Source organism: Poecilia mexicana, unplaced genomic scaffold (assembly GCF_051168715.1).
Source record: "Poecilia mexicana isolate PSO_F unplaced genomic scaffold, ASM5116871v1 scaffold_20, whole genome shotgun sequence".
NCBI lineage: Eukaryota > Metazoa > Chordata > Actinopteri > Cyprinodontiformes > Poeciliidae > Poecilia > Poecilia mexicana.
The window spans coordinates 9,695,021-9,800,422 of NW_028263389.1; the positions used below are offsets into that span (position 1 = coordinate 9,695,021).

The 105,402-nt window shown below is 40.6% G+C and overlaps 4 protein-coding genes across 9 annotated transcripts; 1 reads left to right on the forward strand and 3 right to left on the reverse strand.

Annotated features, from left to right (window-relative positions):
* Window positions 1–9,285: 9,285 nt before the first annotated feature.
* Window positions 9,286–63,671, reverse strand: pola1 (polymerase (DNA directed), alpha 1). 2 transcript variants are annotated; one of them, XM_014983512.2, is made up of 37 exons: window positions 63,131–63,671; window positions 62,390–62,517; window positions 62,022–62,118; window positions 61,864–61,938; window positions 61,671–61,786; window positions 61,465–61,527; window positions 61,256–61,357; window positions 60,982–61,138; window positions 60,724–60,895; window positions 58,941–59,113; window positions 58,714–58,826; window positions 58,507–58,620; window positions 58,337–58,411; window positions 58,116–58,254; window positions 57,866–58,020; window positions 57,041–57,125; window positions 56,666–56,727; window positions 56,217–56,306; window positions 55,575–55,691; window positions 55,289–55,464; window positions 55,051–55,180; window positions 54,544–54,663; window positions 54,359–54,449; window positions 54,159–54,283; window positions 53,914–54,063; window positions 53,192–53,314; window positions 42,140–42,172; window positions 41,699–41,791; window positions 41,402–41,607; window positions 41,139–41,271; window positions 40,942–41,073; window positions 40,680–40,854; window positions 40,288–40,469; window positions 37,396–37,527; window positions 28,034–28,150; window positions 18,090–18,186; window positions 9,286–10,196 (listed from the first exon to the last, which is right to left on the reverse strand). In XM_014983512.2, exons 1-37 carry the CDS (start codon window positions 63,177–63,179, stop codon window positions 10,060–10,062), a joined length of 4,434 nt encoding a protein of 1,477 aa, XP_014838998.2. In that variant the 5' UTR covers window positions 63,180–63,671; the 3' UTR covers window positions 9,286–10,059. The 2 variants fall into 2 exon arrangements, with proteins under 2 accessions (XP_014838998.2, XP_014838997.2); XM_014983511.2 differs by having other exon boundaries at window positions 60,982–61,141.
* Window positions 63,672–64,489: 818 nt separating this feature from the next.
* Window positions 64,490–74,702, forward strand: pcyt1ba (phosphate cytidylyltransferase 1B, choline a). 3 transcript variants are annotated; one of them, XM_088001145.1, is made up of 10 exons: window positions 64,491–64,986; window positions 65,621–65,756; window positions 66,038–66,268; window positions 68,721–68,820; window positions 71,369–71,485; window positions 71,582–71,733; window positions 72,410–72,488; window positions 72,598–72,740; window positions 72,867–73,055; window positions 74,371–74,702. In XM_088001145.1, exons 3-10 carry the CDS (start codon window positions 66,230–66,232, stop codon window positions 74,593–74,595), a joined length of 1,044 nt encoding a protein of 347 aa, XP_087857271.1. In that variant the 5' UTR covers window positions 64,491–64,986; window positions 65,621–65,756; window positions 66,038–66,229; the 3' UTR covers window positions 74,596–74,702. The 3 variants fall into 3 exon arrangements, with proteins under 3 accessions (XP_014838995.1, XP_087857271.1, XP_087857272.1); XM_088001146.1 differs by having other exon boundaries at window positions 64,897–64,986; window positions 65,624–65,756; XM_014983509.2 differs by lacking the exons at window positions 65,621–65,756; window positions 66,038–66,268 and having other exon boundaries at window positions 64,490–64,986.
* Window positions 74,703–76,512: 1,810 nt separating this feature from the next.
* Window positions 76,513–89,707, reverse strand: pdk3a (pyruvate dehydrogenase kinase, isozyme 3a). 3 transcript variants are annotated; one of them, XR_015761562.1, is made up of 12 exons: window positions 89,231–89,657; window positions 85,868–86,009; window positions 85,695–85,766; window positions 84,664–84,848; window positions 84,485–84,574; window positions 82,119–82,196; window positions 81,864–81,940; window positions 81,655–81,756; window positions 81,445–81,552; window positions 81,235–81,348; window positions 79,964–80,237; window positions 76,513–77,185 (listed from the first exon to the last, which is right to left on the reverse strand). XR_015761562.1 is itself a non-coding variant. In XM_014983505.2 (12 exons), exons 2-12 carry the CDS (start codon window positions 89,334–89,336, stop codon window positions 80,088–80,090), a joined length of 1,224 nt encoding a protein of 407 aa, XP_014838991.1. In that variant the 5' UTR covers window positions 89,337–89,371; window positions 89,443–89,707; the 3' UTR covers window positions 76,513–80,087. The 3 variants fall into 3 exon arrangements, 2 of the variants coding, with proteins under 2 accessions (XP_014838991.1, XP_014838990.1); XM_014983505.2 differs by having other exon boundaries at window positions 76,513–80,237; window positions 89,231–89,371; window positions 89,443–89,707; XM_014983504.2 differs by having other exon boundaries at window positions 76,513–80,237.
* Window positions 89,708–91,426: 1,719 nt separating this feature from the next.
* Window positions 91,427–103,712, reverse strand: slc51a (solute carrier family 51 member A). Its single transcript, XM_014983503.2, has 8 exons — window positions 103,407–103,712; window positions 99,627–99,778; window positions 98,388–98,461; window positions 97,984–98,142; window positions 96,056–96,167; window positions 93,949–94,095; window positions 93,764–93,869; window positions 91,427–93,142 (listed from the first exon to the last, which is right to left on the reverse strand). Exons 1-8 carry the CDS (start codon window positions 103,477–103,479, stop codon window positions 92,994–92,996), a joined length of 972 nt encoding a protein of 323 aa, XP_014838989.1. The 5' UTR covers window positions 103,480–103,712; the 3' UTR covers window positions 91,427–92,993.
* Window positions 103,713–105,402: the final 1,690 nt, after the last annotated feature.

Genomic DNA, 105,402 nt, shown 5'->3' on the forward strand with positions numbered 1-105,402 from the left:
ATTCATGAGCTTAATCCCTACATAAGAAAGGCGCGACAAAGGCGAGGGGTTTTCAATTAAAGCGCCCACTTTATCTTTGGGGGGGCCGTCACAAAACTTGCCTAAAAACCCTTTAAAGGCGCTAAACTGGTCTTAACATCTGTAATGCCGTGTTGATGGAAGAGAGTCCCCTTTGTCATTAATGAAGTAACAAACCACTTCATCAAACGGCTTTCACACACACAAACTGGGAGAGTTAATTCCCCCCCCCCAAATCCCCACTCTGATGCAGGACTATTACAGCAATCAATGGTTATTCTGCTCAGTTTGACCCAACCATGGTACCCGACCAAATCGCGTGAAATTACCCCACGGATTAATGTAGTCCCCCTTTCTTTTATTAAAAAATATATTGTCTGCATCTGGGAAAAGCCTCCTCTATAATTCTTCCAGCCCTCCAGTTTTTTTAAACACATGTTAATCACTCAGTTTTACTGCAGAAAAAAGAAAAACTCATATAATAAGGGACTGAAGGACATACTTAGAGCAGGCGTGCCTCTAGAAACTGGGCTAGTCGATGTTGCACCAAAACCGAAAGCTGTGATAGATTTTCAGGAGTTTTAATATTCTCCTTTTATTTACATGCATCAGAGTACATACTTGAAAGCAGAATGTGGAAAAAAAAAATTAAACATTATTATCAAGAAATAACTTTTGCAACTATTTTAGGTTCATTCTGTGAAGGGGGTGACGTCATATTCATGGGGAAATTATTTGTAGATTGAGACACCAAGAGAGGAGTGGCGTGCAGGACATTTGATGGTACCGCTGATTTACAGCCAAAGATATGAACCAATCGGGCCGATCAGCTCTGAGTTGTTGTTTTTTATTTTTTTATGAAGGACTTTAACACATGAAAAACAGTTTGGTACAGGCACCAATTTTGTAGCTGGTCGATGATTGGTGGAGCAAATGTTAAGGTTACCTTATCAAACTTTTTTGGTGGGTTTTCTTTGGGGATTTCACCTGCCAATTCTGATTTTGACCAGTGATTTTTTTTTTGTCTAAGGACTATAACAGATACAGAGTTATCTGAATAGAAGCTACAATTGGTTGTAACAACAAAATTGTAATTGTAAAAGGAATTTTTTTCAAAATCCTTACAAAGCATAAAAAGAGGGGGTGATTTTTGATGCACTTATATAAAAATATGTTGTTTTCATGTTTAGTTTTTTAGATGTGAACTTTGATGTATATATACATTTTATTCTAAAAACTACAGAATATATTTATAGAGGTAGTCGTTTTTAATTCAACAGAAAATGAAGGAATTGCAAGATTACACTTAATTCTTTTTTAACCAAGGTCTGAGTCCCCACTCTTTATATATTTATTTAAAGGTAATAAAGTGTGTTAAAGTTTGTGGATGCATTTATAAGGACTTAAAACAATGGGAGATCCATTTTGATGCATTTAAGGAATGGTGAAGAAAAAAAAATGTTTTTAAAATATTGTATCTAAAATTGGCCTATTCCGACATATGGCTGAATGATTGGTGTTTTCTGCATCCCAGCTGCTTCAATGTACAAAAAACAAAACAAAAAAATCTCCAGTATGCCTAAACCAGCAGACACTATGTGTGAGAGCTTCATGTTTTTTTTTTTTTTTTTAACCGTCTTTTGCTGAAACTCAGTGGAGCGTGTGTGCTTTCTCTTCCTCCGTGATGAGATTGTCCGGGAGAACTTGTAATCTTATTGTGAATATAACTAATGAATGGCAAACCAATTTGTCCCTAATATCTGCGGGGGGAATGCCAGGAGGCAGATGACCCGCTGGGAGCGAGGCTTAAACTTTCTTTGCAGCGCAAAAAGGCGAGAAAATTGAAATGCTGTCGAAGGTTATAGAGTGGATTTATAAAGTCACACTTGTTGGATGTGTTCCTTTTCATTCAACGGGGGCCTTGTGTTTGGGATTAAAGCCAGGAGGCTTCTTGTTGCATGAATGATCATAGTAATGAATGTTGATGGGGGGAAAAGTCCAATGGTGGGTGGGGGTGACGTGGGGGGGAGCATGGTTGGATTCCTCACAGGTAAATCCAGGTGACGGAAAATTTCCACCCATTTTCATCACTGCGTTTCCTCCGCCCTCACTTCCCCCAACTCCCCTCCCGCTCCCCTCTTCCTCTGGACTTGATTTGGCCCTGATTTGGATTCTCCCGGACCTCGTTGCTCCCACCACGTCCCTACCGAGGAGAATAGACCAAATCACTCCACAGCCTCCGCCGGATAAAGTCCTCACTCAGCCCCAGTGAGAGGAGAGGAGCTCTAAAAGGCGCTTTGATGAACGACTCCCCCTCTTTTCCTCCCTCAGGCGGAGAACCAGGCCCCCCGATAAAAGCCCTAAATAGCGGGGGCCACGGCTCCGCGCTCCCCTCTCGGTTCGCCCCTTAATTCCCCGTCTCTCTTGCTCTCATCCAATTAGCTCAGTGTATTAAGCGGTTTATCGTCTCATAACCACCCTTTCAGCTCCAACAAGGGAGACACTTTGCAATAGGACCAGCTCTCCTTTTGACACCCTCTCCGGTGCGGCGCTATGAATAACAGGGACAGAATAGGCGACTAATTCCCTCATCAAAGCCTACCTTGTCCATCGCTGGTCAAAACGACAAGCAATAAAGCTTAACGCCACAATACAAAGAGACTTGTTCGACCTTATTAGCTTAGCGGGGTCGAATTAATGCAAGGGGCCTCATTTGACTGGGTTGTAGGGGACAAAACTGGGGGACCCTCACTTAAAAACCCGCGGCGTGACAGAGCACTGAAAAAAAAAAAAAAAACCCGAGCTGTTAGAGTTTATCCACTGAAACTGCGTCATCCATTCTGTTTGGGGAGATTTTAGTTAACTTATATCTTATTGAAAATTATATATTAAATTAGGCAAATTCCCCCCAACTTTTTAAAGACTATCACAGAACCAAGCGTGTTGTATTGCAACAAAATTTTTTAATTAATTTAACATAAATTAATTCTATTATTGAAAAAAAGAAGAGTTTAGTTTTAATTAATTAATTCAGAGTTAGCTCGAGTCACGAGCAAACTAAGCTGCTGCTTAGGGTGCCCAGGGCACCAGGGGGCCCTCTAGAGGCCAAACAAAATTACACAATAATGCGGATGTCAAAACTTCAATTTCTCACGAAGTGAAACCACTGTAGCGACTGTGATGAAGTCACAGTAGGCGACAAAACAACAGTCTGCCTCATTGTTCAATTCAATTTCAATTCAATTTATTTATATAAAACCAATCTACAACAAATGTCATCTCACAGCACTTTACACATAAAAGAAAAGCTCAATACACGTTTACAAATCGATCAGTGAGTTCAAGCCCTCGTTTTCATCCTCCATGGACACAGAGAATAGGTGAAAAATCTGAATCAGCTTTTAACCAGTAGTGTATTTAAATAAAATATGAACAGTTATTTGTTGTCACATAATGACACCATGTTTAAAAACAATCTCTTAATTCACAGAGCGTTCATTTAATCTGAATCAAGGCAAAGGCAAATCCTACAGATGATAAAACTTTAAACAGTTCTACGCTTTCTTTATTTGTTCTACAAATAAAGAAAAAAATATTTGGTTTACGATACCTCTACATTTGGTACAATAGGACTTGATAGAACGGTTCCATCAAATTTTATTTTCTTATTAAATTTTGTTTCCTAATCTACTTTTATTTCATTCAGACTGCTTCGATCTTTCACGAAGCCTGTTTTCATGCTGATGTAAATCTGGGGAAAAGCTGCAGGTGGCCACAGGTAGAGCCGGATCAAACAAGCTGCTGCCTGATGCCTCCAGTGCAGAGGGGGGCCCTCAAGAGCCTTCAACTTCTCAGACGGAAACTCCAAAACACGAGGAATCATCCCACTGTGAAATCTAACAGGGTGCGAATGCACTTATTTTATCTCTTAAACTCCACTTGTTAAGCTGTTAATGCTTGTCTGCATTGATTTAACTCATGTCTGGAAGCTGACTTGACTCACAGTTTCAAGGCAGCTTTTGAACTTTTGTTTCCACGTTCAAGAAGTTAAAGTTTGTTATCATGCAGGGGCTTTAAGTTTGCATCAGTGGTTTATGGATTAGAAATATTAGATATGGACCAATAGATTGACATTGATTTGAATTAATCTATATTTTCTTCAATCTTTTCATTATAGTATCTCTATCACTCTCCTCAAGCTTTAGTATTTTCATCACTAAAATGAACTTGAAGGGCATTTGCATTTTTTTGGGCAAAAAATACAACGCTGATACAAATTCAAGACTAGATTAAGTCAGGGAAGTAACCTTTACTTCACTATTTAATTGTTGCTATTTATTTATTTTTTAAAAGTCATTTGAAGTTTGAAGTTAATTTGATTGTTGACTTAAAAGTAAAACAAGCAATTCCAACATTATCACCTACATTCAGGACATGGTACTTGTCACAAATACAACCCTCATCATAAGCCCTGTTTTTCCAGGTAATCTTTGGGATTCTGTAGTATGCAAGCTGAAGTTAATACTATCGCACGTCTGGCTCGGATTTTTACGCACTAAATACTTCTCAAACTCAATGTACTTTTATTTTAAGCTCAGCGTAAATGTCAGAATAAGACATTTTGCAGCATTTCTGCCTTAGCTGGTCTTGACGTCTCTTTTCATTGGATCTTTCAAATCGGTTCATACAAACTCATTTTTGCTCAAACCCGATGGAAGGAAAATCCTCAATAATCCAATACTTTCCAAAAGCAATCCAACAGAAACCTCATTGTTATGCACTTCAGGCCTAACTGCTTTGTTTTGACTCAACTTTCGACAGGTCAAGTAATATTTGTCGCTTTATATTTGACTAATAAAGCATGCAAGAACAAAACGTCTGCAGCAATAACAGTTCCTGAATAGCAGGATAATAAAACTGATTTAAAATGTCCTTACGCAGTTCAAACTCATCAGTAATAAATACGCCTGATTAATAGGGACACAGTTTTACAGCTGTGTGGATTAATGAGCACTTAACAAATCTCATGGACGCAGGGGATCCCCTTTTATTACACTATCGGCCTCTAATGGGGGCCTCATTCTGATATAAAAACAAATATCAGTGGATTTAAATATTAGCTCCAAAAATAAGTCATAACTTAATCAAACATTCTAGTTTGTAAGTGTAATGATCAATAATAATCAATTATATATTAGCTGCTTTCTTCTTATAAAATATTACGGAAATATTTTAATTAGCTTGGAACACAAAATGGCGGCTCAGTCCAACATGAGCTGCTCTCTGTCCACCAGAGAACTGTGAGGGTGATATGTTCACTGGGGTCGAGTTATCAATGAGTATCGCAAATTAGATTAAAAAACAAATAAAAAAGAGGAATGGTCATAAGAATTGTGGTTTCAGGGAGTTGAAAAAATCAAGTTTTAGCTTATTTTAGCTACTGCGCTAATGCTAATGCTAAAGTCAAAGCAAGCTTTGCTTCCTCCTAACCCCTAAGAAATCCAGGGAAAGGGCTAGCTCGTGTCAACATGGTAGGACATGTTTATTACCATCTCTGCAGCATTTTACGCTTCAATCACAAACTAATTCATTTTAATAAACAAAAGTGAAGCTGCTCAGTTATGACTCTGCTGCCAAGGAGAACCCAGCGGAGGCTGTTAACAGGATGGATCCTCTGAAAGCTGATTATGTGCCCTGGCTTCAACTGTAAAAGTGTATCCTTATTGATTCAAAGTTGTAAGTTTTACATGTATATTAAGATAATTCTGGAAAACACATTTTACATACTTACTCTTATGCTGTTCAACGTTTAACTTGCCTGATGTTTCAGTTATTTAGCTTTAGTTATGCAAGATCATTTTAAGAAGTATTCAGACGTTCAATCTAATCAGGTGTAACATTATGACCAACACAGGCACTCTGTTATGCAGCTCTATACGCAACAATCTGGAATTAATTCTGACACTTCTTTACCAGAGCCGTCCTTAATTTCGTATTGGATTTGAGCAACAGCAGCTTGTCTGTTTTATCGGACCACCCAAGCCAGCGTCCTGACCGCTGTTTGTTCCTTGGACCATTTTGATGCAAACAGGCACTGCACAAGAGTGTAGATTTGGAAATGGTCTGAACTCACTCTCCTTTTCATCACAATGTGGCTCTGGTCACACCTGCCAAAATGGCGTCAATTTTCTGTTTCGAACACATCACAGTATCCACCTGGATTTTAGCATGGGCTTACAGGGGCTCCAGCCCAGGGCGCCGGCACTTTGGGGGCCTACCGAAAGATGATTTGTATTTTTGTGAATGAATGAGATTAATTTTTATCACTGGCTAAGAGGATTTTGACTGTGCTGTTGAAAAACTGTTTGATTTGTTCTGGCAAACGTAGATCATGAAGCATGAATGCCAATACTGGTCCAAATTTGAGGTGTTTTTGTTTTTTCATGCTTTGGGGAGGAGCATCAGCGAATCATTTCTCACAATGGCGGACAACAGAAAGCATGACAGCGGAGCGCAGGAACGACAGAAGAAGAAGAGCGTACACAGAGAGGTGATGAAGAAACTATCCAAGCCAATAACAGGCTTTCATAAACCTCATATTGGACATGGGACAGAACCATCGTCCCTCTCCGCTTGTCAAAAACGTTCGCCTTGCTAACAGCGGCTCAACTGTCCCACCGGAACCTGGATGTTCATTATAAAGCATCGGTACCTGCGTGTTCATGTTAATGTGCAACTGTATAACAGTGATTAAGTAGGGCCCGCACCCTAACAACAACAACAACAAAAACGCAAATAAAAGAAGCTTTTTAATTATATATATTCTAATAAGGAGACGTGTAAACTGTTTCCCTGACAACAGACCAAGTTGCTGTGTTTATTACTGCAACGCGGAAACTTTCTCAACTTCAAAATGAGATGTGAAGTTGATGCATTCATTCATAACGCAACCCGTATAAACACATCACCCTCACCGCCGAACAAGGTGAATTTACTGAGCGTTGCATTTAGAAAATGTGAATAATTTGAACGGCTTACATTTAAAACCTTCCAACAGTCCCTTTTTATAGCGTGGGGGCCACAGTGTACATTCGGCCCTATGCAGTCGACCCTGAAGTTGATTAACTCAAGAAAAGAAAGACGGGGGGGGGAAAGCGACTGTGGGAGAAGAAGTGGAGCCAATATGATTTAATAAATATGTAAAGTTCTGAGCAGTTGGATGCAGACGCATGGAGACACTTTCTCACACACAGCATGTTCTATCCGTTGCAGGAGTGAATCACGGTTTAAGTGTTCAGCCCACTTAAGCTTGCCTTTTGCGAGTCACAGAGGTTTGAAGTGATTTGTGAGGCGTGCAGTGTTTATGGAAATGCACACGGCAGGATGGAGAGTTAAAAAAGAAAGAAAAAAAAACAACAGACTATTAACACAAAGGAGAGTTATTGGGTGAAAAGAAAATGCTTACTTTGAGCATGTGTGTTGAACTTCAGCAACGGCGGATTAAATCCGGGTAACATTTAGAAATGCAGAGCCATGATATAAGACTCAAATGTCATAATGGGGGGTGGGGGTGAGGGTGGGTCAACTCATGGATTTGTATTGTTGGTTTTTATTTATGTTCTTTCACATTAACAGCTTACAAAAATAAATACAAAAGGAAAACAATCTTTTATTTGACAACCTACAAATTCAGGAGGCAAGACGTCTAATTGCTCATCTGAAGGATAAGACTCTTTTACAATCAGCTCATAAATAAACATATACGTCGCAGGCTGATTAGAGCATATGGTGCACAAAGCAGAAGGGGGCATTAAGGAATGAAACATTTTAAAATTAAACGTCAGCTGTAAGAACAAAAGGCCTCGACTGTTGCATTTCTAAAGAGATCAGCTTCACACAGAGCTCAGAGACAGAGAGAATGGGTTTTAAATATAGCTGCTAACAGTATCTGCTCCCTTTTGTTTTTAACCAGTCCAACCGTCAAATCATTTTTAGCTGGTTTTCTTTACATGTTACAGGTCCTTTAAATTTTCTTAAACCTCTCTTTCGAAATCCGATACTGTAAATTATTTGTCTCTCAGAGCTAAAAGGATGGATTTACAATTAAATGTAACAAAAGATAATCCCCCTCCATCAAAAATATTTATCAAGCATAAAAAGTGGGAGTCAGTTTGACGCGTTTAATTATATAGCAGTCGGATTTTATCGTATTCGACCTCTTGATCTCTGGCTGGGAAAAACAAACGTGATAGATTTCAACCGATGTTCGGTATACAAGCAGATTCAACTTGTTCCTTCCACGTTGGCTAACGCTTTCTGCTAGTGCAGTGATGACTCAGTCACTTCATTTAATATGGAGATCCCCCTTTTCACTTTTTTAAAATTATTTTTTAACAGTAAAGCCATAAACTTCAATTTTATGAGGATTTTTTTTGGCTTTTGGACCAACACAAAGTGATTTGTAGTCAGTACTCTAGAAGTAGCTTTTGCAAAGTTTCCAAGTGGATTTTTTTTTTTACGTTCTCTCTCTCTTCCAGGTTTCAACATCTAAAAGATGAAACATTTGAACATTCCTCTTTGCAAACAGGTATAAGATAGAAAGTCCTTGTTAATATAGAATTTGAAGTCTTGCCATTGGTTCTTAGCTGGAATTAGATCCATACTTTGACTAAGCCATTCTATCTCAGGACCTTTGTTCTGTTGGGAGATGAACCTCACAATCCACTCCAAGTCTCTCCGGTCTCAACAGATTTTCTTCCAGGATGGCCATCGTGCACTCATTTCTTCAGCTGAAAAGAATCCCCGCAGCATTCTTCTGCCACCACCGTGCTGTGAGAGTTGTGCGTTTGGGTATTATTACACTTGTGTTTGAAATTTAGGCCTAACATATATATTCTTAATCATGTGAAAATCAACTCCTACATGTCCCCTGAATGATAAGCAGAAAACACTGCTCCCTAATGTTCTGAAGCAGCTACAATTATCCTGAGATGAACTTTCACAAAAAGCAGGACCTTTGGATCAATAAGGCGACTTTCCCTCCCTACAGATCAATAATCAGGCAGTCGATCTAACCTTCTAGAGCTGCACAGGTAATAAATAAATTCATGTTTTTTTTTATATTTTTTTTTACTTTAGTATGGATAAACTTATTTTTAAGATTTTTGTATAACAAAAAAAATGGAACGACTTAATAGACGATATAAAACCATTTAATACGTGACTATTAAATAGAATTGAATACATTTATACAATAACAGAAGAGAGTTCTCAATGATTAAGTTCTTTATTAAGTTTTTTATTTATTTAAAACATCAATATCAAAATTACAAAACAAGACTCGGAATTGCTACAGTATCGTAGAAAATGTATTAAAACACAGAGAGGGTAGAAGAAGAATGAGAGAGACGACCTGGCCTGAGTTAAACAGAGGCAGTGAGGGAGAAGCAGATCAGATGTTCGATACCGGGACAAAAGAGCCAAGGAGCTGCGCGTGTGGCCTTCCTCACCCCGTATCCTCCTCAGCCCTTTCTCTTTCATCCCCTGATCCGACACACACATACACACACACACACACACGCAGCGTGAATGGTGGTAATCAGAACAAGTGTCCGATCGCTGCGGGCGTCCGGTGGTCTCAGTGGCTTGGGGTCACTATCATTGGCTAATTAGCTGCTCCTGGAGTACACCAGCTGCTCTAAGGAGAAGCCATTTTCACACACTCACACACACACATGTACACGCATCTGGGCTCAGCTAGCTTCTGCACATACAATAGACTGTCATTTAGGTATGATTGCTGCTCCCCTTTACCATACAGAGTAAGGGTGATGGGGTCAAGTCATGACTGTGAGAAAGTGTGTGTGTGCGTGAGGAAACTGGAGAAAAGGAGAGGTGTGATTGGTGTTTTAAGGAACACAAGAAGCCCCGTCAGGGCGAAGAAAGAAGATCGGCGCTCCACCAATCACGCTGTTATTTACAAACCGAAGGAGGATTTAAATGTCTGCGGCTCTTGGATGTTTTTGTCCTTGCAGATTGTTTTCATTTGAACGACGAGAAAGCTTGGAAGAGTTTGGCCAAGTTCACCTCAGAGTAGCCACTGGTGGCCAAAGCCTTGTCTGGGACTTCCTTCAGCTTCAGATACGCCTGCCGTGCGGGGCTAGGTCTCTTTAAAAAGGCTGCAAAGACAGAAAAAAGAAACATATTGTGATACAATGCCAGAGTTTCACAGTGAACCTAACAATCCCTCGTCATAAACACTCGGGGATCATTTCAGTCGTAAACTGCAAAGCGAACCGATCCAGCTCCATCTGAAAGTAATGCTATTACTTTGAGGAGCGGATGGATGATCACACAGAATTAGACTGATGGGTCGATGGCACATGCGCCCACGCAGGATCATGAGATCGATGGAAAAAGCCCAATGAGAGCATGGAGTCAATACCTCGTCCCTGTTATCTCCTCAGGTGGGCTGTAATAAGGCCAAAGAGAAGACGGAGGGACGGCTCCCCGGGACAGGATGGCAACCACAAGCAAGCAAACCTTTTCAATATACTGACGTACCAAGTGTGAACGAAACCAAGTAATAACACCATCAGCACACAAAGGAGGACAGTGGATATAACAGTGATCTGAGAGGAGCTGTTTTTTTTTTTTTTTTTTTTTTAAAGGAAGTTCTCCCTCATAGTAAACATTGTGTTTGGTTTGCCGCGTTCCCACATTACGGCGAAGTCACACTACCTACACCTGCTACCATAATAGTCTACCAACTGGTGGAAATGGACGTTTCAATGCTGCAATGAATGTAAAAAAAAAAAAAAAAAAAAAAAACTACGAATGTCATTGGCTGATATCTTCATTTTTCTGATCATCTGTCGAAACTGAAAAGCACCATTTCACCCATCAGAAATACAAACGAAACCTCTTAAAATGAAACTTTTCTCTCTCTCTCTTTCTCTGTGTGTGTGTTTATTTGTAAGATCAACAAGTTTATGAAAGCAGTGATGTCACAGCCTCAACCTCTGGTTTAGCCCTCGATCCAAAACGCATCATCTGTTTGCAGATTCTCTAAGCTTTTTCTCCATGTTGGTGCATCCCTGTGGCAGGCTGGCACAGGTTTTAAAGTCATTTTAAGGAACACTGCTGTGTTTATGTGGATCTTTTTGTAATTGGAAAACAGAAAAGTCATATTTGAGGATGTTTTGTGTGAACAAAGCCTAAATATTTCTTGTGTTGCACACCACCTTTTGATACTGGCTAGCTATTGGCTGCCGATCCAGAAACGGCATTCATTTTTCTTGCCACTGATTTGCTGCACACCCAAGAGTGACGATAAGGAAGACTGTAAACATAATTAGGGCTAAGATGGCCTCCATTGTGCATATTAAAGTATATTTAATGTTTTGATTCACTAAAATAGGCAGTTGTAAGCGATTTTAGAGGGCGACTCAAGTATTTGCAGATTTTAGTTATTTGTGAGTGACTGTGGCTCCTAATAAGACCCAATTATCGTGCTAATCTTTAGAGATGTACTTTAAATAAAGACCAGCTAATCATGTAGAAGAGAGGCCCATAATAGAGCCTGGTATTTGTCTACTGGTCTGTTTTAGTTTAGCTCCAATGTGCACACAAACCAAGTCGTCCATATGGCCAGTTGCTATCTCCTCGCCACCTCCATGTCCATATCTCCCCGTCTCGTCCTTCCTGTCTGCTGCATTAGTGGCTACTGGATAAATACCGGCCCACCGACAGCACAGAGGAACAAAGGTTAGATACACACAGCGGCCACACGCACTAAAAGGACACACACACACACAATAACGCGGGTAGTTAAACACTTAAAAAGCCTAGTAACTCAGCCGCTAAAAAACATCCACGCGTCAAACAGCAATCACACATGCATGTGCTCGCGTCCATGTGTGGAAGATGGTGTGGTTGACTGAAACGGCAGCAGCAACTATTACCAGATAATCCTCATTTCGGCAGGGACGGAGGGAGAGGAGGGGGAGAGAGAGAGAGGAGAGGAGAGGAGACGAGAAGCAGGGAGAGACTATTTATCCGGGGAATAGAAAGGGGGTGATGATGCATGATCAAGCGAAAGCAATCATGTCATCATTTTCTGAAAGGTAGAAGAAAATAATTCTCCCCTTCCCCTCCCTCCCACTCCTTCACTCCTTTTTTTTTTCTCCCCCCCAACCCAATCACTGTGTGGCGAACAGATAAAAAAAAAAAAAAAAAAAAGAACGATTTAAGAGTCGCAGAGAAGAAAAGAACGACAGAGATCTCTCTGCGAGTCGGAGCACGGTGGGGAGCGCGGTTCAAATAAATAGTCTCCACTGTCGAGGGAGAGGGAGGTGCAAGTAGAGGAGGAAAGGGCCGAGGGTGACGTTGGGGTGGGGAGAGAAAAGGTTTGGGTCCGAACACCGAGGTTTAAAAAAAAAAAAAAAAAAAAAAAGTGACAGATTTAAAGACACAGAGATTTTCCATTCCACCTTTTCTACGGTTTGAAGTCCTTTAAAGCGAGATTCCAGGGTGTAAGGAGCACAGAGTAGTGCATTATACGCCCTTCCCCACCTGTTGCTGCACACTGCCGTTCAGCAGGGTGAAGCAACAGGAAAAGGGAAAATTCAGCTACTTGAAAAACTTCCAGGTCGCAAAAGTCATTCTAAGGAGTGAAACTAAAGGTAACCGTTTTTAAAATACATTTGTAAAGATAAAAATGTGTGTAAAGCTGCTGGAGCAGATAGCTCAACTAATAAACTGAACTGCTTTACTCTGAATGCAACTACAGAGCAGAACAGTAAAACATTCTGTGCAATAAGCACAGAGTAAACACCATTGTTATTATCACCGTTTAAGCTGCCAATGCACCAATCAGGTTTTTCTTGACCCACGCTAGCTTCCAATTTTCCCTGAGGTTTGATCTGCCGATTCAGACTCATAAGTTATAATCTTTGGAATCAAAACTGAATGAGAGTGAAAAAAGCGGCTTAGAAAATGGATGGATGCACATATAAGCTTAGGATACAAATGAAAATGAAGGAGCTGCAAGACGATCATATACGTCACAAACTGTTTCCGTCAATGCTCTTTAGGAACCTTTTGAAGTACGGCATTAAAAAAGGTTGATGGATGAATTTGAAATAACTTCGTTAATTCTTGAGCGGAAAACCCCCCAACTTTTTTCCGCTCACTTGATGCGGTTTTCGGCTTTTCCAAAAAGGATTCAAAGGTCTAGAGGGAAGATGGAAAAACATTTGCCAAAAGTGCTCTGATGAACTTTACTTTGCGTTTATTGCAGCCGTGCTGGAATTAGATGGAAGCATGCGTAATTTGCATTTTTTTGGCGACATTTTTAAAGTTTGCTCAAAATTTGCATGACAGTAGGATGGACTTTTTTTTAGTAAACAAAAAAGAAATCCAGGCTTCCTCTGCAAAATCCAACAATTTTTCCCAAGCAGGATAGATGGACAGCACAGTCAGGCATTCATATCTTCCCTCAACATGCAGACATAATTGACAAAATACGATTATTTCTCTACATTCCATTTAGTTTCATTTTTTAATGTCTCCAAACTTGAAAAATACCTCAAACAACTTCCATAACTTAACGGTCTTACTGAAAACCAAACAACATGTCTGATGTGTTCACAGACTGAAGTGGGAGTTTCAAGCTCTCTTCTCGTCTTCCGCCCACTCTGATATCTATTATTCAGTAGGAATAATGTTATTTTTTCTGCTTTACATACCTGCATGTAGTTCCTGCCATGTTCTATGTAAACACTGTGATACAATGAAACTTACTTTTCTTGATGGCGCTCAAGCCTATCTGGGGATCCCCAACCATACAAATGTGGAAGACAACAAAATCAACAAATGTTTTGGACTCATTCTTATGCGCGCTCACACACATACACACACACACACTCATGTTGGGGGCCAGCACGTGCACGCGCACGCTCAGTGAGCCTATCAGAGGTTATCTCTGCTCTAACTAGGTGTTGTCACACACTCGCGCACACTCCGGTGGAGCCGGGCACGAGTAGATCGGGGCTCTGCACGCTCTAACTAGGTGTAAATACAATAACAAGCCTGTAATTAAGTGAGCATGATGAAGTTAATGGAGATCGGCCATTCTGTCGGCCGCCTCCATGAATATTCTATTAGGCTGGTGGCGACGGGCAGCTGGAATAGCAGTTAATTTAATCACTACTCGGAGCACGGGGAAACTTCTTTGTGTGAGTGTAATTGCACAGAATGAATAATTGATTTGACAATCGCACCCGTGGATTTTGCCACCCCGCTTTGTATCAGCGGAGAAAAGGGGAGGAGGGGGTGGGGGGAGAGGGAAGCGTGGAAGAGGAAGATGGAAAAGGGAAGAAAATAGGAGAAGAGGAGAGAAAAGAGAGAGTGGGAAAAAGAGGAGGAGGAAGAGGAGAGGGACTAAGCGCGGAGCACCCGAAAGGTGGCCGGGGAAGCTGTCTGTAAATGGATCATTAGAAAAGCGCAACTCAAGGACAATTTTTATTTTATCAATGCGGCAAAATTACATTATTGCTCACACACGCAATCATACTGCCCACACTCAAGACTGAGACCTGGAGGAGAGGATGAGGGGGGGGGAGAGGATGAGGATAAAAGAAGCAGACAGAGAGGGAACAAGGGAAGAGATACAAAATGATTTGAAAGTCATTGATACGGGATGTTCCCAGCTAAAGAACGGACAGCGTGCATTTTTTCTCTCTTTTTTCCCCCCCTCCATCTCCCTCTCTCGCATTGTGTGCGCGCGCCTCTGTGTGTAATCTATTAGAGATCTCCTGTGGCGGATGAAATTACCTCCATGTTTTACTCAGTCGCAGCAATCAGGCACAAAAACGCAATGTACATGTAGATAAGACAGGTCTGCAGAAGGCATGCACGCACACACACACACACACACACAGCGGAGGGCTGCAGAAACACACCGCTAAATTACAATCTGCGTTGAGTCAGAGCTCTTTTGTGTTGTACATACAGTCCGTGCAATTTTCCATTAATGTCTTTTATTATATATGTTCAAAAGCGCGGTCGAAAATATACGTTGAGCCTGCATCATGGCTACCTGCAGCATAAAAACCTAGATATTATCGAAACTGACAGGTATAGTCATGATACAGTTTTTACCTTCAGCAAACAGCGGCACGCGAAAGGAAAATGCTCACATATTCTGGTGCTTTTCTTTCAGATAAATCCCCTCCAAAGACCAAAAAAACCCAGCAACTCTTAAGTCATTTCTCCAGCATGTAAATATAGGCATGGAGTGTGTGGCCAGCGTGGAGAGTGACAGATTGAGAGCGCGCTCCTGAGGGGGGGTAGAGCGGGTAGAAATACCGGCTCTTTTACCAGTGAGCTAGCAGTTTCCAGTGTTGATCAGTGTCACGGTGTTCCAACACGTTCATAATCACCGCTCTGTCACTCCGCACCTCTGTAGCATCCGCCAGAGCTAACGCTAACACCAACCCGACACTCGGAGGAAAATATAGAGTAACGACAGTGATAGCTGAGGCATCTCCAGCGAGCGTGGCTGTTAAAACAAAAGGAAACCGACTTCGGACTTAAATGGATTACCTGCACGTTCAGGAAGCATCCAGCATCCTCGGTTAGCAACCCGTAGTTGCTAGCTGATTTTGGTCAACTCAAACAGTTCACCAAAATCAGCACCAGAGAGATAAAATATTATTTTTTTTTAATAGACTCCTAGAGTGTGTAGAACTGTACGCCTTCTCCTTGTAATCTGAGCGGTGAGAACGCCGGGTGTGTAATGCAGTAATATGGGGTATTACTGCCCCAGGACAGAGGGATAACACCTTCAACCTATATTTTATAGCAGCGTGAAGAGGTGTGTATACGTGTAGCTTTCCTCACTTTGTGTTGGAAATGAATCATTTGGTTTGTGAGCGAGACCGGAGCTCTGATTTGTGCAGCCAAAACACAAGTCATAAAAAGCAACAGGTGCTGCTTATTTCTCAACATCAGGGTTCTGTGCTTTTGTTCTTTGACACCAGACTTTTTCAGGTTTTGCATCTGGCTAGACAAAATGTTACTAGAGTATTATCTTTATTTAACAAGGAAATTGGTTACACTGCGACAAAAAGCGTGCATTTCTGCTTTCTCTTTTCCCCCCCTATATTTAAAATGTTTCAGATCAGCAAAACTTCCATTTATTAAGGAATAAAGCTTTCTAAGCCAATGCATATTTACTGAGGTCACCTTTGTCTTTGACTAAACTTTGTTGGATGATTTGATACATTTAACAAATGCAAGAACAGAAGACATCTGTAATCAACCAAAGGTCACTCAGTCACTTTGACTGCATCATGGGTCATCATTTTCAATGTTTTCTGATTCACCCACTCCAAATAGTGATTATGGACCATATCAAACTTGTTTGTCCTGTCCTCTATGAAGACCTGTCCAGGAAACAGACACCAGCTCCCCTGCAACCTTAAGGTCAAACATGACCGATGGACGGATGTGAGATTTTAACCTTTTATTAAATATTTATCTCCTCAATTCTTAGAAAATACCTGAGATGAACCGATAAGCAAAGATTGGGTTGACAGTTCAGAGATGGTCAGGTGTAACAGATCTGAAGCAGATCAGACTCAAGAATTTCTGGCTGCCATCAATCAGGTCCGGCAGGCCTTTCTAATAAAAAGCCATTTTTTAAATTTATTTCCTAGTGAAACTCTTTTATCAGGGATTTTGCTCTCAGACTTTTACTAGATACAATCTTACAAACTGCTTCCCAACCCTCAGGCATACACTGTCTAACAAAAGCTGTGGCCTGTGAATGATGAGTACATTTCATGCAACGTAGCCCCGAATATAAATGTACTGTATAGGAAGCGAGTCTCCAGAAAAAGAGCAGGAAGTGCACACAAATCAACTGCGCCACGTTGCACAAGAGAACCTAAAGAAAAGAGGAAAGTCAGGAATTGATTGGTGATGATTTCTTGCATCTGGGCCAAGACGGAAATAAAAGAAAGCAAAAATGGAGGCTATAATCATGTTAGTGCCCCCCCCCCCCTACGTTCCTCCTCCCCTTCTTCTACCCTGGCCCAATCCCTCTATTTCAGCTCCCTCCATTTTCTGAGTGGTCATCTGTTGATTACACGTTATATTTAAAGTCTGCTGTCTTGATCCTTTGCTGCCTCACTTTGGCCCGAGCTCGCACACTCGCGAGACTCGGGCATACATATATAAATAACATACATACATAAATATTTAATCAAATAAATAAATCACTCGGCCCGGCGGCCCTTTCTAATCAAGTGACATCAATCAGGGAGAACTGTGGGTAAAGAGGCCTTGCGGCTGACGCCTACTGAGTGCACCCGGATCGTTGGAGTAGCGTCTATTTGAGTCCAAGGGGGGAAATATACGCTCCATGTCCCATTACAGGAGAAGGGCTATCCTTTCGTCAGCGCGCCCATTACTCGCCCTATCATTTCCCCAAATCTAAAACCTGTTTTCAATCAACACAGCCAAACGAGTGCCTGTCCAAGAGAGGCAGGGAGAGAGAGACAAAAAACGAGAGAGGGAGCACGGGAGAGAAAGGAGCAGAGATGGACAGTGAGGGTAGAGGGAGCGAGATGGAGGGCTCTTTCCTTCTTTCTTCCAGTGATTGGAGCGTTTTGCATTCTGTATGTGTGTGTGATTGAATCCGTCTCCTAAATTAGGGCTGTCGACTCGAGGAGCTGAATGTCCTTAACCCCCCCTCCCCATAACCAATGCCTGGGCGCCGCGACTTGCAAGTGTGTGTGTGCGTGTGTCACGTCGCTGGTGAATATTTTAAGTGCAGCCTGGGTAAAAGGTTTATGTTGAGACTTTGATTGCTAATGCTATGTTGTATGTGTGAGAAAGCATTGTTAGGTTATTAAAATTCAAAGTTTCTCAGCGGCTCTGCTAACTTGATTTCAGCTCCAAAGCCATTAGAAGCCGAAGAGGCCGGGAGAGACGGCGCAAAAACAAGCAGGTATTGTTTCACTTTAACTACAAAAACTGGAGTGAGAATCAGCCGAGAGTCTTACTTTTGTGGTTGGAGTTTGGAAGTTTGGCACAGGCGTAGTCCCAGTCGAAGATGTAGCTGTAGAAGCAGAGCTGGTTGTACAGGGCCTTCTCTGAGTACTGCAAAGAGAGCACAAGCAATGTTAATGCAATCAAAACACCTGTGTCACCAACACTATTTCAAAAGATCGACTGGTCCCGTCACATTTAGGTTAGGAGCATCCAATGTCACTGGAATGACTTTTCGCGCTTGGTAAAAGGCAGGCCTTCTGTAAAACTGACTAACTTTTTTTGTTTTGTTTTAGCGTTAAATATTCTATTTAAATTCCCACATATACATTGCAGATGTGTTTTTATTTTTATATATGATTGTATTTCATAAACTTATGATCCACTGAAGGATTCTACTCTTGTGTTTTTGCCTTTTCCTGCATCGATATCATTATTCCTTTTTTTCTTAATGTATTCTCTCTGTATTTTAAATTGTGCAACATAAACTAAACATTTACATTTCCTCTCTCATGTTGCTGATTAATGCTGGGCTTTTCTCCAACCCCAGGGGCGGACACTCAGGATATAAGATATAGTGAGCTTATTCAAACACTGACCTGCAGCTGATACACACATTTCAAAACACATGCAGTTCTCAGGGCTGTGCAGCTGTCTCTCAAGGTCATATTAGCAGGGGAGAGTATATGTTATTTCATCAAGAGGTTCGCAAGTTCACAGCATGCACAAGTGTAAACGCCAGCATTCGCCCACCGGATCCAGGATTCATTTTACTGCAGTCTAACCGTTACCAAAACTCGTACATTACACACACAAAGAAAAAGATCATCGGGGAGCTTACGTACCAAAAATCCAGCAAATGAAGCAAAACTACCAGTAATCTTAGGGGCATTGAATGTACTCACATGTGATCAACAGGAATGAAGAAAACCTTCCTGAACATTGTTAATGGCAGCACAGGCTCGTAATGAGAACGTACATCATCATGGCTTTCACAATCAAGAACAAAACATTCGTGTAGACGCTGTAAAATGATGGTACTTTTACTACAAAATTTTATGCAGCGAAGATCTCAAGTTTTTTCTTTTTTTTTTTTTAATTTCTAGCCACCAACCTTGCAGCTCCTCCATCTGTGTGACGGAGTAAATAACCTGGGCTATAAAGTAGGGATTGAGTAGTGAATGAGTCTGATTGAGAAAAATCAGACTCGGGTTGCAACAAATGCGAGTTTTAGTAAGAGAAATACAGAGAAACGTTAAAATCTGAAGGGACTGAGTTATTTATTACCAGGTGTTCTGATCTTTTCCCCTACCGACAGAGTCATGTATTCCAGCGATACAGACATTTCAACCGCTACAGCTATAATTAACATCAGCACAAAGTGTATGCTAACACTGCTCTGATCTGATGACATTGTCACCTATTTCATAGAAAGACTTAGATGTTGGCAGCACAGCTAAGATGAAGGACTATTTAACATGCTGGTGAGATGAACATGGGTCCTTTCTTGTTTGTCAGCTATAGTTGATTTGAACTGATTTATTATTGCACTGACCATACATATGGACACCTGATTTAGCAGGTTCTCTTGTACTTCCTACTTTGAAGAGTGGCTAAAGCAAATGGGTTTAACATTCATGTCATATTTATACCAAAGGAAAACAGGAAGTCATAGTTTGAACATTAATCACTGAGGTTGAAAAAGTAAAATATATGTTACAAAAGTCTGTCAGCCCCATTTTTATTATAGGAATTATTACGAATGCATACAAATAAGTGTGAAACACAATCTACTCGTGTATATATAGGCATACTCAATCTATATCAACTCTTTATGCTCTTTAGGGCCTTAGTTTAACTTCATAATTATGGCAAAGCAAAAAAAATAAATTCCTGTTTTACTTTATTTTATTTGATGATATCACCCACTCATTAACATGCAAAACACTGCGAACCTTTCATCTGTCGCTGTTGGGGGTACCTTCATTCAACAGTCCAACAAAGCCATTGATGCTACCGTCCTCACAGTTATTCTGCAACGATGCTTTCAATCTGTCGCGCCTTCATGCATTAAACGTAGAAACGATCCTCACTTTCAAGGTTCAAGCTACAACTGATATTTTGTGACAAATCGTAGATGAAGGACATCATTTAAATATGAATCCACGTTTGGAAAAAAAAAAAAAAATTTTGTATAAACAGAATAAAGAGTCATGCCAAAATATGCTGCCATACTCAATTTTTTTTTCTTTTAAGAATCACTGTTCTACAGTCTAACAAGCAGTAAAATGACTCCGTCTTGATTTCCGCCATTAAATGGAAAATCCAGAGATGCACACAGAGCCTTTGAAGCTGACTACTCATATCAGTCTTTGAAGTAAGTGAAAGGTGTCAATTTTAAGTCTTCCCTCAGGAAGACCTTCTGCATCAAAGATTGTTCCAGTTAAAGCAACTGATCACTTTGGCATGGTGCGTTAACTGACTGGAAAAAAGTCTGGATTTTTAGATTCGATCTGAAAATCTGACATGGTCAAAGGTAAAATTGCTGGACAAATAGAAAACTGCAAATGTGTCCAGTCACTAGATTTGATGTGGCAAATCAAAGAGGATATAAATGTAAAGCAACATAAAAGAGACCATTCTGATTTTAGTCTGCTAATTAGAGGAATAAAGACTTAAACATTTTACTTTCTATTTCTTTAACATAATCACCCAGGCTTTGAAAAATGATAGAAATTATACCACTTTTAGTGACTATATAAAAGCCCTGAAAGGAAAAAAAAAAAAGCACATTACAACTTTAACATGTTTTGTCAGACATAAACATAAAGCTTCATAATATAAATTCTGAAAACTAATGTACTAATCTGGACAAAACATAAATCTGGGGTGATTTTTCACTTAATTAAAATAATGGATTGCTTTCTATGCTAAATGAAATAAATAAGGAAGCAATAACGCGGAGCATTTCAGAGAACATAATGAGCTCGCATTAAGGCTGCTACTTTGACAATTATTTCTCTTTAAACCAAATAAAAATATATATTTTGCTCAAAATAGGCCCAAAATATTCCAATCCCTCAAACTTTATACCTTAGAAAACAGAGGTAGCTCACTAGTGAGGAACAAACATTATTTCAGGCTGTTAAAACTGGATTTGAGGATCATGACAGGACAAAAAAAAAAAATCTTGCAAAACAGAATAATAGACCTGGTAACAAGATTCCCACTCAAATGACTACACCTCCCTGCTAGCATCCCCCTTCCTCTGTGTGACACAGTAAAGCAAGAAAACAAATTTGCTTGCTTTGTTAATTTCCACTGCAATTAAGCGGAGCCACATGACAGCCTGCCAAAGGGAGAGAGGGGGGGAAAGAGACTGAGAGGATGAGCTAGACAGAGCAGTGGGAGGGAAAAAGAGAAGAGCGGCGAAGGAGAGAGAGAAAGACATGAGAGACAGCAAAAACGGAGTGAAGAGGAGAGAGATAGAGAGAGAGATAGGAAGAAGAGAGGGGGATCAGACCTGATACACCCTCCCTCATAATAGTTTGTTGTGATAAGCCATTGTGAGAGAGGCATGCGAACAGCCGAGGCTGTCAATTTGATTAGCCATTATACTGCATGTTTAATTGCAGTTATTGGCTCGTCATTTCCCAGCTACACTGCAGAGGGCACGCTAAGCCTCGACCCCACACTGCCATCAGGTGTGCGCCGAGTGCTTCATTATTACCACCAGGAAGAATCCCCCGACAATTCCCGCGCGCAAAGCGAGTTTGTGCGTGCCCATTATACCTGCCAATCGGCAACGTGCGTAATTGTAATTTCAGTTTTTACTGCTGTGGCATAATCAAGTGGTGAGAGTATCTAATGCAGCTAAATGCAAACTATGCGGCGCGTGTGTGTGTGTGTGTGTGAGCGAGGCCGAGTGTGTGTGCGTTTTAATGGCTTTCTAGCGCTGCCCACATGGCACGCACAGCTGTTGACCGTTGATGCACTGCCTAGTCAACAACCAAACCATGCACATCCCATAATGGAGCCTCGGTTACGGTTGCCAAGGTTGAACGAGCTCAGTCGGCACAAGCGCCGCGCGCCACCTCTTTCTCTCGAAACATAAAACACACGCACGCACACACACACACTACCGTCGGAACAATGTGCTGCTGATTGTGGGCGGGCCGGCCGCTGCATACTGATTGACTGACAGGTGTCAGAGAGGTGTGGCTTAAATGTAACAGGATTGTTATTGAATTTAGAGCCCCACAACCCCACCTCACACTCCTCCACACACACACACACACACCTACCTCGTCATTCAGCTCGGCGCTTTGTTCCCGCACTGACACCATTTCAATTTGCTCCACAAATCTGCAGCATTTTCAGCCTGACTGCCTAAGGAGCAAACCAGCTGTGAAATTGCCTCTCTCTCGGGAGTGTCGGAAGCCCCCCCAGCCCCCACCTCGTACCCCTTTGCTCCTTTGCCTCCAGCATCCCTGACTCACCACCCCCCCGCACCCCCCTCCCTCAAATACACATATACACATTCTTACCCCCTTGTAAGGACTCAAAAACACAAAGATACAAATGTTTAAGAGAGGGAAACGTGACGAAAGGATGAATAGTATAAAGATAATGGCGAGGAACATAAAAAGGGCCGTAAAACATAAAAATAATCCCAAACTTTCAGAGCTTCAGGATAAAATAGCTCACACAATAAAACAACCACTCAAGTCATCCCCAGACTCAAAATAACACCTGCCTCTACTAGACATGGCCTGGTTACCAAAACTCAGCTATAGCAAGTATTTAAAAAGTTACACTTTAAAAATATGCCAAAGAATTATGCCCCTCCCTGCCCCCAACTTGTTGCTGCGCACAGCAGCTAGCTGAAAGAAGGCTAATACATTTTCCTAATAGCTTAGACAGAAAAAAAGAAATACCCTCAGAATAAATCTGGTTCTAAAAAAAATACTGAAACTCATCATTTAGAGTTAATAAAAGAGGGACGACTGACTGGGTATTCCTTTCTTAAAAAACAAAAACAATTGTTGCAGCTGTTTGGAAATCAGAATCTCAACGTGGAAACTGAAGGGGTTCCACCGATCACTCCTTTTAGTTAGCAAGCTACCTGCGGAGTCTACCCAGCCAGATGAGCCGACAAATTAACCAGCTGATGAATGCTCTTTAGGCTCCCAATGTTATTCTATAAACAGCTAAAACAGCTCTGGAAAAGACTCGACACGTCAACCACCGGGTTTGCATGCTAGTGTTTCTACTGGGACAAGATACAAGGGCGAATAGTAGCAACACCGAGCTACTGTAGCTGCTTTTACAGAGGAAAAACTGAAATCTAATTAAGATTAAATATCTTAATTTAAGGAGATTTATGCTCGTTTCTTTCACAAGAAGATACTGTTCCTTTTATGTTAGAATATAAACAGCCATTAACTGAATATGCATCAGGTTGGTTTTAGTTATTTGGTTTAATTTCTAAACAGAATCTCACATCGGGAACCACGGCAAAGAGCAAGCTTTCTTAGAAACAACTATTACAATTTATGCTATAACTTCGAGCAAATGGTAATGTTACATGGTAGCAAAGCTAATTAGATCAGGTTATACATTTCTAAGCTTAATACATGTCAATACTGTCATACTAGCCAAGAATCTCATACGTGGATCAACACACGACCTCTGAAGAACTTTTCTGCACCATGTCGCTCCACTACATGAGATATGCGGTTAATAAAAAGGTAATAACCGTTTCTGCAAGCACAGAAAACAAGCTAACGCTCTAACGCAGAGCCAGGTTGAACCGCGTTCACCTCCCCTCCACCCCTCAAGTGTTCTGCGATTCAAGCACAAACGCGGCTTCTGGCTGCAAGCTTTTTCGTCGATACTCTCCTTCAGCGTTCCTGCAAACATGCCCTGTAAAAGATTGTAAAGCTGCAACATCTAAGCCCTCGCAGAACTGCAGCTGCAGGTTAAAAAAAAAAAAGAAAAAAAAAAAAGAAAGAAAGAAAGAAAAACGAGAGGGAGGGAGACGGAGAGAAACAAACATACATTTTCTCCCCCTCAGCTGTGAGGCCACGAGGCTTTAAAACTCTTGAGCTTTTCAGATGCGATGAGCATTATTGCCGGTTGTGGTAGTCACGCCGATCAGCTTCACAAGACACCATAATGAGTCAATATATGTAAATCTTTACTAGGCAAACACGGCGGGAAACAAAGGCATTTAACTGGTGCTCTCGCCCGCAAGCCTCAAACGATTCAGCACCGGTAATTTCTCCCCATTGAAAGGCATAATTGCCTGCTATTTGAAGATATTCATGCTCAATTTTTGAAATTAATTTCAATTGGGGGGAAATGTAGAAATGTCAGCTCCAGTGAAAGGGATTTGATTTCAATTATCCTCGCTCAAAGGACTGTGATTTCCAAATACACTTAAGCAAAATTATGACAAGAATTTTTGTTCGGCAAAATTCAGTGTTTAAAGAGCGATTAGGCGATAATGGGGCAGCTTTGAGCCGGCAGTGAATGCAGCCGTCTCCCTCTGAAAGGCACTCAATTATCTCTGATTGCTCCCGCTATAATGTATCAAATAGAGATACCTGCTATTGCCGTAATTTGTGTGAAAATTAACATGCTGCAATTTCCACTAGAGGGAAAAAGGGAGCTCTAATGGGCGCCTGAGCGTACATCAATAAAACGAGGGGAGAAAAAGAGGGAGAGGCAGCGAGGGCGGAGGAGAGAGTGTGTGAGAGAGAGAGAACGTGCTAAGAGAAGACAGAATGAGTGTAAGAGCTAAGGAGGGAGAGAAAGAAAGGAAAAGAAAGGAGCAGAGGAAGAAAAGGGAAAAGAAAAGGAAAGTCGGGACAGATATTTAAGAATGGACGAGGGAAGAAAGGAATGAAGCTCAGAGGAGAGATGGAGAGAGTGAGCGAGAGAGGAAGAGAAAGAAATTTAATTTACTGAAAATATTACAAATTGCACCTGTGCACAACTCCCCCAAATTACCAACCAATCAAGGCAGAGTGCCTATTACTCTCCCATTACATGGAGATCAGATCACGCTCTGAATCTGTGTCCAAAGAGAGAGGGAGGGAGGGGACGAGAGGGACGAGGCAGAGCGAGAGAGAAGAGATGGAGGGAGGAAGGGGAAGAGACGGAGCCCAAAGCGATGGATAATGTACCAAAGGAGGAATGCAGAGGCATAGCCGGGATGTTTCTGAACTGAAACGTCCCAGAACGCTGATATTTACTCAATATCCCCGACAGATTTCAATAAAGCCGGAGAGCGACAATCAGACGAAACATTCAAACAACCCCAAACTTCGATTAAAGAAATCGCATGTCTGATTGGAAAATGGTGGCTTCTTCTTCTTCTTCTTCCCTTCGTTGAGCAGTCTGACTACCGCCAGCTCAAACAGCCACTGAATGACCTCTTGAGTGCTTCGTATAATTAGCACCAATTAAATATGTAAGCTGCTGGGCTATTACTCTCCGTGCACCGGCTCGATTCAGACAACTGTGTTAGCATATACTGAGCAAGCCAATATTAGCCAACTATGAGCCATAATATAAATGTTTCCTGGAAAATAGGCAACAGAGAGAGAGCTCAGTGGCAGTAATTAGGGTTTAAGCATTTGGTTTGAGGGCACTTCAGCAGGGCAGATGCTTGTTTTGCTGAATGGCCGATAGACTTTAAAAAGGAGCCATTTAGTGTCCAGATATTAAAGGCATAAAAAAGACAAATCGACTAATGAATAATTTGATTATTTAAAAGCTGTAGGTAGGAAGAGGAACCTTTAAATTACAGGGATGAAAAATGGACTTCAGATGAAGACTGCAGCAGTTGTGTTTGGCAAACCCTCAGTTTTGTCTCTTGATTACCAAGTTCTAAATTAAATCTGGACTTTTTGAACATTTATGAATATGAACACTGGAAACCTTTATGTATCACAAAGCATTAGGGATACTTTTGCTTTAATAAAAAAAATGTCTCAAGATGCCTTTTGAGACATTTGTGGAAGCTTTCAAAGAACGCTGCTCTGCTACATTAATGTTTAACTTTGAAAACAAATATTCAAACTAAATTATAGCACTTTGACTTTATGCTTGCATCCCTCTGCAAAATCTTTAGCTGCAGGTGTTTATAAAAAATGTCCCATCAGTGAAAGATATAATTATCAAGTTTACCGTAGAAGCATAGAGTAAAACTGATATCTTATGTGTTAATAAAGTGGAAGTGATGGCAGGATAAACACTGAAATGGAGCTTTAAACAGCTGACAACAACATCAGTCAAAGAGAATAAAATCAGAGACAGAAACGGGAAAATTAGGTTACTGATATGACAACTTAAATGTCAAATTGAAGCATTTGTGCTGATTACGGAAGCATTTTAAGAACAAACCAAATAATCTTTACTCCAAACGTCTGCATATTTATTCGTTCATCTCATTGCAGCATCTGTTTTTGTTTAAAAAGTTGTTGTTAAAAGTTTAGGAGTAATTTAGCACAGCATGATAGTGGGAACCTTCCAAATATATAGCAACTACTGTTGTTCAACACAGGTGGTAAAACTAATGGATCAGATTGTAGGAGGGCTTAAATAAGTTAGTATATCATAGCAGGAATTACAGTTGGCTGTCTTTAATATCATTTATATCTATATCTGTAAAGATCAGTTTCAAGTCTTGCCACAGATACTCAACTGGGTTTGAGTGTCTGAGTCATCCAGACATATTGATATGCATTGATCTAAACTTTTCAATCGTATCTCTGGCAGAAGGTTTAAGGTCCCTGTCCTACTTCAAAGTGATCTTTGGCCTCAGTTTCAAATGTTTTGCAGCTTTCCTGTGCATGCTGGAAGTTTTACCCTCTGCATTATGCTGCCACCATTTTGTTTCATAGTGAAGGTGGTGTCTTCATGGAGAAAAGAAGCCACACAGCGATTAGCATGTGGGCTCAAATGCCCAGTTTAAAATAAATAAATAAAAAAAGTTCAGACACACACAGTCCTTAACCGGCAGTTTTATATTTGCAAGGGCAAAATGCGTTAGCTGTACTGTTTAACTGTGTAATTACTGAAACAATAATGTCCTCCACATTGGTAAGAGAAATGAACAAATACAAACAGCCTTTCTTTTCAATAGTCAGTCAAATATGTACATAAAGACATGTCCAAGGACCGAGGAGTTAAAAGAGAAGTCAAATAAAGGCAGGCCGCAAATTTTGGAAAGGAAAATGTTGCATGAGCAAGCAGAGAAAAGTTAAATGTTGTATTCAGCCTGCAGTTTAAAGTGCCACGGCCCTCAGGCACAGCAATGGCCGCCTAAGTGGCTACAGTGACAGCAGAAATTGGCCTTCTGGTTTACAACCTGTCGCCACATCGCCAGACAGAGCAAAGCAGCCAGAATAGGGGGGGAGACACACAGGAGCAGAGCAGATATATATATAAAAAAAGACCCTGAAAAGAGAGAGTTAAGAAAGGCGACGGTGGAAACAAGGAGAGTGAGAGTGGGACAGAGAAATGTCATGCTCAAATTGAAAGGAAGAGTGTTTTTCTCAAATCCAGTGGTCAAACTAACAAAGTGTTCATGGGAGCAGAGCCACACAGACGGGTGGTTTTAATGGCTGAACCACCAACCACCTCTTAGACGCACATACACATGACGCAAGACAAAAAAGGATATTATGTCATGCATATGATGAAATGTGACACTAATAAGCAGAGATATCCAGCACATATGAGGAGATGCCAGACTGCAGCTCCATAGCACCATCATCTGGAAAAGACCTACAGAGCACAAAGAGTTCCCAGAGTGTGGCGTCGCCCGAGGAGCAAAGAGGCAGCTCTGTTGTGTTTTCGTGCGCGTTACCGCTACACTAGAGTGCATTTATTCAGCACAGCGGGGAAGTGCAGACCTCTGGTGAGCGTAAAACTGAGGGGGCATTACCTCAGCTCTGAGCGTAGCACGGGTGCAGGCGGGGCAGATGGGTCCGTGTCGGGAGAAGGCGATCGGCAGGCGCCTGGTTCTGTTCTGGCAGGCCTGGTCTTCGCACACCAACCAGCCCTGTGCGACAAAACAGACCAGAGCAGATTCATTTCCATCCAGTAAGGGAATATTTTCAGATAGGTTTCTGAAAGACCTCAGAAGTTAACATGCATTCAGTTAAGAAAATGTCTACAGACGTTTTCGTAACATTCTGGACATTAGGTCTCAACTTTTAACTGCTTCAACTGTAATCCAGGATAGGATTAGGTCACGTCGCTGCTTTTTTTGGCACCTGAACTAGAATAAATCAACTCTACTGCAAAATGTCCTGGAGTTTTAAGCACTTGTAAATAAAGACTATACTATTCCACACTAAAAACTGGTCTTTTGAAGAAGAAAAAGTCTGTTTTAGTGAAATATATTTCAAGAAAAAAAAATCACAGGTTCAGTTCAACTTAATTTCCAAGTTGTCAAGACTGCAATAAAGAAGCTAAAAGCAGTTTTTAAATCTCATAGAAAGCATGTACATTCAGATACTAAGTCGAAATATTAATGTGTAAAATCAAACTGTGATGTGGCGACATAAAGCATGAAATTTAAACATAAATCGACTGAACAAAGTTTGTGCATAGCTGCGACAGTGACACATGCACCAATTTCTTTTCTGTAATTTCTGAATGATTTTCAACATCTGGATATTTTTATTAGTCCAACTTATTTGCCAACGTTAAAAAAAAAAAAAAAGAGTCTCCAAGTATAAATGTTTAAGAAAACACTTTCTTTTAACTGAAAAGATTTTTTTTTTTAAAATAGATGTTCGAGCTGCAGCCGACTACTTGTTTATAAAACGTGTTTATGTGGCCATTTATTTGTTCGATAAACATGTTCTACAAAAAATTGACAAAACTTCTGTTGACTGGAGACACTTAAGGGGGGGGAAAAAAGCAGTTTCTCATAATGAGGAAATTTTGCTGAAAATTGTTGCTTCCATTTAGCTGCTCTAATTCAGCACAACAATCTGACAACAAAAGTACTCTGAGGAAGAGAGAGAAAAAAATGGTTTGTACATAAAAAACAAACAAACAAGTGTGTCAGATGGGCAAAGAAAAGGGGAAGAAAACAGAGGTGGCACGTCTGACTTGACGTCCCGCCTTGCTGTCTTCCTTTACGTTTCGGATTATTCGGCGTGTATGAGTGTCAACGTGCTGCTCAGTCGCAGGCAGAACAGCGGACAGCCAAAACGGCAGTAGTTAGGACCCCCTGGGGTGAGGCGGCGACCCTGGGCAGGTGCTGCGTTCTAACCCTCTCAATCTCCCCATACTCTTCCAGACTCTTCCTCCCCCCTCTCTGCTTCTTATGCCCTGTCATTACCAGGGGGGCTTTGGAAAGGCCGGGGGTGGGGTGGGGGGGGTAATGCCCAACTAATGACAGAGCATAAGACCCACCGTCATCAACGCCTTTGCTTCTCTGCTGCATCCATCTTTCCTTCCTTCCCATTCACTCAAAATAAACCGGAGCACCTGTCTCCCTGTCCACACCCCTTCACTCATAGGGGCTGCACTGGTTCTGTGATTGATTTTTAAGTCTTTGTCTGGTGTCCTGATCAGTTCTGAACAGGAGGAGTTGGAAAATAGTTGATGAATGTATTTTTGTCTTCAAAGTTTATTCAACCTGCCATACAAACTTTAGTATCTTTTCATGAAAAAAAACAAAACAAAAAAAAAAACAAAACAAAGCCGTTTGTACCAGCGCTGATACAGACACAATTTGATTTTTCTATATTTTTTTTATCAAACGGCACATTAGATCATATCTTCTTTATCAAAAAGTTGCAGGCAAAGGGTGTAACAACATTAAAACTTCTTGCTTGAAATTTCTTGTCAAAGTTCTTCGCCTGTTGTCAACACAACTTTGGTAAAACACATTTATGCTACAAATATAGCATCCTGATATGGTGCTAGGTGATAAGGTGAGTGCCGTAAGTTCACCAGCTGGGACTCTTATTTTGAAGGAGGGAAGGAAGTAGTTCTCAAATAGCTCCATTGACAGATTCCGGTAAGGCCTGGTCAACAATACTCTGCTATAAACGAATTAAAAACCCCTCCTCCAGCAGAGTGACGGACCCCCGTGAGATGCTAACAGTTAGCTGCTAATAGCGCTACATTTGCTCTTTGGTGCTAAACTAAGAGGCTATTGCAGTTTTTTGAGGTGCATTTGATCAGCTCCGGTTTTTAATCAAATTACCGTCTCAACCTAAAATTAGCACTGATCAGAGATTCTTTAAAACATAGTTTGAAAATATACAAAAAAAAACAACAAAAAAAACTAATTTCAATCGGACTCAATTATTCAAAACTGATTTTTCTTTGCTTTTCCAAGAGTATCACAAAAACGTAAACTCGTCTCATTTTCCTGAATCCAGCATCATACATCCCATTATGTAAGGGGAGTATAGTTATGTAATGCATTTCTAATGTATTTCCTGAGGACTGAATTGAAGCTGATTTACAAATCTTCACAGGATTTTTGTTAGCTTTAAAGGCACCATCACAGAACAGCTCTAAGATTAACCAGTGGATAAAACAACCAGAATTTCCTTTTAATATTGAAAGTCAGTCTTGGGTCAAACCCTGAGTTCAAATTCAATATGGCTGCCATGGAGCTAAAAATGCACAAAGGTTGCAGTAATAAACTGTTTATTTGCATTTCTAATTGCTTTTATTTCAAAGAATTAACAAAGTACTTTATAACCCACTAGTAAAACACACTTCCTTCAGTGTTTGAATGTGTATAATGGTGCTAAACACATTGTTAGTGGCTTGTACTGCTAATAGCAACTTGCTTTTTATAGACTGAAACTGGACCGCCCTGTGCTTCGGTGGTAGCATTCAAGGATCCAAGCTCTGAGTAAAGACATAAGAATCAAGTGTATATTAGCTGTATATTAAAGTTCACCTACAGATTGCACGAGAAGACAACTTAAAGTGATCTAAAACAGGTTAAATAAGAAAAAAACAGAGGCATTACTAAATTAACACACACACACACAAAATCAGTTGCATTAGTCTCATTCTTAACACTTTAAAAACAAAACGTGCACAATAGCTTTGACTACAGACCTGTTTTGAGCCTCTTATCAAAAATAAAGTGCATAGCAATATTCTGCTTTTACAAAAATCATGGTTTGAGGTCAGCTGAGGACAAACTAACAAAATAACTTAAACCATCAATAAAGTGCTGACTGTTTCCTTGTCGTGCAAAAAGAACATATTGAAATGGAGCAGCTTTGTGTCTATTTAAATGTAAATAAGCTCGGTCTCGTTTTTATGGGTCAGTCCACCAAAAGCATTAAATACTTTCAAGCTATACCACAATATTGTTCAATTCAATTCGATTTAAATTGATTTTTTAAAGGATGCTTTTCACAACAAGTGTCTCAAGGTGCTGCAAAAGAAAAGAAAAGAAAAAAAAAATCAAATTTATGTGTAGAATGTAATCACCCAATCAGTTTAATCACAATCAAGTAGAAGAATACTGTTTTTGATAAGGCTAAGTAGTGCGATCTCTAACAGCCAATTGCTAGGATGCAAATCTGCTTAAATAATAATAATAATAATAATAGCAGTTCTTTAACATTCAAAAAATGTAAGAGGTATATAAAATTAGCCAACATACAAACAGGCTGAACACACACACACACACGCGCGCGCGCGCACACAGAGACAAAGCCAATCTCTTCTAAATGAAAACCAAACACACACACATCTCAAATCAATTAGAAAGTCCCAGAGTTCACAGCTTTACCCACAGATCCCAGCTCCAGGTCTAATTACCTCAACCTTTAGTCACCCTTGTGTAACCCCCGCCCCCCAAAAAACTGGGCATCCTGGGAAATGAGGATGTTTCTCCTCCTATAATAAACACAGATGATGTACAATGCATCATAAAGATGAAAAAATAACAGGTGAAAGTAGGAGGCGGCTGTTTGCAGAGTTTCTTCAGTTGTGTGTTCGTGGGAGTACCTTCTGCACACATTCCTGTTCCTGTTATGACACGTACACACACAAACAACGTGTTTGTATCACACTCAATCTGTCACCATTCACGGGCATCACAATGAATTAATTAGAACACATTAAAGACCGAGGAGGTTCAAAAGAGGAAAAGCTTCCCACAGTGGCCTTCTGCCCAGCTTCGGCTGACCCCACAGCTATTTGCACAAAGCAGAAAAATAAAAATCAAGGTAAGATTAAGTGCATTAGACCTGCGAGCCACGCATAAAGGATTAAAAACAAGAAGCACATCAGTAGTGAGGGCAGGATGAAAAGGGAAAAGAAAAAAAAAAAAAAAAGAAAAACATCTAATTGAGGCATTTTGCTGGAGCGAGAGAGGGGGGGGGTTTGAGGGGTGTACAGTCGGACGTGAGAGAATAAAGGCTCATAATTGCATAATTATAGCAGTGGATACCTGACACACTGAATGCAGACGTCAAATGAGTTCCACATAATTTAACCAAACAGAGGCAAGACCAGGCCACGACAGGGCCCACCACGAAATATACCCTCCCTCTGTTCCTCCTCTTTGTCCGCACGCTTTCCTTTCTTCCCATTTCCTCCAAAAACCTTTCTGCTGCGTCACATTGTTGCAGGCTGCGGCTTCAGATCTGAAAACACTGCATAGTGGTTTTAGTTTTGTATCGCAGCATGAAGTAAAAAGTGATGCTCCAGAATCATTCTGTGGTCACATTCGCCGTCCCTCCAACCCGCAACGCTTCACTAAAAAGCTGTTTAAAGCCGACACATTTCACTCGGTTCACTAAAACTTATTTGGCAGTATCTGTAACAAACTGATTAAAATGTATGTCGTTTCGTATTTTTGTATTCATGACTGTGTTAGAATGGATTTATGCCATTTCCATCAACATCAACATGTTTTGAATCAATCAACTAACTCTCCATCTCCCAATTTGGTCTTGAAATTTTATTATGTTTCTCAAACTGTGGCTCAAAAGACTTGGCAGACTTCTGCTGATCCTTTAGTGTGACTTTGTGACCTTTCGGTCTCGCGTTCTCTTCAGTTTTGGAAAAATTTTCAACATCTCCAAATAGTAATGAATAGATTTGCTGCAAATATGTCTTTAAATATTCTTCAACATAGCAGTAGATGTAATGCTTCTTTACTGAAGTGGTCCTTGTTATAAACAGTTTGAGAACTGATGTAAACTGTTAACTTGACAACCAGATTCAACAAGACATCTGTAATAAATTTGAATTGTTTAGATTTTAGTTGGAGATTTCTCCATTGCTAGCACTCAAACTTGGTTCCTTGCAAGAGGATCTTCCTTTCCTCGTCACTCAGCAGCATCGGTCATTCTGTTGACCGGTTGGTTTATCCAAAACCAAACAGAGAGCTGCGATGTCTATTCAAAGGATCAGAAATTCTTCTGTTGATTCTAAAGCACAACATGATTAAAATGGGTTTTTTTTATATCAAAGTGTGCGTCACTGCAGGTTTGCATGCAAAATGTTTTCCTCAGTTCCACACAATTAAAATTATATGAATTATATGAATATTAAATAATGCAACTATTCAAATGCACTTAGTACTCAGAGCTGGTGATGCTCCAATCAGACAGCAAGTGATCACAATTTGACAATTTCTCCTGGTGATAATCAGATCAGATCTAAAAAGAAAACATTTTGATTTTGACAATTTGTTTTTAGCTTTTGTGGATAATCCGATGCCCTCGTTATTCTGTTCAATTCAATTTCTTTTCCTGAGTTAAGTTGATGTGCGTTAGGTTTACAAATTAGATATATGTGTTTCACTCAGTGGGTTGGACCTCTCTGCTTAGGCTTTGTAGGTAACTGGGGAATTATGCTGTATTAAAAAAAGATTTTGGGATTGAAACTTCTACTTATTGTTATCTATGATTTTGATTATTTTTTTGCCAAATATGCAAAAAAAAAAAAAAGACAAGTGACTAGATAAAACAGTTTTTGGCCAAACTTCCTCCAAAAGCTGCCTAACAAAAGAGAAGATGGCTTTAAAGTTGTAAGAAATATATATACTCTTAACATGTTCCATCAATAAAAATGGACTAATTAAGAAGCTGTTCTCCACTCCTAAAGTGAACTATTCCCACAAGAATCCGACCCGCCAAAGTCCCACACACAGACCAGAAAGACTCCTGTCTGGTTCTTGTGTTTCATCAGTCCACATTTCCAAGGAGATCAGACCTGAAAACCGGTCCACTTTCCAAACACACGCTCTCACACAGACCAGCACAGTGAAAAGAGCTCAAACGGGTCCACTTTGTACCTCCTCCGCTTAATCAAAGCTTCACTATTCAACAATTTGACCTTTTGTTCAAAACAGGATTATCACCTTCTCTGGTCTTCATTCACCCTTCTCTTTATCCACCCCTCCCTTTCTTCCCTTGCCCCTCAGCCCGTTTCCAGGGGCGACCCGCATGACGAGAGTAATTGCAATAATTTGTTAAATGCCATGGCAACCGTGGTTAGATGGGAGGGGTTTAAAGAAAAAAAAAAATAGGGGGATTGGGCGGATCAGGAAACAAACAAATCCTTCATTTTGCCAAAGACAGGGGTCCGAGACAACGAAAGGACAGCGTGTGTGTCTGTGTGAGAGGGCTAGTTGTGAACAAGTGTTTGCTCTTTCTCAGGGTGCCGGTTTATTGATAATCATGGAGGTGATGGTGAGGAGGGGGATAAGAGGTAATTTCCCTAATGATTAATGTGTCTCTGGTCTCAATTCAAGATGAACACACACAGACACACACAAACACACACACACAAACACACACACACACAGAGGTGCAGAGCTTTCACTCTATCTGGCCAGACAAGCAGCTCTATTTGAACTCTCCCTCGGCCTGAAAGGAATCCTTAATTACACAATATTACCCCTCTTCATTGCCCCGCTGTGTGTGCTGTGTCCACTGCTGTTCAGCCTACAGTGGTGTGTGCATCTAAGAGTGTGTGTGTGCGCGTGTGTGTTGCTGTGTGACATGTAAGTATTCAGTGGTAGCAGCTGTTTCACACATAATAACAAAAGGGGCTGAGGGGGGGAGTCGATCCCCTCACATTCACCACACTAATTGATTTCTGTTCAGCACTGTGGGAGAATTACCCCCCACCCCTCCCCGCCCCAAACCCCTCCACACACACACACACACACACACACTTTTGCAGACGGTGCATTCCACACACACTTAAAACCAAGGTGTTGGAAGCTGTCCTGGAGAGAGAGGGACGGCACAGGCATCTAGTTTAATTTACTCTCAGGCTGCAGGCTGGGTTTAGTCACCAAACAGTCCTCCATGCTCCTCCATGTCCTATGGTCCTAACAAGGTCTGAAGCTGAATAAAAAAAAAAGAAGCACTTTGTGCTGATAAGTGAACATAAGCTGAATTAATAAACTAGAGAGAGAGAGAGTAGGAGATGAGTAGAAGACCATATTTTTTTGCCAGATGCAAATTAGATTCAATTTAAAACCGGTCAGCGGATAAGAGTCTCAAAGCGATACATTTTCATAGCTGTTAGCACTGTGCTAGCTTGTTTACACTAAGAAAAATAAAGACATTTTAGCCTGATTTTAGAGATCCCATCACTTTGATTCAGTTCTCAAAAACTGCAGACTGTCGCCAAAGCTTTGCAAGAGATGCGATAAACTTTATAATGATGCACTTCTAAGTTCTTGCCTTTGGCATTTCTCAAAATTGGGTTATAAATAACCATAAAAAGAACCAAGCTCTGACTTTTATTAATCAATTCAGAATTGTCCATGTCGGCAACTAAAACCAGATGTAATTAAACATCCCCAATATGTTGTGGATTGGTGCTAGATCGATAAACTGAGTTGAAATGCAAGCTTGACTGTTTTACAAACTGTGGTGTGCTTATGTATTTAGACTCCTTAATCAAATATAGTATAATCTATTGCTTTATAGGTGTGGTTTTATGTATTTTACACGCAGAGTGACATTTTTATCGCACAATCAAGCAAGTATGTTACATTCAGTTGTAACAAAAATTCTGTATATATCAAACATGCCTTAAAAGAAATATGACTTCGCCTTAAAATTGGGCCTCTGTCTCTTTAAGAAGCTCCTGCTCTGTCCGACACCCCACAATAATGTTTCTCCGTGAAGCAAAGAAAGATTAAAAAATAAAATAAAATCACACAAAGTAGAAAAACAAAATACAACAGCCACTGCTGCTGATGTCAAAGGTGATCACTCCCACAACTCCTTATAGAGCTTCTCCTCATTTTCCACACAGAGTGTGCTCTCTGGCTGAAAATGTCAGCCGCACTGCCCTGCTGGGGTTTTTATCTTTAGTGTAACATCTTTATGATGGCTTCTCTTACCATCATAAGCTGCATCTGTTGGAGCCCCTGTTATTTTAAGCAGAGCTGGAACATTTCAAAGATACTTTTCTGGAAGCATTGGCTCTTTCATTACATTATGCAGTCATTTATCTGACCACTGTAATTTGTCAGTTGGCGCTTTGATTTAATTTACTTAAGAACATGTGTCGCTTGCTGTGTGCGCAACACCCGTCGGGTGGAAAAATCCCGACGCCGGAGAGGAAGAGAGGAATTGGCTGGTGACTGAAATCAAACAATTTAGAGCTTGATCTGTGACCAGCTAGCAAGAAGATGAAAAATCCAATCGTTTTCCGATGAGTGAAAGCGCCATATGTAAATGCTCTGACAAAGAAATGACTGAGTAAATAAGAGTTAAACTTAGCTCTGTGTCAATTAGGTAGCAGAGTTGGGGGGGAAAAGCGATTTAAAAGGAAATTATTTTTTAAGACAGGTTTGCTTTTCATTCAAGGTTGAGTTAAGTTCTATTTGTTTTTTTTAGTTGTGTACCTCATGAAACATGCTCCATTTAGAAATACTTTTGGATTTTACGTCCATCAAAAAATACACGTGAAGACCATCATTTTAGTAATGCTGGTGGTGCTAATTGCTAATCTAAGCTGCTAAAGAAAAATTTATTAAGTGATCAGTTTTAAAATATTAAATGTTACCTCTATTATCTATTACAATACAGATCACAAGAGCTAAAACAATATTTTGAATGCTACTCTTATCTTCCCTTAAAGGAAATCTAAATAATTGAAATTAGGAGAGAGCAGGACATCTTACTTATGGGGGGGGAAAAAAGATTTTCATGTCCCCTACCGAGGGTTAATAACACAACTGTTGCTTAGCACTTTTGCACTTCTGTATACAAGAAACGTGCGAGTTGTCCATTCACTAAAACTCCTTCAATATCTCTCAAATATACTTACAGAGTAGTATTTTTTGATGTGGCGCCGGATGTCGAGTTGCAGCTTGTTGCTGATGTTGACAACGTTGTTGACGGGACTGTTCGTACAAGGGATGTGACAGCAACGCATCAAACTGGGCTCAGCCCTATCACCCTGGAAAAGGAAACACGTCAAATCCCAGAATATTAAAAAAATAAAATAAATAAATAAATTTATTTATTTATTGCAATATTTTTGCAATAGTTTAGACATCGATTAGGGAATTATAACCCAAAACATATTATAAGTGCTCTTAAAGAAACTCTTTAAAAAGAAGCAGAAAGGAAAAAGATGAATAAAAATCCAAATACATCATGCATTTGTTTTTTAAACAAAGTTTGATTTTAAATGATGTAAAAGAGAAACAATTACTTGCATAAGTAGAGCATGCAACACTCATCACAGCTCCATTTTTACTGCAGTAATCGGAAAAAAGCAGTTATGTATTGCAACATGGAAACTTGTCCATTAACTTTAAACCACAACCAAAGAGCATGTCAAACACTGGCAATATAAAAGCTGAAAGTGCCCCCCGCCCATGCACAATGAATTTTAACATTATTGTCCCGTGAAGGAAAGAGGTCAGTGTGACCCCCTGAACTGTCTGCTTGACAGGACGGCTTATAGTTAATGCAATGAAGAAAGGAAGTCCCGCTACATAACAATTACACTAAATGCAATCACTTTAAACACTTGGCCCTTAGAACCTGAACTCCATTTACCTGTCGCATTGACAGCAGTAAAAAACATAAAAAAAAAAAAAAAAGGTTTCTGCAGAGAAGTCAATGACAGAAAACTGAGCAAGTGACACCCCCCCAGCCAGCCATGAAGAGTGATTTTCGTTTGCTTGCATCGCTTCTTTTTAGCGAGAAAAATAGGGTAATATTTCACAGTCTGCCTCAAACTTCTGGGCTTTTCTAATAAGAGCCACACTCTTATCCTTCCTCCACTGTTCCACATTACTCCCTACTTTTCCAGGATTAAATTCCGGGTTAAATTTCCTAAAATGTCACTTAAAATAACAGCCAACTATATTAAGACTTTAAACCAATTGGCAAGCAACCAAACCAAAAGAACTGGTATCTGGGTTCTCAGCAAGTAAAAGTCCAGTTATCTTATTTAGAAGATGGAACAAAAAAAAAAAAAACAAAACAAAAAAAAAAACACACACAAAAAAGACAGTCTGTAAACATTTTTCACCAGTTTTCTTCTTCTGCAAATACATGCCACAACTAGTTTTTAATCAACTGTCAGGACCAGGACTTGGCATCAGATATGTTACCCTAAATGAGCTGGATCAAGGTAAAACAAATCCTGACCGATGCACACATCTAACAAGAAACCATAAACTTTTCAAGAGCAATATCGCTGCATATTATGCTCATTGAGAGTGGTGGGGGCAAAGTCCTATTCAGAATAGTTGAATCATAATCAATATCCTTGATGCAATAGTGTCGAAATTAAATATTTTTCTGAAATACTGTGAAGGAACCCTTCTTCTCGCTGCTTTCCTCCTTTTCTTTTTTTTTCCAGTCGAGTTCAGATGAAAGCAGACTCCCTTCTTCCCACTCCACTATCTCCTTCCTCTCTTGCTTTTTATCTGTCTTGTTTCATTCCAGACTTCATTTTGATATGCGACCCCCTCTCACTCCCAAACCAAACAAGTTGGATCTAATAAAAATTACACACTATTAACTTGTAAGATAATTTATCAAGAAGCGGGTAAATAAACTAGACAAGGTGCTCAGCAAACACAACCAAATGTCATCTTTACATTCTGCAGCTTAAAAAGACTTTGGTCTGTTATCCCGGTTTGATAATATGCAGCTTTGCGTTTTAACTGCCCACACAGGATACCCAGCGCTCTTTTCATCCTTCCTCTCTCTAGCTACCCCCATCAAACAACCTTCCTCCCCTCTCTGTCCTCCATCGCCCATCGCCGCCGCCTCCTACCATCTCTGGCTCTGTGTCAGTGCTGGAGTCAAGGCCCATCCGTCCTCCCCTCTCACAAAGCTGTTAAACCGTGTTCGCCACCTTAATTAACTCGCAGCCTTATCAGTTTGAGGCGTGTCTGCGTGCATACCAGCCCTCAAGCACGTGGTGGATATGGTTAAGATAAACACTGACTTAATAGTTATTTTGAATTTTTGAAATGATTCAGACTGATTATATCCAGGTCATTCTGGTATTAGTAGGAGATTTATGACGCTCAAACAGAAAAATGCTTTTCGCTGAAACACGCTCGTTCGTCTAATGGCGTAAAGATCTCCTCCTTTTATGGTGAGTGCATGCGTGTGTGTGAGATACTCCTCTTTTAATTTAATGCAACTTCTTTCCTCCTGCCGAGGACAGAGGCTCGTCTGTTTTATTGGAGCCTTCCAGACAAGAAAAAGCTGCGCCCTGCTCCTCATTAGAAGCTGATAACACTCCAACTCAGGACCTTGGCCTGACAAATGGTAGGAGATGAGTGTGTACGTGTGTACAAGTGTGTGTCCAGAGAGCGGCGGGGTTAGGCTTTTCAAGTTGCGGAGTCCAAAGCTATGCCAATGAAAACAAGTCCGCTTCGGAGCCGGGCAGCTGTCTAAAAATACAGCCGGAGACACAATATGGAGGACGGCGAAAACATGAATCCCTTGCAGGAAGCGTTACTAACGGGCTCCCACGCCGACGCTCCTTATTCGTGTTGATGACATTGTTTTTGGTCAAGGCTTTGCTTCTGTCAAACCTTAACCCTTCTCACTCATAATAAAGACATTAATTGATATCGGATGACTACCTGGATCACATAAGTGGCATTAGCGAATAACCCTTTACTTCTTCACTTCGTGGCAGCATCAGTGTGGATTCAGCGTTCCGATTGGTTCAGTCACTCACCGCTCCTTCGAAGACGCCGTCGTAGATGTTGTCGGTGCCACACTGGGGGCAGGTGAAGGTGAACCTCTCGCAGTCTTTGTAGCGCTCCTCGTCGTTCAGCTGGGCCGCCGCGCCCAGCGTGCCGTCGGCCTCCTCCTCCCTCTGATGCTGCTGCTGGGATCTGAACTGACCTGGGTCCAGACCTGGGACACACATCGCCTTTCAATCAGCGCGTTTTCACAGGTGAGATCAACTCAAGTCCAATCAATATGTGGTACGTGTTTACATTTGGCATAGTAGGACAGATGAGGCGTTTTCTTTGCCTCCCAAACAATTGGTTGCCAACTATACAAAGTTGGAATGGAGGCAATATAAGAGCTTCCTGAGCATATCATAATGTGTAATGACCTTACCCAACCATGAGGCTATGAGCACCGCATCGATCCCCTCGATTGGGTCGCAGATGCGAGAAACTACAGGGTGGACCTGCTGGGCCAGGTAATACTGCGTGTCCACGCTGAGACCCTCCTGCTTCTGAAGCTGCTCCAGAGCGTAGGCCCTCTGACTGGCCGCCAACGTGGAGCCATCCTGGAACAAAAGGTAACACACCAACGCATTTCAGGTGGAAAGAATTGTGAAACGCATCTAAGATGTGTAGAGCTCATATTTAAGCACCTTGCAAATGAGGTATGAGATTGTATCTCCGGCTTTGACACGCCGACCTCCCTGTGAGTTTATCCACAGAGCAACGTGCACATGAGGGAGACTCTTCTTATCTGGATAGTCCTGAGGGTCCTTGGTCAGTGCCTGAACAAGGAGAAGCAAATCAGAAACGGAGCACAAGAGAACTTCCTGATTCCTGCCATCTTTACCTTGTGGATCTCATACTGGTTGAGTGGTATGTCTCCGTTCGCCACCTTCTCTCCAACCTCCACCAGATGCTTCTGGATGTTCTCCACGATGACATCCCGACTCTGGTCCGACAAGATCTGGCCAATCACGTAGCTGGGGGAAGGAGAAGACGAGTCGCGTTTTCCCAAAATCGTGAGTGAAAACATTCCTTCTGAATTTGTGAATGCTGGTTTGTGTCTGAATAAATCCGACACTGGGAACACACAGGATCTGTCGGACGTACTTCCCACACTCCTTGGCCAGGTCGCACCAATCTCTGCGAACGATGTCCAAGCCTTTGAGCTCCTGCTTCACACTGTATCGTCCCTCGCCGTGCTGTTCCACCACCAGGGCGGCATATTTCTTCTTCTTCAGCAGCAACAGAGACTTGAAAACACCGTCGATGTCTATCTCCAGGAGTTTGTAGAGCTTGTTGACCTCTGCCTTTATCTAGACATAAATCAGATTCACAGCAGTAACTTTAAACAGCTGAAAACCAGAGAGCTTTTCTAAACCAGTGAGTGTAAATAAACTCGCAGACCTTATGTCCAAGTTTGAAGACTTCCTCCAGTGATTTGCTGTTTGTGTTGATCATGATTGAGTCTGTGTCGCCATAAATGACTTCCAGGTTCATCTGAGCCACAAAAATCAACAAATAAAAGCAGAGACTATACAATGAACCATCAGAACTCCTAAAACACGTACCCAACATGGGCTTTTTGACTTTTTTCTACAATATGTGCTTAATATGAACAGATGGCTTAAATGGACATACAACAATTTCACCTGTAATAATTGCAGTGATTTTATTCACAAAACACAAGAAAAAAAAAACACTAATCCAACTGTAAAGACACAAAGGTGGTGAGCAGAGAAAAAGAAATAACCCCAACAAAAATACAAGCAAAAAAAGAGCAGCAACAACAAAGAAATGAAATTAAGCAAACTTGTAGTTCAAAGGAAGAATATGTTTACAGCTTACCCTCTGAACCATGTCTTTGGTGTGCATCAGAATCTGAGGGAAAGAAAAGACAACAGCATGAATAACAACCAAAATCACACAACAAAACAGCTCATACACAAGCTCAGTAAACAAACAAATCACTCAGAGACAAACAATGATTAAATATTAAGCTTCTATGTTATCGGCTGAGTGTGTGTGAGCCTGTGCACTTGCATTCATGTGGACACGGGGAGCAGAGCAGGTGACTTGCTTTTAAATGGGGGATAATTGGCTAAGAGGGCAATTACGAGAGCGTGCTGTGACAGGCGTCTTTTCAACCCACACACACACACACACACACACCCCGACACACACACACACCTTGAAGACTCGTAATGGCCTTTATAACCAGCAGGGCGAGTGTCAGAAATAAGAGAATTCTGTTAACGCAGGCCGTCCAATGTGTGTATGAGAGCGAGGGAGGCTCTGAGCTGCAGAGCGATCCTAACAGGTGGGGGCTCCAAGGAAGGAAGGGGGGAGAGGGGTTGTTGGGTCGATAATCTAGGGGGGGGGTCAAAGCGACGGAACGCAGTGTGACCTGTCACCAGCAATCTGCTCCTCAATCAACCGCGGCCGCATATATACAACACTTCGACTCACACCATGATCCGTGTGGGGACAAGGACGTGGCTATTTCAGAGTGTGAGGAAGGGGCGGGGCCGGGCTTCCACTCCCTGAAATCAGAGTGGGATGTAAGCATGCTTTATGGGCTGCTACATACCACCGAACAGTGAGGGGAGTTGGAGTCATTCACAGAACAGCCTCCTGCATTAGGGGCTGCAGTCAAGGTCAAGGTTGACCCACACACACATCCAAATATTGGTCCTAAGCACAGCACAGACTTCTACCGGTATATTTGATCAAAATTACCCAACATTTTATGTCAGTAACTTTAAAAATCCACCAGCCCAGGTCGAGTCTGCGAGTGCCAATAAACGAGAAATCGAACGCCAAAGTTGTGTCACATTCATTTATTTATAGGCTCAAAAATGTGAATCTCCGGCCAAGAGGAACACGGTCTTCACCAAACAAAATGCAGCACGTCAAATCACGACGATTTATATTACGACGTGCAAAAATTCTCGGAAAAGCTGTCCGAGCGACCTAATTTAACGGTACGTATAACGCACACTAATGAGAAGGGGTTACGTGACACTCATTGCTGAGGTTCTACTGGCTCGAGAACATTTGACGGTGTTGTCTCTCAGCAATCAAACATCAAGCAGGGAGCGGTTTAGGTTACATATAAAAGACACTAGAGCGGCGCCCGGACAAGGGTTCAAACTTGAGAGCACGATGTTTGGAGATTCTGCTCGTTTCTGAGTCGGCGCACGGCTGCACACACGGTGGACATTTTGTTTGTTTTGTTTTTTCTGAGTGAAACAGAGAGTTGCAGTGTCAGTAAATGTAATATTGCACTTGATAAGTACTTCCCTCATGCAGTCATTGGTAGGCTAATACATTTCAAGTGCAAAGCATTCACACTCTGCGTCCTGATAACATACTTGGCCAACAAGAGGGACTCTTACTGCTCTTAATTCCTAAACCTGATATAGGTTTGTGTCTCAGTCACTAAAGCACCATGGGAAATGATGAAAAACTGAGACAGACGAGTCGGGAAATTACAAATTAATCAACAAAAATATCAAAAATGCATGTTTTCCTAATTTTGCGCAGCCCTACCGCTGAGTTTTGAAGGTTAGTAGAACAAAATTTGCACTAGCTGAATTTTACCCAGGGTTAATCAGAGGTATTTTAAAGGATGGAGGGAGTTTACAGACTCCTGTTGCAACACTCAAGTTAAAACATTTCAGTTTGTTATTTACTGCAGTTGCACAGGGTACAGATTATACTGAAGGTAGAAAAAGGTGGCTTCATTTTTCTGAAACCTGACACTTTCTTATACCAACTCGGAATCACAGATATGCTGTTCTTCTACAAATAATGACACTGAAATAATAAATTAGTCATTTTAAATCAGTACGACTAGCTCATTTGAAGCAAAATCTCAATAATTTGGTAATAAAAAGCAGCAGAACTGACTAGTTGGAACACTTCCCAAACCCATATTATAATCCTGAATGTTTCCAGGTTGACAGCAATACAATTTGGCACAAACAAAATGCAGCTTTGCATAAATTTGACAGGAACCATTGCAGCAGTCGTCAGACGATGTTGCAATTAAAACGATGTTGAGAAAACCGGCAATCAAAATATTAAGTAATTACAAGTAAAACACTTGAAGCCACTCCTATTTGTTTTAGCACAGGAAAAGCCTTGAACTACCTGATAATAAAGTGAGGTCAAAGCAGAAGATACAACTACACTATTGAATAATGTGCTTTAAATTTAGTCTTCCAGGTTTTACTTGAGGAAATGTTGAGCGAGAAGCCCCGAGTCGAACACATGCAGAGGAGCGAGAATGAGCAACAGCAAAGCGAGGCGACGTGGGAAGGCGAGCGAGGCGAGAATGCGTTGATGTAATTGACGAGCGGACTCTTTTTGGTTGCTTTTCCATACGCTGTCAGTTCCAGCAGGACGGACGGCTTTAAGGAATGAACTGTGTGAAAGACAAGTCGTTTGACCATGACTCTGGCATGTGTGTGCGACTGATGGTGCGTGAGCGCTCATCTTTAAACACATACCGACACACACATACTATACGGACCAATGCAAACACATTTCCCCCCGGGGTGGGAGGGCTGGAAGAATTCCTGAGTGTATGTCTTCGAGCCGATGAGTACCCTCGTCACCACCGGACGTTCCCCCCATACTGCGGCCCAACAACTGAAAAAGCATTAAAGAGGGCTCTCCTTTTACTTGATGTTAACCAGATATCTAATGTTCAAGGAGGTGACTAGATTTAGAAACCTGAACCAAAATATGAACTCCTGTTATAACGGTTACAGATATATATATAAAAAACACTGTTTGGCTTAATTAACGTCAAACAATCCAATCTATATAGACCTATAGGCCTAAAACTACATACTTTCAGTGATGTTGCTTATGTTTGTATCCCATAAATATATTATGTTTAAAATTTAAAAGTTCACTTTCAGTTAATTTAGTGGCAGGTGTTATTTTTATGGAAGTTAGAAAAATAATCAGAAAGAAAGAGTGGAAAATGAGAAAGAAGGGAAGAAAGGCAGATACTGCAGGTGAATAGATGTACAGAGGAATAGTAGGATAAGGATTCTCTCCAGATTTGTTTGTGATTTTTTGCTAACATTTTCATGTCCCACTCTTCTCCAAAACTGAAGCCGCGCCCCCCCAGAGTAAGTAGTTAACAGAAAACATTCTAACATCTCATAAAGCCTTCACTTCCTGCGTGCCGTACATCGCTGGGTTTTCTAAGGTTTCAGCCTCTCAGCTTGTTGGTGTTAATAAACGGTAATTAGACCGGACAGTAATTGTGCGGCTTACTGAACGATCCAGGCTTGTGAATTGATTCCTCCCCTCATCCCCCCAATTGTAGTCACTATTCCTGCTTATTCTGATCATGAAGACGACGGAAAGGGAAGCGTAATGCCTTTATTACTTATGCTATACGTCAAGTAAGTTTGGCATTTCACAAACATGGTTGCCTTAATTATCTTAACATATAACACAACATATAAAATATGTAAAACATATAAAAGCGTAAAAAGCAAACTGCTAAATTTCAACAAGGGACAGTTTCATTGCAGGCCTAATAAAGTTAAAAAACTTGCAGCACACAAAAGCTTCAAAAACATGGCAACCACAAGCTGTTTTTTTCTTCCCCTTTCAGAAGCACTAAGTTTGGATCCGACATTTCAAACGCGAGTGCTGTGAAGTGTTCTTTTATTACTGCTATATTTCAGCTTACAAGTGACATTTTTTCCTTTGTGCAGCCCATTTTTAAAACATAATGCACCCAACAAATCTACCTTGAGACTGGAGGGATGCAGGCGTCAAGGCACCAGAAGACATAGTTTGGTTAAGTGGTGCAACAGCAGACTGTGACACTCAGAGGTGCTGCAGAAATGACCGGGAGACGCATCTGCAGGAGTCGAGTTTAATTCTGTCCAGCTGACAAAAAAAAACAAAAAAAAAAAAACCTAACTCCGTATCAAGATTTTTTTTTTTTTTAGATGCAATGGATTTAAACGCTTGATGTGTTAACAAAGCCCCTTAACAAAATGCCTTCCATATTTCTAACACCTGTCCGAATATTTCTCTCTAAGTGCTGCACTTTCCCACAGTCTGCCTTGACTTTTCGCAGCCAGCCATTCCAGTTTCATTTAGTGGTTTTACAATATTTTTCGTGAGTGTGCATGTGCACCTGGGTGCCTACTCATGAGCTGTATCCATTAGCTGCAAGTTATTACACCCTGCTGTGCTAATTGACGAGTGCTCCAGCCATATTGTGATAGCTGCCTTTATCCTCAGTCGCTCCTGAAACTCAGATTTCCGACAAACTTATCTTCAAGATTTGTGTCTTGTCGTATTATCCGTTTGAATTCTCTTCATGCTTATCTGTATTAACATGCTATTTGTTTTTTCCTTGCAGTAACACGACTGGGAAAGAGGCCCTAGCTGGCCTGAGTCAAGCGGATGAAACCGAAGCAGACAACCGAGCATGCTGGTCGAAAAGAAAGAAAAAAAAGGAAGGATATCTGCAGGTATTTATATACACTGTACACCTTTCTGCTAATCAGCAGATCACAAGTGGCTTTTTGAACTTCAGCAGGGCAGAGGGCCCTTGTAAAAAGAGCCTTAACTACTGACGACTGTTTTGAAAAGCACTCAGCTGAAAAGCATTTTGGGATGACAGTCGGCCGACTGAAATAGCACCTGTGGGGGGAACACGGCACTGTCAGACCCGGGCGGAGGGTGGTTTGGCAACACACACACAAAGCCGGAGTACGCGTGGACGAAGCCGTAGTTTTTAAAACACTTATTCACCAAAAACAAGCTCACTGACAAAAGTGGAAGGAGGATTTGTAATTTTAAGGTGCATTTTCTTTCTCTGTTTCAAGGTAAAAATCCTTATTTCTTTTGCATGTGAGAATGTCTGATCGCAAATCACACGTGCGCAAGCAAACACACACACACACACACAGACATACACACACGCACGCACACACACACCTGTCCTTGCAGATACCATATTTGTGTTCTCATGTCTGCTGCTTGGAAGGTCAGTCAGCTGTAAAGCTGCCTCTGATTTAATACAACCGGCTGAGATCACAACAGCCGGCTCCGACTGAAAATAAGCCGACAACGCCAACAATCCTCCTGTTGTTCGCTCAATTAATACAAGTCACTTCCAACGGTAAAGCGGATGTCTTGTGGCATTGCACTGCACTGGTTCTGACACAGCCAAATAAGTCCCAGAATAACTTTTATAGGCTCTGTGTGGGATACGTTATTTATCTTTACATTTCAGGCATTGGTCATTATGTTTAGTTCCTGATGAAACTCATTTACTGTAAACTGTTTTTGACCTCCTGACTATAAATACGCCGACTTTAGGGTGCTTCAATTAAAATCGAAACAAGCCATTTTGACTGAGTTTCCTTTCAGCGGCTCACGTGAGCGATAATGGCGGACAAGTAACTAAATCTGGACATTTAAAACTACTGTAAGACAAGTAGTAACCCTTTGCAAGAATGAATAAATAATAAAACAAGTGATCCTAAAGAACACGTCATACAGCCTTCACATCTCTCCGCCAACAACTTGATCTAATTTACGTGAAAAAAACTATTTCGTGTCTGAAACGTCACCGTTAAATAAATCTGTTTTTATGTTATTTTTTTCAGCTTTCATCAAGGACATTAACACTTCTAGTAGGGATATTGAGTAAATGTCTTTCATTTCGTTATAGTATCAGACTGGAACAAAGCTACCAGCTTTTTCACTTCCAGACTGAAGCCCCAGAAGAAATAAAATGACCAAGTATGTCAAGTTAAAACCATTTACTAATTATTCATTCATTTACAGCTCTATATGTCATCCTGAGAAAGATGGCAGATGCTAGATCAATCTTTTATCAATTATAATCCCAGCCATTAGCCTGGTCTCACATGGCCTCATTAGTAGGTGCTACTAATGTCGCAGTTTAAAAGCTGAACTCAGCCCTTCCACCGTTAGCCCCTCACAGACGAGCTAACGTGGCCAAAATAGCATCACTGCTGCTCCCATGTGACTATTTGTTAAGTCCAGCTCTATCAGGAGCAAAGCCAGCTCTTTAAGGAGGAGGACCATGGGATCATGGAAACATCGCAGCCGCCAGAGACACACACACACACGCGCGCGCGCACTTGGGTCCAGATCCAGACTCATGAATACCAGCGTGACCGGGCTTATGCGCTTAAATCTAATTCACAGAAATGTAAAAATGACTCCTGTGACTCCGAGCGAGCAGGCACAACCGAAACTCTGAATGAAACAACCGGGTGCAATGTCGCTAAGTCTAAAAGACGGCGTCGCAAATGAGACGCGATAGCGAGAGTTTAAATATTCCTCGATCTAATTCTGGGAAATGGTTTGTCACTCTCGAGACAAGACAGATGATGGAGAGTCTGAACGATGGACGCCTGGGGCAACAATATTTACTTAGCCTTCATTACAGCTATTTGCACGCATGTACGGACAGAGGTTTAACCTAAACCAAACTCTGACCTCTCCCCGCCGCCGGGGCTCTGTTACACAAGCCCCGCTTCTTCTAGTCTTCCCTTTGCATGCCTTCCTATAATGTCAGCAACGAGCTCCTGTCAGGCTGTTTTTAAACACAAGGACACAAACTCAATTACAGCAGAATGGCTTTCAGGAGTCATCCACTGTCCTGAGACACACAAACACCTGCTAATGGTTGTCAGATTTGCTGGCAAAAGGGGACAAAGGTCAAAGCAATCTGCAATCCACAACAATCAGCAGCTTCCACAAGCATCAGGGGACATAAACACACGGATGGGCTAACAACTCTGCTCAAAGTACAAGAAAAACAACCATTTTGTGTCCTGTTTCAGAGAACAGGACATGAAGTTAAACTGTTTTAGATTAATTATCTGTACCAATTGGCCAAAGTTAAGTTGTTGGGGTCTTTTTTCTACAGCTACAGTGTCCTGAAACTATTCATGTACCTTAAACATCTTTACACCAAGTCAAAATTCTTAACGTGACAAGAAATTTTTCACATTAAATGATAAACGACACGATAAATGCCCATCCCTAATTCCTACGGTCCATTTCAAAAACAGTTTTCTTTTCACTCTCGTCAGATTTATAGAAAGCAAAATTAATCACTGTGCTCATGATTAATTAGGTGACTCCTAAGAAATCCTTTTTTTTGGGGGGGGCCCAAAATAAGGAAGGTTGGACACAAATACTTAGCACTATATCGACAGATACTATAAATTTTCCTAAATTGTCTCAATTATTGCGATAAACAATAACGCTGATAATGACGTAGTAATGCTGCAAGTGCGCCCTATCAAAGACCAATAAACTGTAATTTTTTAAAGAACGCTTAATTGAAACTGGAAGATATTTTAAATATCCAAAATAAAACCCAACAATCAAAAACCATTTAAAAAACTTAAAAACACACAACCGAAATCATAAATAAACTTGCCCTACAAAATATTAATCATAAGAATGAAAATTATTTAGCTCATGTTAATTCATCATGTGATTAATTGCTTATTGCGACTGGCTTACAAATACTGAAAACCGTCGATAATTAATCAATTATTGGCTAATTTGTGTCTGTTTACCACAAATCTCCAAGAAAGTACACTTAAGCCTTAATGTAAATTAAAACTCAAGAGTTAAACCATCCGGTGATTACAGAGTTCTAATAACCAGCAGTCAGCGGACAATAAAAGTCTGCCTCGTGGGATAAATACATTAATCAGCCGGTCATAACCCACATGTGAGGGAGATATCTGTGTTGCATATATCTGTTCCTCTCTGCATTCAACTGTTCTCTGGCCAACATACAAAAGAACCCAAAATATCACAGAGGGGTTGAGGGGGACATCAATCTGTAGAGGACCCTCAGCCGTGTAATCCTAAACCTTCACCTTCCTCTTAATACCCATCAAGTCCCCCTTTTAATACCCACACATTCCGGGACAGAGTAGGCCCACAACAAATGGTCCTCCGACAAAGGGCAGAGTTCGGCCAGTAGTACACGGAGGGTGACATGTGTGCGTCTGTGCACATTTCTACAGTCAGACTCAGAAGGGGATAAGTGGGGGGGGTTTCTTTCGTTACTCTTAAGTAAGCTAATTTGAGGCACTTCGGCCAAAAGTCTGTCAACTCTCTCTAAGCCTCCACATCTGAAACCCGCCGGCGGTCCGAGAAACCGCCGTGGCTCCCGGCCCGTCCCGCTCCGCTGAGGCCTCGGGTTAAAACGAGAGTGAGAGAAAGATGAGAGCCGGACCAATCAATAAATACGCAGAACACATGCACATTCACCAGGGACACCCGTCCAAACAGATGAGAGCGGTGGGAGGGGAGGGATTTACACGGCGGACAAAGTGGTGATCAGTGTACATGTTACAATTATAAAAATAAAAAGCCTCCTAAATCATGAGATGAAAGTGGAGTGCAAATGTGATGATTAAAAAGGGGGCAGGAGTGCAAATGGCAATACCCACAAATACACCAGAAACGCAGCTATAAATGCCAGCTGGCTTTTCTGGCTCGCTGCAGATGGAAACTACCGAGAACTTCTCGCATAATGTTCTATTAACTCCGGGCCACCGCAGAAATTCAGTCAAACTTCACTTTTTACTGTGTAAATCTGCTGCGAGGGGACGGCTCAACCTAGCTTCTCCGACTGTTTTAACTTTTACTAACTACCACAATCGGTCCATCTCGTAATAAAAGCGGGAGTCCCTGTGTTGTGTGCAACATAAATAGAGCTAGCTGCGCGCAGAATCATAGATACAAAGTAAACAAAACACCAAGACTGGGTGAAGCAGGATCTCCCGCTACATCAGCAAACTGAGGCGCATTTTAAGTACTGAACCCTCAGAGGGTTTTAGATGTTACTGACGACCTTTTGATGCTCGGGTCTGCAATGCGTCACATCACTCCTCACTGTATGTGATGCACTAATGCAGTAACCCCCCCACTAGACCACCAGTCCACTTATATTTACTGTCCCCTCAGCACACAAGGTAACTTAAGGAAACATCAGAGGTAACCCCGACCAAAAATATATGCCGCCCTGCAAAAGTATACACACCCCTTGAACTTTGAGATTTGAGGCATTAAAAACACAAACTTTGATGCACTTTGCTGGGATTTCATAGACCAACACAAAGCTGCGCATAAATGTGGAGAAGAAGGACGTCGCCTGAATGTTTTAATGGAATATGAAGCTAGAAAGTGCAGCATGCTTTAGTATTCAGTTCTCTTTATTCAGACACCCCTAAATAAAATGCAGTGTCAATAAGTGGGTTTGGAAATTTGCCAACTTGTAGAGTCTGTCTGTATTTAAGTGTTAAATTATCTGTTCTGGGACTTCAGAAGTTTGTTGGAGAACATTGGCAAATAATCAGCATCATGGAAACCAAGGAAAATACCAGGCCAGTAAAGGATGAAGTCAAGTTTTAAGTGGAGTTGTATTTTGCAGATTTTTAGTTCTGATCATTTCTGAAACTCTCCCGTTTAACAGTTATGTGTTCATTTGTGTTGATCTATCACTAAAAATGCCAATGAAATACAAATTTATTTTGTGGTTATAATGTGACAAAATCAAAAAAAGTTACCAACAGTTCTGCAAATCTCTGTAAATGTAACCAAATTTATTTTATGGGGAAAACTAAGGCTTAGAAAGAGTTGAGATCTACTTTTTAACAAAAACATACTTTTTTTATTATTAAATGGCTATTCACTCAATCTAAGTTTTGACCTCACTAAAGCATCAACTCTTAAGAGATTACAGACAGTTTTAGATAAGGGCTCCCTACAAGACTGTCTAAACTAAATACAACTCAAAACTGTTTAAGGCAACTCCTGTGGGAGGAGGCCATATTTCCATTCAAAGGAAAGTGGAAAAACAGCCCACTTATCGCCAAAGACTGTTGGTGTAACCGAGATGAAGCAAAGCAGGCAGGAGGGTAAATGTAATTAATCCATCCACCTCTGGCTGGTGACAGACAGCGGCTGTAAGTGTGCAGGCAGAGAAACTCCCACCTGCACCGGCGAATCAAACACACAATTTTAACAATGTAGCTCTGTCAGATGAACATCAAGCATGACTGGAGGCACAAATGGACTGACAAAATAACAAACACACACGGCGAGTTGGTGTCCTGCCCTCCGTCAGACAGCACAATGAGTGTGTAAGGGGATCTTAATGAAGGAGTCCCCCGAGGCAAAGCCTGATGCCTCCGCTGAGGACTTGTACCATTGGAGCTCATTAAATGAACATGAGTACCATCACTGACATGACGGGAGTGTGTGTGTGTGTGTGTGTGTGTGTGTGTGTGTGTGTGTGTGTGTGTGTGTGTGTGTGTGTGTGTGTGTGTGGTGTTCAGTTACAATGCCAGCTTTAGCCATTTGTGTCATGCAGAACACATGCTGCTTTGGATAAATTTATTGGATGTGCACGTCTGTCAGCCCTTAAATGGAGAACGTGAACATTTCCTAACGCATCTATTGGCATTTTTATCACTGGAAAGGTCAGATTTGAAAAATAAAAGACACTAAAAAAACATGAGTTGGGATCTGGCTGAATGGAGGGGGGAGAAATGTTCACATTTAAAAACAGAGAAGAGCCAAAGGTGGGGAGGACACGGAGAAATTCCTCAAGGAAAATAATACCAAGTATGAGGTAAGACAGGCCACACATAAAAATTCAGAAACCAAAGAAATATATATATATTTTTTAAATTGGTGAAAATGTGAACTATGGCTTAACAGTGCCATCTTGTGGATGAAAATCTTAGTGCTTCCAGCAAGGTCATTCAATTCACCTAGCTTTGAAGGACTTGAATATTAATTGTGACGCTGAAAGTTAAACATTTATTTGCAGCTCAGTTTTACCTCTCTCCCCTTGTGGGTGACCAGAGCAGCAAGTGGTTTAGCATAGAAGCGGCTGTAGCTGAATCCCAGACAGCCGTACATGCTGTTAGCAGTCAGCTTCAAGGCCTTCTGACGGATGTCGTACTGAGAGGGAAGGAACAGAAAACAGTTTAGAAACTCACAACAAGAAAAACTTACATTTTTTACATTTGTTCTCAGCAAGAAATTATGCTGCCGTGTTCAACTTTCACCCAGTTAACGTATTTATGTTTTATCACGATACAACCACAAACTTTAATTTATATGAAAGGGAATTGTTACATCACCCGATTTCAGGTTTTCAACATTTTTTATTTAGTTGTCATAGGTTAGAAGGAAGAATATACTGTAAATACTACGGATCACTATCAGATTTTTTTATTTGTCAAGTATTTGGATAACAACTCGTCATTTTCTTTCTGCTTCACTATGTTAGGCTGGTTTGTCGCATAAAATCCAGATGAAATTCATTCAATTTGTGGTTATAACATGACAAAAAGCAAATATTTAATTCAAGAAAGCTAATACTTCTGGAAATGGCAACTGCTCAAGAAATAAAAGATGAAGCAAATTCAAAGGAATTTGAGAGAATGAATTTAAAACGCATCGTCACTCACTACTTATAGTTATAATGTAGATAAAACAAACACTGATTAAATGCTTTTGTTCAACAAGGACTTGAGATTAATTATAGAAGGACAAACCTGCATGTAGAGATCTGGATTGATATCTTGTTGTTTCATGAGCTGCTTAACTTGTTTACGCCGTTCAACCAGTTTTCTGATTTCCCTGGGCAGGATTCCCATTTCCAGGTTGGAATCTGGAATCTCAGGAATCTCCTCTGGCTCATCATCCTGTTACGAAGTGCGTACAAAGGTCGGGAATTATTAATCTGCCTGACGAAGCACATCGGTTGTAATTCATCTGGACGCAAGTGAGTTTCACTCACGTCGGTCTTTTTGTGGGAGTTCTGCGCCTGCCTCTGGACTGTGGTGAAGCAAATGTTGAACTCTTGGATGATTGAAGGGTACAAGCTGTTGAAGTCGAGCAGCAGCACAAACTTATCATAGAAACCTGAGTGGACAAATGAGATGGGGTCAGAAAACGGACTCGATTCAAAGCCAATCAACATTTTTGGGAAACACTTACCGACTTTCGGATCCAGCACCAGACCTCCAGCGTAGGCTGCCTTCTTCTTCCTCTTACCCTTTCCTGCATCTACATCGTCCTCTCCTTCAACCTAGATCAATCCAATCACAGGGGGAAAAAAACGTTTAAAAAATGTAATAAAAATTTAAAAAAGTACATTTTTGTGCAGTTCTATGAGCACTTACAGTGTCCAGATGGGCCTTTTTAAAGGACGGTTTGTCAGGGACAATAAAGTTTTTGTCATTGAAGGCATGAAGCAGCAGGAACTCGTTCCTCTCAGAGCGACCGCCCATTAGCGTGCGAGACTGCAGAGAGGCCGCAGAGAGAAACGCAGTTAGAAGCACAAGAAATTAAAATTAGGACAAAATAAACAGAACAACTTGAGACAATACCTGGATGCATTTTTAAGCAAGACTCGTGACTAGAATATATACTTTACATCTTTTTTTTTCATGTCCAAAATCACTGAAACTGTGAATGCCTTTCTCAAGCTATTAAATGTAGCGACTGAGCAGATCGTTTGGGCGAGCCCTCGGGTCAAAATTTTATTTAGAACGGTGATTTAAAAAGGTGATTAAAATGCTAACGATCATGATTAATCAACCAAAGAGACAGACGGAATTTAATAGTTAGGGAAAACAAAAGGAACAGTGAGTTTTGAGGAGGCATAAGGATGAACTGTTGAACGTTACCAGGACGTTGCCGGCGATGCTGGTGATCTGCAGGGCGAGGGGCAGCACATTAAGCTCACACATGATCTGGAGGATCAGCTTTGCGTCAGTCCACGTCAACTCCAGCAGGTACAGCAGGTGAGGAGAGTCGCTGAGGGGAAAACGAGGCACATTTTACAATAGACCAGCTTCATTTCCCTCACTCCTTTCTAATACGGTAGTGGCTCGCGTTGGGTTAGCCGTGAGCTTTGAAATTCACCTGTAGAGATTTCTGATGCTCTCCTGAGGAACTGCGACCCGCTCCACCTTCAGCACCTGAGCTGCAAGCTCCGTCAGATGGTAACTTTTACAACGAATCAGCTCTTTGGCCGAGATCTCCACGTCACACACCAGACGGCCACACGTTGCACTCTTCTCAGCAAACGCTCCACGGCCCTGAAGAAGCCAGGAATACAACATAGCGGAGAAAACACGAAATGAAAGATTTATTTATTTACAAACCTGCTGCAAAAGCATATTTCTGCTTCTGATTCCGTTTTTCTTACCCCCAATTTGGGCATATTTGCCCTCCTGAGGCGTCCGATCTTAGACCAGTGGGGGACCTTGCACACATTGATCCTCTGCAGGAGAACTTCCAGATCAAAACCGAAGATATCGTGACCCTGCAGGTAAAAGCAGGTGACGATTCAAAGAGGCGCTGAATACTGGCTTCCCTAAACTTTGCTGTTTAGCTGAACAATAGAAACTTCCAGGTGGCGTATAAAGAATCTACTAGCTGTCCAATTTGTGACTCCAACTAGTGACCCGCCAACACAGATTTTATCCAGTTTTATTAAGAAAATTCAACATTTATTTTTAAGCAGAAACAACAAGTTCCTTCTGCTAAGCTACAAGAGACAAAAAAAAAATCCAGTCAAATTCTGAAGTTTATCGTTAGAACAGATGTATGAAAGCTACAAAAAAAATAAATAAAAAATTAGAGAATATCTTCCTTTACGAGAATAAAATCATACTGAAAAGGCTAACTGAGCCTTCTTCCTCATCAAAGTGTCAGTATGGTGCATTCACTCATCAGGAATAAACGGATCGTACTTTCTGTTCCCAACCAGACGGACGAGCTTAAACGCCTCCATTTCACATCAATGTGGATTTTTAGTATTTGCTTATACAACTGGTTTGTTGCTCACCACCAACACATCAGGGTCGATTTTGTGCATCTTGGCCAGGAAGCAGCCGAGCAAGGTCCGCTCTGAAGTTGCCATCTCCACCTTCACTTTCTTAAAAAAAAAAAAAAAAAAAAAAAGACTGAGGTCAGTGGGAAGGTTTATCATTCTTTTTATACAGCAAAATGTATTCTTAGTAAAACGTCTGGGCTTGCAATCACTATTAGAAGACATCATTTGTACTGCAATTGAGAAATGAGAAATTAATTTTCAGTGTGTCTTAAAGAACAGGTGGAGGATAGAAAATTGGCTTAAATATGAGCAGCAGCTTCAAGTGATGGTTAAAATTATGGCTACACAATATTTGAAAATCTTTCAATGGTATTCATATTGGTAAGTATTGTCCATTCATTATTAAAATAAACAGAAGCAGTGCTGCTAAAGCTAGGGTCTGTCCATGCGTGGTCACTCACCTTCTTCTTGACAGCGTCTTTGAAGTCGTAAGGAAAAATGCAGTCAGATGGTTTACTGATCACTGAGGAGAAAAATGGTTACAATCAGTTTGTTTGAAAATCTCATCCAAGTTTTTATTACAAATTTGTCAACTTGGTTCATTACAGGCGACTGTGGCTCAATGAGAAAGTATTGCAATCCAAAAACTTGTGGGATCACAACAGCCTTCGGTTAAGACACTTAACCCCAAGCAGCCTAACGACCTGAGTACCCGTTTATGTGTCTGTGAGTGTGGCTCTGTGAGCGCTTTGACTATAGAAATACTATTTAAATTCACTGCTTTTACCAAGTGAATAACATCAAAATACCAACAGCAGAAAATGCTTAACACTTACCACAGAAATGAGTTTGATAGGGAGGCTGAGGAGGAGCTTTATCCATATGGAAGCTGTAGTGGATGAGCGCAACAAGAGAGACGATCTGCAGAAAAATTAATGTTGCATTAAGCGAAAAATGTGATCAACCCCGTTAATCTACTGCATAGATTACTTTTTAAAAAATATATATATACAGGATATAGAAGTGTTTCCTACAGCAAGTATAAAGGCAATTCTAGGTAAAAGAAAAAATATATTTGGCCACAGAGTGGAAAGCTTCCACCCAAATATTTAGATATTTCTTGATGAATTTCACACATTTACCCATTTACAATATGAACCTACGATACTAACAAATTGTGAATTTGCATGAAAGTTGCTTAATGTGATTATAAAGTCAAACATGTCAAATGTAAATTCATAATGACACATGGTGAATTTATAGCTGCATTTCTGGCTATTTTCAAAGTGTAAGTGGTGCATCTGGGCTCTGGTGTCAGAACATCTCCCACGTATCTCAAAAAAAATGACAGATTTTGTTGTAGCATACGGCAGAGAATTTCCCAGATTTAAAATATGTCTTTAATCATAAAATCGTATCCTTATTTCCCAAAAACATACAACTTATACAAATTTTTATCTTGTAAACATGTAAAAACATTAACTTCCGCTGCCAGATTTTTTTCTCCTCCATTTATCTACAATTGTTCTAGTACTTCATTGTAGTTTTCAAACTCAATTTAGAAAAAAAAAAAAAAAATCCATATTTTTCCACATTACTGGGAAGAACAAAGTTTCACTATAACATAAATGTTTTCCAAGCACTAAATCAAATATCCCAACCTCATTGTGGTGCGTCTTGGGGTTCTGAACTGTCTTGAGGCTTATGGACATTACGGTTACGGGTGGAGGCGGCAGATCTTTAATCACAGAAACCAAGTCACTTCTCACAGCGAGAGCCTCCACCTTACACCAGCTGACCGATTGGTTCATCAGCTCTAAGAAAGACGAGGTGGAGAAGTTAGAACTGCAGGGGAAATTGTTTAGAGGCATGGCTCAAAGAAATAAGTCATATTAATGGCATCGTTCTTACGTGGTGTCTTGATGTCCAACCAGCAGGGGCCTTTAATCTTCCTACTGAGAAGGAAGTGCTCCAGGCTGCAGGTGTTTGTTCCAAAAACATGGGAAAATGTCGTCCCTTTAAGGTCAGACGGCAAAGCAGGAAAGTCTGCCTGTAAAAATAAAATTATCCTAAGGAACCAGCGTCAACCTGGGATAGATTTTAGGACGTTTTGCTCATGTGTGCCTGCTTACAGAGTATCTCACTTCCAAGTAGTCGCACTGACTGGGCACGTCAGGAATTTCAAAAGCATAGCTCTTCTCCACTTTCTGCAAAGACAGAAGCAAAACATAGGCATGGGTGCCTGTTTTCTACAAAAAAAAAAATTAAATAAATAAATAATCAAGCTGTAACCAATTCTGACCTTAGATTTGAACTTCATAATCTTGAACTTCTCAGAAAGCTCATTGAACTCCTGGTAAACGTCCATCATCCCCACTGGTTGATCCGACACTTCTCCGGTCTTCGGATTTGTTTTCTGTTTTTATTGGGCAATAAAAACAGTTCAGATATGAGCAGTTTTCATCAGGAATGAGTCAAATGCAGTTCTCACTGAGAGTGCGACACTTACGAATTCCCGAGGGAGAAGGTACATCGTTCTGTCAATGTTCTTCACAGTAACGCAGCAGCTGACATAAGACTGCGCCGACTCGATCCACACTTTCCCGAACAGATACACCACGCCTGGGATGCAATTTAAAGTCAAACATCAAGTTAGAAAATCTCAACAATGCTTCTTCTAAAGAAAAAAACCAAAACATTTTGTTTATTTTGATGAAAAGTGCCTAAATACCACACCTGGCTGGTTGTATGGGTCTTCGAAAGCATCCAACCAATAGAATCGGAAGACCTGTTCCCCATCCGTGCCCTCCACTAGAGGGAGCTTGCTGGAGTCGACCTGCACCTCTGCTGGAGCTTCACTGACTCCACCTGCAGCCTCCTGTCCCCAAGAGCTTCCAACTCTGTTGGGCCTAAAAACAAGAACAAATACAAATATCTTCTAAAAACATAATATATTTCACATGTTCTTTCTAATAGTGATTCTAGATATGCATCTTGATATGATTTGTTTGTCAGATTAAAAGTACCGTATTTTCCGCACTATAAGACGCACCTAAAAACCTTCAATTTCCTCAAAAGCCGACAGTGCGCCTTATAATCCGGTGCGCCTTATATATGGACCAATATTGAGCCACAACAGGTCCAGCAACGGACCTTACCACAGGGGCCGCGTTTCATTGGCTAATGCCCATTTTAGGTCACAGTGCAGCTACCACGTGCGTGACCGTCTCACAAACACAAGCTACAGTAGTAAACATATGCTAATGTACATTGTGGACCATCAAAACCATGAATGCCGACTTACCCAGCCTTGCAAGAACAATAGGCATCAGTGATCTTGTCCACAGCTATATTTATGCTGAGGGTGTGAGGATCTGCTGTTTTCCTCATCTATCGGTAGCTTTTAGCTGTGACGCGCACAATGTTGGAGGCATCCAGTGGCTCAAACACCTTGATGTCGTCCAAAAAAGATGACATGAACTTGTTGGTTCCCCTGTCCATTGTCGTGGCTGATATGTTGTGAAAATCCGGCAGAAATGCTACGCTAATTAACTCAGATCGAAATGAAAGACGTCATGTTTACACAGACATGCAGTAGGCTGCTTACGTAGTTGGTCCACTACGGTAAGCAGCCGCCAACTTCTTTTTCCCCGTAGAAGAAGTAGTGCGCGGTGCATGCTGGGATAGTTGTCAGAACACTGGTTTGTTAATAAAGTTTGATAATACATTTAAAGGGGGGGAGGGGCAGGGGAAGAGAGACAGAGACTGCAGCGGCAGCGTGTCGGTTGGTCTGTGTTACCCAGAAAGCAGTTGGGCATAATATCGCAACACCAACACCGTGAGTGAAACAACGGCTGGGCCAGCCTACTATATAAAGTACTCGGGGACCATTTCTTTATTAATGTGGATGTGTAATAATAGAGTATGAAGCGTCTATTCTATGCGCCTTATAATGCGGTGCGCCTAATGTATGAAAAAAGTCCTAAAATAGGCCATTCATTGAAGGTGCGCCTTATAATCCAGTGCGCCTTATAGTGCGGAAAATACGGTACCTATTAAAAAGAACCTTTAAATGGGTATCAAGCACTTTTTTCATTATGTACACATTTCAGATGTTTTTTTTTTATTGATCTGCTGTATTCAGACTTTTAATGTTATATTTTATTTACTGCAATTGGAAAATCATCATAATTAACCAAAACAAAAGCTGGAAAACATCAGTTTGTGTGTAATTAATCTTTATATGGTTCTTTTCTGAGGGAATTTAGTTATTGAAATAATTTATTGAATGGGACTGTAAGTGTCAGAGATATCTTAAGAGGACAAATCCACAGAGAAATCGGTTGTATGATTTCAGAGCCAGTCAATTTTAGCTCGATTGGTTTTGATTGATGTCCAGGCACTTGGGAAAAAAAACAAAACAATTTGATCTTTACACCTTACTTTAGGTGGGATTAACTTGATCCTTAGGGAAAAACATCTAAGGACATCTGTGAGTTTGTATCTGCAGCTAACTCACAGCAGAACTGGATCCTGACGTTCAGCTTTGTGCTCCACTTTAACTTCAGTCGCTGTCAACCCTCCTTTGGGTTCAAGTTTGGCTTCATCTTTAGCTACAGCCTTCTCCTCCTCATGCTCAACCTCCATTGGCTCATCAAAATCGACCCCCTCAAAAGCCAGACTGTCGTCCTCTGTAACAGACAGCATCATCGAGACTGGTTTTGTCTTATTGTGAAGCAGCTAAAAAGTAACGAAAGCCCCTGACATTTTATCTAACCTCTCTCTTCGTTTGGCTCCTCCAGCTCCGCTTCATGTTTTTCTGGAAGAACCTCGGTTGCTGCAGGTGGAGGAGGACGGGCAGAAGGCTGGGGAGAGGGGTCCAGAGGCGGAGGTCGGATCACCTTGGCTTTTAATCCATAAGTTGAGGGCTTCTCCTGCTACATCAGGGTGTTTGCATAATTCAATTGTGATGTTTGCGCTGACAGATTCGTGCAAAACCTCCACATAAACAGCAATAAAACTAAATGTAGGTCAGGACATGATGGCTTCACCTTTGGCATCTGAGGTTTGAGGGAGAACGGGTTCATGATTGATCCCACCGTCTTCTTTTTCTTCAGGGTAACCAAAGGTGGAGGAGTGAGAGCTGACGGTTTCTGGAATCGCAGATGAATAAGGTATTAGAGAGGTTAAAGGCAGCAGGAACTATTTCCCAGTCCCGTCAGTGGGAGAATGTTTGGTTTAATTCTCCACTCAAACAAACCTCATTGTGTAGATCTTGTAAAATATCTCCTAACAAGTCATCTTTGGACAGATCTACATCTTTCTGTAAGAGAAAAAAAAAAATTACAAAACATGAGAAAAATGTAAGAACATCATCTAATGTCTGACTACAGCATACGTTACGAAAAGATTAAGCGTGCAGTGAGTTTAGAGAATATCTTGTCAAAGATTCTCATAAATACCGACCTCTGCAGGCCTCTTAACGTTGCTGTTCATGAAGAGACTCTTAATAGTGTTAGGCTTCGCTACCGAAGATTTCTTCAGAGTTTTCTTTGACTCTCCCCCTTTTGCGCCCCCTTTTCCTGGAAGCACAAACCAAATACTTAAGCACAAGATATCTGTATTTTTCAATTCTTCAAAAGGATTTTCAGCTTGTAACCTTTGCTTTCAACAACATCGTCGTCTAAATCATCGTCGAAGATCTCTCGCCCATCTTCAACATATCCTGTGCCGTCTGAAAGAAGGAAGGTGTTACTTGGCATAAAGAACCCTCCATCAGCCTGCGCTCTGCAGTGGTTTCTCAAAACCAGATCTCACCATCGTCAATAATCCAGTCGTCCTCCTGCCTCTCTCGCACCATTTTCGAGTATTGCTGCTCGTCCACCTCTTCGTACACGCTGGTGATCTCCTCCACCTGCAAAAGGCAAACACCAGCTAAACACAGTCTGAAGAGAAGCACAGCAGAAAACCATCTTATGTTCACTTCAATTGAACTTTACGAATTAATATCTAGAAAAACAAATGGGTTTTTCAAAGTTTCTTGAACGGCGAGCACTATGATGGAAAGTTGAGTGGAAGAAAAACAGCACAGCAAAAAAAAAAAAGTCTCAGCTTGCCACTGGTTTTATGAATTGCATAAAGAATCTTTACAAGCATGCAAAACAGAAACATATTGTCTTTATCACCTCATATTTGATCTTTTCCCCCTTTTTGGCCTTCTTGAGCTGCTCCAGCGCAGACTTCCTGCCCACCTTCTCCCGCTTCTCTCGTCTGGAGCGAGACTTGGCCAGACTGCAGGCATCGCCCTTCTCATCTGAGGAGAGTCACACAATTATTTTTTTTTAACACAAAATCCTCCATTTCTGCTACATTTACACAGAATTAGACATAAAATACTAAAACAATATACTTTTATGAATAAAAAAAGGACATATTAGAGGTGAATTTCAACAAAAAAAAACTAAACGATTCACTTTTTTTAATCAAACTAAAAAAATTGTTTGACCACTCTCCAATGAAGGCCACGAGAGCCAATTAAACCATAAATAGTAATATTTTTAATGACCCGCTAACCAGCCAGGTGAATTTGATTAGCAGCGAATGGATGGACACATTGTGGTAATTCTTTTGGAAGTAAAGCTGTAGTAAGGCTGAAAAGAACAATGACACTGAGTGAAATTCTTACCTTCTGAAGTATCCCATTTGTTCCTTTTCACCTTTTTTTTTATCAAGAACAAATACCAGATTCACGTGACAAACCTCATTTGAATCTATCTAATCCCGTCATAAAGACACAAGCAGTACCCTACGCCAAAGCCTGTTAGCAAATGTTAAACTAAGCTAGCCGTCGTGTTAGCTAATAATTTCAATTTGAACGCCTAAACAAGCAGCTGTCCTGTAACGGAAAACCGGAGAAACAAACTCACCACCGTCCGGAACGTCCATGTCTTTATCTGGGTCTGCCACCGGAGCCATTACTTCTGTTATTTGGTCTTTATTCCGACAACTGAATGACAGCAGCACAACAACACAGCAACCCGCGCCAAAGCGCCTTCCCGGGGAAAGTCATATGCAGGAAATGACATCACGCTGCTGTCAGCCAGTTACCGGATATGCTGCTTATAATATGCCCAGAAGGGGGCGACATTGGTCTATCTAAATTCAGCCATAAATTCTATAGTGGTTTTACTGTGTTTTATTTATAGGAAGTTCACTAACCTGATGGATTACATTTAATTTGCATTTTATGTCATTGTATTAAAACGTAGCTACGTCCAACATCCAAACATTTATAAAGCTATTATTTTTATTGTTTTTATTATTTGTTTATGAAATGGGAAGAGAAAATTTTCATCTCTTAATTCAGTCAGAAAGGCTAATCATAAAGCCACCCCTTCTCTATTTTGCCAAAGTGAGCAAGTTATTTTAATTTCAGAGGAAAAGAGTTTAATATGCTGTTTAAAGGTACTAATTGATTTAACAGAGAAATCTTTTCAAGTAAAAAGAATTAAATCTTCACCTTTTCTTTCTATCTATCTATTCTATTCCATGTAATTTTATTCAGTATGAAATGCTTGTCTAATAAATAATCTTGTCCTTCCTTAATATACCATTTGTGACGACAATTTTAGGCTATTGTTCTCCAGTTTTTAGTGTCTGTGTCACTGTACCTCCATGATGTCCGTTGCCACAGAAACGAAGCCGGTCTGTAAAGGGCACAATAGATTACTGTCCCAGACTGGGGCCACAGAGGAACTACAGTACAAGCAATAATGAAAACACAAAGCACAGTTTGTCTCTTATTCAAGCTGCTCACTTGAGCTTTCTGCGTAAACACCGTAAAAGCTTATCTAAGAATTGCGTACAATAATATTTGCTATATCTATTAGTGTGGGAGTATTTAGAATAGTATTTAGAAAAGCTATATGCTCATCATCCTTTTAGCCATAGTATTTTTAAAGAAGTGATAAGTTTGACTGTCTGATTTATACCTAATGTTCATGCAGTTTAACTTAGCAAAGCATTACTTCTCTCCAGGATCTTTGGGAAACATTTTTATGTAAAAGCACAAAAAATTTTGTTTAAACCGGAAAGATGAGTAACAAGTAATCATTACTGTAGAGAAGTAGTATTAAATATCTGGCTCTCATAAAGACACTGTAATCAGGCACATTCTGTGAGTTGTTTGTTGTTAAAATAATAACACACAGGGTATATAAAAACCCCCTGATATGTTTGGGAGTTTGTTTACATATATATATATATATTTGCTTTGATACTCATGGATATAACCATGTATATTATTTTATCACAGCACCACTTTTGAATTGAGTTACAAGAAAGAGAGAAAGAAAGAAAGAAAAAAACACTTTTCAACGATACCCTATTTAGATGAATCTGTGGCATCATATGAATTAATGGTTACAAGCAGTCGCATGTTATACATGAAGTTAAGTACAATAGGAGGGGGATTCATGCATGTCTGACAGCCGGATTATCTACTGTATGTGGCGCGGTGTGGACGGTGGCCCACACTTATCAGAGGGGAGCAGCTGATCTGTGTCTGGGACGGGCTGGACAGGGCGGGACGTATTTGTTCTGCTGTGCTGTAGCAAAACGGACATATTTAAAAAAAAAAAAAAAAAAAAGAAGAAGAAAAAGAGGACAGAGCTCACTTATTTCAGTCTACCACAGGAGCAAGATGGTGAAACAGCGCCGCGTCAGAGTGAACCCCGGCTGCGCGGTTGTTACGTCTCTTTGTTGCAGAAGAGGATCGTGGAAGGTAAGATAAGGTTAAAATAATGTCTAGACGTATTTCTTTTTTTATTTACTTATCTTTTTAGGGATATGGTTACAGTTTGACGAGTTTGACGCATTTTCCACGTCTAAATAAAATAGGAATAAACTGCTTTACCGTTGAAAAGGAAGAGCCTGGTTTTGGCGGGGAAGTCGGAGTTTAATATATTTTATAACATGCTGTAACGTAAGTAAGTTTACAGTTAGTTCTATATGTATTGAACATTTGACCTAAATATTTAGTATTCATGCTCTGCTTAGTGTTTTGTTTGTAATCGTGAAACGGTTTCGTCCACCAATCATCACAGTTTATGTTGCTACGGCGGGCGATGATTGGTCCGAATTTGGGAGCTCTCTTTCCTCTCCTCCGTCACCATAGAAATGGTCCAGATGGTCTCCTTAGACAGACGCTCCACTCACATTATTTACCTAATCTCTCATATGAAAAGCGTAACGCAATGTTGTGGAGTTATGACTGTTGCAGTCCCTTGTAATTATTGTAGCTCGGATTATTTTATTTTTTTTTATCATTCTCTTTAAATATCAAAGTTGTAGTTTGAGGCAGCTTGATATTAGAAATAGCCGTGAGTGAGACCTCTTCCATGCGTCTTTGTCTGCAGCAGCTTCGGGGTTACAGTGGGTGCGCCCTATTTGTCAACCGGAGAGGCAATTGATGCGCCGGGTAGGCGTGGTCGGCACATTCTGTACACATGATGCGCCTTACAGACCCACTGGGCAGAAACCAATTTCTACCATGTGAGTTATAGAAATGCTTGAGATTTTTGTCTTATTATTATTATTATTATTATTATTATTATTATTATTATTATTATTATTATTATTGTTGTTGTTGTTGTTGTTGTTGTTGTGCTTTTTTTTAGAGTCTTTACTTATTGTGGAAGCTTAGATTATTAAATATTTAGAGCAACACGATGCATATCTTACTTAAATCTGTTGTGGGATTGTGCCTCCTTAAAAAAAAAAAAAAAAAAAAAAAAAATCTCCCCCCACCTTGATTCCACATCGCTTCTAACCAGGTCTTTCCCCGGCTGACTGTGAAGGACTGCACCCCGTGGGAAGAAGGGCAAGAAGGAGGGAGAGGGAGACAGACAGAGGAGAGAGTGGGCGGGGAAAATAGAGGAGACTGGTGAGGAGAGCAGCATCTCCTCATTGATGCTGAGTCACAAAACAGGGAGAAATCAGCTGCATCCCATGAGGCTTTGGGAAAAATGGAGGAGCTAGAACACACCTGCCCTCATCCCCGGACGGTAGGGAGGATGTGCACGGCTGTTTGCTTGCCTTTCTGTGAGATGAGAGTGTGTATACTAACTGTGTATGTGTGTGTGTGTGTGTGTGTGTGTGTGTGTGTGTGTGTGTGTGTGTGTGTGTGAGGAAGGGAGACAGGAAGTAAGGGGGAAAACAAAAGGTTCCTCCTCTGTCCCCTGTTATGAAACAGATCCTGGATTGCATGTGCCTGAAGGAGATGCTCAGAGTGCTGAGTGGACGGTGTTGTTGTTGTTGAGGGGGCTGCCAAAGGAAGAGAAATGTCCTGCTGAGTGAGAACTGTCGCAGTGAAATCACAGAGCCTCCTGCGTTGGGATACTCTGCTTTATTCCTCTTTGACACAAATCATGCTGTCAGCCCTTTTGTCTCCACCGAGTCGTCATTTACCTATTTCTTCTTTGCCTCAGCCTGTTTTCTTTACGGCAGTCTCTCTCTTGGCTAGTCATGCTATGGCTACTGGCTTGTGTCCTTTTTTTATTTTCCTCCCCTGCCGCTTTAATCCTTCTTAGGCCAGATGCTGTATCTTGTGCCAGATCGGGCTTTACAGTGAGCACGCTCCAGCCGCACGCCCTGATAGGCCCTTGTACTCTCCTGATCACAAAGTTTAACCTTGGCCATCTGCTCTTTGCTAACTCTCAACAATCTCACCATGCCCAAGGAATCACAAGTGATGAGGCGTCTTCCTGAAGGGATTTTTGTAGCTGCTGCTGTCTGAGCTTCGAGTTTTTCCTGTTTAAATTACACACAGCAAAAATGTTGGAGGAAAAAGCTTCAAGTTAAATGTATCGTTCATTGGAGTAGCACAGTCCAAAAAATCCTACCCTTTGGACTTAATTGAGTACATTATTTGTTTCAAAAAGTCAAATAATTGTTTTCAACACCCATATTTTTGTGGCATCGCAATTATGTTTTTATTTTTCATTGGTCTACCACCATAAAAGGATTTTAACTGGAATGGGTGATTTGAGCTTTTTGAGAATGAAATCTCAAGTTTGGTCAAGGATAAAACAGAAGATGAACTTCATTCCCTTCATTTGCTAAATAGGATGTGTCATACTCTGGGCCTGTTTATGTTTCAAAGAACAGTGTTAGAGCGCATTGTGAGTTTTTTTTTTTTTTTGGACTATTGTGATATTTTCATATAAAATCTATGGGTTTTGACCAGAAAAGAGAAAATTCATTTTCAATTGATCTTCTTGCTGGATGAAGATCTTAAACATGCAGCCGAATCAACGCAGAAATCAACTTTCTTCTTTGTCCATCACACTTTCCAGACCTAATAGAAAACCTGTGGCGTGAAAGACGAGCCAGCACTTTGGAGAACCCAAAGAGCTTGGGCGAAGAAGAATCCTCCAAATTACTGAAATATCACAGTAATGTAAAAAAAAATCGCTGTTCTATTCCCTACAGGAGGTTGCAGAGAGTACTAACAGCAGAGTTAGTTGCCAATAAGTTGCAGGGGTTCTGCATCTCCAAAAAAGCTATCTAATTTCAAAAGCAGAGCAAAGATGCACAGAGCAAAAGTAAACTTGCACCTGTGTTAATGTAAAAGCAACGAATTCTATATTTTCATGTGATGCCTTCATAGTTATTTGTTGCCTGTTTAATTACTGCACAACAACAGTTGCGTCCAGACTGCAGCCCACATCTTTGGCTTACTCCAGACATTTTTAACTGTATCATCCACAAATTTAATAACAAGCAACTGTTTCTGCGATTCTTACAAAATGCTTGTGTCCAGAACCACCTCGCAGTTTCTCTGCGACTGAAGGTCTACGAAACCCCCCAACAACTAATTACCTGTTTACCTGAAACCCGCTATCGTTTCAGACTCTATTTTTTCGCCGCTGCTCCTGGAGGAGCCACTGACGTCAGGGGCCTGGCTGAACCCGTTTCCATGTTCTCTTCCTCCTCTCACACTCCCACAGCTTTCTGCTCTGCTCTGTCTCTCTTTCACGGGTGTGAATGAGATTCGGTGAATACTCCCCTGCAGTCAACAGATGGCACACGAACACAGTTTATTTTTTACATTTTAATTTTTTTTCAGGAGGGCTCACATTGCAGCGTTTTGACCTTGATAACAGTCTTGGCACTTACAAATTAGTATATCCCGTTATCTGGTTTGTCCGTCTGTGCTCTCTGGTTTTAATTTCTTGTCAGAGTGGGAGAGAGTTCACTTCTCCCTTCCAGCGCCACGCTTACCAAAGATTTTTGTCCTCTCTGTCATGTTCAGTGCATACAGTTGATTGCGGCGAGAGGTGAGTGTTGGTGATCAATAGCACTGAGTGCAGCTCTTTCTGTCTCCGCTGTCTCAGAGTGCAGAGTGAGCATCAGATGTAGTCAATACCTTAATGGTGGTTTTCTGTAAGTAGCGAGGGAAGGGGCAAATGGCTGTTCTCCTGGGTCTTCCTTTAACCCAGTCCCTTTCTGACTCAGACTCTCACCGAGCCTGCCATCTTCGCCGCGGAGACCAGCTGCGACTGTCGAGCGCCTCACGAGAAGCTCAGCATCACGCAGGCCCGCAGAGGCACCCCAGGTACACGTTCACCTTCACGCTGCTTTTATCCTCATTCTTCGCTTCGTCTTTGTTTGACTTCCTCCCCCATTTTGAAAGTCATGTTTTATAAGCTGTGTCTGAAGTCCTTGCATTTTCAAAACTATTCAGATCTCTAACTTTTTCATATTTTCTCACATTACAACCACAGACTTGAATGGCTTATGTGGGGTTAAGCACACCCCACATATGAAGGTTCTAGTTTTCAATGCGTGGGGTCGCTTCCTGGTCTTCCCCTTTTCTCATTACTCACATTTTTTTTGTCAATTTACTACCAAATAAAAGCCACTAGAGCAATTAAAACCTTTTTTCCCCCAGAAACTATTGGCCATCAATAATCCCCAAATTCATTTTAAAATACATTAGATGCTACAAAAACACCAGCACCAGTTGCAGTATGTAATCTACTTTTATTGCAAAACAACAGCATTGACAGCAATATGCAACAAAGGTCATACATTCATGGTACTTTGCACTGAAGGTGAAGTGTGCTTTGAAAGTTCATTGGAAGCAGCCATGGATGGCCTTGTGATTGCTGATGGTGAAGTGTCTTTGGTGCTGCTCTTGTTTTCACCAATATGAAGGAGGAAGAGTTCCAGCCTGGAAGGAAAAACAAGAAATATAGCAGAAACATTAGGATAATAAATAAATATTTTAAAAAGTAGTGTGAGCAAAACTAATCAGACTCAGCTTTGTGTGTCACCATCATATTTATTCAAATTACTCTGCCCACCCGGTTTACAAGATAAAGCATAAAAAAGTCAGAAATAATTACTGAAGAAATTAGTCAGCTTATATAAAAAAATTTGTACAGCATTAAAAGTCCTGCCAACCTGTCTGAAGAAATGTGTTGGAGTCATCATAACAGGCTTCAGTCACCAACATGACACACTGACAAAGAAAAAACATTTTGGCAGTTTTTAGATGTGCCACAGGTACAAAATACCAGAGTCAAATGGCTCAACTGCCTCCTCACTGTGTATATACGTTCTCCAGAGTCCTGCTAATCACCTAATTATTGTATTCAGGTGTGGTGCAGCAGCGGCACATCTAAATGTTACAGGACAGTGGCCCTCCAGGACTGGAGTTTGACACCTGTGGCATAGATCAAGCCAATGGTCCAGCATAGCCACGCCCCCATTTTGCAGTCTACAGCCAAAAACTTAAAAGAAAACGATCCCGCAGCTAAATAATGTTAACTCAAATGGCCTCCAGATTTTCCTGACAGTTTCGATGTTTGGTTAAGATAATAAACAGTCGTATATACCGTGATATCCAAACAAATAAATGTACGTTAAGCGAACTGTGTATATGAATCGATACTCTTGTGTAAACGGAAAAATAATGCCTCCATAAAAAATAGTCAAAAACATGATCATTTTAACATGAAACTTGCCTTGTTAAAATAAGCTCCAGACAAGACGCCATACTGCTGCCTCCGCTCCTCAGGCAAACATGTGACGCAGTAACGGAACAAGACGGCGTGGGCCGGGGGGCGGGGCTAATGACCGGGCCCAAATAATAAAGCTCATGATGATTTAACCTTACAACATGGACACGCCCGCAACAGCGGAGCTAACAAGTTTCGTCACCACAGAGAGCGACTATGTCATTTTGAAGTCCATCTGACATGAAGTACGACAAACCAAGAGAAGAACAGAAACTCCAGGCTACTGGTCACTAATGATGAAACAACAGAAATTTAAAACATGTTAACGTAATCCGTAGAAATGCTCTAGCTAGTTTGCCATTTTTGTTGCCAAGTGACTGATGATGACGTTGGTGACAAGCTTTACCCAGAATGCACATAGAGACAATAAGGACGATTCATTTGTAGTTTTGTGTGTCATAAAGTTAAATATAAGAGTGAAAATAAAGCCAGTCAGGTGGCACAACATTTTATTCAATATTTTACACTCACTATGTCACTAAAATCAGTCAGTCTGGTAAAGTTTTTAGCAACCATGAGTCAACAATGGGGCACCCTACTATATATCCTACTGGGGGTATAAAATTCATGTCTCTCCTTTTACAGTTCTCATCAGATGTTATAAAGAAAATTTGTCTCCCATGAGGCCCACTGTAGGTCTAGGCTGGGAGCCTGCTGCAACCCCTATCTTATCTGTTGCTCCTTCACTGATGTGATGTCATAAATATGTTACAATTGTCAGAGGAACTGTCTGATGTTGATTTCTAAATCAACACCAGACTGAGTGTTGAGTTAGACTGTTGGAGTTAATTTAGAAATCAACACTGGACTGGATTGCCTTTTGTTTAACTCTTTGGAACTCTTTAGTGAGTGTTAGGGAAACTAACACTCACTAACCCTCATGTTGTTGAATTAACACTGTATTTTTAACATACAACACTTGCACTGGAAATCTGACACTTCCGAATTTGCTGTGTACTGATATAACTGTGGTTACAACTCCAATTGTTTCCTCTTCTAAGTTTTTCTGAATGTTACAGCAATTAGCTTATTGCGCTAATTCGTAGCGGTATTGTTTTTTGTTTGTTTGTTTTTTTTCAGTGGACCGGCCGGTCAGAGTCTACGCAGATGGCATCTTTGACCTGTTCCACTCGGGGCACGCTCGTGCGCTCATGCAGGCCAAGAACCTGTTTCCAAACACCTATCTCATAGTAGGAGGTAAGAGAGGCTACCAATAACTCTCCCAAACTCTTCATAACCGTTTGATGTTTCTGCATGCGTCTGTGTGTTTTCTCTTCATTGCTCCTGGAACAGTGTGCAGCGACGAACTGACCCACAAGTATAAGGGTTTCACAGTCATGACGGAACACGAGCGCTACGAAGCCCTGAGGCATTGCCGCTACGTGGACGAAGTCCTGAGAGACGCACCGTGGACTCTCACGCCGGAGTTCCTCGAGAAACACAAGGTGCGTTTATGAGAAACACTCAAGTGCTATCTTCCTAAAATGCCGCTAAGAGAAAGAGAGAGAGAGAGAAAAAAACTTGACATGAAAAAAGTTGACTCATCACAAATGCAGTTTACGTTGACGTGATGTGACGAAACATTGGGCTTCGTTAATCTACATCTGCCTGGTTTACTCCAGTATACAGCAGTTTTTGATCATCTTTGTGTTTTAACACACAGTATGCTCTTAGTTTGCTTTCTTATCACTGAAACAGCAAGATCATCGTTTGCTAATGCCAGTAAAATAGTTCAGTAATATGATGAATAGCGACGGGGCTGATCAGTACGGAGCAAGAACAGAGTGAAGAACAAAAGGAAGCAAATCCAATCATAGGGGGGGAAAAAATATTTATGATGTGATTTCTGAATGAATTTTGTTGGACTGGATGTTATCGAGGGGTTTTAGAGTAAAGGGGGTAGAATACATAGTTTTTCCGTAGTATTACTCTGTGTTGATGTACTGCATCTCATAAAAACCCAATAAAATTGAGTTGTGAAAATCTCAACGAGAAGGAATACTTTTCCAAGGTTCTGTAAGTAGTGCAGAACTTAAAGGCCCTACTGCATGTTCGCTTGAGCTCTTCTCATGTTTCCTGTGTTTTCTGCCAAACAGTACATGTCCTTTGGTTGTTTCTCAGATCGATTTTGTGGCTCACGACGATATCCCGTACTCCTCAGCAGGAAGTGAGGACGTTTACAAACACATCAAAGAAGCAGGTTCGGGCGGTGATCTGCGGGGAAATCAGAAAATCGTGTCGCACATTTCACCACTAAAGGAGGATCGGGCCGAAATAACCTTCTGCTGGCATCTTTTACTGTCAACCAGGGATGTTCGTGCCCACGCAACGGACGGAGGGGATCTCCACCTCCGACATAATTACTAGAATTGTCAGAGACTACGACGTCTACGCCCGACGCAACCTGCAGCGGGGCTACACGGCTAAAGAGCTCAACGTCAGCTACATCAACGTAAGACATTGCACCGTGTCAGAACAGTGGCCAAATCTGAATTTGCAGCAGACAAAGCAAGTTCTTGGTCACCTGACTAGAACTTTTACTTATCGTGTTTCCTGATTATTTTTTTTATCCCCTTAGGAGAAGAAGTATCGGCTACAGAACCAGGTAGATCGCATGAAGGAAAAGGTTCGAAATGTCGAAGAAAAGAGTAAACATTTTGTCTACCGGGTGGAGGAGAAGAGTCACGATCTCATCCAGAAATGGGAAGAAAAGTCTAGAGAATTCATTGGCAACTTCTTAGAACTTTTTGGACCTGATGGGACATGGGTAAGTCAAGCACGGTACTCAATTATAATGCTACAAATATGTCCACCACATTAATGGTTCATCATAATTCAAGCCTTCTGTCAATAAGCTTAAAACCTTTTATTGTTTTACATTGAATTTAGAGAAAATGACAGAAATTAGATGCCGCTATTTGACTTAATATTTATTGACAGATGAAGATGTGTAAAAATCACAGTTGTTACCACACATTGACAAAACATTGATTTTGTTTTCCTTAGGCCACTTTGTGGTTTATTTGGTAGTATACTTAGGATCATAGTCTGTTTGGAAGATGCATTTGATCAACTTTCTGCCTGGTTCATAAGGTCTTTTGTTTCAGCTCTGAGGTTCATACGCTGAGCAGTACGATTGATGGTCATTCCTGTGGTGTTTAAACTTGCATATAATTCTTTTTTTTTTTTAATGGATGATACTTTGCATTTTCTAGATGAATCAGACTTGCAAGTGTCAACAGTTCTTTCCCTGTTGCTTTCACTGAGTCATGTTTAGTTTTCCATGAAGCAAGCAGTGTGTTTGTGAATTTCCTGTGAAACATCTACACACATTTTCCTCTATTTAACTTAATTAAGTCTAAGAGACTCATGGTGTTATAGACTGAAAGGCATTCTTAGTGTATGTAACCCTTTGAATAAAAAAAAAACATCAAATTTTTCCCATATATTTCTTTTTGAGTTTTTTGTCTTCCAGTTTTGAATGCATCAAGCTACTGTTTTCTATTTCCAACATACCTAAAACTACATCTGTGCTGCCAAACAAAAAACTTCCTGACAAGCCAGAGTTCTGCCTCCTTCTCTTTGTCTTAGCCTCAACGTTTGCCACTCAAATTGTGACCTTTCTGGTGGACAAAATGAGCCGGTTCCCATCAACAAAATGTTATAGGCGTCACAAGCCAGTCCTCAAGGGCCGATGCATGTTCCTGCTCCATGACAGCTGAATTAGCTCCTGAGCGTTTCATCAAGCTCTGCAGGAGCAGGCTAATGAACCATTCATTTGGTTCAGGCTAGTTAAAACCAGGGGGGGAAATGAAAGCATGCAGGACACCAGCCCTTAAGGACCGACTGCGGTTCACCAGTGATTTAGGTGGAATTTTAACAAGCAAGGATCGGATGGGAAAAAGAAACCAGGGGGGAGTGTTTTCATTTTTTTTTTTACAACATCCATCCTGTTGTGTTTACTCATCAGAATTTGTTCCCAGGTCTGCTCCGGGTTTAGAAATTGCACTGCAAATCGCAGGCTACACGCGTACGAACCTTCATTTTCTTCTTCTTCTTCTGCTTCTTCTGCTGTTGAACAGAAGCAAGTGTTTCAGGAGCGCAGTGGTCGGATGCTGTCCTACGCTCTGTCTCCCAGAGAATCGCCCTGCAACAGCCCCCCGCGTGAACTGTCCCCGCTGCGCTCCCCGTCCCCTCCGTCGCCCCCCGCCCGCTGGTACAACGCCCGGCCCTCGCCCCCCACCTCCCCCAAAGGCGCATCGGCCTCGATGAGCAGCATGAGCGAAGGCGACGAAGACGAGAAGTAGATGTGGATTCAGACAGAAACGTTTCACTTTCATGGTACACTGCCTGGGAACACTTCACCAAAAAAAAAAACTAAATAAAAAACAAAACAAAACGACAACAACAAAAACTTTTCTTTAAACAGCGGCTGGAAACAGAATCAGGTTTCCTCAAAGACGTTGCAGATTTGCAATGCTGACATTGATCAGGGGAACTGTGGTCCGGACCTGTGGAGCTAATAAAAAAAGCCATCATTCTCTGAAGAGCCAAGCAGAAAAAAAAAAAAGGGTGAGAGGCGAAGAGCAGGATGTGGATTTATTCGATGTATTTAACGTCTCCGTTTTCTACAAGGACAGGAATCCTGTGCAATATCAGTGAAGGGGACTTGCTTTGGATTGTCCAGAACTAATACAGACACTCAACCAGCCTGCTTATAGTATCACTGGGTTGCTTCTTGTCCTGCTTTTTGTCCTTACTTTGTAAGATGCCAACCTTCCATAAGTTTCACTCTAGAATCCCCCCAAACTTAGAGTTTAGAATAGCAGAAAGGACACAATGGGCAACCCAAATACATCACTAATGCTACTTTGAACCATTTTTATTTATGTGATGCCCCTCCACCCACCAAAAAAGTTTAAGCTTTACTAATAAGATCCTTTTGCTTTTTAAAAGCACTTTTTAAGAGAATTATTATTCAAATGAAAATTCTGTATTCACAAATTTGATGACACCATTGGTAAAGATGAATTAAAAGCCCTAAAATAAAATCACCCTGTTTGCAAAAGCTTAAATTCGTAATAAAAAAAAAGCCGAATAATCCATCCTCTAATTTGAGTACATTTCTTCAGTGAAAGCGAAACTCCATGTTAAAAAATACTGTTGTTTTCAACAAAACAATGTCTGGCACAGTACCTCTTTGCACAAAGTCCCGGGTCCTCCATGATGTTCTTATGGGACCCCTGCTCCGATGGTTTCCTGTGGGTTTTACATCCAGGTACTGAAATGGGCATGAAAGAAGTGTCGATTCTGTGTCTGGGGAACCATTTCTGTGTTGATTTGGCCTTTTATTTTGGACTCTCCTCCATTGAACGTGATGTTTTTCAATGTATTTTGTCCTTTACACCAATCCTGCCAAGAGGCTTTGTTGCAGAGAATGTCGATGTTCCTTTTGTTGTACCTGATGATAGCAAGACAAATGTCCTCATCCTAGTGGCTAGGAGAAATAGGCTCGTGTCTCATGCCATATTTATGCCTAAAGGAGACAAAAACTCTCAGAATCTTTAAAACTTTTTTTAAAAAAGTATTGCATAAATAAAAAATAAAAAAAACTTCCTTGGTTGCTATTATTTTAGAAGAAATTATTGGCAATACCACAAATTGTGCCTCTGGGTGTTTTGTTAAAAACAACATCTAAACAAAGTCTTTAACTGCGACATCAGGCTGCTACAATAAATGATTTTACTTTGAGGCTTTTTAAAACATCTTTACTAGGGGTGCCAACCAGATTGTCTGCATCTGTATAATTTATTGTACCATGCATTCTTTTAGTCTTTGGATATGAAGATGTCAGTTGTCCATAGAAAAACTCAGATGATACTTGAATTGTGTAAAAAAGAAAAAAGAAAAAGTAAAGCTCACCATGTGGCTACCTTTAGAAACTTGCTTAATATCTGTTTATCTCAGGTCTGCTTGCCCATACCAGCTCAGTGCAGATGATCTTCCATCCCCAACTAAATTATAACCTTAATGCAATGTAGACACATTATATGTCCTGTATGCACATGCTAATCTCCACTATATGTAAAAACTTTAGAATTATGTCTTTTTTTAAAATCACCGTTGTTCGAAAGGCTTAACAAGTTAATAAAAATCTAGATCAGAATGTATATTGCCACACACGTCTTTCTTTCAGCAAAAAAAAAAAAAAAACGAGACGGACGGACCACACAAGAGTTTTCTTTATTGTCAGGTTTGATAGTTTCTACTGCTGATCTCATGCAGACTGACAAGACGAGTCTACTCTGTTACTTCCAGGTGAATGTGGCGTTATTATTGGTCTATCTTGCATACAAATATATCATTTAAGCGATTTGTACAGGAGGATGAAAAACACAGTGATCAATCCACACACTATGTACAGCTTACGTGTTAGGTTTATCTGCTATATATATATATATATATATATATATATATATATATATATATATATATATATATATATATATATATATATATATATATATGCATCATATTCTTTGAAACAGATCAAGTAGATGTTTTTGATGACAGCAGAGGTTCACAACAACCGAGCGTGAAAATGGAGGATCTTCCGTGTTGCGGCGTCTTGTCTGAAGTCAAAAAGTACATTTTTAGGACCGGTCTTAAAAAAAAAAAAAAAAAGAAAAAAAAAGGGAGACCAAACATTTACCCGCACAATTACTGCTACTCGATAACACTTTTTTATTTTTTTGTACAGCAGGTGTGTGACTAAGCGTCCCTCGGTTTGACTGGCAGGTTTCAAAGGCATTGGCAGTGGTGAAATGCAGAGCATCTTACAGGATGTGGAAGGTTTCCCCAACACCGCATTCTTCTTTTATTTTACTTCAGGTGATGCTAAAGGAGATGAAAGAAGGAAACTACTTCAGACTGATGAAATTTCCCACAATCTTCTTTTCGAATGGTTAGTTCAGAACTGTAGAACTTATATTCTGTAAAGAGGTTATACAGAGGTAAAATCTTAAGCTCAGTAGGACTCTGTCTTGGTGTCTTCTTTTTTTTGTATAAAGACAGACTGACTTTGTCCCAGAGGTTGAACCTGACGGCAGTACGACAGGTGGCGGTTCCAAAGGGGGTCTCACAGGAACTTCAATCTCTAAAATGCAAACGATATTTTATGTGATTTGCATAACAGTCCATTTTTTTTAAACAATGGAAATGGAGGTTGTGCATAACCAGTGAGCTGCCTGTGTGAACGCACTCTAAGAGGGGAACACATAAAGCATTTTTAGATATGCAATGTTATGTTCAAGATTTGCAGATTTTTCCGTGGAACTTTTGAGTACAGTTCGGAAAGCAACCAATCCTGGAGAGGCTTTCCTTTTTCTTGGTGTTGATTGGTGTTTTACCCCCAGGGAACAAAAATAAGAAAGCCCATTGACGATAGCTTCTGCAGTAGTGCTAAGATTGTTTCCACTGTTCGAATCAATCCACACTAATATTTGATGTCTGAACTATTTAAAACAGGCAGTTAAAAGCATTTTTAAAGATGTTTCAAATATTCATGAATGGTAGCTATTTGCGGGAACCTGTGGCTCACTGTGTAAGAAAAAGTGGATGTTTTTATTATTGCTATTATTTTTGTACTGCTTTACTTTGATAGTAAGCAGACGCTGTGACTGTAAGGGCTTTGTATGCTCTGCTCTCAGCCCGTTTCCCGTAGGAACAGAACTGGTGATGCACGCCTCCAACCGAAATTTCCTGTGAAAATGTTCATTTCTGCATTCATAAACACAGAATGGAAACATCACAGAGGTGTAAAGGTTGATAAAATGACACTGATTTACATAACGATAACGTTTCATGCAACTTATATTGTTTTACGATGGCAGATGTATTCCCAAACTAGTTGTTGGCTTCAGCCTGGATAATAATCAGGATTTATGCTAAATACAGACACCAAGAGAGTTACCTACTGCAGGAAAGATATTAACCGTGTATAACAGTCTAACAGAACATCGCTTGAATAAACAGCTGAATTATCCACTCAGCACACAAGTTAAAGACTTGGTCGATGTGGAACTGCAGTCTTTTCTTTTTTTCATGTAGCTCTGAATGACGTTTGAAGTTACTGCCCTCTAAAGCATAAACATAACAGACTTAATAAACTTCAAAGAAGCTCCTCAGTGAAATAAAACGGGACAACCTAATAGATTTTAATTAGCGCTCTGAGATATTTCACAATCTAGAGTCTTCTCTTTGAACGTATTTTCCTCTCGCAGCCTCTCCAAACCCTGATCTTTGTGTGCCGTGTGACCGTATTTTTTGTCCTTTTTTTTTTTAAATAACAGCTTTTTAAAAAAAAAAAAACAAAAACAAAAACAAAAAACAACAGAACATAAACTACATGTTCAAATCATCACTAAAATATCAACAAAAAAAGTAATCAACAACTGCAACATCTAGTTCACTTTAACTAACTCAGCATAAGAAAACGCAAAAGTACATCTACAAACTTTGTTCAAACTCATTCAGAAGACTGCAGGGATCAGCAGGAATTCAAGTGAGACACAAGGCCGACCGGATGACGCCGAAAGCACACAAAGCAGTGAGCCTGTTGCTTATCCTCCACAGCAGCTTGAAATGATGACAAGCAGAACGGCAGTCGGGTGTTCAGGTGCTACAGGTCCATTCGTTCCGATGAACATCGGTACGCTGCATGTTGCTGGTTTTGGGAAAGCTACTCGGCGCACAAATGCTGGAACGGCGGCGTGTCTCATGAGCACATGACTCGTTTGGTCCTTTTAGTAGTTGTTAATCGGGGTTACAAGCAGTAGTGTCTGATGAGCGTTATTACTTTAAGTACTGGTTTGTGGCTGGGTAATGTTGGACAATGAAGCTAAGTAAGTAAAATGTAAACAAAAATTATTTTAGACTACTTTCATTTACATTGCCTCCCTTTAAAATTATTCAAAGTCCAGTACACCATGAACCATGAAGGCATGGTTCTTATAAAAAAAAAAAAACATATTGTAAGTTCCCAAAAATAAGGCTTTCTTTCATAAATATAACAAAAAAAGGTTATGACTTCTATAGCTTTAAATGTAATGTCTTTGAAGCATTACCTGTTCCGTTTTCTCTTTTCAAAAAGATGCATCTAGCTTCTAATTTATAAATATCTGTTTTTAACAATTAACCCTGACTGAAAATCTTAAAAAGTGCAATCAAAACAAGTACTTGCCACTATAATAACAAACTAGCCTACTGGCGCATTTAATCAAAAGTGTTTCACAAAGAAAAAGCATAAATAAAAACCTCCTCGTCTGCACTGAAACATTGCACTGTGTTTTGAGAGAAAGAAATGGAATAAGTCTTTACCGAAGCCGAGACAGAGACTCAATCAGCAGAGTCGGGCTTTATCTGGCCCAGAGGGAGGAACAGCTTGGTCAGAAAGCGGCACGAGACAAGAGGTTACAGACGGGAGTGTTGCGGCGAATTTAACTTCAACAATGAAAATGACAGAATCTACAATTGGGGTTAGATACGTTGCAGCTACAATACAGAGGATGGTCATTTTTCACTCTGTTCTGAGCCACAAAACAACAAAAGCTACGCTAAACGAGGTTATTGCAATTGGGTGCAAATGTAAATCCGGGTCACAACACCCCAACAAACCTTTCGCCAGTGCAACGTGAAAGCAAGTCTCATCCTAAACGAAGCTTTTTACCCACAGAGCAACATTTCAGCATGCATGCTCCACACAGAGAGCAGCCGTTTTACGCTGGCAGGCCATGCAGAGTTATCTGTTGGCTTTGTATATGGACTTGCTGGCGTCACGCGGCTCTTTGCTGGGGTTGCTCCAGTCGTCCGCCTCGGGGCTGGTCTTGTAGTGCCGCCAAGCTGACTTGTTGAACACAGGCAGGCGTTCAAAGGACTCGCTGGACAGAGCCTTTAAGTGAGGAAGAACAGAAGTCGTTCACTGAAAAACGCCGACAAGAACTAGAAGGATGTTTAAAAGAGACAAGCTGAAGTGAAAATGCCCGAATGACTTTTTTGGGGGCTTTTGTTTAGAACTGTTGGTATTACAGGGCCTTCAAATGTTATTTGTAAGATTTGTAAGATCAAAATAAAGTTAAAAGGGAAGAAATAAATGCTGGAATAATAATAATAATAATAATAATAATAATAATAAAAAAGTTAAAAGAAATGCATGAAGCCCCACAGAAAAAGTGAGGTAAACCATCAGTACAGTAAAAGAGTGCCAGAAGAGCTACTTTAAAATTAATATCAAGTTTAAACTGATATTAATTATGATTAATTATCAAATCCTACTCCAGCTACAAAGTCAGCTGTTCACCAACAACATTCAGTGCAATAAACCAATAAAGTTTGACTAATGTTTGAATCTCAGTGCTAAATACCGGTTTGTCAAAATGGAATAACAATGTAAGAATTGGTGATTGTTTCAGCTGAATCAACTAGTTAAATGTGTTACAAGTAACTCTTTGAGTCTAAAAAATATATATAATTAGTTAATAATATTCAAAATGGAGACAAAATTCCAAACTCCAAAGATGAAATGAAGCTCATCACATGAATATATTGCCTAGAAAACAGGTTTATCAAAACTTCCTTCATTAAAAAAAAGAATCTGTTGGAGAGTGCCCCTAGTGGCTAGAACAAGTTTTGCACTTGTACAAACTTACAAGTGCAACATGAACAAGCAGCAAGCCTCCCTGAAAGTGGTCTTTAATGGAGTCTGCGCTTTCTGATATCACAAGCTGACAGACAGTCATTGATGTTGCGAACGCAAAACACCAGAAATGCTTTTATCCCCATTTTCTTCTTTTGGAAACTGAATAAACGTTTCTCTACACTCCTCACTGTTTTCTTAAAACCCATTAATAAAAATAGTACTACTGCACATCTGGCTGAACCCAGGTTACCTTCAGATAGATGACGGCATCCGTGCCCACTCCCTCCATGGAGTAGAGCTTCAGGTCGCCCTGGAAGTATCGAGCATAGAGCCGGGAAATCGGCAAACCGTAACCAAAACCGGCCTGGAATAGAGACGAGAGAACAAAGACAAACTTACCATCTAAATGGTAATTTAGATCATCATAAAACCGAATGGTTTCGAGAGCGGGCAGGTGTACCAATGGGACGGCTCCCGGCTCCAGGCTGGGCGTTGGGGCAGTGGAGTACATGTAGTTAAAGAGACGGTCTATCTTCCTCAGAGGAACTCCTCCTCCTTTGTCGCTGATCTGGAGGCAGACGCCGGAAGAGTTAAAGATAAAAAGCAAGGAAACAAAAAGCTTACGTGTCATCAGATATGTCAAAACAAACTCGCGCCCAGGTCCTTTTACCTTTATCGACAGATCCTCTTTACCCAGAGTGACTCTCGCCTTCACTGGCGGCAATCCCTCCTTACTGTTTTCATGGAGCTCCACCGTCGCTCTCATGGAGTTCTGCAAACAGCCACAGCGTCTATAAACTGAGCTTACGAGGGCAGGGGGATCTCTACAGAAAAATCCAGCCAATTCGTTACGTTTAACAGCAGAACAGCTCTGCTCACCTTGAAGAGCTCAAACAACATGTGGAACAGATGCGAGGGCACGTACACCACCTGGATGGGCTTCTTCGGAGCCTTCACTGCAAAACAAAAAGAAGGAGAGTCTCTTTGATGAACACAGAAAGCCGGTTCTTGGGAAGTTAATGACAGAGTGAATACTTTAATCACAATGGAGCTAAATAGGGAGCATCCAAGCGCATGTTTTAGTGCAACATCTGTGTGGCAGGTTAAAAGAGGCGCAGGGTGCAATGCACTCACTGTTGAACTCCTCAATCTTGAGCTCGGGAGCGGCTAAGTAGTACTTCTCACACAACATCTTGGCAGTGTCGTAGGCATCTAGTAGGAGGGCAAAAAAAAAAAAAAAAGGCTGAGAACAGAGCAGCTGAATGTCCATTGTTTACATCTGCACTCATGCTCCCCCCGTCCCCTCACGGTTCACTCAGAGTGCAGCTTTGATCCACGCTAATGAAATGTTCTTTGAAACTATCAGTGATGTATGCGTGTCGGCGACGGAGGAAGCGACCGATTCCTCAGAAATTCCCAAACGCTCAGGAAGGACAGAAATGTTTTTATACAAGATCAGGTCAGGTCACATTCTTGACTTCCCTGAGAGCAGGCTGAGATTTTTTTTTATTTTTTTTTTATAAAAATAACACAGACACAACCAGAGGCAGCTGTGGCTCAGGTGGAGCAGCAGGTTGGAAATAATTGAGAGGCTGGTGGTTGGATTTCCCTTCAGGCGAGGCACAGAGCCTTGTTGGCATTTGCGCGGATAATAAACGGATATAATTACAAAAACAACCGCAGAGCAGTTTGATATACAAAGCAGAGGTCAAAGGTAACCTGTTATGCTTCCTGGAACCGGTTAGGATAGGTCTATGAGCTAGACGAAACATGTTCATTACATGTTTTTCTTTGCACAAAATCATTTTTGGATAGTGAGATTTTATTCTGTTCAGCTCTGTCCATTTTGAGCTTCTTATAGGGCCTCCTGTCACTTTAAATTCGAATAAGTCCCACAACTCAATGTTTACACTATCACCTGAAAATGGCTGCAAACGCAGCTTTAAAAAAAACATTAGTAGAGGTTCCTGCACAACCAGCAAAAATGCAGGAAATGGTTTCTGAGTGGCAAGTCAGCAGCAAAACACTCGTCTTTTCCAACAGCCATTGTACAGAGCATGCAGCGGTAGAACGGGCTGAAAATTTTCTTTTTTTTTTTAAATGGCTCATTTTCAAGACTCCAAAAAACAGCTGGGTGAGTTTAATTTTTTTAAGCAGTTGGACTGTTTTTAGAAGCAGTAGAGACCCAAATGAAAGTATAAACACCTGCAAAAAGGACATTTTGCATAGGTTCCCTTTAAAATTAACTACTAGTTATTAACAAAAGGAGGGGTATACCAAAAATATTTGCCTCCTCACCACAAAATTCTGCATCACTTTGAAATACCTAAGGAGATGAGACCAAACAATTTTGAAAACACTTTTAGTTGAAAGAAAAATAAAGCTAAGGATTTAAATGTTAACAATGAAGGTGGAGCAATCGTGCATCAGAGCTGTCGTAATGCCACCTTCACAGGAAATATGATGCTGACAGATGGTGCAATATCCTCAGTCAAATATCAGCCAACGTTAAAAAGGTGAAAGAGCTAACGTAATGCTGATTTATGTAGTTGTGTTGAATCCATGGTTATTCTCATGTACACACTAAAGCATAGGTCTTCATCTATTATTAGAGGCACTCAAAAATATGCATCAGTATTCATATTTTTTTCCCCATTTAATCAATGGGAAAAAAAAAGAAATCAGGAGGAAACTGATTACTTGGTGCATCTCCAGTGACTGCAACTCCAAATATTCAACTATAGATATTATTCTTGCAGCAGTGGGGAGAGATCCAAAACAAATAAAGGAAATTTGTTATGGGATTTGGAAAGAATCTAATCCTGGCCAACAGTCCACACGAATCAGATCACATCCCCATTATTTCTCTTGCATGCTGCTAACAAACTTTTAAAAAAAATGGAGAGAAAAAAAAGAGAGTGAAGTTCACACCTGGTGGAAAGTTTGTTATTTTCTTTTCTGCAGAGCTCTTCCCCACGTAGCCTTTCTCTCCTGTGTCCTATCCGCAGCTCTGCTGAGCTTTTTACATGTGAGGACTGTGTTCTCTACAACCACATCTGGAAGAAATTTCCTAGAGGTGCAGCATGTTGTATCGCCTGAAGTGAGGCTTCGTGCGAGTTTTGTTTTTTGTTTTTTTGACCCTGTAAACAGCTACAAAACACGGCTCTTGAGAGAAACACAACAGAACTGTTGGTAAAGAGCTGAAAAGAGAGATTTTAGGTTGATATGTACGGACGGTTTTTGGAAAATAAGTCCAGTTTCTGGTGGAAACACGATAATTAGCAGTCTGAACCACAAACAACAAAGTAATCCAACAAAAAAGAAAATACTTTAGTTATTGCGTTTTCGAACGTAATGTTTCCATAATAGGCTGTAATTAAAACCTAATTTAGCCCACAACTTGGATGGAAGACACTGCTTTTGTATTTTAAGAAACTGATCCAGGGCTTGTGGGCCTTGGTTAAACAAAAAAAAAAAAAAAACACAGTTCTTGAACTCACCACTAACAACTTCAGCCACACTGCAGTTGGGATCAATGCTGCCGATGTGTTTGGGATGGGCAGGGTTGGTGTCGTTACCGAACAGCAGAGCTGAACACAAACACAAAAGGAGACATCCAGCTTCGGCTGCGGAGACGGACCTAACGAGGACGCGACGCCGACGCGGGCGCAAGACTCACTGTGCTGGTTGATGAGCATGCGGAAAGAGATGCGGTTGGTGTAAAAGCGGTCGAGAAAATACTGGATGTTGCTGCTGATGAAGGGGTCGAAGCCAAACTTCTCCTTGTACTCGATGACGCCCTGAGCCATGGTGGGCACCACGTCGTTGTGGCGGTTTCGGATGTCAATCAAGATTTCCAGGAAGCTAAACGAGAGCGAAAGAAGACAGAGCAAACCCCCTCGTCAGCTCTGACTTTTCCCACGTTTTTCTACGTTAAAACCAGACTTCGGTGTTTTTTTTAATCCAATTTTATGGGTGCAAAAATAAAAAAAAAACCTCAAAAGTATGGAAAGAGGACTTCCTCTACCAATAGCTTTCTTCTTACCACACTGCAATAAAAGGGAAGATTTTTGTACTGAATGTCCTGCACACAAATTCAGTTACCATGGGTGTCCAGGCTTTTTTGTTTTATGTACAAGTTTGTGACATCTGCAACAAAAATCTGTTGAACTGGGTTTTAGTTAGGGGCGCCAGACTAATTGGGGATGAAAAAAAAAATCCACTGAAGCCTGTGTATAATGTAATGAGTACAACTACTTTTATAAGGTGTAGCATAGACATAATTTTAGAATCCAAAGCCATTCAGATTCTTCAGATATGACTTTACGGGAAGAGAATCAAACTAACCAAAAACAGAAGAAGAAGAAGAAAAAAAAAACTTGAAGAAGTATCAACTTAGTGTTTCTGCTGAGTCACTGTCAACAAGCTGTTCTTGGAGTTAAGTTCACAATGCAGTCAAGCCTCTCCTTAATCCATGCCTGGCTGTTTATCAGACGGGGTATTGTTATGATATCAACACATCAACACACCCACCCACCCACGCACACACACACACACACACACACACACACAGTCAGGACAGATATATGAGCACTAGAGAGATCAACTGCAGAGTCAATGTTTCAACTGCTGCTTCTAGACTCAATGAAAGCTGAACAAACTGTTAGCGCATTCTTTACGTTTTTAATCACAAAGTCAATATTCACTCACTCATTCAGAGTGTGAGGGTCCTCTGCCTTCCTGTTCTCGAAATCCAGCAGCTCCACGAAGCTCTGCATGTACCTAATCACGTCAAACAGAGACCGAAAGTCAACTTTCGCCCCCTGCAACGCCGTTGCCCGGAACCGACCGCAAAAAGACAACAAAAGAAGATGGTCACCCACCACTTCTGGACCAGTTTGACAGACGGCTGGCTGAGCAGCTTGTCGGGCAGCAGGTTGACCTCTCTCATGGTGTTGGCCAGCCGTACCGGCAGCTCCTTACGCAGGAACATGTAGGATGTCTTCTCACAGGCATTCTCCCTGCCTGAACAAGGACGACAGAGTTGCATTAATTAGCGTTAGCTGCAGTGTTTTCAAATTGTTGCACAGAAACCTAACAAAAATTCACATATTCCATTTTTGGTGTAAAAGATGCTGCATCAAAACTGCCTGGAAATGGTTTGTATGCAATCCAGGTTTCCAGTTACCTGCTTCGTGGCTAATTGGGCACCGTGTCACGCTTCAACCAATTAACTGACCACTGATCAGTTAACATCCTGACATTCAGGAGAGAGTTCTTAAAGAGACAGAAACAAAAGCTGACAGCATGTAACCAAAGCTGCAGAAGCAATACCAGTGACTGTGTTCAAATCATGTAAACATGATCTGTTATGCCCTTATTATGTGTGAAGGAGAATAAAATATTTTTACCCATGGAGGGTCAAAGGTTAGTTGCTGAGGTTCACAGACAATCTGGTAAGTTTAACAAGGAAAGCAGAAATAAAAAAAATGCCTCTGTAAAATAAATAAACAATTTGTTTTATGCAGTTTTAAAGAAGTTTATTTTGAGGAGAGAGCAAAAAATGAGTTGCTTGGGCGTTTCCCGAACAACTAAATATATATATATTTAGTTGTTTCTTTTCTTTCTATTAGATGACAATATTAGAACAGCTGTAGAAAAAATATGATTTTTTAAAAATATGAGGATCAGAGGTGAGGTCACACTGTGTGAGTTAGAGAGAACAGCTGTTAAAAAAAAAGACAAAAAAAGGCTTTACTCCATTCTAAAACAAAGACAAAATGACTTTGGAGTTGACATCCTAAACTGACTTTAGTAAGTTTTATGAGCAATTACAAACAGCATTGCCCCTATTGCACATTGCAGAGACTGAAGGTCATAACTGTGACTTTCAGATTTCCAGAGCACTCCCAATGTTTCCAAATCCAGCTTTTTACAAGACAGATAAGGGCAATCCACTAAAAGTCTTGTGCTCTCTCTCGCTCTACCGCAGCCAAAATTATCCGCACACAAGTCGCCACATGTTGTGCTTCCTTTCAAATGGTTTACATTTAGAGTCTCTGACCGGTGTTTTACTCAAAATTGGCCACCAGCAAATTTCTGGGTACGCGTTCAATTTTGAGACTCTTTAAAGAAAATAAACTGTGGGGAGTGCTGCGCTGCCCAGGGGTTCTCACTCCCAGGCTGCAAAAACACGTTTCTCAACTCTTCTTGCAGTCTTGTGTGTGGGAAAAACCTGTGAGGAACATCCCACCTGAACTCTCGTAGTCTGCTTTCAACTTTTGATTTGTAGCTTGTGATTTTGATAAGAAACAATAAAGAGACTTATCTTGAGGCTGAAAAAGGAAAGCGCAAATACCGTTCGGCCTCTAAGATAATATCCAACCTTTGTTATCTGACAGGAGATTCACTCACTCTCTTCCGACTTTAGCTTTAAACAGATAAGAGAAACTGAACTTGGAAATCATAAATCTTTGGAGCAAAAAGAGATGAGGGATTAATGTTTAACATTTGAGTGGAAGAAGAAGATGTCACTCTGCCAAAGTATCTTTCAGATACATCCACAACTCTGTGCGCCTTTCTCATTATATCCCATTGTATCCGACAGTACACCGTGTCCTTCTAGCCCGCCGTCCAATGTGTGCAAGAAAGGATTCACGCATCCTTCCGAGCCTCTGGAGGGCAAATCTGTGACACGGTAAAAATCTGCTGCTCTCAAGTTACAGCCTTTCTTAGGAAAAAACAGCAAACGAGCATCTCCTGCAAGAGTTTCAGAAAACTCTTTTGTGCAACTGAATTGTCTTCAAGTGGAGAAAGAGGCCAAAAATTAAGGTAAGCAAGCAGAGCTACATCAGATAAAAGTTCACCCAGCGTCAGCCGTGTTACTGGAACGTGCGTGCATCGCAAAAACAGAGCAATGAAAAACACAGAATGAGCAAGTTTTACCGACGTTGACAAGTTAGTTGGCATTCCTAGTTGAGATGCAGTGTAAAGCCTTAAAACAAATGAATCAGCAGAATACTCACACGGAAATGGAAAAGTAAATACTAATACTGTGTGTAAAGGTTTTAGTGCTTAGGGACGGAGATGGCCGTGGAAGATTTTGTCTCCATCTCTGTGTTGATCTGGCCACATGTTTTGGATCTTTATTCTATAGACTGGGATGTGACCATCAGATCTGAATTTAAAATTTCATGATATTTCAAAAAATGTCGATGAAATTATGCTTTTTAACGACATTCAAGAAGCCTTAAGCAGGCCCGCAGCATCACACCTCCTCCAACATCCTTTACATTAGCGATGAGGTGCTTTTCCACAGATTCAAACAATGTTTTATGACAAATCCACAGTGAGTGTTTGCTTCTGAAAATATGACTTCAACTCTGTACATGTTTATTTTTGTGATGGTAGGGCACAGACGGCTTTTGTTCTGGTATCTTTGCCAAATAACCAGTTAGAAAACTCTTCAAACTTAGATCAACACCAAATATGCTAACAATTTATATATATATATATATATATATATATATATATATATATATATATATATTTGCTGACAAGTAAAACAAGGGTTTTGTTGGCTGGGTAACACTAACAAAATCCTTGATCTTGACTCAACAGTTACCACAAACTTCCTGTTGCTCACATCCAAACCACAGCTGTGTGGACAAATTATGTAACAGCTTCTGTTTAATCATATGGATTAAGAAAAGCCTCGAGTGCAGGAGTGTGATCAGAAGAATAACTACAGTATATCTTATTTTATATAAATCTGAATTATTTTTTTTTTTGGAAAATGAAAAACAGTCATGATGACTTTCATTTTTAACACAATGACTCATGATTTTTTATTTTTTATGAGAAACCAGTTGGGAGTTTGTTATTAATCCCTATTGAGCAACTACAACAATGTGAGTGGAGGTGTTGTGTACCTGCACGCACCACCACTAGCCTGCATGCTGCTGCTTGTGCTAGCATGGCTGAGTCACCACAGTAACAGTAAATTCAAATCAATTCAAATGCCACCTCTCATTGGGATAGTGTTTCCCTGCAACATGTAGTGCTCTTATTCTATTTATAAGTCCGACATTCAATGTGACACTTTACGAAGCTCATAACAACATATGGAAGAGTTGACAATTAGACAATTAAAGGCCCCTGCTGTAGTTGCCATCTCCAATTGCAAGCCATTCTTTATTTTATTATATTATTATTATTGTTATTATTATTATTATTATGCTACTCACCAAAATCCAGGAACTGCTTGATGGAGAGCGGAGACGGTGAAAATCGGGAGTAATACTCGATTTTGGGGTGGTTAGTGTTTTTCAGCAGGCACATGAAGATCCTCATTTTCGAAAGTTTAACGACGCTCGTCTCGTATTTGTCTGTTTGTTTGGGATGTGACGTTTCAGAGTCAGAGAAAATAACACGACCGCACCATCATTATCATCCTCACCGCCGGTAGCGATGGCAGAAACTCGGCCGGTCCGTGTCTGTCTTCGGCGTCCACATTATCCACCGTCCGCAGTGGACACGAACCGACGGGACTCATTCATGTAAATAAGACGATGAATGAGCAGCGGACAGGAAGAGCTCTTGTTGCGGCTTCCTGGGTCTACATTTCTAGACGTTCAGGTCGGCTCTTCGTTGTAAAGCCGCAGAATGGAAGAAATCTACTTCCTGTTACGTTTTTCAACGTAAAATGCTGCACGCCGTGACTTTGAAGTAACCAATGACGACCACAAGTCAGTGACGTGCACGTGCGCAGATAGTCACTAGGTGGTGCAAGAGCATAGCCTTTTGTTCCTCTTGAGAAAAAAAGTGCCCTTCTGAAATTGGTTTTGTGGTATAGTGTGTAGCCCAAAGTACCATCTCTGGATTTTAAAGCATATGCCAGTGCCTCAATTTTTTGTATTTTTTGCATGACAAGACTCCCACAAATAACTAAAAATAAATAAATAAATAAATAAATAAATAAATAAATGATAATACATCAATAAACAAAATATCCTACAGTCTTCAGCAAGTTATGGTCATTTCCATTCCTAAGAAATAGCAAATTACCCCCACTTTGGCCACTTTTCATTTTCGTCCTTGTTATTTGATGGAAAAAAATTATTTATTAAAGTTTGATCTTATTTACAAAATCAAACAAAATTTAAGTGCACATTCCTTTTAATTAGGTCCATTAAATGAGATCTGCAAAAATGTTTCTATGTCCATTTTAACATTTTACCTCCCTTTAAAGCACAAAAGTAATGAACCTAATAATTTTTCAAACATTAAATATAATGTTTCAACTGAACCATGGCATGTTCTTATTAGGTTGACAAGAAGATAATAGCTGATAGATTATTTTCATTTATCGGGAAGAAAGAGATTAGATTAAATAATCTTATGTATTATATATTTGGTGTTGTATTTATCTGGATAAATACAACATTGATTTTTTGGCTTATCAGTTACTTATTAGTTTTTGCTTCTACAAGCAGGTTAGTTTTAGTGCCTGTTTTCTGACGTTTTGGAAGACCTGTTGTGGTCCAATATTCATTACCATATTTTATTAAAATTATGTAAATATGGGTCATAATACTTCTGATTCTTTTCTTTATACTCCAGCATTCTCTAACAGTCTAAATAAGTATGTGTGAAATTGTTGAAAAAATGAATAGTTTGTCTCATTTGACTCTTCTTTGATTTCATGACTGACTGGCAAAATGTTTACGAACGAAGACCCCATTATTACTCTATTTGCATGAGATGGGGTCTGCATTCAGTTTGCCAGTCAGTCATGAAACCAAAGACGAGTCAAACGAGAAAAACAATTCATTCTTTTGCTGTATCTGGATCAAATGTTGTTTGTGTTTTAAATCTGACAAACATGACGCCATAAACTGGCTCGACTTATTTTGAAGGTCCGACCTATTCAACATCCGGTCCTGTGGCGATGTTTTGGGAAGCACGTACTTACTGACTCAACCGCACTTGGCGGGGGAGGTGCCGGCTAATGCTGTGCGGTGATTGGCTGAATACTGGGAAGTGGCCAGCAGAGTCAATTCCATTGGTTAAAAACACGTCCGTCAACATCATTCATTATCACTTGTTTATTTTGTAAAGTAGTAGCTGGACGGAATGAAGCATCTGTGCGGTATGCTTAAATGTCGTCTTAAATGTCATCTTGAGGAGTAAGACACCATTATAAGGCTTGATTATTAAAATCCGAGTCGTGCTTTTTAGCCCATAGTAACACCGGGGACATTCAGGTCGTGAGCTCTACTTCCCTCTAGAGGCAGAATGATGAAATCACTAATATGCAACACAAGGGCAAAACCATTTGGAATCTGACATTTTTATGTTTAAGGTCAAGAGGTAATAACACAATAAAAGTTAAACAGGAGCGCTTAATAATATTAAGATAGTGCACAAAAATACAAATAATAAATGGTCAAGTTGTTTTATTTGTAGTTCAAATAAAAAACAGACTGAGGGAAATGGGTTTAATTCCACACTGAGTTCAAGCAGGTTTTGGGGACCATTAATGGATTTATTTCTGTAAATTCTTTTTTGCAATTCTCAAATTAAATGTCAAAGATATCAAAACAACCTGCACATGAAGTTGAAGTGGAAACATTTAATAACAAATGTAAAAACAAACAAAATACATGAAAAGTATGTTTCACATTCAATGCAGCTAAACTGAATTCCCCTCTACATCCTTTAGGTAACCAATTTTGCTTGATATATTTTATATGGCGTTTTCTTTTTTTTTTTTTTTTTTTGGTTTCCTTAATTTAGAGTTGTTTGTTAAAAAACTGAAAGGCAAATGAACCTGAGAGACACCAAGTTTTGTACCCTTTTGTTTCCACTCAGAACTAAAAGCAGCACACGAACAAGGAAACAAAATCCTGCTTAAAAATACGAGCAATTTTATCAACAGTGGTATTGGTTAACAACTCCAAAATGTTCTCCTCCAACATATATTTGGCTTTCGACTTCCACTTTTTTTCCATCATTCGTACGATAAAGCTGTTCCACGTTACAAGGAGTGCACTTCATGGAAAAATGGAGGGATATTTAAATCCCTGTAAGGTAAAGATCCCAACATTTATAACCACAAAGGCACAAATTCAATACAAGCATAATGTACTATATACTCATAATAGCAATGAAATAAAGATTAATAAAAACAACCCTATTTGATTCTCTTTGAAACATTGATATGTCATCTGACTAACTGCAGCTGAGAGGGGAAAACGGGGCAGACAGTCGATGTTAGAAAATAACAGCAGGGCAAATATAAAGTTAAACAGTGAACATATTGTCAGAGATAATAGTTTTCTCAGAAGTGTAGTCTTAACCTGATCCAAAGTCAAAATAAGAATCTGAAAACAATAATAGCAGCGAAAAGTACAGACCAATGACACGCTCCTTGATGAGCTACTCATTCTGCTGTGATGCACAGTGGTGGAGGTGTTAATTTGGGCTTCACAGTCTCAAGGACTGGCCAGCTTGAACTTACTGATTTAACTTTACACTCAGCATCCTTAGAAAGCATGCCTGAGAATAAAACCTGAACAGTTAACCTGAACTTTGAAAGGACCATTAAAAAAAAAAAAGAACTGTATAAAAGCCTCACATAGTTTGGAGACTAAAAACTAAAGATTTTTACATTTAAAAAGGTGCCAAAAATTTCAATAAGGTGCCATCAGAGGACGAAGGACAATTATTCACAGCACCCGTACAAAGTTGCCTCAGCTATATCAGCATCAATAGTGTTTATGTCCAAGAGGTTACAGAGAGGAGCTTTCCAACTGAGCTTTCCTCAGTCTGAAGGTGAATATTGCTAAAAAAAAAAAAAAAAAATGACCTGAGTGTTCCAGTCAGCCAGCTGCACAACCTCCAAGTTCATTTACATCGATTTCATATTTATTGATCAATGCGGCTTTACATAATTTCCTCATCAAACCAACACGTAGAGACTCTCAGACACACACATTCATCCAGGCCTCACGCAGAAACCGCTAATGTCGTCAACTTGGTGTTTTCATTGTCGCCCGGTTCTTCTTCTGGGAGAGGGTCGTACTGTCGTCGGTACAGCAGCCGGGTCACCAGAGTGATGATGAACATCTCCAGGATGAGGAGCTGCTGACTCAGCACTGCGGAGACGGACAAAATGGTTTTAAGGTTTGCTCGAAGAGAGACATTGGGAAAGTTGGGAGTTTTGAGTTTCTTCCTGGCATTTAATGTTGGACTGAAACAAACTGACTGATTGGTCGTGGTTCACTACGATCCTGATTGACTTAATCCGTTTCATTCACTCATTCAACAGCAACTCACGCCTCTGTTGAAATACCAGATTAATTTGTTGTAAAAAAAAAAATAATTTTTTTTACATTATTTTAATTTCTTTTCCACCTTTGCTATGACAAACAACTGGTTGTTTTACAGCTGGAAAAACAAACCATTTTGTTACGGAGAAAATGTGAAAAATAAAAAAGCTGTCACTAGCAAGTTGCGCATACATCAAAGAAATTTTGATTTAATTACCCATCTGGTTTATAACATATCAATTATATACAATTCTACAAGTCAGACGTCACTCTTATCTATCCTAGTGGCATTTTCTTTCTGTTTGGATCTCTGCTCTAGCAGCAAACAAATTGGCTGATTGATTAATTAAATCCATCAGCAACGTCTGAGCAAAGACGCTGACGACGAAAGCCTGATTTAACAACGACAAGGGCCCAAAGAAACCGGCAGGATATGTCGAGACTCACTGTATCCTCTGGCGGGAGACGAAAAAGGCGGAGAGCAGGCGATGATTCTGTTCATGGCCAAGATGTTGATGATGGCCGTCTGCAGCTGGCTCAGGATCAGCACCAGCTACCGACACAAGCACACTGATGCAGTCAACGGCTGAGAGCGCGGCGCTGGGAAACTCTGCGGTTGTTCGGGATCTTACCTGATACATGGCGTACTTGGGGACGATCTTGAGCGTTCGCAAGGTGATCCTCAGGTGCATGAAAGTGATGGTGACGGGCCACAGAGCAGTGACCGTCAAGATGCCAACAAATGGGTTGATCCATATCGCTGCTCCGGTAATTCTCATCTGAAAAGCGATGTCATGTAATGTTTAAGTATGCCAACAGATTGGTTCACCATCGTCAAAACTTCTGGACCTCTAACAAATCGGAAAGGTCGACAAAGATTAGTGAAAATAACAGCACTGAACATTTCAGGCAGCAATATGAACTCACCACAAAAAAGTAAGAAACAAAACTAAAAAAAAAAAAAAGCATACTAAAAGAATATGGGGAAAGGGGGGGAAGAGCCTTTAAAGCGGAAACTGATTTCTACAAAAATTATGACAAATCATATTTTTCAGGAATATAAAACATACTAGCAGGGGATCCATGAAAAACAGCAAATATTTGGAAGTCATCTACGTCTAGAAAGTAGATTGTCTCTTTTCAAACGGAATGGCCTAAAGGGATAAATATTTCTTTGGAATTTTAGTGGCAGGAAAAAAACAAGGCCAACTCAAGGAAATGGCTTCTGTGTGAGAGCCCGACTATTGACATGTGGGCTGAGATTTTACCAGAAATTTACAGGATGGAGAGAGTGGGAGCTGAGGTGATTTGTTTTGAGGGAACGGTTTTCTCTCACAGTGGAGGAAATAGATGGACTACAGAACAGAATACCAAGGAAGTCAAACCTTGACTGGGTAAACTGTAGATAATGACTTCACACAAGTGTGTAGATAAAAAAAAAAAAAAAAAAAAAAAAAAAATCCAGACTTATACAGACAGTAAAAAAAAAGAAATCAAATTTTATGTAAATATTCGTTTCAAAATGTCAACAAAAAAGAAAAGAGAGAAAAAAAGAGAAAGTTTTGACAGTTTATAAAGTTGGACTTCTCAACAGCCGCTGTGGTATTTTACCATCAAAAGCAGGGCAAACAAAGAAATGTATTTTCTCTTTATTTAAAAGGGAATGTAAAAAACAAGGACAGCATTTTAAACATAGATTGATCTTATAGCAGCAAAGCAGCCAATAATTCCAAATATCTAGTTTTTAAAGAAAACAAGGAAAGCTCAAATCAAAACGAAATATCTTCTTCCAAAAGTAAAGACTTAAAATATTGTTCTCTTCTCGTTTTAGATTTTAAATGACGCGCTACGTGTTCACTAGAAACAGAAACCAAGACATTGACAGGTACCCACACACCCACATTGAAGAGTAATCAGAAGTGATTTCCTGACAAAATACAGTGTCAGCTATGATGCAACTTGCAGAAGCAATCATATCCCTGCCACAAGCTTCAATCCGTTTAATTGGGACTTTATTTGATTGATAGATCAACACAATGTGAAGTCAAAGGAAAACCATTCAGCTTTAAGCTGCGTTTCTTTGGTTTGTTTGTTTTTTAGGAATGAATACTGTAGAAATCGGAACAGCACTGCGTGAGTTTGTTTTTGCCCAATCATTGGGAAAAAACATCTCAAACTCAGCAAAGATGAATGAAAGCTTCTGAACATCTGTAGATAAGGATGTCAAAGTTCACAAGCTTTTCTTCAGCAGGGCCAGATACGCCTGTCTGACTAAATATGACACATTTTCCTGTCACTTCCCACCCCAGGAAGGAAAAAAAAACAAGCCCACAGCATGATGCTCTCTCCTGCTTGTTTCACTCTGTGGATGGCGTTGCCGGCGCCACCTAATGAACATCTGCTGCGTGTTTGGATTTTCTCATTCTAATCTGAATGCGTTCCAAACTTTTTTTTTTTTTTTTTTCCCTTCGTGTCACAAATCTACGTTGTGTGGATATATCCACATCAGATGCTAATAAAACACACTGAGGTTTGTGGTTGTAATGTGTGACAAACTGCGAAAACATTCATGGGGAATGAATTTGTGAGGTGCTGCATGTACACATTAAGCTGCCTTAAAAAATCATTAAATTGGCATTAAATGAATAACTATGTAAGAATACACACACACGCGCACACACACACACACACACACACGAGCTGTGGGAAAAATAACGGGAGTTGATCTCTTTGACTTACATCTTGCGGGTTGTAATTTCCGTTGGTCCACAGGAAGATGGAAAGGAGGGTGAAGATAAGCTTCAGAAGGGCAAACTGGAAGGATCCAAGCTTCAGCAGAAAGACAGTGCGTCTGAAGTTCGGAGACATAAAGTTACCACAAGTCCATTGTTGAATCCCCAAAGAACTTCAACATAAAGATGTTTTGTTTTTTTGTTTTTTAAACAAGACAGAGGAAGGCCTGTTTTATTGGGGAGGTGCGGCAAGTCAGGATCTGAACATGCCCAGAGAATGCTAACGGTGCCAGATGTCTCCGAGGGATGTCTTATAAACAGTTCAGTCGAGAAGTAGCAGAGTGTGCCTTGGCATGATCATTATCACCAGCATCACTGTGTGTGGGAACGTAGGGTTCAGATTTTCTGTTGCACAGATTAGGGAAGAAAAAAAAACTAGTCAAATTCAGCTCTGTCTCTGTCTAACAGCAGCATGCAAGCAACATAAATGACCGGGTTTAATCAAAAGCTAACCCGTTAACAATTATTAACAGCAACCAGAAAGGGGAACGGAGGGTTCACGGCACCCATGAGGAGTATGAGAGGTGAATGACCAGGAGGTTGCTCAACCTGTGCGTTGTTTGGAAATCCTGCCTTCCTCCCGTTTGAATCCAACACGGTTTGCACACAGGGTGGTTATGTTCAAACAGGCTAAAAACATGCTTTAAAGCTCTCCGACACGACTGAATCCGTCACTGACTCCAGGCTGCATCTGTACATGATCAGCGTTGCAAAATCCTCCGCGCAGCACTCCTATGTTACATCATAGACAAAGCTCCTTCAAATCCTTAGACAATTACTTTTGTTCAGCACAGGTTTTCAGCTAAGGCAGTGCAGTACTTTGCAAAGATTTTCACGCCTCATGACCTGTCTTGTACTTTGTAAGGATACAACTGCGTGCTAAGTTTTTATCGTTTTACCGAAGACAGACAACATTCATGCAATAAAAACAACATGGAAAACACCAAGGTTAAACTTCAATATTGTGTCATGTTATTTGACAAACAAAAATGAATTTCAATTTCGGCCACCAGTGAGCAGGAAACCATCGCGAAACCAAAGGGATGCCGACGATAAAACAAATAAAATGAATCGTAAAGATCCTTGATGAATTTATGTTTTGCGAAAGCAATTCAGCGTTCCTCAGACTTTTGGGTATCGACATCAATTTCTCCGTTGTTTCCCGTAAGTAACCTGATAACCCGATTGTTTCCCTGATGTATGACTCGCTTGAATTATTCTGCCTTCCTTCTTCGTCTTAGCATTAGCCAGTGAGGCTAACGTCTCACCAAAAGTCTCTGGTATCGCAGCGAGCATCACTACCTTCACCATATAACCGTGTTTGTTTGCTCTACTTCCGCAAAGGGGGGGAGACGGGGCCCGTTCTCGCCTTGGCATCATGTCAATTGCGCCATAATTTGTCCATTTTTTATGACGACGGATTGAACGTTGCTCCAATGAGATGTTCAAAGCGTGTAGTCTACATGCCAGCTCTACTTACAATGTCTCTGAAGCTAATTTTTGCAAGGCATGGCAAACAAAACAGCTAAAGCTGTTGTGACCTTTGTTTTTTTTGTTTTTAATAGTCTCTTAAACGAAGCCTGAAAGATCTAAACAGGCTTGAATCATGGGAAATAAAACAACTTTTTCTGATAAGTGCTCCCTAGTGGGACCATATTATAGGCAATTTTGATTAACTTTCCATCCCCTGTTTTTAGTTGGCCAGCAACATAAGGAGACAGTCCAAAAACAACATGCCAAGCCAATGGTATGCTTTCTGTGGAAGCTTCACTTATGCTTCAATATTACAGGGAAAAAGCCCTTGGATGAGTAAGTAAAACACAGAAAGGGTTTTTCTCTAATGGGCAGAGAAAGTGAGAAACTGAGGGAGTTTACCGTGTGATGGCCACGTGTGGGAGACAGAGGCAGCAACAGCAGCAAGGCCCAGTGCTGATCTTCAGTTTGTGTTTGCTGTACCGCTTCAGGAAGGCCTCGTCCCCTCCAATCTCCTCCAACATCATAATCAGGAACTTAAACACCACGATGGCGAAATAGCTACGAGGACAGAAGAGCAACACGGGCTATTAAGGCAGGAGGAAAAAAAAGAAGAAAAGCAAAAAACTATAGGAAAGTGAAAGCATGTTGCACAACAGCACGGCTGTTTTCTATAAAATGTTCCTAGGAATAATGAGGTTCGAGTTCCCCTTTGATCCTCGAGCAGTCGGGATGTAAGGGTTTAATTCACACAGCGCACAAACAGAGAAAGCAGTGAGAAAACGAGAGGGGGAGAGAAAACTTACGTGCCCGAAGTCAGATCTGTAATCATCACGGCTCTGGGGATCCACATCCCTATGCAGGACATGGTGCTGATCACCTGTAAGAGCCCAGGAGAAAAGAGGCATTACTAAACGCAATGAAAGACGACGTATTCACGATGCTTCAACTTATTCTCATTTTGTCACATTCTAACAATAAATACTGTGCATCTTAAAAAAGATTTTACGTATTAGACAGATTCGGTTATTGCTAAATTGTCCTTGGCTTTGCTAAAAACAAAAGTAGTCCCACAGCATGACATGGCTACCGCTATGTTTCTCTGTGGGAATGTCGTGTGCGGGTTTTCAGATGGATATTTCTTCAGAGTATCAGAGTAAAGGAGGCTGAACTTTTAGGAGTAAAAAATAAACATTTTAATCCACTTAACTATTTTGTACTTCTTTGTGTTGGTTCATTACATAAAACCCCACAAAATGATCTAGGAAGTGTAAAATTTACAGCATCTACCCTTTCTGTGGGAAAAATGAAGCATTCCCACAGCAAGCCATTGCCGAGACTTGGATAAATTGTTCCAGAAGTTATTGCGATAAACGATAATATTGTCGTTTTGAGACCATTTTTAAGTAGTGAAATGGAAATGGCAAAATAATAATGCAAGAACACAATCTGAAATATCAGTAAACTTTAAATTATAATGAACATCTAACACTGCAACTGGAAGACATTTCAAATATCCAAAGATAAATAAACAAAACAACAAATAAAATGAATTTTGAAGTCTTTGTAAATAAAATTGTCCTTCAAAAAAAAAAAAGGCCTAGTTGAGACCAAAACACCAACCTGAAACCTTTTATCATCCAGGTTTTGATAGAAAGAGTGGGGGGGGGGGGGGAAGAGAAACGATAAAATCATGCCAATGGAGTTTATCATGAGATTAATTGATTTATTGATTACTGTGACAGGCCTGGTTCAGGTTTGCATATTTATGCTGAGATTAAGTTACAAACAGGTGGGCTTGATTTACTAAAGCAACTTCTGAAGGCCAACATGTTGCCAGGGGCTTTATTTGGCGCCATCAACGTGAAAGAGACGGTAAGTAAAGGCATCGGCAGCCTTTTCGGATTTAAATGTATTATTAAAACTCTCGAAAACTATGCATGGCTCACAATTCTACGCATGTGAATATAAATATAACCCAAAGAAGCGTGATACTTTAAAGTGACAAAGTGAGACAAACTTAAACCGTGCGTTTGTAACTTTACCGGAGCTGCCCCGTTCACCCAGATGATTGCACTCTTCTTGTTGGCAGGCACCTTCTTGTAAATGTACACACACTCCTCCAGGAAGACCAGCATTGAAATCGTTGCCATGAAGGTGAGGACTGAATACAAAATAATTCCAAATACGTCCTGATCTGAAAGAGGAGAAGGCAAATTGGATTAAACAATTGGATTTAGGTCCATTATTTTGTCCTTTGGGGAAAAAAATTCAAGACAGAAAAGATGTTTTTTTTTTGTTGTGTTTTTTTCAAGATCCTGCTGAAAAGAAGTTCATGCTCATACTTGCTTTTTCAGGCTGGATAACAAAAACAGAAAAACAGCCTAAAAGTCTAAAGAACTTCAAGTCCTCACAAGTTTTATGAATCGTTGCTGGATTAAAGCGTTCACCCTTGAGCCAAAATAAACTTTGGCTCTTCTTTTGCTTTGCTAGTGTCAGAAAGATGACCCGAACATCGAAAACCTTTTAATCAGATTTGCCGCACTTAAAACCAAAGCAACACGCAAAACCCCAAGAGCTGATCAAGGAAAAGGCTGGCAGGGAGACGTGGCAGGATGTTGATGACGATGATGATGAAGGCAAGACGACACGGTTGACTGTGGTGGAGGTGGATGTCGCCATCAGGGCACCGATGACTCCAGAGAAAGGAAAATGCAAAACAAAGAATGGAAGGAAAGGCAGTAAATAGCTCAAGCTTCTTAGATGTAGCTGAGTCTATTCTTGTAGTCTGCGTCATTTATTGTCAGGAATTCAGAGTCATTAGTGGTAGTCAGACTGAAACGAACCCCACAAACAGGTGTTCCTGTTTTGCTTCGGGTTTTCTGCAACGCATGTCGGCTGTTGTGCCTCTTCGATTTCGCTCAGTAACTTTAAGGCTGAATCCGCACAGTTCGACTTTCTGAAGCGTCTCAGGATTCTAACAGCGAAATGCAACATGTTTTTCTACACCGCATCAAGGTTCAGCGATTTCAATCTCTAACAGATGTGCAGGACATACTAGAATTTCTCTTTTTTTTTTTTTTTTGAGCTTACAGGTAGAGATGCTGGAGATTCAGATGATCGATACTGACTGGTTGTATTTGTTTAGAAATTCACTAATCAAATTTTTGTAGCCATGTTGTAGGAATTTACTAATTAAGATTTGATGTGAGGCTGCATGATATCCGGTGGTTAGTGCGGCTGCCCAGGGCCCTCGCTGGGGCTTTTCTGTGCTCAGTTTAATTATTGTTTGAGTTTGATTGATTGTCTCTTCTGTGGAAAGTTTTTGATACAGGCAGTTGCCCAGGGCACCATCAGAAAGGGGCCCATGACCCCCCATATAAAAAATATAACTTATTTATCCGACAGCTTGAACACCTTTTATGTTTGGCTTCTCTAGAGGTGTCCAGGCCACTTGGGACATGTTGTTGAATTGTGATCAGTGTACGGCAGCATCCTCTTATATGTCACTTTCTCCTATTTAATCACTTCACCAATCATGGAGAGACACTGGCAGGATAATATTTGCTTGCATACATGTACAATAGCAAGGAGAAGAAGCCCTCTGCTTGATCTCAAGAATATGGCGATCAGGCAGAGGTTGCTGTCAATTACAATCCACTTTGTGTGAGAAGAGGTTAAACTTATTTTTGCTTTGGTGCTGCTGAAAAATATATAGAAATTGCATCCTGCCCACACTGGAACCATTTCTGTGGCTGAGTGGATCACAAAATCGGTCACAAACGGGAGAAAACAGAAGCAGAGAGAACAACATTGCCTGTTTACCCATGCATAGGCATGGATAAATTTAGAATCTGCTGATCTGTTCACAGTACATCATACCGCCTTCTGGGTTAGGCTGCGAACAAACGTTTTCAAGAACGCGCATCGACACGTGTTCTTAAAATCGTATTTCTATGAGAAGAAATTAGACTTTGAAATGAAACGGCACCAATCTGGTCGGGACTTTAGAGGCGACGTTGCAAACACAACATCATCGCTTTAGAAACGCGCGTTTATACGCCCCGAGAAAAGCGACTAAACTTTATGCTCGAAGTGAACGAGAATCATCAAGGAAAAATTTAAGACCAAGAATATTTATTACGGAGAATTGAATAACATAAATACAGAACATACTGTAGAAAATAAAACAAAATGCAAGAAAATGTTTTGAGGAACAAGCAGAGAGAACAGATTAAGAGTATGAAAAAACAACCACATTACAGAACAAAAATCACAGTTTGAGTTTTATGTAGCCATGAACGAGCAGTGGGTGAGGATCTACAAACGATAAACTAATCACAGGATGCAGTTCCGAATTCATGGTTTGAAGGTGGTGAGCAACAGGAAACCAAATGAATAATTCAGTTATGATTCATCCTGAGGAACATCAGGGGTGCCTCCAGAAAATGATGCAAGAGGGATACCAGATGTGAACCATTAATGATCTCCAAAGGATATGCCCAAAACCAATAACATTTATAAAGTGCAACAGTTTAATGAACCTTATAAACTGCAAATCCATGCTTTGAAGTCACTACACATCCAAAAATATACAAAAATAGCAAGTGAGATTGGAGCAAAACCACAGGTAACGCAGGAGCGGGGTCTTCAAAACGAGAAGGATCTGGTGAGGAATGAGGAAAACTAAATGGCTCATGAAAACTGTGGAGGCGATCAAAGACATGTAAGTGAGCTTTATAAACAAAAGATGCAGCAGTTGAGAGGAGAAAACTCTTGAACATAAAAACAAACAGAAAACTTAATAGAGTGCAGACGGACTGCAGCTAAAATGACAATCTAAACACATGAAAACACCAGGAATCCAAATACTGGATGAGAATTGAAATGTTTAATGCGAAAAGAGACGAAAACAGAAAGAATCACAATGCAGCGATTGAAGAACAAAGTCAAAAATCATGAAACCACAAAGAGTCACGGATCATAACAAAGCAAACATTCGGCGGCTGCTTTTGTAGAATGTTGATTCTACTGGCTCTCAAAAATAGCTTTTTATTTCCTATTGTGGGCTGCAGGCTTGCTGCATAGAAAAAAAAAAAAAAAAAAAAAAATATATATATATATATTCGAATAAAAATAGCATCTTTAGAACAACTGTTGCTTTATTTCTGATCTAGATGTAATTTTCAATGCTCTTTCAAATGAAAGGCTTTGTTTTTGTTCATAAAATACAACTTTGCTAAAATGCCTCCTGTTGCAAACTTAAAATACATCCTAACTAAATCATATTAAAAAAGAAAAAAATAGAGTAAATACTGCTGCCAGTCATCAAATTTAATGTTTTCTTCTCCTGAATCCATGCATTAACATTGTGCATTCAGGATTCTGTATGCAGTGAGGAGATTGGCAAACTACTGGCACCCCAAGGTAAAATTATGCCGTCTTTCTTCAATAGTGATTTTCCCAATATTACATTCTAATTGTACCAATAAGACACTTCATATCTCTCCCTTTTCCAGAACAAAAAGAAGAAAAACAAACTAATTTTGAGTCATATAAAGTAGAAATTGCATATCTAAACCAAGAAAACACCCCTGATCCATAGCTTTCTAGTGTCAAAAACAAAATCTCGACCACCTGTACTATTTTGTTTCCACGACACCGCAGTTAATAAACACTGCTTAAAATTTGGCCCAAACTAATTAAAATTCCACAGGGGGAAACTTGTTGGTGCGTAAAGTTCAAATTCTTTAACCAGTCGCTCGTCATTAGAAGAAGAAAAAAAAATTGTTCAGTGAGCAGAACCAGGTCCAGTCTATACTCACTTCGGATGTTGTCGATAGCGAACGGAGGTTCGCCGTCACACGAGTTAGCGGTCCGGTTGGATACATTATTCATGTTGGATGATGGTTGATTGGATTCACACACCCCGCCACAAATGCGCGACTTCCCAGTTGAGTGTCTTCCCTGCTGCTCACATCAACAGACAGCTCGGTGCGTAAAGAGCTGGTGGACGGACGCGCACCTTCTCCACTGCAGAGTCCGAAAACTTTTCGTCGCCCAGAGATGATTCTGCCTCCCTCTGCAACCCGTTCAGAGACACTTAACGGCAGTCGGTGGTCCCGCCCCGCCCCCATTTACGCCGTCATGGGGCTGACGTGATTTGCCTTGTCATTTACTGTAATATAAACGATTTTTTTTGGTTTGTTTTTTGTTTTGGTTCCTGTCAAAAAGACAAAAAGACAAAAAAAAAAAACAACAGGAAAAATAAAATCAAATAAAAAATCCCCAAAGCATTTCTTCTCAAACATGTCTCACATTGTTTCCTTGAAATACTAAGAAACTAGAAAACTTCAGCTGTCCTGATAACAACACAAATTGGACGAGGTCTAGTTTAATCTTGGTGAGCATTGTTGGAAAATGAATGTTTTGAGCATGTGGACAAATGGGACGTCACATGCTCCCCTGCTCCCATGGCAACGTGTGCAGGGGCCATTGCCATGTGAGGTTTTGCTGCAATTTTTTTCCTCCCTTTTGTACTCTCAGCTTTGTATGAATCGTTTTCCTCACAAATTTCTCAGCACCTTTATTGGTCGTGTGAAAGGCCAACAAAGCAGAACAAAGTTATGGAGTGTAGAAAAATTAGGCGTGGTTTTGAAAATCTGAAAGGTGTGGCAGGCAGGCATTCGCATGCAGCTCACCGAGACTTTGTTGAACCCCCTTTTGGCTGCAAATATCCTGGGACATGTCCATACTAGCTTTTCCCAGTACACCAAGCATGTTTGGTGTACTGATGGAAGCAGTGTTGGTGCTGGGGTGGCAAGATGACGAAGTGGGGTCGACACAGACCGGATTCTATATGTCTGCTAAAAAAAGAAAAAAAAAAAACCCACAGGATGACTCTGCCACCTCTATGCATGCATTCACGGGTTTTCCCCTGGTGCTCTGGTTTCGTCCTGTAAGTCCAAAGACATACATGTTGCAGTGCCTTGCAAAGGTTTGCACATCCCTCAGACTGTTTCACATTTTGTCACGTTACACATTTAACTCGGTTTTAGACTTTCTACCTGGCTGCCGTGTCCCACGGTCCTCGTGATGGCATTGGCCGTCACCGAGATTAAAACGCGCACAGGTGGATTCTGCTGCCGACGTGTTTGGCTTACGAGGGAGGGGAATTGTTCGCGCTGGATTATATTTAGGAGTACCACAGGTCACGGGGTTGAAAACAAAATCCACTTTGTGTTGGCCTATCTCATGAAATCCAATTGAACGTTGCAAAAGTGCAAGCAAGTTAAAGTTCACTGAACGCTTTTGACTGAACTGTATATCTTCAACGGGAACTTTTAAAATCTTCCATCCTCATGAACAGAACCCGTCCTCGGTCCCCCCCACCCCCATGTTTAAAATCTCTTTTTCAAGCCTGCATGCTCGTTCAAGAAAACTTCCATTATCCTTGTGCATGCCGGCTCATCCCAGGGACATACCCAGCAGGCACAAAAACAGACAAGTGTGGACGAATCGCAGCATGTGACCTAATGCTCCCCTTCTACAAAGCATTCAATCTAACGAAGGACAAGGCTTTCACAACACTGCATTACAAAGTGCAGAGTGTGAACTACCTACAAAATGTTGGATCTTACACGACCATTGATTCACTTATTCAAGTCAGAACAGCCCGACTTGGTGCACACCTTGATAATCCAGTAATTCTGACTGATTTAAAATAATCTGTTCTGACTGGCCTGAATTGAGGAGCTATTCAGAAAACAAGTATTCCAAGAATCCTGTCCAACAAAGCTGACGCTGGTGGGCTATATTTGC

What these genes read in the sequence shown, in the direction of transcription:
- slc51a (XM_014983503.2), bottom strand. Translation starts at nt 103,479, where the DNA reads ATGAATAATGTATCCAACCGGACCGCTAACTCGTGTGACGGCGAACCT. An exon ending in CGCTATCGACAACATCCGAA is followed by an intron (nt 99,779 to 103,406) that starts GTGAGTATAGAC and finishes CTCCTCTTTCAG; the next exon opens with ATCAGGACGTATTTGGAATT. An exon ending in GAAATTACAACCCGCAAGAT is followed by an intron (nt 94,096 to 96,055) that starts GTAAGTCAAAGA and finishes ATCGCTTTTCAG; the next exon opens with ATGAGAATTACCGGAGCAGC.
- pdk3a (XM_014983505.2), bottom strand. Translation starts at nt 89,336, where the DNA reads ATGAGGATCTTCATGTGCCTGCTGAAAAACACTAACCACCCCAAAATC. An exon ending in CAAGATTGAGGAGTTCAACA is followed by an intron (nt 81,941 to 82,118) that starts GTGAGTGCATTG and finishes TTTGTTTTGCAG; the next exon opens with TGAAGGCTCCGAAGAAGCCC. An exon ending in AAGAGGATCTGTCGATAAAG is followed by an intron (nt 81,553 to 81,654) that starts GTAAAAGGACCT and finishes GTCTGCCTCCAG; the next exon opens with ATCAGCGACAAAGGAGGAGG.
- pola1 (XM_014983511.2), bottom strand. Translation starts at nt 63,179, where the DNA reads ATGGCTCCGGTGGCAGACCCAGATAAAGACATGGACGTTCCGGACGGT. An exon ending in AAAAGGCCCATCTGGACACT is followed by an intron (nt 54,450 to 54,543) that starts GTAAGTGCTCAT and finishes GGATTGATCTAG; the next exon opens with GTTGAAGGAGAGGACGATGT. An exon ending in GGTGCTGGATCCGAAAGTCG is followed by an intron (nt 54,284 to 54,358) that starts GTAAGTGTTTCC and finishes TTGTCCACTCAG; the next exon opens with GTTTCTATGATAAGTTTGTG.
- pcyt1ba (XM_014983509.2), top strand. Translation starts at nt 64,906, where the DNA reads ATGGTGAAACAGCGCCGCGTCAGAGTGAACCCCGGCTGCGCGGTTGTT. An exon ending in AGTTCCTCGAGAAACACAAG is followed by an intron (nt 71,734 to 72,409) that starts GTGCGTTTATGA and finishes GTTGTTTCTCAG; the next exon opens with ATCGATTTTGTGGCTCACGA. An exon ending in TTGGACCTGATGGGACATGG is followed by an intron (nt 73,056 to 74,370) that starts GTAAGTCAAGCA and finishes GCTGTTGAACAG; the next exon opens with AAGCAAGTGTTTCAGGAGCG.